We start from the raw sequence: 125,843 nt of genomic DNA on the forward strand, positions 1-125,843 counted from the left end.
AAGAAGTCTACCTGGTTTGCGTTTTTGTAAGGCTCCAAGCATCCACGGCAGGTGTCAATGGTGTACATGACGTTGAAATCCTGCTTGTATGAAGCAGAGAACAAACTCCATGTAGCAACACCTGTGTAAAACAAGCATTTCAATAGAGCCATTAAAATATGCATAGACACCACAGCTGTCGTATACTGCTGCACCTTCACTGAATCACTTACTCTCAAAGCCAGCGAAAGTGGGCCCCTCTTCTGAAAGACACAGTGGACATTGTGTCTCTGAAGGTGGTACACACTAGAGTGAGTGATGAGTACGCTTTGTCACCTTCCTGGAGAACCACTTCCATCAGAAGGTCCGAGAGAAGACAGTTTGGCAGCTGTGAAGATTGGTCAGACTAGATCAAACATATTTAACAACAACATTGACTAGACTGTTGCCAGCACAATCGAAATACCAAGATTCTTTGGGCTTCAGGTAGCAAAAAGACACATTTTTAATATTAATGTTGAATATCACACACATTTTTCTTATGTTTTGTTATTCTTCTCCTTGAGGTAAAAAACAGCTATCAATAAAGTTAAAAAAAAGCAGTGGAGACATAATAGTTGGAATTCTGCCGTGATCACAGGCGTTTTTTAAACAAAAAACAGTTACTGCTTCACTGAAAAGAATTATTCACCTCCAATATGAAGCACATGTCGGGACTTTTGAAACTGGACCTTTGAAGGAAAATATAGGTGTGGGTCATGTGATTGTTTAATTACATGTGTATACAATTATCAATATGTATGCATGTGTTAAATAATCTGGATCTGTCCGTGGCTATAAAAATCACATAATATCAGGAGAAAATGTAAATCGTGTCAAAGAAACTGTTGTCTATAAAGTAACATTTAAAATGTATGATTTACCCCTTCAATCTGGCTACCGTTCCATGAGCATAATGCACCACCATTTCCGGATCTGTGCTATGTCCCGCTAAAAGAAAATGTAACAATAATAAAGTTGAAAATGAATGGAACCTCATCATTTGTCTACTCAATGTTAGCCCCCTCTTCCCCTGAAATACTAACTCAGAGGATAAATACTGACCTCGGTAAACCAAAGTAGAGCATCTGTGCTGAAGTGAGTGCATACTGTGAAAGGATAAAGATCTGTTAAGTTATGAGTTCAAAAACTAACAAAACCCCTTAAAAAAAAGTGTCAAGGGAGGAATTTACCATCAGTATGAAGACACCACAGTCATTGCCCGTGGTTTGTGAGGCTAACCCTGTAAGAATTTGGAATATAACAGTGATGTTCATGGTCAAATGGAAAATAAAGACATGTGAAAGCAGGTGTATGAGATGGTGGAGAAATGTACCTTGACGTCTTGCCGAACTTTACTGTCCACTGACCTGGAGCAATGCGGTGCGCTAGGTCACTGTCAAAGAAATGATAAGACATGGGAATTGATTTGTGAAGGAACGCTATACTCAATATAATTCATGTTTTTGGATTTCCTTACATTGAACTATTGCATGCCTTAAAAGAGGAAAGTTATGAAAGCCACTGAACGGGGCAAAATAAAACAAACAAAAATACGTTACCAGCCGCTGAACAAAGCTGAACTTGAAACAACCTTTGAACAAGGCTTATAACAAAATGAATATTATAATTCATAGCATCCTGTTGCAGACTCTTTTTCTTTTGGTTCCACTAAGGACACTCCAGACTTTGTGGAAATGGAGATATATTATAAATGAATTTGATCAGATTCAGACCCCTGGTCTACAAGATGGTTACTGCAGTATTAGAATACATAAACTATTTAGAACTCCCATACAAGCCACAGAACGGTGAGGGGGTAATCATGTTACAAAAACCTAAATATGTCCTTGTAGGAATTGTCCCCAAAGCCATCTGGCTTAAGAGGGTCGAGCAAATATAACTCTCTCTTTTGCTGGCTTGATCACCTGTCAACCATTGACAAAATAGCTGAAATTAGACATAATCAAACACCAGAAGAAAACCACAGCACAACTTATGTTCCTTTTGTACATGCTGGTGAGATCATTTGGAACAGACTCACGCCAAAGCAAATAGTGATCTGCCCTTTTCCTTGCCTGCCGACTCCAGGCAGGGATGAAAACCATGTCCTTGGTGGCCAATTGGTCAGCCTAGTATTTTAAACAAGGGATTTTAAGGTTGCTGTATATCAATTCAAGAACATAGGTCTCAAGCAACAGGAACTACTGGAAAACTGGCCAACACGTCAGCTGTTTTGGACTTCCAGGTAGGAACCACATACATAATCCACGATGTATATATCTTTGCCCTATATGATAGTTTTTCAAAAAAATGAAATCTTCATAGAAGTATGTTCACAACAAGAGACAACCACACTTCAGAGATTGGAGTTTCACCACTAAACAGCTATTAGAAAATAGGTGTTATTCAAAAGAAAAAAGCAGGGCCAATGATGTCTGTTGTGAAAACCGTACATGTCTTGGGTGGCTTCTTGTACCATCTTCAGGCACGTGTTTCCAATCTGAAACAGTAACAACAGTCAGTTACCTGTGCCATTATTTGAGACAAGATGAAGTTGGGAGGAAGCTCAAGTATACCTACATTTGACTCCATGCACTGAGGAAGACCCAGGCTCCAAAAGTCCTCTCTGGTCAGGCACCACATCACCCTCCTTCAAATGACTCTGCCTCCAGGCCTATTGTGGTCTAGCACATAGCTGAGCTGCAAATAACAGATTGCAAAACATACTTCAAGCCAATAGAAAACATAGAAAATTAAAATCAAACAATGCACCTCCATCACTGTGCATGAAGTAAACATAATCTACCAGCTGTCTTGAATCGGATGTAGATCCTTTGCGTATTTCGCACCAGAGAGGGCATACTGGTGGTCAGCAACTGACCCCTCGAATCCAAACTTCGGTTCAGCTGTTATTAGATAGACACAAAATAAACAGTATTATGAAGTACCACAATGAGTATACCTAAAATGTGTCCTTGTATTGATAATCCAAAATACCCTCTCAACATAGGCCTGATTAAAGGGCTTCAGCTGAGACACATTCACACTCTGTCTCAGCTGAGCTCCTGTTGAGCTCAACAGGGTGCCACACCACCTTGTTGGTGATGAGGAAAACCACATACGGGCCAAACCAGTTGCCACTCCAGTTTTCCACCTTTTCGGCCCTCCTTCCTCTTATCGCTCTTAGGACCTCATCTCCAACGTTAATCAGGAAAGATTTCACATTCTTTCCCTTGCGTTTTTCAAAAGAGATTTTCTGTCTCTGTTGTGCTATTTGGATGTTCTGGTAAATCTGAGAAAGATATGTAACAGTTATCATTTACAGTCCTTAACAACGGCTTGCATTTTTTAGGAGTTATTATGTTTTAAATATTGCCATTTTATTCTCACCTTCGAGTGCCAAATCTGCAATGGTTGCAGCCTTTGCCTCAAGCTGCTGTTCTGCCTCATCAGCAGGCACCAAAACAGAGGTATCATCCCTGTCATTGACTTGTAGCATTTATAACACCCGGGAACGCGAGGGTGCCTCCCAAACTGGGCAAAATAGGGCGTTGCACTTGGTTGACCTCTGAAAGCATAAAATTCCTTTTAGTATCTCTGTTGAGTATTGTTTCCATCCTGCATTTGTTACAACATTGTACCTGCTTTGAGGTGTTAATGCTCGCCACAATGCCCCCTCAGATGTAAATCCCAGTCATTCTGTCCTCTCCACAGTACTTTGCAAGTGCTTTTTTTATGTTTGGTTTGTACGCTCATCTTGGCCATTGCACTGGGGATGGTCCGCTGAATTGATGCAGTGTTTACACCCAGTGCATCAAAAACACCACGGTTGACCTGCAGATGGTTTAGTGTACACCGATTACCAAATTACCCTGAAAAATCGTATTACATTGTTAACACATAACAACTTACACTGTATTAGATAGATTATTGTACCTCCATTGACAAATTCCCGTCCTTGGGTCGGTAATGATCTTCTCGACAAGACCGAATCGAGAAGAATATTTACAATCTTTTTTGAGACCTCAACAGCTGTTTTGTGGTTAGAGCGTTTTGTGCTACCACCCACTTCGTGAACAGATCAGTTGCTGTTAGAATGTATCTGCAATATAAAATGCAGAATGTTGTAAATACATACAGAATCACTGTCTAAATGATTTCCTTTCTTTTTGAAACCAGATTCTTCACGTTTAGAACCTTAAAGGAGGTTTACACATGCTTCAGCCCATCATGATAGTACCTTTTGCCCTTAGCAGTGGACGGGAAGGGGCCAATGAGATCCACACCAAGGACAGTCCATGCCTCGGGAACATGAATGCGGATGCAGTACGGGTGCAACCGTTTTAATGACCTCGTGTTGCTGGCAGCGGGGACACTCATCAACCTTAGCAAATATCATTACATTTTCAATCAGCAACACAAAAAACTTTAGGTATATAAAATGATAGAACAGAGAAAACTTTCAGAGGAGACAGAATTAAACCTGTTAAAGTCTGAAATATGTTTTCTCTGCTCTGATGGAGCTCAAACTGTCTCACTCTGTTTCAATGTACACATACAACACATTTCTGTAGATCAATAATCAGTCAGTCAGTCAAAAACTCCCACCATTTCTTCACGTCCTCCCGCATAGTGGACCAGTGGTACGTTGCCAAACCTTCTCGGTGGTGCGCCTTCTCCCTGCATGACCTCCGGAACCCAGGTTATCATGGCACTCCTTCAGGACATTGATAATTTGGTCCTTGGTGCACACAACCATCCTCTCATTGTCCTTGTATGTGTAGTACAAATCTCCAGCTGGCACAACAGGAAAAACAAAACAATCATTTAGACATGTGTAGAGATGACATTATGACTAAAAGCTGTTCAAGAAATCCAGTGGCAAATGTGGTTTAGACGTAACAAACTACAGTAATGTAAAGTGTGTTATAAAAGAAAAAGGAGAAACAAGCTGTGCGAGTCCTTGCGATTTACTGAAAAATGTTGGAATTGCAATATGATAAACCATTAGAGGTATGATCACTTTTGCACCAAAAACACCATTAGATAAATAGATAGATAGATATATACTTTATTGATCCCTATAAGTAAAGGGATGTGATGATGTCACATGTACAGGGGGTTTATACCTCATAATAAAAACGTATGTTCGCTGACTTAACCATGGTCTATTCTGTTACTTACCTTTGTATCAGGTATTGTTTGGATGCCCTCCGAATTAACGCCTTCCTTTTATCATGCTTCAGCGGCGATGGTGAGATTGTGGTAACCACCATGAGCACGTACTGCTTATATCAGCATAAAGCTCTCCATTTCTGTCATGAAAGTTAAAATGGTCGCGGTAATTATGGGGGAAGCGGAGGGATCTAGATCGTTCACACCATAACAAGCTGTACCGAGTTCCTCCGGCTGGCAGTTCCGCAGACGGCCGGTGTGTGGCAGCATAGCGCTGGGAGCAGAGGGAGGTGAGTATATGACGGATATGACGGATGACGGATGCGACGGAAATACACCCGAACATATCTGGTAGGCCGAACATATCTGGTACTGACAACGGCCATGATTGGGGCAACTGCGGGACGAATAAAGCAGACTCTTCACGCTAACGAAGGATCACTTCTTCTTCAGGGCAGGGTAGGCTACGCAGTGCGCAGGCTACTGCAGCTGCTGCCTCTCTGTTGGACTCCGGTACAGCACATTACTCACAAGACGTTTTCAAATAAAAATTGCTTTATGTGAAACATTCGGGGCTTCTCAGCAAACATCCGGGGCTTGAGCCCAAGCAGCCACTGTTCATTAATATCTGATTTGTAAAACATAGACAGAAAGGTATATCCGTCATTTCATGGTAAGCTATTGAAATTCGGAATCCATAGATGTCTCCCATCACCCGAAACCCCGACTATTCTCTCAACTCAGTATTTACATTCTTTAACGCAAAGAAAATCAGTAATATCAGCCAAATTAGTATTGATACTGCAAGGATACGTATTGTGTAAAGAGAAATTGAATATGTTGTTTAATTGCTGATATATTTATGATCCACGTCACATATTCAGTTTCGGCGGCATTTCTTCCAGTTTGTCCAAAGGTCTTCTCATCAGGGCTCTATAAATAGAGAACTACGGAAGATGTGTAATATTTAATGCAGCCGAATCACCGAGCTTCAACGATAGTTGAGGATTATGGGTAGTTCTATGTTTTTATCAAAACCTTTGAAAAAGAAATGTGTCTCTCAGAATTGAAAGGGAAAAACCTATGGGAAAAACACAAAAGCAGTGTACACAATTTAAACCAATTAATGTTGTGTAATTAACAAGGATAAACTGATGTTTTTTAGTGGATGAGTACTGCAGATATAGCTTTAACATAATTTGACAGTGAGGGGAATACGGTTTTATTATGAAAACTTAGAGACCGGAAATACTGTTTTCACCCCGTGAGGGTTGACGCTAACTTTACATGGACGCTGCCGTTACACGTTCTCCTGGCGAGACCTCAAATCATCTTCGTAATATCTATCAAACTATAGATCCTACACATCCACTGGACATGGATTCTAAAAGTACAATATACACTTCTCGCTAGAAATCTAATCAAAAAGCATTTTAATGGCCAAACTATCCTACAATTTAGGATTTTCGAGAGACTGCTATTTGTGAATATACGTCCCTCCGGAGCGTTTGCAGTCAACAGGAGCACAGGGTCGAAAACTTTAAAACGTGATTATATGTCGTAATATGGGCTTGAACAATCGACCTATTTGGTCGTATGAGTTGGAGGACTTGTTATTTTTATTAGATCTCTCTTCTCATTTTATTTGCCTTTTATCTGCACCATCCATTTGCAGTAGCAATGTACATGTACCCACTGTGGGATGAATAAAGGATTTATGATTCTGATTAAGCCTTTCATAATGTGCTTCCATTTCATGAAAGTTATTATCACATCTCATGTCTTTATTGGTTCCAAAAATGTTAACAAGAGTGCACAACCAAAGGGTGACGTCATAGCAACTATGTCTCAATGTATGGAAAAGCAATACGTTTAGAGCGAGGCAAAAAAAATTGGTTGGTTAAGTAATTGTAACTGTTCCATACAAAACAACCACTTACACGATTCTATGGTAAAGACAATTGATTTAAATATAATAAGAGGGTGAATATATTAAGATACTGATGTTGATACAGTATGTTGTCTTTACATGTAAATGAATGAATCTATATGAGACACAAGTTTGTGGATTACAATGAAGGGGGCCCTAAATGTGTAGGACTGGCCCTGCTCCTTACTTTTAGGCTTTTTGATTTTAACAAGCAGTAACCACATTTTTTAATGTAAACAACTTTTTTTTAAAAGAAGACAATTCTATCAGGCAGCAAAGAGACTAACAAACTGACAGTCCAGATCATTACTGTCTCTTCTCCACCCAGTGTCCATCTCATCTTTTTTTTCCAGTTTTGTTCTGTTTCTCACGGGTGAATTGGAGAAACATTGCTTCAGGGCCAACGAGGCCAACAACAACTTGGAGTGTAGCAATATCAAGGGTCTGCGATTTGATTTGGATTGTGAGGCAATGAGGCACAACGATCATATTTACTCTGCAGGCTGTGCAGGGAGGAAAAGGGAGGATTTTAATCAAATCAACTGCAACTGTTTTTTTATAGCCACTAGTCAGAAAAGAACAAATATTAAGAGAGATGGAAAAAACGAGTTATAGTATGGTATTTCAATATTGTACTCTACATAATACTGCCACTGATCTACCTGCATGAATATAATATAAGGCAGAAAATGAGTGACATATCGCAAGATGCAGTCAACTCTGTAACAGTTGATCGTGGACTGTAAATGAAAAACAATCCCTTGCCAATCAAAATGACATTTCAACATGTCAAACTTCAAAATTCAATCAGACTATATGTCAGGAAAAGTGATGTTTCACACTAGCAACAAAATGGGAACCGTTTATTTGTATCTGCCTTTAACAGGTTTATTCCTTTGAGATGGGGGGAAGTTGATTGTTGTGGGAACTGTGAAACTGAATGTGGCCCTGTTTCCCATTTTAGTTTTTTGCTTACCACATGTTTGTTGTCAAGGACAAGAACACAAGTAAACACACAACAACTCACCGAGTACATGATTCACAGATGTAAGCTGCTGTTTCAATCCAATTCAAAATACTTTATTCATGCCTCAAGGGGGAAATTGCAGCAAGCAATTCGGTATTAAGAAAAGATGTGATGATATAACAAGTACTTGCTAGACCCTCCAGAAAAACGCGTAATCATCGTAATTACCGCATAATCAGCAAAATGGCGCAGATTTTTAAAAGGCTGCATATTTATCAAAAGGCCGCATAATCCCCAAATCGAATCCATCTCATGTACCGACAAACATTTCTGCTAAAGACCGGGCAAAGCAGTAGCCTACCCCAATGTCTTGCACGAAAGTGGGGGGAAAACTATTCTGCACCCCGTGCAACTGTGTGTTGGAGCATAAGAGAAACATTCGACGGTGACGACCCACTCTGATTCATTTAAAACATTCGAAAAATGCTTTTCTGCTTGCTGCGGACAAGAAGCCAAACAACTCACGTTCAACCGAGGCATCAACCTCCAAAACCCTTTCGAGGGCTACAAGAAACCGAGGTGAGTAGCCTACAAGATTGAAGCTGGTCAGATAAACGAATAGTAAATGAAAACAGAATGAGGCGGTAGAAGTGTGTGTGGTGTGTGTGATGTGTGTGAAGAAAAGAGAGAGAGAGAGAGAGGAGAGAGAGAGAGAGAGAGAGGAGGAGAGAGAGTAGGAGATGGAGAGAGAGAGACGGAGAGGGAGAGAGAGAGAGAGAGAGAGAGAGAGAGAGAGAATGAATAGTAAAGGGGTTTAACGTTAGTGGCAGGTTGTGTGTGAGAGAGAATAAATAAATAAGACAGCCCAATATTTATTTTTTCCACATATTTCGCAACTTTCCGCAATTTCACCGCATAAAATCACATAAAACCCTGCATGTTTGATCGCATAATCAAGGATTTTTGCCCGCGTTTTTCTGGAGGGTCTAACTTGCTACTGCAGTACATTCAACACAGCCTCGACGGCATCAATAGTAGTTATTCCTCTTCCTTCCTCCTCATTTTATGTAAAGCGTAGTTTCGTAAGAAGTTAGCGGTAACACTATTCTCATCTATGAGAAACAAATGGATACAGTCCTCAGAAATAAAAAATGTCCGCTTCATATTTATATCTTACTTTGGCATACATAATATAATATTATATAATATAACTAGACCAGCCCATGTTTTATGCTGGTATTGGAATACCCGGGAAGACGCCGACAACAAAATAGCTAGTCGGTTATGCATCAACTATTTTTCCGTTAAGGCAAAAATCAAGTCAAGCTACTTTGTAAACGTCTTAGTGCAATTGAAAAAGTTGTATCAAATTTAGCTTTTTCCAAACTGTGCGTTAAAACATTTTTGGAACCAGAGATACTGTTATTCCCTGACTAGACCTTAAATATTTTTAGTAGGTTTGGAATAACTGCTTTCTATGCAGGAGCCAGCAAAACAGAGTTGTGGTCCATGGTGAGGCCCTGTAGGGGGAAAGAAAACTGTAACATAATCTACTCTTGCGGGTTGACATTGACCTGTAGTGCATCCACTTTATTTCAAAATGAGCGTACATTTCCACAGACACCAGGTGGAAGTTGTTCCCTTGTTGTGGTGTTTTCCAGTAGCTTTCTCAGACCGCTTTTCACCCCCTTCTTCCTTTTAGTTTGCTTGTTTGTGTTTACTGTGCTCAGCATATTTCCTCAAGGTGTCTCTGGGTGTATATATTCCTGTCTGTATAGGTTTTTCTCCAGCTATGATGTGTTTCAAACCCTTGTTTGATATCAGTTCCTTATTTTGACAGTTGGCTATTTTTCCATGCAAACAAAATGTGGAGTGTGAACAATCAGTGCTTTGATACAAAGTTTGTCTTATATCAAACTACTTAGGACCAGCTAACCCTAACCCCAAACCTTTAACTTTCAGGAGTGAAGCTGTATATCTTCCTATTCCTGAAAAGTTTGGTAAGGACACAATGTTTTACAAGGACCTGAATTCTCATAGTGGGGTTTCAGCAAATATACTTTAAATAATATTACATGACATTAAACGTGCTACTCCGTCTGTCCTCGGAAAAGTGGGACGGTTTCCATTTTTCTAAATCCTTTAAAGCTCAGAGTCTCTTACAACCACAGATTCTGAGCTTTACATAATGTTGCAGATGTGGTTCTTGTGCTTGTTACTGCCGATAAACAAGTACAACTTCTGCAGCAGAAAAACCTGGAGATTTGTTCCCTTAGGCAGATGTGTCATGTTTGATCTGGTGGAGGAAGGAGACTGTCAATCACACAAACCTTTACTTAACCTTTATGCTACTGTGTGTTCTAAAACATGAACATCCAATGATGAAGTAACAAAGTTGTGTTGGAATAACTTTATGTTCATACATTGATTACCATTTTATGTGCAAATCAAGGTGCCTTTGCTACTTATTTGAGGTTTATTCCCCATATCCAGTTAGAATGGCATGATAAGTCCACGCGAACAAAACTCATTTATTTCAGTTGTTGCATAAAAATACCTCAAAGAAACATTTACAAATCACTTTGAAGACCACAGATCCATCAAATATAAACATAGATGCTATAATGAATAATGAAGCGCATGAAAGGCAACCCGACAAAGACAACATCTATATTTATTGTGAACCTTATGAGAACAGAGAAATGTAGTTTCCTTCAAAAAAGGGATTTTTGTCTCAAACTATATCAATAAGTCTCCATCAATGGTCCACCCTCACCAGTATGTAGAGTAAGCTTATATCTATTCATACTGTATCTATGAGAGTGTAGTCAGAAATATTCTCGTCACTTCTGATCTATCCAAGGTGCTTATCGGGCCGTAAAAATGACCTGTGCGCGGAAAAGCAGATTTTAGCCTGGATATCAGCTGGCTACTATAACCTTTAAAATATAGCACCTCACGCCCATGGGTACAATTGTCAACTGCCAATGCTGCATTCAAAGCTTTTTAAGTCTTCATAGGGAAAAAAATGGATGCCACGAAGTGTGTTTCCTATATTGCTCAGATCATTTAAACTGTTGATAGCTGTTTCTGTGTTGTTACTGTAGGGGCAGTTACTTTAATTCTCTCAGTCAGGAACACATCTTTCTTTCCAATCATTCCTACTCAAAATTAATTCAGTATAAATGCAATGTTAACAAATGTGAAATGACCAACAGTTATAAAAAATGAAATGTTTTCTTCCTTGGCTTACCTACACCCTCCCTCAAAGTTTCTGGAAAATGTGGTCTTTTACCTAGAATCCTGGCAAATTCAAACCAATAAAACATAACCTCCTTGGCGAGATAGTGAAACAACACCATTACAAGGGACCAGAGTCCAAATCTTAATGTTCGTTTTATGTGCACCCAACTTCCTAATAAAGTTTGTGTCCGCCTTCACATGGTAGTAGAGTATTTTTAATGTCCGTATATGGATTTCTTCCAGGTCAGAGCACGAAGAAATACTTTGGAGTTCCTAATTCTTGCTCAAGGGAACTCAAGGGATCGTGGATACAGCAGGTGTTATAACCACCGCTTTCCAGCTACAAGCCCACAGCTGAAACTCACCTGTCTCGGGGGAAAACAATCTTCAAGCCAAATTGCATCACCGGGCGCGGTTTAGATGCAAATCAGGAGATGTATCATTAAAGACCCAAGAGGTTATCATGTATTTTGTTATAAAACCTAGTGTACTTGACTTGCACATGCAGAAACCCCTCTGACTAAAAGCTTTCCTGTGTTGCTCTGCCGCAGTAAAAGTTTTTGTAGCAAATAGTACATTTGAGCCAAGGGCACAGCCAGGGATTTATGGAAAGGCTGAGATTATATCACTTCACTGTACAACGATAATAAGCCTCCACCAATTCATCACCACAGCCAGGAACCCTTACCTCAGCTAAAGTCTCCATTAATGTTGACTCAATAGAAACAGTCAGGGCTTTTTTTTCTTCCATTTCTGATTCTTCCTCATGATAAATGAAAACTTCCCCCGGCTCAGAAAGGCTTGACTTGCATGTGGATGCGTGTGTCTTTTCAGAAACATTTGACTGAGTTCATTCATTTGTTCTGTAAACCTACATTCCTCATTCAGCAGACACAAAAAGCAAACTATGCGGTTTGTACTCACTTTAAAAAAACAAGACGTGTCTGCTCTTATCAGGGATTTGTCTTCATGCCAATGTGTTTTTGACAAGTGAAGGCAAGATGGACGTTGTATAGAATGAATAACCAACTCTCAATTTCTCAATGAAACACTCTGCAGCATGACAACAATCAGATATTGTATATGGGACATTAGCCCATTAGAGTAAAGATGCACGCTATGCAATTGCAACAACCTCGGTCAATCCCTGCCAATAGACCTTGATTCATGGCATTGTCTTATCCATCTCTACTTTCATTAGAGTACTGTAGAAATGAGACCTAAAACTGGGAACCAAATAAGGGTTTTCTTTCACTAGTGGTTTCATCGCCCCAAAATAAATTTGTATTTTGAACATGAAAAAGGGGGGTGATTAACACAAGTTAACAGATTCTATGTTTTGTTATACCGTGTAAATATTTGCCATGTCTTAAAGCAACACAGTCTCATTCCCTGATAGTCCAATAGCGACACTTGGTCAGGGTCCTTTGGCGTGCAGTTGTGACACGCCGAGTCTCCCTCAGCTTCATAAACAGACTCAAAGAGCTTTCAACCGATTGCAATGTATCCCCATCGGTGTTAAGGTTGCGGAAAAGGTAGGACCCAAATGCAGACTACAAAAAAGGCAAAAAAAGGTCTATAAACAAAAGGCGAGCTTTATTCCAAAAGCCGATGAACACAATAAACATGGCATGAAGAACACAGGTTGCACAACGTTACAATAACACAAAACAACTGACCGTGACTGACATGGAGGGAGACAGGAAAAACAAACAATGAACCGACAGGGGAACACAGGGAAAGACTAAATACAGAGAGGGGTAATCACGGGACGAGAAACAGCTGGGTAAGGGAGGCAGAAACACAAGGGCAACAGGTGAACACAATGTAACAATCAGACACAGGAGGAAAACAAGAGACAGGGAGAACAGAACAGCAAAACAAAACCCATTACCAGACAGACAACACTAAAACCGTGACATAACACCAAGATCGTGACAATCTGCAGCGGTATTTGACGCTCAGGGAAGCACCGCATCCGTCCATGTCGGCGGCAGTTAACGGCAATGTGAGCGTCCATTCCCATTGGATAACGGTGAACTATACACCCGGAATTAAGCATTCTCCTTACTGTCGATTGATTTTACAGTGATATCTGCATTACTCATCAACTGAAAAACACCAGATTATCCTTGTTAATTACACAACATTGATTGGTTTAAATTCTGTACAATGCTTTTGTGTTTTTCCCCTTCAATTTGGAGAAACAAATATTTTTTCGGAGTTTAGGATAGCAGAAGACACTACACTACCCATAATCCTCAGCTATCGTTTAGGACTACACCATGCGCTTTGCTTGACAAACCCCGTGATTAGTCCTCAAGCTCTGTGATTGGATGTTGGAGTAGCAGTGCGCAAAGTTTACGCCGAGCGTCAAACAGCACTTTTAAATGGAATTAAACCCATCAACGGCACACTATCCAAAACAGGAATCGAACGTGTCCACCATCCCCCCATAATATTGGTTAAAATAAGTGCTTCAACATAGTTAACATTGCAGGAAAGTTAACATTGCAGGAAAGTTGATTGCCAAATCCCAAAACAAACCATGCAATATAGTAGATATAATAATAATTATATATATATATTAATATATTAGTACTTTGTCAGGCTTAATGTGTATCTGTAGATACCCCCAAAGCTTTTTGCTTACATGTCTTTAAAAGAAGACCTTAACCTAAAGTATTATTTAATGTTTAAATAAAGCCTAATTAGTTTGTCTGTTTTGCACATCCTCCTATTAATATCTTTGTACATCCAGCACTAAACTGTTTTATTCTAGATATAATTTACAGTATCTTCTTGATATTTTCTATTCTATATTTCTACCATTGACCTTCTACTTTCCTCCTATTTTGTATGTACTTAATATTTAAATGTTTTCATCAAATATAACACATTCAACAAAACATGCAGCAAGGCAAGGCAAGTTTATTCATATAGCACCTTTCAACACAAGGCAATTCAAAGTGCTTTACAAAAATGAAAGACATTAAGAAAAAGTCCTTTTAAAAACAGTAATTAATAAGCAACACAATCTACCTGCATTGCAATTACTCTAAACATGTAATAACGTGCTTTAACCAGTAGGTGGTTCAGGTTAAAAAGCTGTCAAGTTTACAGTGTTAACACAATAAAATATACTGCTCTTTCCGGTTTAGTTTACGACGGATATATTGTGTTATCCACACATATATTGTTTTGATATTTATAACACAAAAGCGATGGAAGAACCCACAGCAACACAGAAAAGATGGTCTTAACATGACCCAGATGTCTTGTTAATAAAAAATAATAATGTCAAACAAAATATTACTACTAACTTTTTTGTGAAATTAAAAGAGGACGGTAAAAGAATAGTTTTCGGTCTATTCTGAGGCCCAATCTCTGTAGATAAATAAAGAACTAAGCCAGATGTGTAATATTTAATGCAGCCGAACCATTTATTACAATAAATGTATGTGATGACTTTCAAAGAGTAAAGCAAGCACTAGCTTAATAGAGTATGATTTTATCTTTTACGAAACGTTTTTTTTCATATGGAATACAGTCGGTGGTCAACCAATCACAGAGCTTGAGGACTAATCACTGGGTTTGTCGAGCAAAGCGCATGGTGTAGGAGAATACTTACTTCCGGGGTGTAAAATTCTCCATTAACCAATGGGAATGGACGCTCACATTGCCTTTAACTGCCGCCGACATGGACCGATGCGGTGCTTCCCTGAGCGTCAAATACCACTGCCGATTGGAATACATTGCAATGAGTTGAAAGCTCTTTGTGTCCGTTTATGAGGCTGAAGGAAACTCGGTGCGTCACAACTGTACACCAAAGGACCCTGACCAAGCGTCGCTATTGGACTATCGGGGAGTGAGACTGTGTTGCTTAAAGAGGACATTTTCTTTTTCAGATTCATATTTGTATTCTGTGCCTCTGATGTGATAAGTGTACATGCTTTAATGTATTTGTTCATACTGCCTGTCCTGCAGCATCTCTTTTCACCTGTCGGAAACCAGAACCCAAATTGATTGGTTAGCTGGCCAGCTCTGTTATGATTGGTTAACCACTTAGAGATTTCCCGACCCTTAGCGTTTCATGTACAATGTGTTGGAGCGCCAGCCAATAGAAACGTTGGGAGTTCACTTTGGGATTTTAGCCTTTGCTGACCATTTACATGCACAAAAATCTTTATAACATTAGAGGAAAGGGAAAACGGCAAAAAGCCCAATAGGACCTCTTTAAGCTGTTGCTAAGAAGTGGCCAAAAGAAAACACTAAACATCATTACGCAAGACAGTCAACCTTAATTGTACATTTGTTTCCCGTATGTAACCAAAGCAAATGTAAAAGTTTGGGTTAAAAATGAAAAACTAACATTTATTCATGCTCAACTTCACTTTAAATGTCATCTACTGTACACAGTGAAATAACGGCAATCATGGCACTCTTTGGTTTTAAAACATGTCAGAAAGCAGTTTTTTAAAAACCATTTCATGCTTCAGTTTTCACACTTGTCATCACTAAATCCCTTTTGTCCCTGACAGCAGCACCGAATCACTGCATTTATTCGGAAATGGTGTGTCAGATCAGATTTGCAAACACACTCCGAACTACTTTAGCACAGTTGAGAATGATCAGAATAAAACATAAGAAATGTGAATTTAATCACAATAATATTCCAGAGTTTAGGTATACTTTCTTTAATGTTGGAGGAAAGGTCCTGACATCTTCATTATCTTCTTAATAAATCAACCTCTCACGTGTGTCGCTGTTAAAGGAGATAAGGCAGATCTGTCTTTTTCTGCCTATTCCCCGGAGGAGGGATGTGTTTATCTCTTCACGGCATCTCCACACAGAAGCCATTGCAGAGCGTGATTATCCTTTTCTTTTCCTGCACAGCAGTATAGAAACGTTGTCAATCTATTTCCCCGGCTGCTCACTTCACTGCTGATTAGCATTTGTGAAGGAAATGCTCACATTCCTCCTTCTGGAGGGAAGAATGTAAGATCACAGCCCTCTTGTTTTCAGAAAAATGTTCTTCTAACTTGCATGGATTTTCCTTCTTTTTTTTTCACAGGTGTGAAGTAGCATCAAGAAGGAAGGGAAGCCTTCGTCTGAAGCATAAATGCAGCAGGACTGCACAGCGGCCTGCAGGGAAATCAAAGCTGTGGAGGCGGACGTGGAAGCTGAAGGCTAGTGGAAAACGCTGAGTTTTGACACCCAGAGATGTGCAGTGTGGAATAAGAGGCGTAATTGGAGCTTCTTAATAATGTGCTTGTTACATGTGCCTGATGGCAGCAGGGATCTTCCATCACACTCACATCAAAAGGGAAACTGCATTTAATGTGGTTTATAGGAAATTAGCGACAATTACAGCATATTTAGACGAGTACGAAAGCATGTCACATTTTGGGACGATAGGCAGCACCTGTTCAAAATGGCATATAACAAAATAGGGAAAAGAAAAAAAACATTTAAAAACACATCTATGAAATATACTTTTCAATGAAATTCCTTTTGGGTGAACTTTTCAACACCCTTTAAGTTGTACTGAGTAACAATTCACATTAAAATGATGCTGAAGATATACATTTGTTTAAGTTTTGTACTTACATTATCCCATATGTTTTACTTAAAAACCTAGATAAATGTAATTTAAATCAGTTTAATTGTGTTTCTTCTAGTGTCATGTAATAATTATGTAACCCTTTTCATGCAGCAGCAGCAGGGTTGTCATGATTTAATTTGCATCCATGCTAAACCACATTTTTACAATATACTTTTGAGATTTTGGTTGTTTTTCAACACTTACACAAAATTAAGGTTTTAAGTCATTGTACATCTGAATCATAGGTTTCAGAGAGAAATAAGATGAGCATATATAGAAAAACAGCGTTAGAGGAACACTGATTTTAAATGAAAAACTGCTTAATTCAGGGTTTTAAGATCCATCTTTTTTGGAGAGCAGGGGACTAATTCGGCTCCAGGTTAATAAACCCTAAACGTCTCGAACCTCATTTATGAAAGAAACAAGCTTAGCAAAGGTTAGTGTTTAGCCCGCAGTTGCGATGAAGGAAGATGTTTTGTTTAGTTTAAAAGTCAACATCTTAAGGCTAAATGATTTTACTGAATGCCAAAAAATGAGCACAGGTACAGTATGAACATCACCAACAAACTGAGTAGTGAATATTTTCACCTGATATGATGAAATGTGTTTTATAGTTTCAGACAATTCCCACTAAGGTCTAGGGGACCAGAGGCCTGTACTACAAAGCTAGTTCAACCTAACCTGGATATGTTTGAGTTAGCCGGTTGGCCTAATCCAAAACATACGCGCTCTCGCTAAGCTGTACTACGACGCGGGTTATCAAGTGGATCGCTCAAGCCAGCCGTGCCCTATCTAGTTAGGTGCGTGTTCACATGAAAGGGGTGGTATTTGGAGCATTCGAACAATCACAAACATGGAGAAGCATACTGACAGCGCAGCGTCATACTTCCTGAATGAAAAGTAAACTATAATATTAGACAAATAGGAAGAAGTTAAACTTTAAACATCCATGACTTAAACACTTTATCCAGGATAAAAGCCACATAGTTGCACCTGCAAAGTGAATACAGCTGGTAAAAGAAAAAGTGTTTGAATGCATACATTAACAGGTTTATGATATCACTGCCCCGTCTAAGACACGAGTGTTTCGTCAACTTAATGTGTTGCTTAAAATAATACTTCTGCATACAGTATGTGACACTGTGATTGTTGGGCCAGATACGGCTCAGCTGACTCAGATAAGGAAATATATGATACATTATGATGTGATATGCCACGGACTGTACGTAATGTTACTTTGATCCGGTTACTTCTGTCGTGGCAGATATTTAAGTAAGCTTTCTTAACGCTAATTACATTACATTACATTTAGCTGACGCTTTTATCCAAAGCGACTTACAATAAGTACATTCGACCAGGAAGACACAACCTTGAAGAAAACAGAATCATATAAGTACATCAGGTTTCATAGAGCCAAACATTTCAAGTTCTACTCAACTGGCTTTAGATAAGCCAGTCCTTTATTAGTATATAAGTGCTTTGTTAATAAATCTATCGCTCGAAGTGGAGTCGAAAGAGATGAGTTTTCAGTTTGCGCCGGAAGATGTGCAAGCTATCAGCTGTCCTGATGTCAATGGGGAGATCATTCCACCATCTTGGAGCCAGGATAGCAAACCCACGTGTTTTCGCCGATGGGAACTTGGGTCCACCTCGCAGCGAGGGTGCAGCGAGTCGTTTGGCTGATGCAGAGCGTAGTGCACGCGCTGGGGTGTACGGTTTAATCATGTCCTGGATGTACGAAGGGCCAGATCCATTGGCAGCATGGTAAGCAAGTACCAGTGTCTTGAAGTGGATTCTAGCAGTTACCGGAAGCCAGTGAAGGGAGCGGAGGAGCGGAGTGGTGTGGGAAAATTTAGGAAGGTTGAAGACCAGACGAGCCGCTGCATTCTGGGTGAGCTACAGAGGTCGGATGGCACATGCAGGTAGACCAGCCAGGAGGGAGTTGCAGTAGTCTAGGCGTGAGATGACGAGAGCCTGGACCAGAACCTGCGTCGCTTTCTGTGTCAGCTGGGGACGTATCTTCCTGATGTTGTAAAGCGTGTATCTGCAGCAACGGGTTGTAGCAGCGATGTTTGCAGTGAAGGACAGGTTGTTATCTAGGATCACACCCAGATTCCTTGCAGTCTGAGTCGGGGAAACAACTGAGGTGCCGATGTTGATTGTTAGGTCAAGAGTGGGACAATCTTTTCCCGGAAGGAAGAGCAGCTCAGTCTTGTCAAGGTTGAGCTTGAGGTGATGAGCAGACATCCACTGAGAGATGTCAGCTAGACAAGCAGAGATGCGTGCGACGACCTGGGTCTCTGAGCGGGGAAAGGACAGAATTAATTGGGTGTCGTCAGCATAGCAGTGGTATGAAAAACCATGCGGGCTAATGACTGATCCGAGCGAGTTTGTGTACAGGGAGAAGAGGAGGGGACCAAGAACAGAGCCCTGAGGGACCCCTGTAGTTAATTGACAAGGGTCGGACTCAGACCCTCTCCAAGTCACCCTGTAGGTACGGTCTTTGAGGTATGAGGTGAGGAGGGAAAGTGCAGAGCCTGAAACTCCAAGTTTTTGGAGAGTGCGAAGGAGGATCTGATGATTCACCGTGTCGAATGCAGCAGACAGGTCCAACAGGATGATGACAGAGGAGAGGGATGCAGTTTTGGCAGTGTGAAGTTCCTCCGTGACAGCAATGAGAGCAGTTTCTGTGGAGTGACCTGCCTTGAAACCAGACTGGTGCGGATCCAGAAGGTTGTTCTGATGGAGATAACAGGAGTTGTTTAAAGACAGCGCGTTCAAGTGATTTAGACAGGAACGGGAGTAGGGAGACAGGCCTGTAGTTTATAACATCTGACGGGTTGAGAGTGGGTTTCTTTAGGAGAGGGTTTACACTTGCCTCCTTGAGACTGTTTGGAAAGTGACCAGAAGTTAGAGAAGTGTTGATGAAATGGGTGAGAAACGGTAGAATATCAGGAGCGATAGTCTGAAGGAGGTTTGAAGGGATGGGGTCCAGAGGACAGGTGGTAGCCTGTAGGCAGAGGTAATGAGGGTAAGAACCTCACTTGGAGAGAGAGGGGAAAAGGAGGTTAGTGTGTGGGTGGAAGGAGGGTCTGGTGGCCCAGCGGTGAATAAAGGTGAGTCAGAAAAATTAGAGCGAATATCATCAATCTTTTTTTCAAAGTGGGTAACAAAGTCGCTTGACAGAAGTGAGGAGGGGGGAGGGGCTTTTGGAGGGTCCAAGAGGGTGGAGTAGATGGAAAATAGTTTTTTGGGATTGGAATAGGAAGATTGGATCTTATCTTGAAAGAAAGTGCTTTTTGCCTGAGAGATCGAAGCCGAGAAAGAGGAGAGGAGAGCCTGATAGGTTAGGAGGTCGTCACGGTGTTTGGATTTCCACCGTTTCCGCTCTGCTGCCCTAAGGACGGTTCTATTAGCACGCAGTGCATAATTTAGCCAGGGAGCAGGAGGGGACTGACGAGCCGGCCGAGATGTGAGAGGACAGAGAGTCCAGAGTGGATGAGAGAGTAGAGAGTAGAGTTTCTGCAGCAGAGTTTGGAGGTAGTAGTTGGAACGAGTCCGAGGAAGGGAGGGCTGAGAGCACCGATGAGGCAAAGGTAGAGGGGGAGAGGGAACGAAGGTTACGGCGGACAGGTGCAGGATGAGAAGAGATTAGTTTGTTATGTTTGGAAAGTGGTAGAGAGAATGAAATGAAGAAGTGATCGGAAGTGTGGAGCGGGTTTACATAGAGGTTAGAAGTAGCGCAGTTCCTTGAGAATATGAGATCAAGGACATTGCCAGCTTTATGAGTTGGTGGGGATGGAGACAGTGAGAAAGCAAAGGCGGTTAACAGAGATGTTACTTCGTCTATCTTCCCCGTCTGGAGGTTGAAGTCTCCGAGAATGTTATAATAGTCAGATTGCTCTGAAGATGGGAGGTGATATTCTATTAATGTTCACGTTAGTCGGTGATTTTTGCCGGCCGTCTTTCCTGCAATGGCAGTTTTTCTGTATTTCCTTTCTCCTGTAATATGTCTTGATCGCTTTAAACTCTGCACACTGAGCTCTGATTGGTCAGCAGGCAGTGCTTTCACTGAGTTGAGCTCTTAGCCTGCAACCTAACCTGGTCCCGACCAGGTTAGCCGCACAGCATAAGTTACCATGGAGATCTAGCCTGCTAAAAAGAGAACCAGCTTCGTAGGACTGGAAACCCCGAGTTTTCCCTGAAGTTAGCCGGCTAAGCGAAAATCCTGCTTCGTAGTACACCCCCATGGAGACAATAACACACAACAACCAATAAAATGAGGGAGTCAGCGTAAAGGTTAACAAAAAGGTTTATTCTTTGTGCAACAAAGAATACTGACCGTAGATTCTCTTTAAGTGAGGAGGAGGAGGAGACAAAGGAGATTGTGCCAAATAATAAATAAGTATAACAAAACCAGGCCTATCTCTACATATATCCTCTGAAACCAAAACTCAAACAAAAACCCTCACTAACTAAACTACTCAGAACTGGACAAAGCAAATACATGCAGGGGTGGCAACAATCCGCTAACCTAGTGTGTTTAACATTAGTTACCTACGTGATGAGAAATGTACAGGGTACCCCAGACTTACCTAACTCCTCCACCTCTCAACACACACACACATTCACAAAGATCAGAAAATACAAGGTAGTATCAGTTTCTAACAACAGTCGAATTCAGGCTCCTCAGTCAGCAACAGGCCCAGGGTGAGAGAGAGGGAGAAGGCTTCCTGGGTGCCTCCTTTATGGTCGGCCCTGGCCGCTGATAGGCCAGCTGAGGGTGAGAGGATCCAATCAGCCGTCAGACTCAGGTGCACAGGCAGGTACTGATCAGCTGTAGAAAAGATAGGGGCCGTTTCTCAATGTCGAGTATACCTGCTGCAGAACCACTATTTCAAGTATATTACGTCATCGAGCGGCGCAGAATGCTGGACATTTAACATGCATTTAAACAGTCCTTCGGCTCCACTTGATGACGTAGTATGCTTGAAATAGTGGCTCTGAAGCAGGTATACTCGACATTGAGAAACGGCCAGGGAGAAGAGAGAAAAGCAGGAGGGAAGGAAAACCACAAGTACAGCCTGCCTGGCACGTAACAGGCACAAATGAAAAGAAGGTCACATTTTTTGGTCAATTTCATACTTTTCATAAATAATTTCAAGGATGATGTGCTCCTTTGTACGATGTATTACATGTTTTACCACTGACAGCATTTCTGACAGTGATCCATGACAAAATGTTTGTATAAGAACGTTATTGAACATTTATTTAAAGTAATTCTTTAGCCGACAGGGTAAAGAGTCAGGTAAAATTGTTGCTTCTCAAATTTTGTGGAATTAGAAAAATATATAAATGACAAGCTCCTTTGTGGATTAAGGCAAACGTTTAACCCCTAAAAATGCTTTCAAAAAATGCCATGTCATGCAACCAAAGCTCAGAAGTGTTTATTTTTTCACAGAAAGCTCAGTTATTTTATTTTCAAATATAACTAATCCCATCTAATGAAACGATATGAAGCTTTGCGTGACATCTTTTAATTGCTGCCGTTTCTTCTTGATGATGCACTCCTGCGCTAAACGAGGTTCATTTCATGCACCTGTAGTCCTCGTTAGGGAGGCAGAATAAATGAGGAGACGAGGCACAAACTGATCACAGGCTGTTTGGTTGGAGTCAGAGGAGTGAACGCAGACAGTTTAAAGAACACTATTAATTGGGTAGAAGCTTTGTGTTGGGAGATGCCTTCATGTCTCTCGTGACATGCCTGCTAACAAGCCTCCCTATGTTCACTCTCTGTTTAGCATAATTGACGTTTTCATTATGTGTAGTTCCTTCTGTAAAATGGCCCTGATGACATTTTCAGTCATCTCTTTGTGCTGAGTCTCGTCTGAGTTTGATCGGTTCAACCTCAGCCAAAGCAGAACATGGGGTTCTGGGTTTTAGATTATTTAAAAAACATAATGTAAAAGGAAACAAAATACCTCCCATATGACTCATTGTTGCCTGAGAGAAAACAACACTCAGGTGTTTTCCTAATGAGCACAACAGAAAAAAAACTCTGCTATCAGTCAAGTTAATAAGGCAGTGACAGAGCAGACACAATTAAGAACACCTTGATAAATGTGTCTCAAAATGTGCAGTTTAGTAAACTTTTATGGCTAAAACTTTGTTTTCTTAAATCATTTTTACTTTAGTCACAGCTCCCTGAGCTTATTTTTATGTTATCTCTGCTGGTGTGTTTACTTCCCTCATTTTGTCTACCATTGCTCTCCATTTTGTTCTGTCAAAAGTAATGATGGATGGGAAAATAAATCTTTAAAAGAACACACAGTTTGGAAAACAGGTGAATAGGTTACCTAACTAATATGACCATATCACTTCCCCAGATGATTACATTATTTGTCTATTAACCTTTTAATTTTTTTATTATATCTGAAATATGCAAATGAGGAATTGTCCATTTCCAAATGTTTTGTTATTTTATGAAATGTGTGCTAATATGCATGCATTTCCAGAAAAGAAATCTGAACATTGGATACAGCCAGGTCAACATTTATTTAATGTTGTTGACATTTACAGTCAAAGGTCATAGATTCACAGATCAGAAAATAGCAGCCAATAAAAAAATCCATTCTTTCCAGATTTAAAGAAAGAAATGTGATGTTATCGAGGTCTGAATAATTCCCTATTATTACCCTCCCTGGAAAGTTTGTCTTATGCAAGTGCTGCTAGTGGAGATTTCTAGCTTGGAGTACGAAAAAACACTTATTTTGACTAATTTATGGATATCACCATGAAACTAGATTACTTAAATAAAGTATGATCTTAAATATGCAGACTACAGCTAGAAAGCTATAATAGCTTCCTCTATTTTGCATTGTCTTTCAGCATCTTGAAAGTTTTCTATTGGTCAACGGCACAAATTCTGTTCACCATGCAGCACATTAGCGCAGATTAATTTAGCTAGTTCGATTTAATTGATTCACCACAAATTCAATTCATTTTATTACATCCTGGTTTGTCTTCAGATTAAAATAGCTATCTAATTTGAACGAATTATCTCGGAGCTGGCATGAGAAAGTGGAGAAATGATTGCAATTGGAAGTCAATCAATCAATCAATCAACAACTTTATTAATCCCGCAAGGGGCAATTGGTTATGAGCAGCAGCTTATGTCATGTACACAGGCAGGAACATACAAGAAGAAAAAAAAAAACACACAGATACACCCGGGAGCACAGATGTGAATAATTCTAATTTACACTATAAATAGTTCAAAGCATCACAATAATAAATAAATAAATAAAGAATCAAGTTAAAAGCCTTTTCAAGAATTTAAAAGTTTGAGTGCAGAAGGGATGAATGATTTAGAAAAGCGATTAGTCCTTTGAGCAGGTAGAGCATATCTTCGCCCCGATGGCAACAGACGAAATTCAAGTGTAAATGGAGATTCAAATCAAGTTGAAAGACACACAAATATATCGTTTTTTTTGGCTTCTTTAAATTAAAATAACACCTGTGTTATCTTTCTAAATAAACCCCATAGTAAAAATGGTTTTGTCTTGTTCATGACGTCTTGTTATGGCAGAAGAAAGCACAGGTGTAATTAATCACATTTTCATTAAGCTCTGCCAGAAAAGCCAGCGTGCACAAACAGGACCTGTTTAACTAAATGGACTTCAGCCTGGTGATTGTAATTAAATCCACCTGGGCTGTTCCTGCTGCAACACATTAAAAACAGCTGCAGATGTATTCTCTGTTTCCTCTTTCCTTAGGATGGACAGACTAACATGTCTTATTCTGTCATAGCGCCTGCATCGAGTGCAGATTGAATGTTTTTGATGTGCAATTTTCCATTATTCTCCTCCCGTCTGATTCCAGTTCACAGACACACGTCCACAATGCTCCAGCTAATTGCTGCAAATCAGCAGGCAGACAGGAGCTGGCAACAATGTCTTCATCCAGGTTTCCAAAGCCCAGTTTTGTGGAGTCAGAACAAAAACAATGCATGCAACATTAATATTACATTCCCCTGTCTCTATAGGCTGCAACCAAAGCTAGCAGTGTTTTCCTAACACTGTGTTCAACGTGTTTCCTACAGTTCATCTGAAAGCCAACAGGGTGTGAAGAAGTTGTCACACATGATGCTACGACCTTCACACATCACTAAGATCCCCTGGTTATTCACCGATTCTCCTGCAGGACACTTCTGTGTGGGCCTAATGCACATTTCTTGTCTCCATGTCACCGTATTCTCCTGACAACTTTACTCCAATTACTGTACGGTTTATTTTCCTGTTAAGGGAGTGGATTTTCAGGATCAGAATATGTTTTTCGTCTTACTTAATCTTTTACGTGTAGCCTACAAAATGTAAGACTAACTGTGTGTTCATACTGTATTGTCTTTGAACAGGATGTCCTAGAAGGGGGACAGTGGGATTATGTACATCAGTGTTAAACATATTTACCAATGTTTATTTAAATGACTGAACAATGCTGTGCAAAAACTACATTTCAAATACACCTGGAACCGTCCTTTTGACTGAACTAACATATCGGTCTGTGTAAACTGTTATCAAGAACAATTATAAAGTCCCAATGTCCAAACAGATACCTCCTAAATTGCAGTCAAAATGTTCAAGATGTCTGCCATCTAATACTACAAACAAGCATAAATACACATTTCAATAATAATGTTTATTTTAGTAACTTATTTGCTTCTTTTGACATTGGGCAGTGTGTAGAATGACAGTCGAGATGAACGCCATCTTGTTTTTATTAAGTTTAATGTGCTTTGGCCCCCCTAGATGGCAAAGCCTCTACATCTGGACAAAAGGTTTGAGTTCAGTGTGACGACCCCTCCCCCCTTCTGCCTGGCTGTGCTCCCTGCCTTGCAGGTACTGGGAGTGTTGTCCTGTTTTTGCCCGCCCATCTAGAGGCGGAGCCTCAAGAAGGTATAAAGGTTGCCCGGCTGCAAGGATCAGTCTCTGATTCTGATCCTGGCATGCTGCAGCAACCTCAGCCTACAGCCTGTGTTAGGTTTGATGCACCCTCCAACATGCTACAACACCCTTCCACTAGTGATGGTGAGATGAAGCCTTATGAAGCTTTGAAGCTTTCCAGCCAATTGGTTCGCAAAAGGGTTCATCTCATGAGGCTTCATCATGGGCTTCATTTGAACACAAACCCCCCTGTTGGTCAAAGTGTGTAAAACAGGCAGATTGGACATCTCAACAGTGTGCTCTATCTCATACCGAGTTCCCAATGAGTAAAGCCTTATAATAACTCTAAACAACGAACATTAAATCATATGTTCATGTTAACAATATTGTATTTATTTCAGTTTAATGATTGTGATTGAAAAGCCTAAGGAGGCTGGTAAACATTGCAAAGAGGGATTTGTATTCCTTAATAATATTCTTAAACGTAACCATGTTGTAGCCTGAGAAAGGCTAAACCATATCAAAGAATACATTTATTAACTACATTATCTCATTTAGCTGTAGCTTTTATAAACAACAACAAATACGTATTGTTCAGTCGCTGAACCAGGGACCCTGCGGTCATGAGTCAACTGCTTTCTAGCTGAGCCACAGCACACACACTAAAGCTCCCTGAAAACACTGCAACATATTTATTCCTGTATTTATTCATTTATTTGTTCATGTTTTTATTCCTACATTTATTTATGCTTGTATCTATTTATACTTATGACATGTTCCGACCTCTATATAAGTGAGGGTCTGAGCTCTCTTGATTCCATCGTGTCACCGGGCCCGGGTACAGGAGGGGTAATATGGTTCTTATTATACATCCATGGGCTGAATTGCTTCGTGAAGCAGTCACGTGGTATCGACAGGCAGCGAGGCTTCGTTTGTCATCGATGACGTCACTGGCCCAAAACGATACAAGCCTCGATACAGGCTTCACAAAAAGCTTCGGGGATTACTCGACACACGCTCCGAAGCCTCGGCGCAATACGTAACATCACTACCTTCCACACACCCACACACTGCTGACACTACTGACAGTCTGAGTCTTACGTACACTATTCATCAGAGGTGTTTTTCTTTAACCTGTTAGATAAACAGATATTTGGCATTTAACTCTGTGTGGCCTCCCTATTTGTTCCAGCCTAAGGCAGGTTGTAACAAGTGGGGTCTCGTCCGGGATAATTTCCGGTGCTGGATAAAGGCCATGGTGACCTATTTCAGTCGGGGAGTGTTCACACAGCTTCTTGGTTGACTCTCAGTTTTGTAGGGGAAAATAGGTCAGGTTGGTCTTACTCACAGTTGTGTTTCTGTCCAAGGCAAGCTATGTTTTCCGGTATTGCTGTTTTGTGTTAAAGGCTGTCAAATGTTTGGAACCCTTATTCCTGTTAGGTATAAGCAATGAGAGACACAAGCTGTCTCCATTGAACCTTTTTTTGTTTTTGTTTGTTATTTTTGTGTAGTAAGTGGCGAGAGCATTTGCTCGGGTGCACTCCATGACTGCCTAGGTGATTTTCAATTGCTGAGAATTAACTGGGTCACGGGGCTTTTGTGCTTAAAATCCTCCCACAATTCTACACGAAGACTAGGGTTGAGTGAGTCAGTAAGCATTTGGTAAGGTAGTTAGCCAGAGGAGTGGGGTTTTCATATGTTACTGCTGGAAAAATCTTGCCTTGGTCGGTAAACAGTTAAATGGCTTCTATTGATTTTGTTGAGTCCCCAAATGAGGATTTGTTGGGTACTTGTAAAAAAGATCAGCTTTTGAGAGTGGCTGACCATTACGGTCTTGAACTTCCCAAAAAGTTGAATAAAGAGGAGTTGTTGGTAGAAATAAAGGCACAGTTAGTGGAAAAAAGTGTTTTGTCTGTCTTTCTGGGGCCTACCTCCCAACAGTCAATTGAGTCAAGTAATGTTTCAGGTGTGGTTCCAGTCATGTCTGGACTTGGGGTTGGACTATCATTTAAAGAACAGAAAGAGCTTCTAATGCTACACTTGGAACGTGATGTGGAGGTCGAAAAATGTAGACAAAATGCCCGTCTTCAGGTAGCGGAGATGGCTCAAGTTCAGGTTAGACAAAAACTAGACTTGGAGCGCTATAGATTGGAGCTGATGAGTGAAGGTAAGCTTCCATCTGAGACCAGGAGAGCTGCAGAGACTGTAGGTCAGGTTCCTGTAAATCAAGCATTTGATATTGCTGTTAATTTGAGGATAGTTCCGAGGTTCAACGAAAAGGACCCAGACATTTTCTTTGTGTTATTTGAGCGTCTAGCAGAGGCACGAGACTGGTCTGATGTTGAGCGCACCCTTCTGCTTCAGTATGTCTTATGGACATCCCGGAAGGTTGAAAATGTACCCTAAGGGCCGCCCCCCTTGCGTTGGAAAAAGCCGTCACAGGGGACCTTGACATAACGTCAACATAGGCCGACCTGGGACTGAGGATGTGTTGGCTAGTATGCTTACACGGCAAACTAAGAAAGTAAACTGCTAATTATCAACATGCTAGCGTGCTAACGTTAGCTTGAAGCTAAACAAACAGATTAGTAGTTCATAAATACAGTACAAAGTATCGCAAGCATTTGGACAACATTTGCTTTTTTCTGTTGATGTTTAACCTTTTTGGCCTTCATTGTAAGTGGAGGCAGACCAGGTTATGAAAATATACATATTAAAGGAATACATAATATGCTACAACGTGTAAATAGTTTGGAATAATGCAGTAACCAAACAAGATTGTTTAAATAAGGTGCAAGTGCACTTTTAAGTGACAAATAAATGCCAAGAAATGTAATCAGTGGGTTTAGAAAATGCTTTTATAAGTCACAGAGGACCATTATGGATTTTTGTTAAAAGATTCAGGGGCATAATTGGATTGTGAAAATCAATACATTGGAGCTGTTGAGTTACTGCAACAGCAACGACATGTTACTTATTACAGTACATGAATGAGTCACTGTGGCCTGATTCGTGTTTATTTCACGACACATTTTATTAATGAATACATAACTGGCTGCAGCAGAACGTCAATTACTATAACAGACATGCATGATGCTCATTATTATACCAATGGTTCAATAAATACAGCAGAGAGATGATCTGCTTCATATGATTTCTTGTGGTTTATTTTCAGGAAGTGCGCTTAAACAATAAACACGTGATTTCTGCAGGAAAGCCATGAATAATATCGGGAACCACTAAAATAATAGCCTGACTAAATGAGGGAAGTAAAATATGTTCAGTCAATAATATAATGATCACTTATATACTATTAGATAATTCCTTTCCTGTCAGGAGAAGCCTCTTCGCCGCCATCTGCAAGGCATGAGAGGTTATGATAGTTATGTTAAAGCAGTTAAAAGTACAAATTAAAAGTTGTTTTTGTATTATTGCTACATCTTGTTCTCTCATTTTCTCAGTACTATGTTATTTAAATTCATCAGTATTTCCCCGCAGAATAAACCACAAACCGCATCAATGTCAGTCACATCTCAAACCCTCGATATTCTGAAGCATCAGCTACGATGTTCTCCTGAATGTACAAAGCATTATTAAAAAAATTGAAACTCGACCCAAAAAAGCGGCCTCATAATCCTCAGCTTGAGTGTTACTTTGAAGAGAATTTCCCTGATCTACACATTGCAAATAAACTCTCGTGGGAACTTTTATTTCAGAAGAATAATGCATGTTAAGCATCTTTAGACTGCCTCTCTACGGGCTGCTTAATCCTCAGTGAGTCTTTATCTGAATGTCAAAATAACAAACAAACAAGAAACAAAGAAAAATCAATGTGAGTTTATCCAGCTCACCATGTAGAAACAAAGATTTTCAATGCCGCCTCCTCTGTTTTCTCTATATACGGCTTTTTTTTCATCTAAGAAGCAGCAAGCAGGTGTGTTTTCAGCAGGGACCGCTTACGAATATCAGAACAGCTGATTGTTTTCTCGGGCGGGGGAAGATCTTTACTTTGTTCACATGTAGGGCCAGGTTAGTTCCTCCTGGGGATTCTTACTTCGACAGTCTGTTAATGGCAGCCATGTTGTAACCCAGGCCGTGGATTATTAATGCACCACCTCTTCTTTCCTTGCTCTAAAAAGAAAGACTTTTCACAGTATTGACAAATCTCTAAGTTCTCACTTGGATCTTTGATCTCAATTTTTTTTGTTGTGCTTTGCAGGACAGATAAAGGTGTCAGGGCGGCCTGGATGAAGATCTTAATGTGAGGTGGCAGCTGACAGACAGTAATGCAGGAATCCTGGTCCAATCAGCAGGGAGAGATCTTCTGCCCACAATTACCCACCTGTCCGTGCGACGCTGACCTCCAATCTCAGAGGCTCTGATCCCCCTGTGCCTCCTTCTTTTTTTTACACAAGTCCCCTCAGATTACCTCACACTTTGATTATTTCTGCCAGAGCAGAACGGGGCTGCTCTCTGAATCAGCAGCCAGGCAGAAAATGTGAGGAGAGGCGAGCAGAGCAGCATAATTGACTTTGGATTCAGGTGGAGGAGCTGTATCTGATCAGAGGCGTCCCGCTCTGTTTGGATCTGTCTCCCTTCATTCCACACAGAATAAACAATGACAAACATGAATAACGCAGATGCCAGTTAGTTTGATGATGTTATTTTTTAAAGACTTCCTCTCTCATTTGCTGTGGTGAATCACATACTTTTTTTCATGGCTTCATTCAAGCATTAAGTACTCTAGAGTCTAGAGGTTCTATTTTTGCTGGGGTTGTTCCTTTCCTGCAGTGTGTTATAGTTTATTGTACGTGTGAACGGTCTGCAGCAAAGGCTAAAATCCCAGAGTTCACACGAGGGAGTTTCTCTAGTAGTGACATCACTATGTAACACTCGCACTTTTGTTGGCTAGGGCACCAACACATTGTACGTGATAGGCTAAGGGGCTGGACATCTCTAAACGGTTGACCAATCACAACAGAGCCGGCTAGCTAACCAATCAGAGCAGACTGGGCTCTGGTTTCAGACAGAAAATAAAAGTAAAGCAATTTTGAACATTAAAGTATAAAAACATAACATCACAATATACAAATGAAAATGAATTTGTTTTTGTGTTAGGGCTGTCCCCCCATGCGCCTCATGAATGCAATATCTCAGAAAAGCCTTGGGGGAGTTTAGCACAAGCGTCTATTTGGACTCAGGATGAACTGATTAGATCTTAGGGGTTAAAGGTCACTTTGAGCTCCCGTCAGTCCAATTTTTATGACGCAAAATGTCACGAACACCTTGAGTTAATGTCATTACATTTGTAACAAACTTTCATTTTGATTCATGGATGAACTTTACATTTGATGGACAAAGGTCTCTGTGACCTGAACAAACCTAGACTTCTAATGAGATCAAATGATAAAGTGATGACATTTTTGACAAATATGGATGTAAACTGCAACATAACTGTTTGGGCAAGGCATACAACCACAGTTACTGAGAATGGTGACATACACATTGTAGCCCAAACAGGATTTCAATAAACATGCTGTTTAGGAAAATCACAAAGCATTTAAATGTGGCTCTTTTTGGGTTTAACTACATATAACATGTTTTTTTTAAGTTACTCTGCACTGTTTTCTTGTTTAAACCCGCCTGATGTCTGACTGCACGCCAGAATTCATTTTATCAATACTGCCGTGTTCCCAGAACTCAGCAATTACTTAGGCGAGTGCAGTGTTGGCATGTAAGGGCCGAAATACAGTCCTACATTGTAATAAACCTGAATTACTTTAAAGCATGCGTGACCCCAAAACATCATCACACAGAGGGAAAAAAGCAGGCCAGTTTTATGAAGCTTCTGGTGGTTTTCCAGCATGATGAATACTTCTGAATTGTGCAGTCAATATTTGTTTGTTGTGTCCATAGCTGGTTAGGTGATGATTAGTTGAATCAATCCACCCTTCTGATTCTGCAGTGCTTGTATGAAAAACCTATTTGTGCCTCCTCCCTGCTTATCATTGATATGCCTCCTCTGTACAGAGGCTCCCTAAATGGACTCCAGGCTCAGGAGCGATGCATCTCCATCTCTCTGCTTCACACTCCAGAAAATAGGCTAATAGTCGGCCCACCGCCCAACCCACTAATCTCTAAAAAGTCACATTTACTGCAGAGATCTGGCTCATCTGAGCAGAAGACGCTCCTCTCATAGAAGTCACTGTTACCTTTGGAGTTCAAGTTAGAGTGGAATATAGCTTATATATTTATTTTTTAATATAATCAGGACAATAAAACTTCATTAAAAAAAAAAAAAAACAATTAAAGAATAGTTATTAAAAAAGAACAACCCAAAGCAAAACATATTCTGATCAAAAACTTCAAGTTATTAATTCAAAAAGGTTCTCTTGCGTAATTGAAATTACTGGGTTGAGAGTCCTGATACACACAAACATTTTTTAATGATACTTATCTTTTATCTTTGATAGTACTGTTAAATTGTTTGTTTCACATTTGTATCTTCTACATTTTTTTATTTTAATGTTTGTCCTAATCGTGATTATGTGATACGTATTATGTATTTCATGTTGTGCAACATTGCAATGGGTTATGGCAATTATTTATATAGTGTTGAGTGGCCTTAAATCCAATTGTGTACATTGCTTCACAAACAAATACAACTGGTCTTACTCGCCCTTACTAAGTAATGTACTTAATTAATATTGTTCAATGTTATTCATGTTAAAAGGGCCTTATTCTACACATTTTCAGGTTTATTTCTATTTGTAAGTTGTGCCTCTACTGTGACACGTTCCCCTGCTTTAATGCTCAAAAAGCTCTTTATTTTTCTCATACTGCCTGTGCTGCAGCACCTCTTTTCACAATGTGTGAAAGTGCTAGCCAATAGAAGCGTAACAATTATGTCACTATGTCGCCTATGTAAAAGGTGTGTGTGTGGGAGAGAAACTCCCTCTGTAGGGAACTTTGGGATTTGAGCCTTTGCAGACCATTACATGCACAAAAACCTATACAACACACTACAGGAAAGGGAAACCCCCAAAAGCCTAAAGAGACCCCTTCTAAAAGATGGATTTTGTATTTCATGCAATGGTTAAGTTTGGTTTGGTCAATTTGTAACATCTCCTGTCAGAATATTGAAAAGTAAACACACAAGTATATTTTCTTACTCACCTGGTCTGTTTGCTTGTGTAGATTTCTCCAGTATTCACCAAAAATTAGCATTAGGACATTTACATATTCAAAAATAACATTTCAGAAAACATATAAAATAAAACAAAATGGTATTATATGTTATCAACAGGGAAAGTTTCATGGCTACATTTTGTAACATTATTCACCTGTAGTGTCCCTTTCAAATGATCCTTTAGAGGCAGTCATTTTCGAAGTTACTGCAAGAAAAGTGCGTAAAAACAAGGCAGTGAAAGTGTTTTCTCTGAGAAAACTTCCGCTCTATGATAGAAAGGTCATTCCCTGAAGGTCATTCAGGCCTGCAGACACTGTCAGGACATGTCAAGTCAGGATGCTACTTTAAACAAACCACATTTAGGATGCTTCTACAATCCTTACTGTGCAACCGAACAAATATCTTCAGTCTCTCCTAATAGTTTTACTAGAGCTGCGATCACACTCTCCTGACCCTCGGACCCCTCCCCCTCATTGTTGCTGTGACAGAGAAGATTCCTGCAGCCATCGCTCCCTCAAGTGGCAATAATAATTCATTCTTCATGAGCTTTATTAACATCTTGGCTGATTTTCCTCTTCCTTTTATACCCCAGTAGCTGTGATGTGAGCTCTGGTGGCTCTCTGAAGCCCCCGTGTGGACTGAGGCGCATTTTCAACATCAATGGTGAAACTACACCTCTACTCTTCTGCAGCAAATACACAAACGTTTTCCATGAAGTGATTGGACAGGATCTGATGCTGGGAAAGTTGAGTTAAGAAAAGCGTCAAACTAAGAAAAGCAAACAATCACTACAACCAAAGCCGTTAAGAATTTAGGAGGTTTATTTAAAAAACTGAAAAAAAATGTGTTTGAAAGGAATATTACTGTGGAGTAGCTTAGTTAAATACAAAATTATAAATGTGTGTTTCAGAGTAACATGGGCACTCAAATAGGATTACAAATATGTGTGAGGCTGATCTTTACATATTTATCAAAAGTAATGTCATACATGTTTTGATGTGCTCTGACAGGGGATGTTAGCTAATTTCTTAAAACACACTTCCATTACCTTCCCTTTTTTAATAATTTCCTTTTTTTTATATTCACCTTATTGCAGTAGTTTTTATATTAAGCTCCTTTGCTCAATGTTGTATAACTTTTAAACTGATTTAAATGGAATTGTATCAGTTTTTCTTACATTTTATCTTGTAAAGCTCTATGTAACTTTGTTATGAAAAACACTATTAAAAGTTTTACAATTATTATCAGCAATACAATACCACCTGGACCTGAGTGTGTGAGTGTCTGACATTTTCTTTTTTAGCTCAGTTCGAAGTAACTAATGAATACTTGAAATGAAAATCTGTCAGTCCAAGTGATGTTCCATCAACGCAGGCTACATTTAATAGACTAAATGTAAACGTCTGCATGCTAATATGCCAACTTTTAGCAGGTTCGATAGGTGTATATCCAATATCCACCATACCATAGTTACCACCTGTTCTAAGCTTCTGGTCACATTTTGCAGTATGCATGCCAGCCTTCTATCTAGCTTATTTTATATCTCTCGCATGTTTGTTTGCCCTTACATATTTTGCACTGTAATGCTTATTGTCAATATGCAATTATATCTGTGCAATTTGTAAAATAAAATCATTATTTTTAAGTAAATCCAACCCATAAACCCCATTGCTGCAGATATTTGAGAATGAGGTGGTATGCTATGAAAAAGTATTACGCCCCGTCTGTATGCATACTGTGTGCAACATAAATACTGTTGTAAAGGCAGATGCAGTTTGTGTTCAAAGTAAACAAAAAAGAAAGTGCAATTTGGTATGCAGCAAATGATCATGATCACCAGATTAGTTTAACTTGTTAACATTTGCTAATCAGCAGAAAACACAAAACACATTCAAGTCTGATGGGAATTTTAAATGTAAATATGATTTATCCTGAATCCATTGTTTGTTCAGCTGTTCAAACCTGAATCTAAAAGCCTAACAGGGACGATGGATGCCCTTTATACATCTGTTACACTGCTCATCCTCTTACAAAGTAATCTGGTCCAGGTTAAATAACCTTAAAAAGAAAATAAATTGTAAGACTTACATTTTCAACTTGATTATGATGCTATGTAGGAAGAGAAGGGATGACTGAAGACATTACAGTCCATCCCAAGGGGGCAAGTCCGAACAAAACGTCATAAGCTATCTTATAGTAAACTAAACTGTATCGTAACGTTTTTTTGGCCTAAAATATAATATATTTTGTAATGTTTTACATGGCAGCTCGTGTCATTTGTTTTCTCTGACACTGGTGACCAAGACATAATTGTAGAAAACTACAGATTGTGTGGTATCACTTTATTTCATTAAATAAAAAACAAAAACTATATTTGTAGCTTAGCTTTATACACTGCATTGCAGGAAATATACACAATTTTTCTAGATTCAAACCACACAAGCACACAAAAACTCAAATTGATTTAAATAAAAAAACTCAAGAGTTCTCTCAGGGAAAGTGTTAGTTGATCCCTCAGCCTCAGACGGTCTTCAGCCTCTTGGTCTCCACGCTGCGCGGCGCTGCCTCCTCCTGGTCTCTTTTGGCACCTCGGCCCTCGTCGGCCATCTTCTGCTCGCTGGACGCCTCGGAGCTGCTTTCTCTCAGGTTTCTCAGCTCCCTCCTCTCTCTCCTCTCCTCCATCTCACCGATGTCCTCGGCAAAGAGGGTTTTCAGAGCTGGGATGAGCCTGGGAAGGATTTTAAAGTCCTCAAAGCGCATCTAAACAAAAATAAAGTGGATCAAGTAAATGGGGTGAAATATAACTCCAGTGGCTTTTAACAAAGGAAAGCATCTTCATGTACTTGAGGACGGGGACTCAGCAGTGGAAGAAAACAATATAAAGCTCAGGAGTGCAAGCAAACTGTCTGCAGACGATTTATTGTGTGAAATTCTTAAATCGAGGCTCAAAACGTTTCTTGTTATACATCATATGTAGCACTACTACTGTAGCATAGCTCTTACCGTACCGTCATTGCTATGGGCCACAGTGTATTATTGTCTAATTGACCGTTTATCGCGTCATATCTTGTTTGACATTTTCTGACTTAGTTTGGCAGTGGTGCTATACAAATAAACTGGCTGTGTGCAAATGTTTTAGTTAGAATATACATTCAACTGTTTAAACAAACACTGTATATTATTGTGGATGTTTTGTATTAATGCTTGTGTATTCTACAAGGTATTTATTTATGTCGACTGATAAGCGATGATTCACTCAAGGAACATATTTATGGAGGTATAATTGTGAAGCCAGAGAGAATGGAAAAGTGCTCCCACAGTATTTCATATATTGTATTTATTTGTGTTCTTAGATTGAGGATAATACAACTCAGAACTTGTGTTTGCATATTTAAACTTATTAATGTTTAAAACTTTCCTGATTTTAGATCAGAAAAAACAAGAATGGGAATCTCCCCTTTGGATACCGGTTTAAAACGTTTTTGATACTTGTTCAACAGAGAGAATCTGTTTTGTATTACAATACGAAGATACTGTACCTCTGTTGAATATAAACAACAGAAAACTTTGTCTAAATGCTATTAAAATGATGCATTCAGGTGCAATAATTTGGACCAGAAAAACACTTCTCAACTCTGAAATGAATGTGTGATTCAGTGCAGTAGATGGCTGTCATGGTTTTTTTTTTTTAAAGACACAAAGCATAGATGAGAGACATCCAATCCGGGCTTAACTAAGATAAAACATGCAGGGTGTGTCCTGCCATCATTGTGATTAGTTGCAACTATAATAACAAACAAATAATTAAATACAAAATACAAAAAAATAAGACGTAAAGGAGTAAAAAATATATTGTGCTACTTTATTATTTCAAATTGTTCCATTGTTGTGGGGAGTTTTTGCTTTGGCTTTTTGTACACATATATTAGCAGTTAACATTATAACCCCTTGTGCGGAATGCCTTGACAATACTATGTTTCAAATGTGGTCATGCCAACAAAGCCCCTTAGTATTGTATTGTATTATTAGCAATAAGGTTTCAAAAAGAATGTGAAATTGAATGTTTAAATATTTTTGTTTTTAAATACAATCCAAAATAACTGCTCCTCTTCCACACACAAAGGGGAAACGCTGCCTCGTGTGCATGACTATAATGATTATAATGAACACCATGGTGTTGTACAGTAACACGTACCCTCATGTGGTCGAAGGAGATCCCCACCCTGTCGTCGAAGTCCTCGCTGAAGAGAGGGATCTTGGCGTAGCGCTGGCTGAAGTGGTTCAGCATGATGAACTCGGCGTTCATCCTCATGCCGATGCCGATGGCCTGGGAGGTGGTGCTGTCAGAGAACATGGAGCAGAGAGTCAGAGATGTACTGTCTCCTCACTGAAGCTGAAACTAAAGAGCTGCAGGGGGAAACTGACCATGGGAATATTGCTTTTCTATCGGACATAAAGACATTTTTGTGAAGACAGACTCTCACTCTGGCACTATAACCGGTGCAAAAATCAATGTCAATTTCTGTGGAAAGTGGAGAAGTTTGACATTGCACTCAAAACTGAGTCAACTAGGTGCTTTTATTATGTTGCCTGACTAACTGCCTTTTTATTCATTTACAAAAACACCATTAAAGCCCTGCAGAGGCAGTTTGTGACACTTTATTTCTCTCACCTATGTTTTTTATCCACGGCCTCCTCCTCCATCCCGTCTTCCAGCGTTGCCTCGTGGATCAGCAAGGTTGCATCCTTTCCTGCAAAATCAAAACAAACCAATCAGAGGGCCTGCATCACAGAGAAGAACTTCCTGTCCCGCAGGAAATCAATCAGGTAGTCGGGCCTAATCAAGACATGGGCGCGCCCTGTTTGCCGAGCCGTCTGTAATGAACAGGCGTGGGACGTATCGGAGGCTTTGCTTGGACGGAATCCAGTCAAGCAATTTAAGAAGAGTCAATTAAGAAGGATCCCGCGGGAGCCATTAGGGAGGCTGCCAGCTGCGAGAGTGATCGAAAGCATTAAGAAATATCTGATAAATTATTCAGACCCAACCCGTGTAGTCAAGCTTCAGCTAGATAACCTTATATCACTGGGATATTGAAAGCATATGCTCAATTTGCTCTTACATACCATAGGAGCCTGAGTGAAACTTTAATATCATACATCATTATAGCTGTAGGACATATGGCCATGTTATGTGGTCGTGCCCTTACATTTTTGGGCTGTAAGTTCAAAACTTAGGAAATGTTGGGTTTGGACTCTTGTCTACTTATGTTGCGGTCTCTAACTTTTTTGTGTGTTCATATTGGTTTTGTGATTTGCCTTTTTATTTATTTGAATTTTTTTTTATTATTTTGCACTTTCTTTAATTAGTTTAAAGAAAGGAGTTTTTTAACAAGCAATTTGTTGTATAAGGGCATTATAGTAAAAGTAGCAGATCCAAGGACACTTGAAAGGGGCCCTATAATCCTCATTTTCAGGTTCATATTTGTATTTTGTGCCTCTACTGTGACATGTCTCGATTCTTTAATATTCAAAAAGATATTTATTTTTCTCATACTGCCTGTGCTGCAGCACCTCTTTTCACCCTCTGTCTGAAACCAGAGCCCAGTCTGCTCTGATTGGTTAGCTGGCCGGCTCTAATGTGATTGGTCAGCCGTTTAGAGATGTCCCGCCCCTTAGCCTACCATGTTCAATGTGTTTAGAGCTAGCCAATAGAAGCACGAGTGTTATGTAGTGATGTCACTATGTTACGGAAGTAAACTAAGGAGTCCAATGGAGGCGTTTCAGGCAGGGGGGGGGGAGTGGGGGGTTGAAGTGTGTGGGAGAGAAACTCCCTCTGGAGGGAACACAGAGATAGGACACACTACAGGAAAGGGGGAACCCCAAAGAGCATAATAAGGCCCCTTTGATTTATGTCTATTTATCCAACAATTTTACAACATTATGGCATATTTCCCCCCTCGTGCAGTCGTTTCTCTGAGTGTCACTGACCGGTCTGCACGAAGGCGTTGCAGGGCATGGTGTCGCCGGAGAAGGCCAGCTTCCAGCCTGATGTGTGTGTGAAGCTGCAGGCGAAGGAGTTCTTACAGTGATGCACTGTGCATGTCTGGAACTGAGAAACACAAAACATGAGTATATTTCAAATAAACTGGGCCGCTTTTTATATTGGAAAATGCAGCGGTAACACACGTTATCCAGATCGTTCTTCCTCAGCAGCGCTTGGATGAACGACTTTACCCTCTGCTTGGGAATCTCAGCACCGGCACACAGATATGTGTTCGGGATGAGGCTGAAACAAGAAACAGAGGGGTTGTAGTGATTCATTTCATACACGTGTTTCTACTTAAACCACAGAAACAGGAACATGCATCAGTATATGGTTTTCGCAGAACATAAATAAACTTGAATTATTTCTTTAAATTCCTTTCTTTATATCTATATAAACTCAAGATACTTACCCAGGGCATCAATATTGAGTGAACATCATATCATATTACAAAGGAAAGCAGCCGTGATGATTTGAATCCAGAAATGATCTTATTCTACCCCATAAACGTATCTTCCCTATCAATACATGACAGGGAGAAGGCAGCTCCTTCCATGCTTATAAGGTTCCAAAAGTCTTTCAGAGATTTATTTTAGTTTAATCAGTTAGCCTTTCTAACTATTCAGTTCATGAGAATAAAAACAAAACACCAACCTAAAGCCATGCTGGCAGTGCGGCTGTAATACTCACATGTGTACATAATAAAACATATATATTTCACAACCTTCCATTGAGAAACTGTAGATAAAATAACTAGTCAGTCCTTAGTTTATCCAGCAAATAAACAGTTTTTAAATATCCAATATTGCCATGTAACTGGATATAACTTTTTCACACGTCATATGATAATAATAATAATAATAATAATAATACTAACTATTATCAGAATTATCTTAATTATCATAGTTTATATAAAAATAGGATGAGAAAGGAAATGACTGATTTATCTTTTTTCTTTATCCTGCAACTGGATGACTAACGGGAGGGCTACCTCTGTATAAGCTATGCTTTCTGCCCTCCCACTTCTACTAATTTAGTTTGTTTGTTGGATGTATAAATTGTTTAATTATTGAAATAGTAGAATAAAGAAAAAAAGAACAATGAAAAAACCAGAGACCAAACTAAATGTTGCCGACACACACATCCATGGTCTCGAAACATAAAAAGGTCAAGTTTATATTGTTATATTTGGAGTCTTTGTGTGCACATACTTGATGTGGTGCAGGATCTCCTGGCAGTAGTCGTGGTACTCAGTACTCGAGTTGAGGGGGGATGGCATCCCCCCTGAAATAAAAACGGTCAAAATCATCCCCCTTCTAAAACTGCCATCCCCCCCTTTCCATCCCTTATGTAATTTTATCAATGAACGTGGCACTGGTATTACTGCTATTTCAACATTAATTTTGCGCTTTTTGAGTAAAATACTATGGGCACACACGCAATGACATTTTTACCAAGTCACTGACGCTATACTATGCGAGTGCCCTAGCGGGCGCCAGAGCGCCGTGATGCGCCTGTTTGATCGATGCCAGAAGCGCAGGTAACGGTCATCACAATGGCCAAGCAACCAGGAGGACAACGCGATCTGAGGGACTTCATATTTAAAAATACTAAAAATAACATTTCAGGTAAGTCAAGAATCAGTAATCTTAGTCATTACTCACTACTTTAGTCAGCAAAGGTGGAATCTATGGACATAAGCAGCAATAACAACTTAGTTTGGAGTTTAGCTACGTTTTTCTCTCATGTTAGCTAGCGGGTAAGACTCAAAACTGTTGATGAAATGATACCACCAGCACCAGAAGAGCTGAAACCCCTCCTTCAAGCAGTGAACACTCTGGTCATCTCCACAGCTGAGTCAGCAGGGTCGGCTCTAGAACAAATCAAATGGGGGGGAAATCATTTACCAAGGGGGGGCACACACTGCCGTCAACAACCAACACACAAACACCAACGCAACTTCAATTTAAAAAAACATGCTGTAAAGTCTATTGTCTTTCATACACATTGCAGGGGTGTAGTGCTATTGTATAGCGCACCTATGACCTGCACCCTTGCTGCGAAGGGGACCCAAGTTCCCATCAGCAAAAACACGTGGGTTTGCTATCCTGGCTCCAAAATGGTGGAATGAGCTCCCCTTTGACATCAGGACAGCAGATAGCTTACACACCTTCCGGCGCAGACTGAAAACTCATCTCTTTCGACTCCACTTTGAGCGATAGAACTATTAACAAAGCACTTATATACTAATAAAGGGCTGGCTTATCTAAAGCCAGTTGAGTAGCACTTGAAATGTTTTTGCTCTATGAAACCTGATGTACTTATATGATTCTGTTTTCTTCAAGTTTGTATTTTGTTGGTCGAACGCACTTATTGTAAGTCGCTTTGGATAAAAGCGTCAGTTAAATGCAATGTAATGTAATGTAATAATGTAATTGATTGTTGCACGACCACCAAAACAGAAACATATGGACATAGGCCACCATATAAAAAGTGTGCAAATGTATTTAGTATCCTATCCATGTGAACATGTTTTAGGTGGGGGTGGACCTAACCTCCTCTAGGAGGGTCTGGGGGTATGCTCCCCCGGGAAGATTATTTTTTAAATATTGAAGTTAAATGCATCAATCTGGAGCACTTTGAGAGCTAAATGAAGAGATCTATGGATAGCCTACATCTTTCAGCACCCATATGAAACAGAACTGTACACAGATTTACTTTTTCTTTATGGATATTTTACTAATCACTCCCCTTTAAACTGTATTCTTGTGTTACTGTCCTATAGTATTTCATACCCGTTTTTCATTTATTCTCTTATTTTTTTAATAACTATAGGCTAATGTACATATAAATGTGTTCCTCGCAAATACTTGTTTACATAAATGGTGACCAAACCGTTTGACCCACTGAGATAACTTACACTAAAGTTAACTATCTAAACACTGAGAGAGTCCTTACCTCACTGAGCTGAGGTTATACGATCCTCACAGTCTGACAGGAGAGGACTCTCCTCCACCTTGGTGTAGAAACAGCTCTTTATATCCATTAGCATAGCTAGCTAACCAGATGCTAACAACAACATTCCACATTACCGCTCGCGCACTCACAAAATGCGATCGTGCCACACACACAGAGCCGAGCTTGAATGAAACACAGAGACCCAGAAGTAGGCTACTTGTACTGTACTGTATATCATATTATTTTCGATGGCTTTACTGTATAATCAGTGTAACAGATGAACAGATCGCCACGGGGCTTTCATCAAAACACACAGCCATGTAATGATAACAAAACAAAAGTCGGGGGTCATTGGTCAAGCAACACACCAATCAGAGAGCAGCAGTGAGTCAGGCTGTGTTTTATATTTGTATTATTTATTTCTGATGTATTTCACACAAAAAACCTTTAGTGGAAACGTTTTCACTTATATGATTTTTTTTTTTAAAGTGGCAAGGCTTGCCCACCCGTGGGGGGGCACAGTGACTCATTTGGGGGGGCATGGCCCGCGAATGACCCCCCATGACGCCGACCCTGGCTGAGTGTGAACGTGGGTTTAGTCAGATGAACATTTTAACCACAACTAGAAGCTCCCTGGAGGTAAAAAGCATGTCAGCCAATTGCTTTTCATCAAGTGTGTTGGCCCTCCACTGAACAAGTTCAGACCATAGGTATTATGTCAAGACTTGGCTTCAAAGCCATTGCTTAGCTAACAATCCGAAAGCAAGAGCCAGAAAAATTGAGACCAAAAAGCATGATTATGAACATCTTTGGAAACTTCTATGAGATGGGGGAGAGTGGAGTAGGCAGCCATTGACAACATTGGTCCTATTTTGTATTATCTGTATAATCTTTTAATATATTTTCATATTTCGTAAACAATTTCAATTTGCACTTAATGCCCTGTTCCTAAAAATTTTCATGAAGAATTTACATAATGATTTAATTAATTACGATACAAATGTAACCCTTTAGATACCAGTTTTGATCGTATACCAGTAACTGCTTTTTTGAAAAAATACACTATAATTAAATATTCTAAAAACTATTTTGACTTTATTATTAGTATAATCAGTTGATCCATCTGAATAATAAATGAGGGACTGTTAACCTACAAGATTTGTACCATATACTTCATTATAACCACATTTGTGTATTCCCCCTCCCCTTTAAATTAAAGTGAAACAAATATTTTGCCCTAATTGTCCTCTGCATTTGACCCTAAATGTTATTCTACTCTAATTCTGAGGTGACTTGGTCAAGAGCAATGAAAGGAGTATCTGAACATCCATAACATGCATGTTGTTTTAGGAGTATAATAATTATCTTTATGCTGGTAGGTCTCCCACCCTCGGCGGGTTATCAGCACAAATTATGTCCCCATATGATAAAATCCACCATCCCCCCTGATTTTTTTTTACAACTTGAGTACTGGTGGTACTGGTTGCAGCGGGGCCACCAGGAACACGTGGGTGAACGGCTTCCCCAGCGCTGTCTGAAACACACAAACATCGTTTCAAGTTATTCTAAAACATTAAATGACCAAAAATAAACCATGTTTTAGGACTCATTGCGTTTTTTTCCTTTACATACAAGGTCTTTCCCTCTGATACAGCAACATTAGCAGCCCCTAAGAGGAAAGAGATGATTGACTGATTTTATATATGGATATCAAATCCAAGGGATAAGATGTAGAAGTGCAAACACAGATTTCCAACTTGGTCCCTGAGGTTATAAAAGAACGGGACAGACCATCACATAAAACAAGAACAAGTCAAGAGTCTGCACTGAAAAAAAAAGGCTGTTGGATTTACATGATTTTAATATGGACATCGGTTGCACATATTAAAAACGTGTGTACTCAAAACTATTCCATTATGTTAAAGACACACAACTATGATATGTCAAAGAAACATGAAATTGTTATGTTAATGTGAATATTTCCTTTAATATAGGTATATTCATTTACCCTATGTTTAACCAACATGACTTTTTAATGTTCATTTTAGGCTTTTAATATGCTCAGTATATTTAACTTGTACCTGTTAAAGCAACAGGATTTATTTATTTAAGCTTCACCGTAAAAAGTCTGTTGGACTTAAGTAATAAAAAACATGGACATCGGTTGCATATATTAAAATCTTGTGTACTCAAAACTATTCCATTATGTTAAAGGTGGGGTAGGTAAGTTTCAGAAACCGGCTCGAGTGCACTACAATTTGAAAGTACACAGCCGAAAAGAATCCGCCCCTTCCTTCAGACTTCCTTACAGAGCACCTCCTCCAACACACATGAACGCGCACATGACGTCAGCAGACTGGTGAAAGTGGCCGCCTGTTGCTGGCGAGTCATGGAAGTACTGCTGCAATGCACGCCCAATGACGGCACGCCCAATGAGGGCACGAGATACATTTGTGCGTGAAACAAGATGGAAGGCTGACAGACAGGGCGGCAATCCGTTTAGCCGGGCCGGCTAAACGGATTGGTTGTACTTTTTACAGTATTACGGCTTCCACAGATGACATTTTTGTATGGATTTTTTGTCAAAGCACTTAAAATATTCATTGCTATCGGGATGTTAAGAGCATTCCATGGAATATAACAAAAAGTGTATCTCGAGCCGGTTTCTGAAACTTACCTACCCCACCTTTAAAGACACACAACTATGTTATGTCAAAGAAACATGAAATTGTTATGTTAATGTGAATATTTCCTTTAATATAGGTATATTCATTTACCCTATGTTTAACCAACATGACTTTTTAATGTTCATTTTAGGCTTTTAATATACTCAGTATATTTAATTTGTACCTGTTAAAGCCACATTAATGTTTTGTTTAAACTACATGCTATAGTTTTTTAATCTACCTAGTGCTCAAGGGGTACATAATATTATTTATTTCATGTGAATAGAGGCATGTCGTACATTCTTCTACAGGATCCATCCTAATCTCTTATATCTACAGCATTTATCATAACATTTTAAAACAAATAGTCAATAAAGACAAACACATTTCTTTGAACAACATTCATGTATTTTTCTCAAAAAATAAAACAATATTAACAACCACCACCCATCCAGATGAGCTTTTGGTTTTTCCATCATGCAGCCCCAGGAGAATTAACAAATACATTCAAAATAAAGAAATAGAATAAATAGAAAATGTTTGTAATGCATGTACATATACATTATTGTGTTAGAACACAGCAAGGAAGCTTAAAGGAAACTATTCTCCCGACCAAAATAAAGGTTTATTGGGCCAAATGGCAAAGAAAGGCTTATTTTTGTAACTCATTCATAGTAAACAATTAACAGAAAATGTCAACGCCTAGCCGAAAAAAGGAAATGTTCTTGCAAATCCATTATTTAAATAGTAACCTGCTAATATGAAAGGGCACTTTAATACAAAAAAGCAATGGCATTGCTTTTGAAAAGTACATGGAAGTATTACAAATAAAAACAAGCACTGACATTTTGAAGTTAGTACATTCTGAAACACATGACAAATGGTACATTCTGAAAACACATGACCCCAGGAAAAACACACATTTCTGAAACATGCAAATCAATACATCAAAAAGCATGAACAAAGGAAGTGCAAGACAGTTGTATCGATGAAAGTCCAGTATAAATGCTGTAAAAGTGCACAATGGTCCATGGCAACAGCTCACTCAAATAGTTTGTTTTTAAAAGCTTGGGCTTTCTTGGAGAGCATGTTGCCATCTAGCTCCATTAACATTTGCTGGAGCACTTCGAACGTGCACTTCAGTTTAGGGGGGTAGTTCAGGTTCATTGCAGACATTAGTCCAAATAACATGGTAGCAGCTAATGCGATGTTGTCCACATCAGTTATTACCTGTTGGCCTTCCAGGACAATCTGTCCTCTGGTCTCATCTGTCCTCTGGTCTCATGGTGGAATTGTGTTTGACAACATAAAGTCCCACTATCCCCTCAATGGACCGCAGAATGACGTCTTCATCTTCTGCCTGCAGAGTGCACAGTCACAAAAGGAACAGAGTGAGATCTAACAAATACATTTTGTCAGATTTCTGTACTTTTAAGCCTCCTTGTTATCTGATATACTCCTGTCTGACCTGATAAAAAAATCAGGTCAGACATTCAGGTTCATTTCCTTTATCCGTTTTAAATTAAAAGCCCTCTAGCTTTTCAGTGTAGTCTGGCTATTAAACAAAAAACAGGGATGTTCACATACTTTAGGCTATATACTATGTGGTGTTTCAATAAATACATATTTTAAAGCCCAAAAAAAAATCAAAAGGTCAAATATTACTTCTACTGACCACAAACTCTCTCAGCAGATCTTCTGGGTCCTAATTGAGGTGCACACACAGCCCCTTGAGAAGACAATCCCGGCCTAAATCGACATCATCAACCTAAGTGAAGGGGAATAAGAAAATAAAGAATCTGTTTTGCTCAATGAAATGTGTACACTATTGACTCAATGTATAATTTCCTTAAAATGAATTCTTACTTGAGTCATGTTTGACATAATACAGTTCAGACGCTGGCCTATCTGTCCTCCTCTCTTCTCCAAAATCTTCAGAAGTTTGTCATATAGCATATCCAGCTGAGAGAGACATCTGATTAGAGGGGCAGGGTTGTTATATGCTTAAACTCTGCATTTATCAAAGAAAACAAAATATCACAGTCATAAAAATCATCAAATAATTTCATTTTCTAATGATGTTATGATTGTAGTTGTGTGCTAAATGTATTTACAAAACCACATACCAGGCATATCTTGCCTCAAAACGCTGCAGAGAAACTAGTCCATGCATTTGTTACTTCAAGGCTAGCTTATTGTAACTCTTTATTATCAGGGTGTACCAAAAAGTCAGTCAAGTCGCTTCAGCTGATTCAAAATGTATTGACCAGAGCACGGAAAAGGGACCACATTACTCCTGTTTTGGCTCCATAGTGAGAATAACTTTGTATATCAAGTACGAACAACCAGGTTAGACTACATTACATTTCATTTACGTTTTTTTCCAAAGCGACTTCAAATAAGTATTACTGTAATATAAGACTACATATAAGAAACACCCTTATAGCCATTTCAACAAACAAAACATTATCACTTTTGTAAAGGAGGCTTTATCGCAGAATGTTTGGCTTTTGCCTCTCACTTTCTGAATAACTTTTGCCTAATAAATCAGAAAATGTGTATATCCCTGCAATGTTTGCAGTATGTAAATGTTATGAATAAATATTCAGAAATTGTCAGACTAATACCAGTTTTCAGTTAGTTAAATATCAAGTTTAAATTAGTCAAGTAAATCACACAAAACATTTGAATACTCACCATTTACTACAGAGCCTTTGGAACAATGTTCAAAGCAAGGCTGAGGTCAATCTTCTCCACACCAATTACCTATCACAGAAAAACACATTTGAAATTATTTCAATATTCACACACAAATAAAACAAAAATGTTCTGCTCCTTAAAGGCGACATTTACCATTTAATGATGTACCTTTAGGTTAATATGAACCGACTTCGGCCGAGATGGGCGCCTCCAGTGTAAAAAGCTACAGTAGCCTATACTAATGCAATGAGTACAACTTTGTACGGAGCCATACACATCAACGTTGCGAGCTCATTTCCATTGGTTTCAATGGAGACCTGGGGCCCAGTCCAATAGTCAATTTAGCTTAGGAACCTTCCTAACGGAGTGAAATGACCCGGAAGTACGTCAGTGGCAGCCATGATAAGTGCCGTTCCAATTCTCCAAATGAAAGGAAAGGAGGTTTCAAACTTCCTTTATAACCTCCTTTAGCTTAGGAACCACTGGACCTCCCTAGCCGAAAGAAGAGGAGAAAAAAACTGCTGCCCCACAATGCATTGCAGCCGCAGCATTTGCCGTCACTCAACAGTCGGCCGTTCACGGACACAAACGATAATGGGAGAAATGATATCATGAAAATTACGGTGCTTATTAAGCATTTTAAAACGTATGTGGTAAGTTGCCAAAGTGCTTTGTTTTGAACGTTCATCAGTATTATAATCAAAAAGAGAAATATGAACGTTAGTTTTTACTGAAATGATCAAATAAAGTCAACATCTCACTGAGCTGTGTGGAGTTTGTTCAACTTTTAAAAGATGTTTGAATGGTGATATACACACTGATAGATGTTAAGGACTAACGTTTATAATAAATACATTTGTATTGATTTTAAGATATTTTCATACAATCATACGTATTGGGATCATTTGTATTAATGTGGACCGGAGGGAGAGGGTGACGAGCATAAGTTTCACTTTCCTTTTTTATTTCAATTCCAACTTTGGTCATGAAGAATATGTTTCTCTGTTGTCCACGTTCATAAAGCAAAGCAACAGCATCAGAGCACGGTGCAGAGTCTCTAGATGAGTTTACAGTAGTCCCTCGTTCTTATTAAACATCCATGTTGTAGTCCGCTATAGAAAACTGTAGTTTCCATAGTTTCCCCACAGCAGCAGACGCACATTCATGACGTCCGCTGGCTCATCATAAACACGTCAGATAGTGAAAGTGCATTCGGATTCTCTAAAGTACCGCAGTCTCTTCTCCTAAATCCTTTTGAATTCTCCTATCCACTATCCCTTAACCCCGTGACGTTTCACTCAGAGGTCAAGGAATAGGAGATAGGGTTAGAATTTAGGAGCTGATTTTTGGATTATCGGAACGCAACCCTGCACTGCAGCAGCGCGCACCGCTCGACACCAATCACAACCGAGAAACATCTCAACTTCCGTAAACACAAGTGTACGGCAAATATAGAAGATAAGTTCATTTCACAGCGGGTGGATCGTAACCCTTACTTTAAGATCTGTCCGGTATGTTCCCCATATTCATGGTATGTGCACCGCTGCTAAAATGTAACACAATCATTAATATCCTCCACTTTCCAGTATCAAGTGTCGCTTTCCGGGACACACCCCCACACACAATATTGTGTCTCTGTTTTGATCTGTGTGTATTTACGGTATTTACATGAACACAGAGCGGATCAAAGCAGAGACATAAACACAGTTTTTTAGGGAAAACACTGCGGTCCCACAGACAATATTGTATCTTTAACAATCAACACCTTAAATGGGTAAAGATGGTCGCTTAACGTAAGATAGGCCTACAACCTGCATCAGCGCCCTTAAAGGTCGGCACAAGAGTAGACATGCAGAGCCGGACCGACGCAGTAAGGTTCTACACCGCCTGACAGCAGACATGAAACAATCATTTAAAACAAGACGTATAGACATGCAAACATGCCGCAAGCTCATCCATCGGCTATGACTCCCCCCTCCCCACTGAGCTCGGTTTAATGTGCATAACTTTGGGCAAGGTTCATAGTTTTAAATATTGTAAATCAAGCAACTGCCGGACTTACGCTCTACAAATACTCAGACTATAAAAACACGCTAAACACAAGTCAATCAATATAAACTCACCTTATGATTTTCATGGCTTTATCCTAGCTAACACCAGTGAATGACAATGTTTACAAATTGACAGCTGTATTTACGTTGCTCTTTGTAACAGCAAATGTGAACTCAGCTTTTTGCAAACAATGCGTCTTGTGATAACCTGTAACTATGACGAGCATTTGATGACATTAAATAACTTGTAATAACTTTTACCTTGTAGAGATCTCCTCGGAACAGAACCAGCTTACTCCTCCGATGCGGGAAGAAAATATGGTAGAACCCCTCCCCCCCTCCTTTGTTTAAAAAAGAAAAAGCTTCACATTTTTAAAAATAAATATATTTAGCAATTTTTTTCTGCTTTACATCTTGTCCATTAAAGTGCCATATTGTTCAGGTTCAATTACGAAACTATTAAAGTACGTGTTTGAGTCCGACCATATTAATTTGTGAATAAAATATTTGTAAATAATAATTAGAAGCTGAGTAATCGGCTGCAGAGCAAGCTGCGACGTATGTGCTCAGTGGGCGGAGTTACAGAGATAAACATAACTTTTTTCTTATTTCCTAACATGATTGAGATTTATAGAACGTACACCCTCAAGATTAAAATAGTTCTACATGATTGATTCATGTTTCGATGAGAAACATGAATAAATTATGTGTCATATTATGTGTCTGCATATTTGCAAATTGAACAACCCCACTTTCCCCTTTTTTCAGTGTGGAACGGGTCTGCTTTCTGAGTCAAAACTAAACATGCAGCGTTCAGTTTTTATATGTACCTGGAACAAACAACAACAGGCGCAGGATCTGCCTGAACCTCTTGTCATTTTGACGCGGCTCAGTTTAAGATCATCCCTTCTGACATGTATTAACGTGCAGCTGCTTACCGTGTGGTGGTCGGCGTGCAGGTGTGAGATGAAGACGGTGGAGATCGTGGACATAGCTTGGTCCACGGCGTCTCCGTAGTGTCTGCAGAGCTGCCCGAAGGTCCCCTCCCCACAGTCCAGCATCAGGGACTGACTCGGGCTACACAGAGAGAGGACATGAGGACAGGGTTTGTTTTAACTGCCATTGTGGAGTTACTCCAGCAACGGAAATTGTATCATTTTTGTATTCAAAGCTTGAATAAAAAACAAATCAAAATTCATTACATTGCATCACCTTTAAGGCCTTATCCCTACCTACAGCACTATTTCTGTAAGCATAGCTTTTCGTGGCCTCTGTTATGTCTCAGAAAATGGAGTGAGTGGAATAGTGTTGCAATGTGGACAGGGGAAACTAACTTTTTAGGTGTGTACAGTCAAAGTGTACGCCTTTCCTTTGTGAAAAGGCCACTTTTTTACAAGTTTGAAAAATCCACATATGCAGAACCATTATCATGAAAAACAGAAGCGACACAAAGCACTACTGAGTTTTCACTGCTGCTACATTAAGACTGAGGACTGAGACTCAAGCTGATAGGTGTGTGTTTGTGAGAAAGAGAGAAGGGAGGTTGTGAAAATAAAGTGATATAGTTTATTTTAAAACGTTGTTTTGGTCTTTTCTTTTTCATGGTCTCGTCTTAGTCGTGGAAAGAAAGGTTGTTGAAGGACATTTTTTGTCATTTTCTCATTGAGGAAATGTTCACACCAAAGGAAGGAAATAATAAACTGTGCACATAACACGTCGGTTTGCTATCCTGGCTCCAAAATGGTGGAATGAGCTCCCCATTGAAATCAGGACAGCAGAAAGCTACACATCTTCCAGCGCAGACTGAAAACACTTCTCTTTCGACTCCACTTCGAGCGATATAATTACTAACATAGAATTTCTAACAAAGCACGTATATACTAATAAAGGACTGGCTTATCTAAAGCTAGTTGAGAAGCACTTGAAATGTTTTGGCTCTATGAAACCTGATGTACTTATATGATTCTGTTTTCTTCAAGTTTGTATCTTCTTGGTCGAATGCACTTATTGTAAGTCGCTTTGGATAAAAGCGTCAGCTCAATGCAATGTAATGTAATGTAACTTTGTATTGATGGTAGGCTGAGGCTGTGGCTCAGTGGAATAATGCGCTGAATTTTGAATCAGGGGGTAAGTTCGAGTCCCACTGCAGTCAGCATGTCATTGTGTCCCTGGGCAAGACACTTCACCCCAAATTGCTCCTGTGGGGATTGTCCACAGTATTGAAGTCAGTAAGTCGCTTTGGATTAAAGCGTCTAACAAGTAACATGTAATGTAACATAAGCTAAAATGACCATCATTTTATGCAATTTCTCTGAAATAATCCTATGAAGCGTGTTATAGCTTTAGTCAGGGCCAAGTGGATGTTTGTGTGCCGGATGAAAGGTTGGACATAATGGGATGATTTGCAGGTGCAATCCAAGTTCAAATAATAAAAGTACATTATTTTATAACCTGTGATCAATACCTGATATTCACTAAAGTGCCACTGACGTTTCTGATCTTCATCGGAAGAGCGGATCCTGTGCCCAAGAAAACCACCTCGAAGGATTTCTCTCTTTGCCCTGCAGATAGAAAAAGATACACGATTAAACTCTTTTTTTCCGCCAAGACCATCCACTTAAAAAGTAGGAAACAGTTTGTCAGGCTTTGAAGTAAGAAACATCCCTTCTGGGCTTTTAGAGAGGAGAACTCACCAGAACAATGAGCAGCGGCAGTGGAGCAAATCTCCCTGCACTTGTCCACTTCCTCCAGAAAGTTTGGGACCTCCGACGCCTCTTTCACAAACTCCTCCGTGTTGCAGGAAGGGATGGCGTCTCTAACGAATGAGAAACAGAGTGAGGAGGAGGAGGAAGAAGAAGACACACACCACTGCCTGCAACAACACTGGCAGGGGATTCTTCCTGACCTTGATGCGCCTCTACAGAACTTGACAGAAACAGCGAGGAGAAAACACTGACAGTTGTAAGACGAGGTGAAGAAGAAAGAAGAAGAGAGCGGCCGAGTGCAATGGTCCATTCCAGATTGTTTTCTGTGACAAGGCAGCAGAGTAATGTCGGCTAAATTGGGGGGATTGAAGGACAGACTGACCTTTGCCACCCCATTACGGGTCTGAGCTGGAACTTGAGCAGACACTGGGCTCTGACGCTGGAGACGTGCAGCGCTGCCTCGGCCTCCTGGGGATGAGACCAAAGCTTTTCATGTTTTCTTATAAACTACTTTTTATGGACCATACTTGAGTTATCCCTTTGTGAAGACTGCTTTCAAAGCCATAGGGAATATAGTTATAGAAAGCCACTGCAGTAAATTATGTGGTGAAACTTTCATTGAGCCAACACCAGGGAAGGACAATACATAACACGGTTTATTTTATTGATGCTAGTCCACATAATTTTCCTGTCTCTCAGATACAAAGAGACGCTGATAAATGCTGTTGCTAAGAGCACTTAAAATATCCAGTTAGCATAAATAACTTTTTAATTGTTTACAATTGTTTGATGTGCAGAACATTATTCTTATACATTTGTTTATACCAAATAAATGCATTAATGCAAATTAAGTGCAGAGCTATTGAAGCAGCCGAGATGTAACCTATTATCAATGTTCATTTAACCGCAGCAACTTTGTGACATTTAGTATTATTAATAATATGAGCCAAAAAAATAACACTCCACTCTCAGAATATTTCCATCAGCCATTGAAAAACCCATTTCCATAACTTCACTTTAAATGAACTGTTTACAATGGTAAACTCCAAACCAAAAATATTATAGTGTTTTTTGTCAAATGACAGCAGATTTTGCTGAAGTAAAGATCATAATTTTGTGATAATTTTATATAAATCATTTTCACCGTGACTTATATGTATTATAGCTGCAATCACGCATTCCTTTAATTATCAAATGACATCACTCCCTTTTACCAAAATGACAAATAAAGCATTTTTTCAGAGCGTAAAAACTCATACGTAGACACAGCTACATCTAGTGGACTTATTTCAAATAACATACCTAAACCGAGGGGGAGAGATGGCTCCATCAGGTTAGTTCAACACGTTTTAAATCAAATAAAGCTCCTCAAATTGTGCTTTATGGAACAGTTCCACAGAACATTAAAAGGGATAAATCTTACTATACTAATTATTTTTCCAATCAATGTCATAAAAAAATGTCAATAATTGTTTTATTCTTTATATTTGTATATCATTTCTTTACCAAAACCCAAATATATTTAGTTCATTAAAAGGTGTAAAACATAGAAAAGCAGTTATTCCAAATACCTTTGTTTTGAAAGTCTTGAGCTCTGGAAAGATCTCCGGGTGGATCATGTTCAGCTGGGCTTGGATTTTGTGACTTCTAACGTTGTGGACCGTGCAATTGTGTTCATTAAGGATCAGATATTCAGTGGTGGAGGGGAATCTGCAGAAACACAGGAAACTGTTAGGGGGGGTATAACAAATACCAGTAACACTTTATATTAAGGTACACAAATTAACCATCAACTCTATAGTTGTTAGCATATTAGCAGTATATTGGCTCTTTAGTAGTCATTATAAAACACTTATTAATGCCTTATTCTACATGACCATATTCTACAAGTAATAAGCCATTAGTTGAGAGTTTTTCCTCAATAACCCTCTAATTAGTGCTTATTTATTGCAAGTAAGGAAGTTGTTGTACATGAGTTTTGGTCTTAATATGCGCTGCTCAGTATGGGCCTAATAAGGCAGTAGGCCTAGTAGCACAAGAATAGTAATTCTCCCATAATAACACTTAACAAATATGATCTATTCTTATGCAAATATAAGTGTTAATTGTGTCTAAATAACTCAAAATTAGGTATTTATATCTTATAATATGTTTTGGGGTATTGACAGTTCAGCTACCAATAGCAAGGTGATATTGACCTGTATGTTTCATATTTGCACATTTATATTTTTGTAACATTTGTACTGAAGGTTAGACAGGAAACCGGGTACAGGAAGTAGGAGAACGTGAACTGAATAGCATGGCAGTAGACATCCATGAGTACACTGCCACTAATTTTCCCTATGCAACCTGAAGAGTAAAAGGGTCAAGTCCGTCAGAAAGCAATGAATGTAAGTGTAAGTGTGAGCCTTACACTTACACTGTAAGGATTAGTAGCATGTATTGTGTTTATGTGATGACATGTGGAGATGTTTAAACTCAATGAGAAAATGCAGTAGCATTCGCGCAAGCGTTAGCATCAACACAGTCTCATGGCATTTCGTGTTCACCAACACGATTTTGTATCTATTGATTCGTGTTCACCAACACGATTTTCCCCTTTTTTTCGTGTTGCACAGCACGATTTTAAAAGCAATGTATTTCTACTGGTAATGTGTTTCGTGCCTGTAGCACGTCTTTTTCTCCGGTCGGGTCGTGGAAGACCGGAAGCTGTGTGGTTCATAAAAACATGTTCTTACCATAGGTTCTTACTCAATATCAAGCCACAATTGTTGCTTTTATTTTAAATCGTATAATTTCGGACTTTTGTTGCCGTCTGTGAGGAAAATAAATGGGGCTCAGAGCCTCAGAATACTGAAATCTGTATTTTTAAATCTTTTGTTCCTTCTAATTTGTTATTCTTTTCAAAATAACACACTGTTATTTACTCACCAATAACACACAATTATCCTTGCTTTTATTTATTGGTTTAATTCCATAATCTCAGGCTTTTTTGGCGTCCGTTAGGAACTGAATTTCCAAAAAAAATAACAGGAAACATAATGTAACGCAGTAACGCACCCATTTAAATCACAGTAACTATAACGGCGTTACTGAATGGGAATAGGTAACTAGAAACGTTATTAGTTACCGCAAAAGGTAGTCCCAACACTGGTTGTGGTTGACATGATGATGACTGCAGGAGTTAAGGGGAGAGGCTGAGCATGCATGAAATGTGCAAATTGACATAAAAATGAATAAATGGGGAAAAAATGCTCAATGTTTTTTAGGCTGTAAACTTTAACTGTTATGTAAGCCAACTAGAAAGACAGTGTATCACTCTTCTTCCTGTACATTAGCAGATAAAAGGCATAACATACTTGAATGAATGGTAAATAAAGAATGCTGGAAATAACTGCATCTCCATTAGCCTATATGCTATGCAGAGACTGCCTTCTTCATGTCGTGAATTGTAGCTGATGTTTTAATATGGCAATTGGCAATTTGACTTATACAACATTCGCAAGTTGTACATTTGACTCATACAATAACCCACCTTCGAGTGATGCTCTAGTTTCTTTATGTTTTTTTTTTTTCCCTCTTGCTTGCGCCGGACTGAAACTGTCTTTTCGCCGACATCTCTTCACCTGCACTAGTGGCCGTATCAAAGCCGTGATTGGTCAGATGTCGATTCATTGCAACGGTGTCGGGTTACAGATGTGCTCCCCTTGTCACCTCTCACTCTCGCGGGGGGTGGGCGGAGAACTGAGTGGAGAACTGCGCACAGCAGCTGAGGCCCTCTGGGCGGGGCCCTCTGGACGGGGCCCCCTGCGCAAGGCGGGGCCCCATGCAGCCTGCGTGATTGGCCTGTAGGGAGGGGCGGCCTTGGGAGAAGACCTCAGATGACAACAGGAAGAGCAAGCCAATAATTGACCTCTTCTACCTGCTGACCTGGACTGACCGGTCGGATGAGGAGAGCGCCTCCACTCGCACATTTCATTTTGTACACCACCGCATCTTTTGTGTAATTAAATGCTGTTAACTTTTATAAGCTTCCCTTGACTCTTTTCAGTCTCTCCTGCCTTCAGGGTTCTAGAATACACTAACATTTGGCTTACCTGGGTGGACCCTGAAGCAGGATAGAGCTCGAAGAGAGGGGAAGGCTGCAAGCTAACTAGCATCACACTAGGCTGCAGAAAATGAGTTTTTGGCTGGGCCTAAACGAAAGGTGAGACAGTTACCTGTTTAATTCCGTGGTGATTGCGAGTGGTGTGGAGATTGTATATAGTGTTTCTATTTATCTCTGTTGTATCTTCGGTGCCGCCCGATTAATGTGAATATTACATAGTATTAAGACCTTTTGGGGAGGCACTAGATTTTATCTGGTTTACACTGGACTGGGTCCATTCATGTTAGTCTATATGTTTGATGTGGAGTTTTTAAGCCGAAACGTATATTTTTGTGCGATGTTCTAAGCCGAAACGATTGTGTACAAGGTTGGTATGAGATCAGCTTTTAAGGTCAGCATCTATAGAATTTAGAGCTAAGATAAATGAAGATTGTGTTATTGTCAAGCAGTGTGGTTTTAATCTGCACATGTTGAGTGTTCCCATTGTTCCCCTTCCCCCAGTCACATGAGGTTAATGCTATACTGCTAAGCTAGTTAGCTAGCCAGTTAGCATTACTAGATGGTGAAATAGTTTGAGTAAAGATACAACCGGTAACTACTGATTAAATACACAGGGATGGTGTAGATGAACGTTGAGAGTAGATTGAGTTTTGTTTTTCATACTTTTCAAAGAAAGTCATTTGAACTTTATTATTTTGGGGAAATAAACAGGAAGTAGGTTTATGAACCGGAAGTACTAATTGATAGATTTGAGAGGAGTTTAAAAATAAAACAGCTCCCCTAGCGGACATAATAAGTATTACAGTTAATACATTCTTCACCACACAGATGTGGTTTCTTTGAATTGAAGTATTGTAGTTGACACATTTTATGGCATTTGCATAATTTCATAAACTTGAGTATACACTGTACACGGTTTATTTGGATTTGCACCATATTCCAATTTTCATATTACAAATTCAAAACCATACACTGTTCATTTTTATTTATTTATTCAGATTTAAAAAATGTGCATTTCAACATTTTAATTTAATTTGTCTTTTGATTTTCCAATTTCAGTTTTACAACAATTTATTTTATTTTTCCAAATTCTGTAAAAAAAAAGAAGAAGAATTTACCAGATTTTAAAGTTAAGTTCAGATGACATAGGATATCTTTATAAAGAATACAAAGGTACTATTCAGAGGATTAGTAATTCATTTTTGATAACTTAATAATATTATCCGTGTACTTAAGAAACATGTCGCCAGAAGACACCAAGTTAAGAGCACTCACAGTACCAGGCACAACTGCAGATATTAAGGCGAGAGTAAACACCTGGTCAGATGCTGGGACAGTTCCCAGTAAAAGACAGAAGACATGGAACCAAATAGAGGAACTGTTCAAGCAGTGGCAAACGAGAGGATTGATTCCAGCAGATGATCAACCTGGACCAACGGAAGCCCATAGAAAAGCTGTAGTTGAACATGAGAATGCTGAATACCTACAACATGAAAAAGCATGGATCAAAGCCGGACAACCCCCTCGGTATGGACCTGCTAAAAACGCTATGAAAAAAGCTGAAAAAAGAAAAGTTATGGTTGCAAGTCTGATTCTCCATCTAAAATATACCAGCCAGGCATTGACAAACAGCTTACATGTGGTAGCAGCAGAAGATCTGCCAGTAATGGAAGAACTCAGCAGAAGAATGGAAGCAGAACTCGGCAGAAGAGAGGAAGAACTCGACAGAAGAATGGAGGAACTCGACAGAAGAATGGAAGAGGAGCTCAACAGAAGAATGGAAGCAGAACTCATCAGAGGAATGGAAGAGAGACGAAAGGCAGATGAAGCCCATAATGACATTATTGAAGAAAGACGGAGGGCAGATGAAGCCCATAATGACATTATTGAAGAAAGACGGAAGGCAGATGAAGCCCATAATGACATTATTGCAGAAAGACAAAGGGAGGAAGATAAATACCAACAACTTCTGGCGGAGAGACGACAAGACAATGTAAGATTCCAGGACATGATGGCAGATAGACAACGGAGAGAAAGGAGAGAAGAACAAAGAACTCAAAGAACACGCCGAACAAACTACTCTCCTGACTATTCCAAAGGACGGGGAGATGAAGATGACGACGGCGGTACACAGTCTGAAACCAGTAGACACTCCCCATACCATGAACAGTCACAGCAACAACGCAGTTTTGCATCTCCTCCTGAGAATAATAGTAGCGATGAAAACGAGCAACATTACCCTGGGACATGCCCCAAAACTAAAAGAACCAAGACCGGTGCACATACCTCCATGCCATTGATAGCGGCTGGAAGAGGAGGATTTCAATACCAATCATGGACTCACAGGGACATGGAAGCATTAGTGTCAAAGCTACCTCCACTCACGAAAGGAGGTCAGAAGTGGGTGAATGATCTGGAGAAGTACACTGTCCAAGACCACCTGTGCTTGGGAGACATGAGAGCCCTGCTTGGACGGATAGAAGGAAGACTAGAGGCAAGAGCAGTAGATTCCGAGGCCAATTGCACGCACGACCCAGATGAAACTTCATTCAACAATATCAGGTCGAATTATTGGGCTGCTATTCGTCACATCTACCCGACAACACGCAGTTTACATGCCCTCAACAGCCTGAGGAAAGGCACAGAGGAAGAAATGCATGCCTTCTTGAAGAGATGTGAAGGAGTGTGGGAGGACTACACTGGAGAACGGCATGACGTTTCTCCGGCTGTTGTAATGTTGTGGAAGGATGCGGTCATTAAAGCCCTTCCCCGATCAGTGCAGGCAGGCCTGGGAGACGTGGTGGGATTAGTCGCTAAACCCATTGAAGAATGGAGACTACATCTCATTCACCACGATATGAAATACCAGGCAACAAAGTGGGGAAATAACGAAGAAATTAAAACACTACAACTAAGACTTTTGAAGATACAAGTAGCTGAGAAAGATGCCAAAGCTAATAAAAACAAGAAATCGACAAAGCAGATGGCCATACTAGCAGAGAAGGCAGGGCGGACACCTCCAACAGTTCAACAAAGCGGAGGAGGAAGTGTATGTCCACAAAACCAGGTTCAGCAGACACCTGTGTATCTTCCTACGCAAGTACAGCCACAAGCACCGCAGTATCTTCAACAGCAAATACCTGTGTATCTTCCTACCCAAGTACAGCCGCAAGCACAGGTATACACTCCCATACAGCATCAACAAAAGGGACAATGGAGAGGAAAGCAACGATCAAGACGAAGAAGGGATGATGGCTGCTTCATATGTGGTGATTGTAGACATTTGGCCAGAGATTGCCCCACTCAGCAATATCCACCACAAGGTAGCACCTCACAATACAGAGGAGAACCAGTGTTAGATATTAGAAAAATTGAGGCGGAAGCATATGCCAGGGCCATGACGAATATTTCTGTTGGATCAGGTGATTAGGTAAATGTAAAAATCCACAAGATGAACTTGTTGCAACCTGTATGGAGTGGACCATGGGAAGTTGTATAACGCACTGCAGATGCACTCCAGATCAAATTTAAAAAGGAACATGTTGGCACCCACTTACACATTGTGTAGCCGTACTGCCACCTTTTGTGAAACGGCACGGCAGTTAGAACTGATTTTGAAAAACTGGTACAAAACAATAAGGAATTGAACATTTTTAGGAACGACAGCACTCAAGAATCCGTAGAGTGTAAATACATTGAGAAAAACACATTTACACTCAAACTGTTTGCTCATCATAGACAAGGAATTTAGACAATATAAATAAATGTTCAGCAAAAGTAATAAGTATAATGGAAAGTAGACATAGGCCTACACTTGAGTCAAATTTAATTACTGTGATCTGATTAGTGTGCTCTGCAGGTTTACTATTGTTCTAAGTAACAGTGGGATTTAGAATATTGGAGAAAATATGGAGATGTTCTTTCGTAGTGTGTGGAATATGTGATGCTGGAAAAATGTAAGTATTTCAATTTATAGGAGAAAATGGTTTCCTGAAAGAGTTATGTTGGGTAAATATGTAACAATGGATGAAACAATTTTTAGAGGGAGTTTTTGTAATATCATTAGTAGACATTAATTGTGTTGTTTAGATGGCATTTAACCAGTTAAGCCCTGAGCCTGTTTTTCAGGTTTCAGGCTCGAAAATGCCACTAACACAACAAATGATATATCTTCACTTCTAAAAGGGGTAAATTAATAATTATTTTTCTCAAAGCAAGGTTACATCTGTGAGTTGGATGTAGAAGTGTCAGAATCAATATAGATGTTTTTATTTTAAAGTAAATTCAGATGGAACATAGTAAAAACATGTAAATTATAATGTCCACCTAAAAAAAAAACCTTTACTTATAGTGAAAACCACCCTCGCATGATGGGTTAGTAGACTAAGTAGTAGACATATAATAAGTACCCTGTATCAAGATTGATGCAAAACAAGTGAAATTTGACCTTTTTAGAGAGATTTAGAAAAATAAAGTCCAAGCGGACTCACCTCTGGGTAATTTGGGAACCATCGGTTCCATTTGAACTTTTTCACTGTAAAAATCATTTTATTACTTTGAATTATCACTATAGGTATTCATTCCATCCAAATACAACTGTTGAGAAAAAAAAAAAAAAACATAAAACATAAAAAAAATAAAACATCTGTTATCCTCTGAATTAGCCCCGAGCGAAAGATGCTAACCTATTAGTGCACCGAAAATCACTCCTCGCTCCCTTATTACTGATCCTAGCTGCACATCCAACACATCGTTTATGATTGCAAGGAGACACCGAATCTAACGGTTCCCACCTCAACACTGAAAGATGCAAACTCGCGACGTTATCAACAAAAACGTACATCAAAACAAGTGGTACTAACATGCGCTAGGCTAACAATGACTTACCTTCCTCGTTGTCTGGTCTAAACTGGTCTTCAATGGCATTAAAACGATGATGTAGTTAATCCATAGATTAATATCCAATGGGGCTGTGTCCCCTTTGAAATGTTCTGATAATCTATAAGCAATAAAACTGCAATTCCGTTATCTGCTGTCCGCTCTGTGCTCCGTGCGCTCTGGGTCCTGCTGCATTTCCTGCTTCGTTACGTTGTAAACAATAAATGAAGTCGGCTGCGTAATATTGTTACGCTGGCTGGCATTCTTCATACTTTACGCAGGACCATATCACTGGAACCCATTGGTCGATTCGTGTGATTTACACCTTTTTCTTAACCATCAGAACCAATAGAATCGATGGGCAGTTCCCAAATCTAGTAAACATTACCATAGCGGACGTAATAGAGAAGCAAACGAAGCATATCTGAAAGTGCAAGCCTGGACGGCAAAACTTTATACCGAGTATATTTCCATAAATATGATGATTGATTATCAGTAAAAAATTCTACGTGACACAAAGACATTGGATTAACCTTGAGATGCGTTTTTATTCCGTTGAACACAACTTTTGATCACAAATCAAAAAAGGTAAGACGTAATTATTGTAATATTTTTGGAACCGGATGTTGTTTACTTTCTCTTTTCTGGCTGATAGCTCCAGGAATTCGAGGTCGTACAGTGATGACATTACATGTGTGGAATCTGTGGAGTCTCAGCTTTAAATCGTATATCTTGTTTGTGCAGTTAAGATAGTAATAAGGGCATTTCTACCGTGTGTTGTGTGTAAAAAAGCGTTAGCATTAGTTAGCATTTTTTCGCTCAATGCTAATTCAAGGCTTGGTATTACTCTTGTGTTTTTTTTAGCTAACAATTGTTCTTATTGTCAGTTAGCAGAGTTTCTTACCTTTAAAAGGGTATGAAACATTAATAGTTTCATAAATGTTAAGAAGCCCTGAGACATGTGAGAAAAAAAAACTGTGGGAGGGGTCCACTGGGGGGACCTTCGGGCTTAACTGGTTAACAACTAAGACAGATAGTATGATTAGAAAAAGACAGAGTGGAAAGGGTTGGATTTATTTAACCTCAGTGTGCTAGACTTCCTATAGGTAATGCGTCCCGAGACCTGGACTCCCCCTCTGAGTCAGAAAGGCTACGATCCCGACCCTCCAAGCAGACAAAAGACCTAACCCAACAGGAGACTCCTCCTTCTCCATCTGACAGACAGAGAACCAGAGCTGAACCAACAACAACAAGACTACAGCCAGAACTGCATCCAGAACCATCTCCACCTGAGGCATCCAGAACCAAACAGCATGCTGAGATACTCTCATCAGTCCCTCAGACAGGACATGAAGTTCCAAGCTGAGCCACGAGATTTGGCACAAGAGCAGAGTGTGGGACATGAGAGCAGAATCCGCCCTCCATCAAAACAGCGAAGAGACTGTAAAGGAGGAGTTGAAATGCAAAGCAGTGCAAGAACAGTGGCATGATGTGGGCTGCAGATGTAACTGGGCCAAAGGCGGCCTAAAGAGTTACAGCGGATGGATTCAAGAGCTAATGGACTGAGGAGAAGACAGAATCAGAGGAGTTGGCATGGTCGATCAGAAGTGAGGAGGCCGGGGTCACGGCTTGAGAAAACCAGGGGAGGAGAAAAGGAGAACGGGAATGAGTGAGTTTACACATAAACACACTTATTCACAAAACGCACATAAAATGGACCACATTTAAAGAACTTGAATTGACTTGATAAATACGTAAAGACAAAAAGATTTATTAACCACGAATTAATCAATTGGTAAATTAAAATAACAGTAAAGAGGAAACTATTAAAGTAAAATGAAAAAATCATCCTAAAACACACTGAGGGATAAAGGGGGAGACATGACAGAGTAGAACCATATTCTTCAATCTTTTCATCATGTTAACAAATTATTCTTTAAGAGATTTTTAATCATGTGTGAATAAAGTAGTGATCTAATTTGTTACAATATTGATCACCATTAAAGGGATAGTTTTAGGAACCACTCTATAAGACAAATCTGTATTTGTATGGTATTTAAAGGGGGAGCTAGTGCCAAGCCAAATATAGTATTCCAATCTAAAGTATTGATTTCACCATTGTAGCATAGTTATTACCATAGGAGGGCTTTAAGATGGAAATATGAAATGACTTCTGTTTTTAAATCCTTGATAAAGGAGGGAGTAATTGTTGCATGTTCGGACACCCAACGTTCCACACACTGCTAAAGAGTTTAACATTGTTTTTTAGGTGGACCAGAATTGAAGATGAGCTATGAAATGCATAGCAGAGCTACACAGATCCTAGTAATGTTTTGACACAAGATAATAGTGATGTACACAAGTTTCTGAAATAGATCTATTTGACATTTTAATACTAATTAGGTGTAAATGAATTGCAGTAGTAGTACTATAAGGAAGTGAGTTTTGTACCAAGTTTCAGGAAAGGTGGGAGGCAGAAGTCCCAATGAAAAGTTAGAACCATCTTGAAAATCATAGTTGAAATCGTGAATGAATAAGGAATGGCGCTCCACATATGACATATTTTTGTAGATAAAGGATACCCGCTGCTGAATTACCTCTGAAAAGACTCTGCAGAGCACAACATGGCCAAAAGACTGAGATCAAATTACCTTTGACCCTGACTGACAGTGTGACAAAAGCACTGTCAATGACTGACCCTGGGGTGTACCTGACCAAACCTGACGTGACAACCAGACAGTGTGAGTGTGAATGAATGCCGGCATGTGATCAGTGTAACTGCATGATTCTAAAACAATAACTAACCAAGCATGTTTTTGGACTAAGATATTATTTTGGAGCTCCAAGGGAAACGAGAGGTTTCCTAAAAATTCCACAAAAAGGGGAAACCGCACATGTGACCCGTTTCTAATCTACTTGATGATATTTTACTCCCACAGGAGTTGGCGGTTTGCAAATACAAAACTCAAACTAAAATCTGAAGATTCTGTTTCTTTTAAATCTGAAGGACGGAGAGAAACACTTATTTTCACTAAAGTGTTTACTGTGGAAATAATGATAATGGATATACAATTGTAAATAATGTTCGCTATGTCCCTAACCAATATTTACCTGACAGTTTTTTTCCCCCTCCACATTACAGGGTTTTGTTACACATGAGTTCATGTGTAAAAAGGGGGGAGTGTGTATAATGTATAATGTCAACATGGCTGTAAAATTCACAATTTAAATAGTTCTTTTAAGGATCAAAAAAAGGATCTTTTAAAGTTCATATTTGTCTAATATTAGTTTACTTTTCATTAATGAAGTATGACGCTGCGCTGTCAGTACACTTGTCCCTGTTTGTGATTGGTCAAATGTTGCTAACCCCGCCCCTTTCACGTGAATGCGCTCTCAGCTGGAGAAAGAAACCCTGACTTGATTTACCGAGTTGATAACCAGCGTCGTAGGACCGCTTAGCGAGATCTCGTTTGTTTGGGTTAGTTAAGATAACTCAAACATATCCAGGGTCTGTTGAACTGGCTTCAGGGCACAGGTCGCTGCATAGCAGGTGCCTTAAATAACCCCTTATTTTATAGTGAGATGTATTTTTATGTTCATATCATAGTGATTTCAATGCCACCCCAAAATGATCACTGGTAACATCCTGGCCACCCCACTGAAAATGTCCTGGCAGCGCTAATGTCAAAGACACAAATATTATACATTATATTTTTATTTTACCAGGATGCAGTGATACAAATATTTGGGAAGGCTTAGCCTTCCCTAGCCTACAGTACCCGCCGCCCCTGCTCCTTGTGTACTTGCACAGCCAGCCAGTCATATTTTGGCATTAAGTGGGGTGCTGCTCTGAGGTTTTGAGCGATATTACCTAGGTATTCCAGAGCCATACACTGTCTTGAGATCTTATCCATTGTATCTTTGTCTTGTGATTTTTGACTAAAAGGGCAAAAGGCTAGACCTACTTTGGTTGAACTATGTGGCTGCGTTCCTGCTTTTGACAAATAGGTGTGCGATTTGACATGCCAGATTGACTGAAAATTCGGAATATTGGTCATGTTGGTAGGATTGGGTAGGCGTGGTGTTACTTGTTGGTACGTGGGTTGGGGGGGCCCATGAGCGCTCAGTGCCCAGGGGCCCCTGGAGGTACTAATCCAGCCTTGGTTCTTTTTATCGTTCAATCGTTGGTCCGCACTCACTGCCTGCCAAAATCCACTCGCCTTTTAAAAAGTTTGATTTTGTTCCCTAAACGTATTCTGTGAAGACCCGCCCCTACACTGATTGGTAGGTTTCAGCAAGAGGAGTGAGATGGGGTGGGTCTTAATGGAATACGCGAGAGAGAGAAGTCATAACAAGTGGTACAGGACAGGTAGACGACGTGTTTTTCAGATGGAAAATGAGCCAAACACGAAAACGCAGCAGCATTTGGATGCACTTCAACCAAACCCATGCAGTGATAAAGCGCACCATTTGTAAAGGCAACATATCCTTTAAAGCAGGGTCAACAAATAATCTCCATCGCCACTTAAAAACACAGTATCTAATATTAAGAGTTGCGTGAATTTCATTCAAGGCAAGGCAACTTTATTTACTTAACACATACTGTACAGAGGCTAAATTCAAAGTAGGATAGTACATTCACTGACATGAATGTCAGTGTCAGTGAAAAAAACAGCTCTTTTGAACGGCTCTTTGAAAGGAACGGAGCGATAAGATCCGGCTCCCTTCAAAGAGCCATCATTTCCATCACTAGTTCAAATGAAGCCAGTGGCGGCGCCAGGGTATAGCTGGGGTAGGCTACAGCCATACCAAGAAATGGCTTAGCCCCACCTTAGCTCCACCATGAAAAATGATGTTAAAGTAAGCAAATTCAATTAAATAATAAGCAAAATGTTGACATGGATTGCGAAAATATACGGGTCGTGTCCACAACACACAAACTGATCCTGCTGTAACAACAAGTGCACGTTACTGATGCAATATGGTTGAGACCATTCAGGGTTATGCTAGAAGAGGGGTGCAAGGAATAGTCTAAGTAGTGGGGGAGTTTTATACACTAAAGGTGTGAAAATTCTCTGGCGTTATAATATCAGCAGCTCCGAATGCAATTTGAATAGACCTACAGCCAATCAGAGCAACGAAACGTTGGGTCTGCGTCATGCCTTACTGATTGAGATCAATCGGAACCGCCATTCAGTATCCCCATTGGATCTTCAACGTGTACTATCATACGTCACGTTCACAGTGATCCCTTTTTATATACCACAAGACAAATGTGCCGTTTTATTTCATACAGTTCCATTTTGATTGAGACAGGGAAATAATCTAAATCTCACGCGTGGCGTTTCACTGTCAAGGGGGGCGATATAGCGTGTATGTAATTACATTGCAAATAATGACTTGAGCCCCACCACTGTATGGGTTAGCCCTACCATAGATTACCCAACAAAAATACTCTGGCGTCGCCACTGAATGAAGCCCATGATGAAGCCTCATGAGATGAACCCTTTTGCGAACCAATTGGCTGGAAAGCTTCAAAGCTTCATAAGGCTTCATCTCGCCATCACTACTGTTGGCCATAACCACGCCAAAACAATCCACTAACTCTGTTAAGTCCTCACTCTCCTTCACATACTCCGTCTTAGGCCATTCCCCGTCTCTCCCTAGGAACCTCCCTCCTCCACACCCAACCAACCAGACAACACTCTCCCACCCACCCCACAGCCACCGGTCACAATAACCGTCCATCAAAACAGTGGCACGTTCACTGACACTCTGTAAAATGCAAACAAACTATGAACAACAAAACGCATCAGAACATCAACATTATAACCAGTCCGTTACACTTTTCCCCTCCACAAAGTCCCTCGTCCCAGAGGGAATAAACAAAGTCTCTCAGGTGGTTAGGAGATCTGCGGTTTCTCTGCGGCCGTGCCTGGTCTGTGGCAGTGGGAAACAGGCTCACAGTGGGACCCAGAGTAGGGCAAGGGAAACATGGTCCAGATTGTGGGGAACCAGGCCAGGTCCCCGGGTCATGAGAGGGGGGTTGGGAAGAAGAAAGAACAGTGTCCCTAGCCCCCTGCGTCTCACCAACTGATCCTGGTGGTGTCGCTGTACCCCGATAGGGGGCCAACCCGTCCCGGTGAAGAGCAACTATTCTCCCTCTCCGCTGCAGCTGGACCCTGTAGACGACCTCACTCAGTCTCTCCAGAACCCTGCAGGGCCCTTCCCAGTTGCTGTGCAGCTTTGGGCATCTGCCCTTCTTTCTCTGTGGGTTATACACCGAGACCAATTCGCTTGCACTGAAATGCCGTCCTCTAGAATGCACGTGACACGTCGTAGTTCCTCTTCTGCCTCGCCCCTATCCTCTGCAGCTGGCGCCTGGCAAAGTTGTGAGCAGACTGGAGAGGGACACTCCCCCATCGCCATCAATGGGACTACTGTGGAGAGAGTCAGCAGCTTCAGGTTCCTCGGTGTCCACATCACTGAGGGCCTGACATGGACTCTTCACACTACCACCATCACCAAGAAAGCTCGACAGCGGCTCTTCTTCCTCCGCAGGCTGAGGAGGTTCATCATGGACTCCAGGATACTCTGCAACTTCTACAGGTGCACCATAGAGAGTATCCTGACCTTCTACAGGTGCACCATAGAGAGTATCCTGACCTTCTACAGGTGCACCATAGAAAGGATCCTGACCTTCTACAGGTGCACCATAGAGAGTATCCTGACCTTCTACAGGTGCACCATAGAGAGTATCCTGACCTTCTACAGGTGCACCATAGAGAGTATCCTGACTGGCTGCATCACGGCCTGGTACGGCAGCTGCACCGCCCTCAATCGTAAGGCTTTACAGAGGGTGGTGAAAACTGCACAGAACATCATCAGGACGGAGCTGCCATCCATGGAGGATCTTTACTGCCAGCGGCTCAGGAAGAAATCCCTCCGGATCATAAAAGACCCCCCATCACCCCCTGCCACAAACTGTTCTGTCTGTTGCCGTCTGGCAGACGCTACCGCAGCATCCGGACTAAAACCACCAGACTCAGAGACAGTTTCATTCCACAGGCCATAAGACTGTTAAACACCTGAACAGCTGAAGCAAAATCTGTTAAACATCTGAACTGTTGAAACAACATCCAAAATATTCATCTGGCTGCTACTAATAATTTAACTACTTAGAAATTATTTATCTATTTACCAAATATATCATATTCCAATAACTTGCATGTAGACTCTTATTGCACTATTTCACTTTTTTAAACTATTTTTCTTTTTGTATTTACTATTTACTTGCACTATATTTTTCTGTGTTTTGAGTTGCACTGTTAGAGAAGCCTGTGACCTAAGAATTTCATCGGCATAACTAAACTGTAGCTATGTTCGCATGACTAAATAAAGAACCTTGAACCTTGAACACTCTCCCTCCCACCCACCCCACAGCCACCGGTCACAAGAACCGTCCATCAAAACAGTGGCACGTTCTGTAAAATGCAAACAAACTCTGAACAACAAAACGCATCAAACATCAACATTATAACGAGTCCGTTACAATACATTTCCTCACGCTTTTCTTAAAACATTATTTATCTAAAAGCAACTAGATGGATGTAAATTCAGCAGGTTGGTTAACACGTGACGTTTTTTCCGGCATCTAGTGATGACGTTCACGAGTCTTGTCGCCCATTGGTGTGTAGAATTATTTAGACGGTTTGTTGACCAATCACAGGGGCGTCTAAAGAGAAGGAGGCGGGGAAAGAACTACATGGAACAACTCCTTTTGGAGAGGGGTTTTAATCATAGCAATGTATTTATTTATTAATTATACATTTATTTATTTAGCGCATGTATTAAACTGCATGACATCCAGATAATCAAAAATAATAGGACATTTGAAAGGAAAGATCAGGAAGCCTCAAGCTTATACAATGGAGATACCTTCTGATTAAAAAGTAAAACATAAATAGCAACGTTTTCTTACATTAACAGGAATGTTACAAGTTAATTTGATATATAGTGCAATATTTGATTTGTGTATGAATGCAGTAGGGAAGGTGCAATATTTGATTATGTATGAATGCAATAGGGATATATGCAATAGGGAAAGTTCTGTACGTTTCTTGTTTGTGTCTTTGCCATGTGATATGTGATCTCTGTTCTGTATCTATGACTGATTGTCCTAAATGTTTTATGTTTATTATCTTGATGCCCAAGACAAATTTCTCCCAAGGGAGACAATAAAGCTCTATCTAAATATTATATCATTAGAACTTGTATTAAATGCAATTGCACTACACCTATTAGATCAAATCTGACCAATATCTTCATATAACATGAATTCAATTAAAAGATTACATATATTACATTCTACCAAATTGAAGAGCTATTAAAGACATTACTTTGACAAAGATCAACTACTATGACTAATACTTCTTCAAAATACAAAATATGCTTCAACAAATTAAAAAATTAAAAAACACAAACAAAATTTCAGAGAGATATCACAACTTGTTATCATTGGATCATCCCTGTTCCTGCTGCTGAACTCTTGGAGTTATTCTATTTCCGACAGGGCGTACTGGGATTCCACGGAGCTCAGGTGATCCTCGGCAGCCGCTTCAGCCGTCCTGTTCAGACTAAACACAACACAGTCATTAGTGATACAAACACACTTCAGAGTTCATGTTCAGTGTTGCTCCTTGTACAGTATTTATTCACGTATTTATTTATTTATTGAAGGGCTGACCTTGTTTGAACATTCAATCTGAAATATCCAGAGCAGAGATCAAGGGCCAGCTGCTCAGTGTTTCATGTTGTCCTTTTTTTAATAGATACTTGCATTTTATACCTTAATTTTTTCAAAGCTCTGGTTTTTTCTCTTATCTTTTTGTAGTTTTATTTATTTATTTTTTCAACCTTTTAATTGTATTATTCTTGTGAGATTCTGTTATTTTATTTTCACACCTATTTCTGTATATTATGTGGGAATAAGCACATTTAAGTCAAAATGTTGTTTATTATTTTGATTGTATCTTTTACAGTACTTAGTACAGCTTTACGTAAAAAGAGTAGTGTTGGGAAAGCTCGATCATGTAAAAACAAAATTCTTTTTTTTTTAAATACTCTAATAAAAAACACATTTGTGACAAAAAAGGGAATGGCAAAAACACAGCATGTAAAATGATCACCTCTCCTCATGCGCGCGGTCCATAACTGCCAGTTCCTTTTCAGACAGGTGGTGAATCATCGCCAAGCCAACGCAGTCTCCCAAAACATTGACGACGGTGTTGAGGCGGTCTCTGAAAGACATGAATCACAGTAAACTATGAAAGCAGAACCATACTATAATACTGTTTGATGTATTACCTCGTACTTATACAATTGACTATTAGAAGCAGAAAAACACAGCTGCAGTAATCCATGTCTGACTTTAATTAGAGATGGGGGAAGGACTCAGAGTTAATGTTACTCCAGGTGTAACTAAAGTGTTGAATATAATTCAAATCTTGAATCAAAATGTGCAAAGTAACTAAAGGTAAAAAAAGACATGCTGTGGAGTAAAAGCACACAATTTACCTCTGAATTATATTGGGATAGAAGTGCAAAATAGCAAAAAATGTAAATACTCCAAATACACTATTGTGGGTGGGATGATGTGTAGTGCAGCTCGTTGGAGAATAAAGTATGACTCATGATAAACTTACAGCAGCCATTCCACCACCATCAGCATGGAGGCTTCCCTCACCGGCAGGCCCACGGCGGACAGCACGAAGAGGGTGGTCACCGCTCCTTCGGCGGGGATCCCTGCCGCTCCGAGGCTGGACACGGCCGACATCACTCTGCAGGGCAAACACACACACAGAGATTTAAAGGGTTTATGACATGCTGTTGGGAAAATACTGAATGTACTCTTTCAATATCAGAGTAGCACATGATAACAAAGGCCCTACGTAGCTGTGTACATGACAGGATGTGAAGAGCATCAGGACTGTTTTAGGCATAATAGCTATGTGATTAACATGATGATTCAGCCTCTATGGAGATAGACATATGACAAGCATGATCATTTCTGACGTGGGTATTAGCTAATCTAATACTAAACATTGTATACTGCTTTGAACCGGTATTCCTCCATCTTGTGACTGATACACCCTCTCAAGCATGTGAAGGGCACTGTTCTGGGAACTATTTCTACCAAATGCTCTTAATGTGATGACTACTTCCATTCTTACAAGGATAATAAATACATGTATCCTGATATTGAAGCTCAAGCCGGTGACATGTGATATTTTTCTAACACATTCGCACACAGATTAGTAGGGTTTTTGATGATAAAAAAATGAAAACAGGAATCTTATCCCTTTCTCTGTTACCAACTTCCTGGTTTGTTTAAGGAGGCAGACCGTTTCCAAAATTGTAAGAGTGTGTTGAAGACTTGAGGGACTGTCATGGTTGACAGGTCTCATCAACGTTGCGTGGAAGTCGGAAACAGTACCGAAGGAGTGGCAGACCGGGGTGGTGGTTCCCCTTTTTAAAAAGGGGGATCAGAGGGTGTGTGCCAATTACAGAGGCATCACACTACTCAGCCTCCCCGGGAAAGTTTACTCTAAGGTACTCGAAAGGAGGGTCAGGCCGATTGTCGAACCTCAGATTGAGGAGGAACAATGCGGATTCCGTCCTGGTCGTGGAACGACGGATGAGCTTTTTACTCTCGCAAGGATCCTGGAGGGGGCCTGGGAGTACGCTTATCCGGTCTACAAGTGTTTTGTAGACTTGGAGAAGGCGTATGACCGAGTTCCCAGGGAGTTACTGTGGGAGGTGCTGCGGGAGTATGGGGTGAGGGGGTCTCTACTCAGGGCCATCCAATCTCTGTACTCCCAAAGCGAGAGCTGTGTCCGGGTCCTCGGCAGTAAGTCGGACCCATTTCCGGTGAGGGTTGGCCTCCGCCAGGGCTGCGCTTTGTCACCAATCCTGTTTGTAATATACATGGATCGGATTTCGAGGCGTAGTCATGGGGGAGGGGGTCTGCAGTTCGGTGGACTAAGGATGGCACCACTGCTTTTTGCAGAATATGTGGTTCTAATGGCTTCATCGGTCTGCGACCTTCAGCACTCACTGGATCGGTTCGCAACCGAGTGTGAAGCGGCTGGGATGAGGATCAGCACCTCCAAATCTGAGGCCATGGTTCTCAGCAGGAAACCGATGGACTGTCCACTTCAAGTAGGGAATGAGTCCTTACCCCAAGTGAAGGAGTTCAAGTATCTCGGGATCTTGTTCTCGAGTGAGGGAACAATGGAGCGTGAGATGGGCCGGAGAATCGGAGCAGCGGGAGCGGTACTGCAGTCGCTTTACCGCACCGTTGTGACGAAAAGGGAGCTGAGCCAGAAGGCAAAGCTCTCTGTCTTCCGGGCCATTTTCGTTCCTACCCTCACCTATGGTCATGAAGGATGGGTCATGACCGAAAGAACGAGATCGCGGATACAAGCGGCCGAGATGGGTTTTCTCCGCAGGGTGGCTGGTGTCTCCCTTAGGGATAAGGTGAGAAGTTCGGTCATCAGGGAGGGACTCGGAGTTGAGCCGCTCCTCCTTCGCGTCGAAAGGAGCCAGTTGAGATGGTTCGGGCACCTAGTTAGAATGCCACCTGGGCGCCTCCCTAGGGAGGTGTTCCAGGCACGTCCAGCTGGGAAGAGACCAAGGGGTAGACCTAGGACCAGGTGGAGGGATTATATCTCTTCGCTGGCCTCGGAGCGCCTTGGGATCCCCCAGTCAGAGCTGGTTGATGTCGCCAGGGAAAATAAAGTTTGGGGCTCTCTGCTGGAACTGCTGGAACTGCTACCCCCGCGACCCGACCACGGATAAGCGGGAGAAGATGGATGTTGAAGACTTTCCTTTTTCAATAAAGCCTATAGTTAGAGCTGGTTCGAGATACCCTTTGTTTGTCCTACTACATTTTATGGTATTTTATTTTATTATCTTTATTGTATTTGTACTGCCTTTTGATGTATTTTATGTCGTTTTATTTGAATTTATTTTATTTGTGTTTCACGTTCTATCATGTATTTCATAATTTTCTTGTAATTTTAATAATATTTTACACCGTCATCTATGTTTGTTAATCTGTAAAGCACACTGAGACAAACGTGTTTTGTGATATTGGGCTAAATAAATAAACTTTGATTTGAAACTTTATGTCCCAGGCTCCTGCAACAATTCAACACACATAAGCTTAAGACATAAAAGGAAATAAAGAAATAAAATGTAATAATCGCATTCTACATGAGGACGAAAAATTAAAGAAAAGAAAACTAAGTTTAATATTTCAAAATGAGTGACCCATTTGAACGTAGACTGGGCATCCCATATAACCTGGCTGAGCCAATATAAAATAATCAGCCAAATAACTTTTCAATACATTATTGATTACTATTTTTGAGGTACTTTTACTGTAGGTTGGCAGTAAACATAAGTCAGAGGTAAATGGTGTACTTTTACTCCACTACATGTATTTAATACCTTTAGTTACTTTACAGATGTGGATGAATGATGTGAAATATAGTCAAGTGTTGAATCAGACTTTAGTTCCACCTGGAGTAAATCCACAAGCTACCCTGCAGTATACAAAGTCATTCAAACTAGCTGCACCTTTACCAGCTTTGAGAACACTTTAATGATCAATCATTATAAAACATATCATATATATTATTCTGAAATGGACCAATCTGCACAATGACTACTTTTACTGTCGCGACTTCAACTATATTTTGATGATAACACTTTTCTACTTTTACTTGAGGAACATTTTGAATTCAGGACTTTTACTGTAACAGAGTATTCCTACACTCTGGTACTTCTACTTTTACTCAAGTACAAGATCTGAGTACTTCTACTTTTACTCAAGTACAACATCTGAGTACTTCTACTTTCACTACATTACATTACATGTTACTTGTTAGATGCTTTTATCCAAAGTGAAGTACATACTCAATACTGTGGGCAATTCCCACAGTATTTCTACTTTTACTCAAGTACAATATCTGAGTACTTATTCCACCTCTGGTAGCGTATTAGCCTGAATTGTAGCCACAAAATCACGCAGAGCTGTATAAAAATAGACTCACAAAGGTAACTAATATTTACAAATGTGTACAATGATTTGTAGGTAATGTTGACTACTCAAGACATCTGATTTATACATCTTCAAAGGAAGACTGTGTTCATTCTACAATTACATGGAATTAAAGCAAAATGTAGTTTTACTTGTATAATACTTCAAGATTTTATATAAAATCCTGTTTCAAAAAGTATCAACCATTGCGACGCGGTCAAATCCTCAGTTTATAATTTATAACAACATACTAACAAGCTAAGGTCTAATTACGCAACCAAGTCTCACCGCATTTTGTGTTATTGTCACGAAATAAATGTAATCTATTGATTAGTGTTCACCAACACGATTTTCCCCTTTTTTTTTCGTGTCACACAGAACGATTTTAAAAGCAATGTATTTATATTGGTAGTATGTTTCGTGCCTGCGTCTTTTTATCAGGTTGGGTCTTGGAAGACCGGAAGCTGTGGGGTTCATAAAAACATTTTCTTACTCAATATCAAGCCACGATTATTGTTTTTATTTTAAATCGTATAATGTCTGGCTTTTTTTGCCGTCTGTGAGGAAAATAAATGGGGCTCAGAATACTGAAATCTGTATATATTTGTTTCCTTCTAATTTGTTATTATTTGTGACCCGCTCTATCGAAATCAGTCAAAAGTCGCAATGGCTCAAAAATAAACGTGTACAGTATTTGTGTAAAATAACTAGTTTTTCAGGATTCGGGTGTTTTTATATAAACAAAGTCTTGGCTTTCAGAATATGAAACTGTTTTTGCCAAATCTCATGATAAATACATTTTTGAAGCTTGTAAAGGGAAAAAGAGGCACCTCTCAATTCGTACCCTGCTCTTCCGCAGCGCCGCTTCCCCTCCCTCCGCTGAAATTATTTATTAAGTAAAGGCGTATAGTAATCATAGATAACACGACAGGGTCCGGGACAGTTTGTTTTCATCTGTTTTCAAATAAACAAAGTATTGGCTTTCAGAATATTAAACTTGTTTCGGCAAATTCAGATGATAAATACAACTTTGAAGCTTGTAACTGTGACAGTTTACTTATTTAGGTTATTTGGGGTGCCAGTCAGGTCTCTCTCCTGACGTTTCAGATTTGGCTAGTCAGTCAGTTTTAGTAAGTCTGCACAAAGGTGTATACATTGAAGATTATTATCATCTGATATTTAAGAAGTGTGTTACATTTGAAATGGCAGAAAGTCTTGTTACAATTTCCAGATATTAAAAGAGGTCCCTTGAGTTTCTCTGGTAATTATCAATAGTAGCAGTTAAGTGAATACTGTTCAAACAATACTTGTGTTTGTGTTTTATATTGATTTCTCTGTTTTATCCTTTCATAAATGTAAGGACTAAAAATGGCTATAAACATTTTTGGGCAGGACAGGAGACTATGGGGGAGGGGAGCCAAGAGGGAAGTCTGAAGAATGTGTGTGTGTGTGGGGGCTGGTTTGCGGGTTCTCTGCTGGCACGCGCTGATTCGCTGCGACACAGCATCTTTTGCATCTCCCAATGAGATGACCTGAAAAGATGACCAGCTGACCCAACCCCTCCTGTTTTATTCTTGTATGAAAGCCTGTTCGGCCTTGTGTCCGGTCTCTTTCCTGCTGCCGTCAAGATGATAAGTTCTCCCGGGATTAGGACAAGAGCAGGGGGAGGGCTGACCCCTTTGAGAAGTGTATTGTATTATTACCGTTTATTATTAAAACAGATTATTGTTTAACCCTCGTCCTGGTTGTTTTGAGTTTTCCTTCTTTTAAAGCAAACTCATATAGGATCGGCGCGGAGAAGAGATAACTACTCCAACCACATCTCACTGTAAACACCCAACATTGAATGACATTATAAAATATAAGAAAGGACACAACTCAAAATCATAATCACAAATAGCAAGTGTATTTTTGAATACCCCCCCCAAACAATTTGTCTTCCCACAGTTCAATGTTAAATCCAAAATGTTCCACTTCGGGTTTTCTTCAAAATAAATAAAACAGTCAATTACCACGGGAGAATGTCACGGCCCGTCTACACTACAGGCATACAAAAATCTTGAAGCTGGGCGTGTCTGAAGCTTGGTGATTTTTTGCGAGCAACGCGACCAACAACCAATCACATGAATCTCCCGCCCCCGACATACAAAGCAATAGCAATGTTAAAACAAACTAAACTGGATATAAACTCCCCAAACAGGCGAAAACCTACCAGTTTCACCCACTGTCTCTCCCACCTCCCTCCATGCCTGGTTCCTCCGGTTTGTATCCCGGTAAATAGTTCTGGTCGGAAAGAACCGGGTGATTTGCTACCGTAATTTCTCGTTTGGAATATGAGGAAATGAACTGCGGGATTTGCATAAACGGGATTTGATTGGCTGATGTCAGCTTCGAAAGCATCGGGAGCATCAAAAGTTGAACATTGCTCAACTTTTGATGCTCACGATGCTTGCAAAGCCATGCTCCGCTCCCCACAATGCAGTTCGGCGAAGATTCAAAATCTTCTACGTCACCCCATTCAAGTGAATGGGCGAAGCGTTGAAAGCATTTTTCGATGCCTGTAGTGTAGACGGGCCGTCAGTCAGTTTTAGCAATCCAGTCAGTTTTGAAAATCCAGTCCTGGTTTTTAAGGTGGTTGGGAGATGAGCGGCTCCTTTCAGTTTTGTACACAATAATCCAGGAACGTGAAGCGACAGAAGGGTATGATGTAGGGATGCACGATATTGTTTTTTTTTAAACCGATACCGATAACTTCCTGCTTCTCAAGACCGATACCGATAACCGATAATAATAATATAATATATATATATATTAAATGTACCTGTAGTTTTTGCACACCTGGTGGTAAAAAAAAGACTAGTAGTGAGAAAATGACATGAGCATTACTACTATGAACAAAACTAACCCTGGGGTCGTCTCTGGCAAACTTCTTGCCTTTTTCAAAAGCCTCGTCGATAGGTAAAAGCCCCGGTGCCTTTGCAGCTGGCTTTGGATTCGCCGCTAGTTTAGCAGCGCAGGCGTCTTCGTACACTTTTAACACACCATCGTAGCGATGGCGATGTTTCAGGTGACTAATCAGGTTGGAAGTATTATAGCTCGTTGCCTTTTTCCCTCCTCGTGGAACTTCTGCATTGCATTTGTTAATACAAATAGCAAGCGAACTATCTAACTCTGAAACTTTGAAATAGTCCCATACTACCGACGACATGTTTGTTTACTGTCCTGGCTTCACGGCCGCACACCATTTAAGTCACAGCCAGGCATGAGTTAGGGAGCGCTGGATTTGTGAAAAACTCCCCTCTTCCTAAACCACTAATACCACAGTACTGGCAAAACGGGAGGAGCCGAGTAAAAAACAAGCGCCCCTCATCCCAATCCACCCACACCGCAGTATTTTTTTCTTTTTTTTACCCAAAAAATATATTGTATATTATCGGGGCTATTAATACTTTTATCGGGTTTATCGGGATGACGTCATAATTCCTAATATCGGACCAATAATTATCGGGCCGATAATTATCGTGCATGATGACGGATGACGGTGGACGGTGGACGGTGGATCAGACAAACGGTACGGACTTTAAACGACCTAACTGCTGGTTGCTAAACAGATGAGCGTGTTGCTCCGCCGATCCCTCTTGTTGCACACACCTTTTTCCTTCCGGCTCCGTCTAACTAAATAGGGGGAAAAGGAAATGGAGGCGCCAACCAACAGCGAATCACTGGATGGGTGGGCGTTACCGTGAGTGACTACCGGTCACATAAACACCGGTTGTTACAAGCGGAGAATGGTGTAATTTAACGACACAGCAGGCATAACAATAGCCGGTGTTTCTTGTGAGTGTTTCCCCGATACACAAACACAATACACACAAACACTCGCGAGCTTCCCCCAGACCAGTAATACAAACAAAAATGTGTCTTCGGGTCAATGTGACTGATTTCGATAGAGCAAGTCACATTTGGTTTAGGCACGAAACATACTACCAGTAGAAACACATTGCTTTTAAAATCGCTTTGTGTCGAATCAATAGATTATATTTCGTGACTATAACACGAAATGCCGTGAGACTGGGTTGAATTACAACAGTGAGTGCTTCATCCTCTGAACACCAGAGGATGGCGACTGTAACGCACATAACATAGGTGCGCTCCTCTGAAATGATTGTCCCCTGCAATTATTATTATCCCTCATCGAGTTCGCTATTCAGCTTGCTAACGTTAGCTTAACCCTTCTCTTGCGTTTCGGGTCAAAAGTGACCGAATGACTTTTATTTTAATCATAAATATTGTGTTTTTCATCCAATTTCCTCAATACCATATATTATCCTCCACACTAGGCCTCTAAACATATACACTTGATGATCACCACTTGCATTGAATTTTGAGTGATTTATTCAACAGTGAAACACCCTTGACGTTTTCGGTAAGATTTGACCGCCATAGAAAATGAATGGGTATGAGTGTATTATGTTCATCCTGCAGATGGAAAACGTCTATATATACACACACACGTTACGGGAACTTCTCCCTTTCTCGCGCTGTATAATACAATCAATGTATTCTCACAGGTGCGCTCTGTGCCCCTCAAGAAACACAAACCTCTCACTTTCTTGCGCTAAATGCGCCTCCCTTACTGGCTCTCAAGCAGTTATATTTGTGCCTTTCTCACATTTGGGCTCTGGACACATTTTTGAACCAGATGAAGAGGAGATTGAACAAGATGAAGAGGAGATAGAGGAAGATGTCTCAGTCTGGATCGCTGTTGTCTTCCATTTCTATGAGCCTACAACAGACCAGGAAAAGGCACCTGAGGGAGAGGCCCTTGACTGAGGGAGAGGCCCCTGAGGGAGAGGAGCCTGAGGTGACATTCCACAATTTTGCATTGCCAACTATGTGCGTGAACACACGTGAACACACACGTTCTGTTATGGTATATTTCTCTTTCAATAAATGTTCATTGAGGAAAACAGTATCAGTGTCTTATGTTATATTCATCACGGTGAATGCTGAATTTGATGGGCCCACCGGTGGGTCCAGACCATGACATGAAACACTGGCTTGCTTGTATCAAATCAATACATCCCATACATCATTGGAACGGGAATAATCTCAGCTACAACACTAACTAAATCATTTCCATCTCCAGTAAACACAGCCGACATGGCAAGCAATTTTATAATATACAGTAATGTAAAATAAGCACTATCTTTGAACTTACTGCCAAAAATAGTATGAAATTCACCCCTGGTGTCTGTCATCCCTTGATTCTACTTGATTTGACTGTTCAAATGAGATGTCAACCATCAAAATTGGATAAGGGGTTCCAGAGATGAGATATCACTGTGCAAAACACACCGGTCAATTTTGACCGAAAATAGCATGGGGGGTATGCCCTAACGCAAGAGAAGGGACAAACGTAACATGCACCGGTCCGTTAGCCTAATCTAAAATGCTCTACGGCGTACCTTTCATGTGGCTTGTCAGCGCAGACTCTCCCATCGTTATTTTTTGCACACTTTGCAGGAGGCTACTCGTGGGCTTGATCCTCGTCTTAGCCATGGCTTGTCTTCTGCTAGCCAACGCTCGTTGAAACTGCAACCTCCTGGCATACTACTGTCATCTATCACTCTCATCAGAATGCCCAGGTCACACGTAACAAAAACCCTTGCCGGTCACGCGCATGGCGCGGGAAGGCCGGAGCAGAGCTGTTTTATGTAAAAGCAAAGCAATTAAGCCTGTTCCGACTTTTTTCTTTTTCTTTTAATCTAAAACGCGAAGTAAAGCATGTACAATTTCAAGCACTTTATCCCAAATTCAAGCACCATTCCCAAAATTCTAAAACTTTTCAAACCTTCAAAACAGCTCGTACAATTTCAAGCATTTTCAAGGATTTCCAGCACCCGTACGAACGCTGTATCTGAAATAAATATGTGTACTGAAACAAATACCAATAACTCTATTGCATTGGTTTTTTATCCACAATTACTTCATACTGTCTTTGCCTTTTTCGTCCTGCATTTATTGTGCCCCCCTCAGAAAATAACTGGCCCCAGCCTGGCCCCCCGAGTCAAATTGGTCTAGAACCGCCACTGCCTTTTTATATCCTGCTTTTTTACACATACTCTCTCCAGTACAGGTTAGCTCTGAGTGTTAGCGATGCTTGCTAATGTAAACAAAGACCATATTATGTCCAAAACACGTCGGGCATTGTTTCTGATAGCAACGTTTCTGATAGGGCCGTGGCCGTAAAGCCAGCCCACATTTCCGATATGTAGATGAAGATAAACCTTTATTAAGATATTACGTCATATCGGCAGCAAATCTGTACCCTCATTTTTAGAGATTTGGGTATGGAGGAAAAGAGAGAAGGTTTTGTTTTCTGACACTTTGTGAGTTCCCTGACACACAGGGGACACATATGGTATGTATAAAAGACATCAACAAGTGCATTTTGCATGATAGGAGACCTTTAAACTACCTTGATAGTTTTGTGATTTTATAGTATACTTACATTTCGATTTTTGGACTATTTATTGTAATAGGGTATTTTTTTATTGTAATGAGTACTTATTCCAACACAGCATGGAATTACAATCCTCTTTTGCAGCTTTGAAAATAAATGCTAAAATAATGACTGGTGAGGATCACAGAGGTATGAATGTCCTGTTACCTGGAGGAGATGAGCAACGCGGTCAGTAAGGATGTTGAAACCCCGCGGTAGACCTGAAAGGGGTTCCGCCTCACAGCCAGGAAATAAATCGTCGGCAGGACAATGAAGGCCTGGAGGACGAGGCTGAAACACACAAGTGCACAATGTGCACATTGAACACAAACACCATGTCACCATGTACGGGGATCGACGATAACCCTGACATTTCAAAAAGGAAAGATTGATATCATGTTAAGAAAGCACACGTGATAATAACATTGATATCATGCTAATACAAACATATCATCCAATAAAAATCCAATATTGATATAATGTTGATAAAAGACACATGACGATAACATATAAAAAAATACAATATTATTATCATGTTTATAATAGTCACATGATAACAACAGGTTAATAAATTACAATATTGTTAAAATGGTAATGAAACACTAATACAATTGATAACATTGTAGTAAAACACACTTGATAATAACATGTAAAACGATACAGTGCCTCTTAAATCCTTGGCCACACGAAATCATGGTTAAAGATGCTCTAGTTTATTAGTAATTGTTTGCCAAAAAAGAGACAAAAAGCACACTAAACTGTTTTTTTAATATAGACTGACTATGTTGTCATTTATTGTCTTACATTATTTTGCACATTGCTTATTTTGTGAGTAACACTTGTTTTTTATTTAGTTTTCTAATGTTTATTTAGTGGGGTAACTTCAATTGATGAGAATGAAGAATAGGCAAAGATAACCCATAATCCTTCTGCTTGTGCCTTTTCAGTCATTATTTACACTGGCACTGTTTATTCTGTTGCATGTGTTGACTGACTACAAAGATTATTGAAAAAATAATATATATATATACCCAATAAGAACTATAGCCATGAACATTCCCAGTTTGCGGGTGGTTTCCCAGTCACGAGCCTCGACAACATTGCTCGCAATCATAAAGAGCACTCCAAATGGCAGGTACCTGGAGGAAATACAAGAAATACAATTAAAGGAGCGGAATACTTCAATACATTGTGTCTTGTGTATTTTATTCGGGTAGAGGGAAGAACAACTTTGAGATTTTGGGCTATTTTGTTTCAATACCAAATCTTCTTTTAGATGACATGAAAGAAAAACACACAGAATACACATTTAGGTGTTTATTTGACTAACTTTGTCTATTTGCATCTGTAAAAATCATAGTGTCTTGAAAAATGTAGGAATTCTATAATACATATCTTTAAATGCCACTTTCTCAAAATGATTTGTTTTTCTCATTCTCCAAGCCAAAAATCTCTACATCAGACGCAAACACCAACCTTTCCAGTTTCATTCATATCTTAATTTGTATATTTATTTCACAGCTGTATTCTCTGATTTAATGTGTAATAATGTGTATTGCCCTTAAATGAAATATTTTACTGAACCTGGCTTTATCCAAAATTCTTATTTCTGTTCTGGAAATCTATGCAAACGCATATTTAAGATAATGCCTGATTTTCAAAACATTTCTAAAAGGGTGGTATACAAAAAAATATTAATCTGTAGGGTTTAGGGCTAGGTGCATTCACAAATATGCAGATAGACGGGAAATCGGCCCAGGAATTGAATCAGGGAACCAAAACAAAACTGGGACAAAAATCTGTGTTTATAAATCTACAAACTACAGACGGTCTATGGCACGGCGAATTAATTTGCTGCTATATTTTTGTCTGTATGATGTTATTGTGAGTGTGGACTGAGCAGCTACGATGGTAGCTTAGCCAGAAAATGATGCCGCGGTCAAACATGCGCGGGTAAAGTGATGTGAATCTTAGCTTTTAGGGTTAGGATTAGTTAGGGAGTGTGCTGCTTCACTTTACCACAAGACCATGTTGACAATGTATTTGGTGGTTGCTTGGAGAATGGTGAAGAACTCCACTAAGATCTTTCCTTTCTCCCCCATCTTGTTCAGGGTCACTCCGAGGAAGAAGGAGCATGTGATCAGGCCCAGCGTGTTCACTCCTTCCACATAGTGACCTTCCAGCCGAACCATTGTAGTGTTCTGAAACAAGAAGTGGTAAAACAGCAAAAGAAACTGTGTATATCATCCAAAATAATCTTTACAGTGTTGAGGGAAAACAATATACCGTTTGCACGCTAGAGTTCGGCTCCATTGTGTGAACTACAAACTGCAGCTTCTTGGTCTTGTACTGAGAAAAGAAAAGAAAATGTTACACTTTACAGGAAAGCCAAGAAATGGATGGCGTATTATATCTGAAAGAAAAAAGAAACACACCTGCTCGTAGCAAGCCTGGATGATACTCTTTGGCAACAGGTTTCTAGAAATAAAAAAGGAATAATCAATGTTTTGTGCATATTCCTGCTTGTACCACTTAATTAACCAGCTGATAAATTAATGATTTGGGACTCCCTATGGTGTCAATAATGATAGTACTTTTTATGTACTTACATTTCTCCTTTTTTTTCACAATCTCTTACCTATGCTCACAGCAATGATTGTCGTCCCGACAAAGTACACGGCCGCATGCAGAGCGATCTGACCGGAGACGTGAACACTCAGGCCAGACACTCCTGGGGAAAAATAATTCATTTAAAACATTATAGAATGCAAATTGGGTTTATTGCAAAGTCGTTACAAGGAATTTACTTTGGTGTATAAAGGTACAGTAATTAGTATTTCTTTTTAAAAAACTAAAAAAGATAAAAAAATTCTAAAAACTATATTTTATATATATTAATTGTACATTCTGTTCTTGTATATATCATATTCTATTTACTAGTATATAGACTTATTGCACTATTTTTTATTTGTATTTTATTTAATGCTGTCAAAATTATCGCGTTAACGGCGGTAATTAATTTTTTGAATTAATTGCGTTAAAATATTTAACGCATTTAACGCATGTGCAGCATGGCCCGTCCCATACATCCCACCAGTGGCAGCGCCAGGGTATGGCTGGGGTAGGCTACACCCATACCAAGAAATGGCTTAGCCCCACCATGAAAAATGATGTTAAAGTAAGCAAAATAAAGTCTGCCAACTCGCGCGGAGTAAATTGCACAGACAGCAGTTAGTAAGATTGATTTCAGTAGCCACTTGTCTGGAAATACCGAAGACCAGAAACGGTTTTGAAAACTTTTGTCACGTAGTGATCGTCTTCTCAATAGAACATCTTTGATAATGTCTTCTGGCCAATCAGAATCAAGATAACGGCTTGCTGTTGTTGCAGGAAGTCCCGACGGAGAATACTTTTGCTGTAGTAGGGGTGCACACAGGGCCGCCCCTCCTACAGGCCAATCACGCAGGCTGCATGGGGCCCCGCCTTGCGCAGGGGGCCCCGCCCAGAGGGCCTCAGCTGCTGTGCGCAGTTCTCCGCGCACCCCCTGCTGACACGCGAGAGTGAGAGGTGACAAACGGAGCACGTCTGTAACCCGACACCGTTGCAATGAATCGACATCTGACCAATCACGGCTTTGATACGGCCACTAGTGCAGGTGAAGAGATGTCGGTGAAAAGACAGTTTCAGTCCGGCACAAAAAACAAAACATGAAGAAACTAGAGCATCACTCTCTCGAAGGTGGGTTATTGTATGAGTCAAATGTACAACTTGCGAATGTTGTATAAGTCAAATTGCCAATTGCCATGAAACATCAGCTGCAATTCACGACATGAAGAAGGCAGTCTCTGCATAGCATATAGGCTAATGGAGATGCAGTTATTTCCAGCATTCTTTATTTACCATTCATTCAAGTATGTGATGCCTTTTATCTGCTAATGTACAGGAGGAAGAGTGATACACTGTCTGCAGTGGCGGCTGGTGGAACATATTTTTGGTGGGGCTGTTGATATAGTGAGTAAAAAAAATTGTTTTGGGAGAAATGACCCCTTAAATTAGGACTTCTGGTGATGTAATGGCACGTTTCCAGTGCAGCGCGGAGCTCGCTTTAAGTGTGCCGAGCCGTGCGGGGCCCGTTTTTGGTTGCATTTCCACTTGGCCTAGTACTGGCTAGCGGGTCCTAATTCACAGTTTTTCTGGCCCCATAAAATCGTGGTTCTAGGGCTAGGAACAACCAGGCTGAGTCGGGCTGAGTATGCTAAACTAGAGAGATAATCGCTGGCAAGGGGGCTACAACTACAACCAGATGAACATATTTTACCGTGATTTAATTGTAATACACGTTTCAAAATGATGCCGAATTAACAACATACTGATACCGGTTAGTAAAAACCATGAATTAACGCTTTGACAAGTCTGCAGACAGACGGCAGGCGAAAAACCCTTTTAAAATGCGTGTTTTCTAAATGGAGCTTGGCTAAGCTAACGCAGTATATGCTCCGAATGTCCACACTCACAACAACGGCCTATCCAGACATAAATAAACCAGCGACTGTATTCTCCATGACACAGACAGTCTGTGGTTTGTACTTGTTTAACTTTTGTCTAGTTTCTGAACAGATCGTATCTGTCCCCGGCTGTTTGAAGAGCAAGCATGGGAAACAAAAGACAGCATTTACCTGTTTGCATCCAGCTAACCATGCCTTTCTGGTGTACCAGCTACGTGAGAAGCCTCGTTGATACGTTTTGTCTTTTTCACGAGCTTGCTGCGATATATACAAATCGGGTTGGTCCGGTCCAAGGTCTTTAAGCAACAGTTTATCTCCCAAACTTCTCCTTTCGAAAGGATTGGAGATTAGCTCTTGAACGGAATTGGGCGGGGACTCCACCTGCACATGAAGCCATCCTCATCAACTACTGCCGTACTGCGTCACCCCACCGGATAAGAGTCACTAGTGTCCAAACTACTCACAGACTGGACCGGGCGCTGACATTGGCGCCCGGTGATCATCAGATTTGACGACGCTGATTGGCTGAAATTATATTTCAGCATCATAGTTTACAGATAGCAACAGTCAGCTGCTAGTGGCTGCTGCTGCACTGGTTGAGGGCTCCTTTCTTACCGCCCAGACGAGAGAGGGTAATGACCATAGAGACTGTATATATAAAGTAGGGCCGGGACTCGATTAAAAAAATTAATCTAATTAATTAGAGGCTTTGTAATTAATTAATCGAAATTAATCGCATTTTTAAATCACATATAAATATTTGACCTGAGAACAGTGAGAAGCAATTTTTTTCACATGGATTTTAGTATACCATTAGGCGCATTCACAACGCAGTACTTTTCCCACAAAGGTTCATGAGAACTCTTTGAACCTGGGGGAGGATTAGGCAAATGAAGCCGCTGACGTCACTTCTTCTTCTTCTGCTTTGGGTTTACTGGCAGGCCGCAAACCACTTCACGGCGTATACTGCCGCCCAAAGTCCCCGGCCGGAAGTCCCCGGAGTTGGGGACTGGCTTCAGTAGAAGCTGCTGGGACTCCCAGCAGCCTTCCGAGTAAATCGCCAGAACGCCGACACCTCCTCATCTCCACCGCTCCCATGTTTTATTTTGTGTTGCCATAAGTTAGTCTCTCTGCATTTCTGCGCTGGGCTAATGCTAATAATGCTAATGCGAGGATAATAAAATGGAGGCTTCACAAAACTTTTTGGGAGTTTTACGGGGCGTGGTTTGCAATCCGCCCAGCCAATCAGAAATATAGCTCTTTTCTCACAAGAGAGCCGTACGAAAGTCCCTGCTCTCTAGCAGGGACTTTCGTGAGGGTAAAAAGGTTCTCATGAACTAATTTTAGTACCGGCTCTTTTTGGTGTGAACGCGATAAAAGAGGCTAACGTCCACGCTAGCTTCCACGCTAGCTGCTATATGTTTAGCATTGAGGTGATACTTGAGGCTTGATGTGCTGCGGTGATATGCGAATTCCTTTTTGCATAATTTGCACACAACCGTGCTCTTATCGACGCTTCCATCCGTCCGTTTTTTTTAAAACAACATTTCCCACTGTTGTTCACTGTGGTTTGTTGTTGTCTGAAGTCATGAACGTTAGTTGGTGCTCCAGTATAATCGGTACGCCTGAAACTCATCCAGTGAGAAACGTTCCGCGGTGCAAAAATAAGTGCGATTAAAATGCGTTAATTTTTTTAACGCGTTAATTTTTGTGTGATTAATTAATCTTAATTAACGCATTAAAGTCCCGGCCCTAATATAAAGGTAATGACACATGGGCAAGGCCAGGCAGGAAACATGTGACTTATCAGTAACTTTAGACATCGTCGTAACACAATTTTAAACGAGATTTTATTGTAGATTATACATTTTACTGATACCAATTATATAATATTTACCTTGTTTATTAAAAATTTAAATAAAATTAAAAAAAAATGTTTTTAAATATATATTTTTGTATGTGGGAAGAGGTGGGGCGGCGCCCCTAGCGCCCCTATGAGCCGGCCGCCACTGACTGTCTTTCTAGTTGGCTTACATAACAGTTCAAGTTTACAGCCTAAAAAACGGAGCATTGTTTCCCCTTTTATTAATTTGTATGTCAATTTGCACATTTCATGGTGATGCTCAGCCTCTCCCCTTAACTCCTAACAGTCATCATCATGTCAACCACAACACAGAGAAATACTGATATAAATGTGTGTGTGGTTGTTGATACATTGCTGACAGAGGGAACTACCTATCATAACTATCTAACTAACTAGTTATATCATCTCACAATGTCGCTTGGGGCCCCAAGTTGGCCAGGGTGCACATAACTGGTACGCAGGTGATGTGCGTAATCTGAAATGCGTACCGTCACTTATGTCACAAAGCGCATTTGCGTACCGACGTACTTGTGAAGCTTTTCCAGAAGGCGGTTAGATCACCGGACGACAGAGTCGGTCTCCGTGTGCACAGACAGGGCTGCTGTTAACGTCGGTCTGGACAACGGAATTGTGCCAAAACTACGCCAACCGGCTGCGGAGGGAGACTCCCCCCCTTCACTGGAGAACTGCGCTAAAACAGCTGATCACAACGTTCACACTCTGTGGTCACGAAGTACTCCACTAGCCACCCCCCCCCCAGTCGACTTTCCTGAAGTACTCCCCCGTTGATAGAAATCAACACATAATGAATTAAGACCCCACAGTTTGATGATTGATAGTAGTGTGGTCTGTCTTTCATTTTGACACGCAGACAAATGTTATAATAAACATAGATACTGTATGTTAAATGGATATATCCGCCTTCTTTCATTTATCTTTCCATTCCCACAACAATATACATAAAGAAATGGCATATTTTGGACATAGTTCGAATGGTGATTAATCATGATTAATACATTTTTAAGCTGTGATTAATCTGATTAAAAAATGTAATCGTTTGACAGCCCTAATTGTATTATATACGTATGCATCGTTGGAGGAGCTCGGGTCAGAATAATTCCATTGCCATTTCTACACTGGAGCTTATGTTCATATGACATTAAAACCTTTGAATCTTTGAATCTTGAATCATCCTCACCTGAAATGACGCTGGTCACGATGAGAGGAACCGCCACCAGCTGCAGCATCCTCATGAGGACGTTTCCTGGAAAGGCGATGTACAGTTTGTCCATGTCTGTCAGTTCCACGTAGTAATCCATTATATAGCCAAATGCAATCCCTGTGGGAAAATAACACAATGACAACACACATGAAAACCAAACTTAAAAGGTTTTAAATCTTACATTAATTTCACCAAGATACAAGGGATGAAATTGTTTAATCATAACTGGGTGTTTACGGTTTTTTTATTTTTTTATTTGGTTTGTTATTTTATCTTTTCTTGATTACCATTTACCTCTTTTATGTATCTGTTTATTTATTTGTTGTTTTATGTTTTTGTTTTGAAAATCAATTTGAGGAAACGTGGAAAAAAGTAAACAATACATATTCCAGGGATGACCATCCTTTGTTTAATTGAGCTCCCGTACACCAGGAGTGGAGTGCACCAGCTGGGCGTAAAAAAGTAGGGCTTAACTCTAACGTCGGGCTTAGCTACGTCCGACGTAGTGATTCGAATTTACACTGAGTGCACCAAGCCTGACTAGTCTCGGGCGTAGCTGCGCCTGGTCTTAACCTCTTAAGCCCCACGGACCCGAGCTCGGGTCCGAAAATGCTATATATGTAGCAACAGTGCTATATCTGAAGTGTCATTCATGAAACTATTAATATTCCATACCCATCTGACCGGAGGAAACTTGGCTAACTGACGATACGAAAAAAATAAAAGATAAACATCTAAATGGGAAAGTGGTTTGAAATAATAACAGATAAGTCACATGCCAGCAATATATGTCAATGATTTAAGTTTACTTCCTGAATGAAAAGAGAACTATAATATTAGACAAATATGAAGAAGTTACACTTTAAACATCCGTGACATAAACACTTTATCCAGAATAAAAGCAACATAGTTGCACCTGCAAGGTGAATACAAAAAAGCTGGTAAAAAAAAAAGTGTTTGAATGCGTACATTAACAGGTTTATGATATCACTGCCCCGTCTAAAGGCCCGGTAACACCAAGCCGATTTCGGCCGTCGATAGATGTCTGGGAGTCGATGAGCGTCCTGTCGCCCTACTCAGATTGGTGTGTCCCGCAACGTTGTGTCTTTTCGGCCGTTCCAACACCTTCAACATGTCGAATCGGGGAGCTGTCGGCAAAATAAATCACTCTGATTGGCTGCTCAGCTGCCTGTCAGTGTTATGATGTTGTATATTCATATAATCTTGGATTAAAGCTGTCCATAACCTTGCCCCCATCTACATCTCTGACCTCCTTCAGGATTACACCCCCTCCCGCACCCTTCGTCCGTAGGACTTCTCACCGTCCCAAGCTATCGCCTCAAAACCACGGGTGCTCGAGCTTTCAGCTGCTCGGCTCCCAGACTCTGGAACACCCTGCCACTACACATCCGACAGTCTGATTCCATAACAACATTCAAAACCCAACTCAAAACCCACCTGTTCAAACAGGGTACATATTATAAAGAAAATGCCTGTGTCCTTTTGTAGTCAATTTCCTGTTGTTTGTCTTGTCTTACCCCGGCTGATACTTCACTAAATCCACTGTTTTAATGTGTAAGGTAAAATTGTAAATCTGTAACCCTGTAAGGTGTCCTTGGGTGTTATGAAAGGCGCCCCCCAAAATAAATGTATTATTATTATTATTATAATTACTGATGCATGGAATGTGGTAGCCAAAACCTTTCTTACAAAACAAAGCAAATGTTCCGGGCCAAATATTATTGCTGGCGGGCCGCCTGTTGCCGACCCATGCTGTATAGGGTGCTGTGTGGGTCACTCAAGCATCCCTTTCTCTCTGCCAATCACAGAGCTGCACAGTATTGCTGGTCGGTGTGTGGGCCTGTGGTTGGGGGAGCAGAGGGAGGAGGGCTGGAGAGTGTGTGACGTTGACCCTGCTGTGTTTTGTGTGAGTTAGGCCCAATCCCAAACCACACCCTACCCTTACACACTCCCCCTCCGTGACGGAGTGACACTCGCAGCTCAATGAGGTTCCCTCCTGTCAGATGGAGGGAGTAAATACAGCGGCAAGCTTTGGGACAAACTCCCCTCTCTCCGGCAGAAACAGGAAATGCCAAATATCTTCTGTCTATGACAGAATTATTTTAACAATGACGGAAAAATCTGAAAGCCATCCGTCATGTTGACAGATTAGAACAAACTCAGAACAGCGCCAAAGTTTCCCCGCAGCGGGGCTCCGGTATTATGCCGTGTTATGCATGCCCGCCCAAAAGGAAGTTATATCGTTTCCAAACCTAACTTTGGCAAACAGATCAACAAAAGTATTTGCTTTACGCTGTGCGTGCTCCCGCGAGGTGCTGTGGGCATGCATAACACAGTGCTAACAGTTCACGAGAGCGTCCACCCCCCCCGTTGACAGTTCACGAGCGTGCTGTCTGGTATTCCCGGTCAGCAGTGCTTGGTTTACCTGGATGACATTCTGGTGCATGGCAGCTCGTTTGAGGCGGCCCTGGGATCTCTACGAGTGGTGCTGGAAAGGATCAGAGCCGCTGGCTTGAAGCTACACCCAGAGAAGTGCCATTTCATGCAGAGAGGTCACTTTTCTGGGCCACAAAGTGGGCGGCGAAGGCATCGGCAGCCTGCAAGAGAAAGTGCAGGCGGTCGCAGACTGGCCTAATCCTCTCAACCAGAAGCAGCTGAAGAGTTTCCTGGGCCTGGCCTCGTACTACAGGAAGTTTGTATGGGGTTTCGCTTGCACTGCTGCACCCCTGTTCCAGCTGCTACAGAAGGACAGTGATTTTGTTTGGACTGAGCAATGTCAAGCAGCGTTTGACAGCCTTCGGCGTTCCTTGAGTGAGGCCCCGGTTCTCGCCCCAGCCAACCCCATTCTGCCATTCACCCTGGACACAGACGCTAGTGGCGTGGGTGTAGGAGGAGTGCTCTCCCAGACTACACCAGAAGGGGAGCGGGTGGTGGCGTACTTCAGCCGGGCGTTCAACAAAGCAGAGCGACGATACCAGATCACTCGCAGGGAACTCTTGGCAGTGGTGCTGTCCATCAGGCACTTTAAATACTACCTGTGTGGCCAGGTGTTTATGGTGAGGACTGATCACTCTGCACTACAGTGGCTTATGACATTCAAGGAGCCAGAAGGGCAGGTCGCCAGGTGGTTAGAAGAGCTCCAAGCTTTCGACTTCAAGGTGGAGCACCGGGCTGGGGTGCGTCACACCAATGCAGACGCTCTCTCCCGCCGCCCGTGTGCCGCTGACGGATGCCATTACTGTGAAAGGAGAGACCCGTGAAAAGGAGTTGTTGGAGGAGGACACCGTCTGAGCTGCAGCTCGACAAGTTGAAGAGGTTATTTGCCTGGAGCTCCAGACAGTGGACGTGGCAGAGTGGAAGCAACAGCAAGAGCTGGAGACAGACCTACAGCCTGTACTGCAGTGGGTCGAGGCGCAGCAGCGGCCACCGTGGGAGGAAGTGGCAGTGTTCTCCAAAGCAACCAAGGGGCTGTGGTCGCAGTTTGAAGCTCTGCGCCTGTGTCAGGGCGTACTGCAGCGTGCGTGGAAGGAGCCAGCAACGGGGGAGAAGAAATGGCAGGTGGTGGTCCCGAAGCCTGCATGAGGCTGTACTCAAGGCCATGCATGGAACGGCAGGCTCTGGGCATTTTGGCGTCACTAAGACTCTCCGACGCCTTCGCCAGGGTTGCTACTGGGGGCAGTGCCGGAGGGATGTTGAAGACTACTGTCGCCACTGTGACCCTTGTATGGCTCGTAAGGGCCCCCCTGGTCGTTCCCATGCTCGTGGGGGTCCCGATGGAGAGAGTAGCAGTTGATGTGGTGGGGCCGCTACCTCTGTCAAACAGGGGTAACCACTACGTCCTCACCGCCATAGACTATTTCACAAAATGGCCAGAGGCGTATGCCCTCCCTGATCAGGGAGCAGTGACAGTCGCAGATGCCCTGGTGGCGGTCATGTGCAGCCGGTTTGGAGTGCCGTAGTCCCTGCATAGTGACCAGGGGAGGAACATCGAGTCCCGGGTGTTCGCCTCCATGTGTCCACAACTGGGCATGCACAAAACTCGCACCTCCCCCTTGCGGCCTCAGAGCGACAGACTAGTCGAGAGATTTCATCGCACCATGGGCCAGCAGCTGGCCATCCTCACGTCTCAGCACCAGCGTGACTGGGGCATTCATCTGCCCCTGGTGCTCATGGCATGTCGCTCTGCAGTCCAGGAGTCCTCAGCCTGTTCTCCTGCCCTCCTCATGTTAGGGAGAGAGCTTCTTACCGCTGCCGTTTTTGCGTTTGGTCAGCCGCCGGATTCCCTTGACACTCCTCCAGGGCCTGAGTACGCCAGGAGACTTCAGGACCGCCTTGATTCAGCTCACGCCTTGGCCCGTGATCAGCAGAAAAGTGCTGGTGTGAGACAGAAACGCAACTATGATACAAGGAAACGAGGGCAGCACTTCAGGGCCGGGGAGCTGGTCTGGGTCTACAGCCCACAACGGAAAAAACAACACGTTCTCACTCCCAACCCGTCACATGTTGATGGTCGGTCAGGGCGGACAGGGTACCCCTTGAGAGTCAGTTTTCAACGGGCAGGGCATCCCATAGACCTTCATAGACCTCCCATAGCGTTGATAATAGACGACATGAGAACGCTCCCCGACGGTCGGTTGTTACTGTCAATATTAATATAATAATTATTTATTTTGTAATAGTCACACTCGATTTCGCCGATTTTCTTGTTGCCCCAGCTGGTTGACACCTATTTCAGGAGAAACAAAGGCTACATTAATGTATTAAATCGATGTTAATCCATTTGTGTGGTTGTGGAATTAATGGACAAGCAACGCAATAATTTACAAACTCAACCCTAATTATATTTTAAAACATTTTAGAAGGCCTCACAAAATACTTTAATGTAAATTAAAATTTAAATGTGAAGGGAGCCTATACTACGAATCTAGTTCAACATATCCTGGATATGTTTTGAGTTATCCGGTTGACTTAATCCAAAACAAACCCGCTCTCGCTAAATTGTCCTACGACGCTGGCTATACACTTGATCGCTCAAGCCAGCCGTGTCTTATCTAGTGCGCGTTCACATAAAAGGGGTGGTATTTGGAGTGATCGACCAATCACAAACATGGACAAGCCGCGTACTGACAGCGCAGCGCGTCATACTTCCTGAATGAAAAGTCAACTATAATATTAGACATATGAAGAAGTTAAACTTTAAACATCCATGACACTTCTTCCATGACACAATTTATCCAGGTTAAAAGCCACATAGCTGGTCTGCAAGGTGAATACAGCTGAGGCCTGTACTACGAAGCTGGTTCAACCTAACCTGGATATGTTTGAGTTAGCCGGTTGGCCTAATCCAAAACATACGCGCTCTCGCTAAACGGTACTACGACGCGGGTTATCAAGTGGATCGCTCAAGCCAGCCGTGTCCTATCTAGTTAGGTGCGCGTTCACATGAAAGGGGTGGCATTTAGAGCATTCGACAAATCACAAACATGGAAAAACGTACTGACAGCGCAGCGCGTCATACTTCCTGAATAAAAAGTCAACTATAATATTAGACTTATGAAGAAGTTAAACTTTAAACATCCATGACTTAAACACTTTATCCAGGATAAAAGCCACATAGTTGCACCTGCAAGGTGAATACAGCTGGTAAAAGAAAAAGTGTTTGAATGCGTACATTAACAGGTTTATGATATCACTGCCCCGTCTAAGACACGAGTGGATCTGACTTTAATTACATTCGACTCGAGTGTTTCGTCAACTTAATGTCTTGCTTAAAATAATACTTCTGCATACAGTATGTGACACTGTGAGTGTTGCACGGCCAGATACGGCTCAGCTGACTCAGATAAGAAAATATATGATACATTATGATGTGATATGCCACGGACTGTAATTAATGTTACTCTGATCCGGTTACTTATGTGGTGGCAGATATTTAAGTAAGCTTTCTTAACGCTAATGTTATAATAGTCAGATTGCTCTGAAGATGGGAGGTGATATTCTATTAATGTTCACGTTCACACAGTCAGTGATTTTTGCCGGCCGTCTTTCCTGCAACGGCAGCTTTTCTGTATTTCCTTTCTCCTGTAATATGACTTGATTGCTTTAAACTCCGCACACTGAGCTCTGATTGGTCAGCAGGCAGTGCTTTCACTGAGTTGATCTCTTAGCCTGCAACCTAACCTGCTCCGGGGCAGGTTAACCGCTCAGCATAAGTTACCATGGAGATCTAGCCTACTAAAAAGAGAACCAGCTTTGTAGGACCGGAAACCCAGAGTTTTCCCTGAAGTTAACCGGCTAAGCGAAAATCCTGCTTCGTAGTACAGGCCTCTGGTAAAAGAAAAAGTGTTTGAATGTGTTGAGCATATTTGTATAATAACAAAGTCATGTTTCAGTTCATGTGTATGACATCATCAGAATGTGCCTGAAACGTGGTGATGCTAATGAGCATGTGCAGTTATAATAAACGGCCCAGTACTCCAGGCCAAACTCTGAGCGATGTGGTCGTGTGTTTTTTCTGTCCGTTAGCATACTTACAAGCTACTTTGGTTGACTGTAAACGTGGAGACTTCTGCTGAATATAATGTCTCACGCAACAGAATGCGTAGCCTACATCAACAGGTTTATGATATCACTTCCCCATCTAAGACACGAGTGGATCTGACTTTAATTACATTTGACTCGAGTGTTTCGTCAACTTAATGTGTTGCTTAAAATAATACTTCTGCATACAGTATGTGACACTGTAAGTGTTGCACGGCCAGATACGGCTCAGCTGACTCAGATAAGGAAATATATGATACATGATGTGATATGAATGATAATGGCACACATCGACGTCTGCACTCACAGTGCCGCGGACTGTAGGCTACGTAATGTTACTTTGATCCGGTTACTTATGTTGTGGCAGATATTTAATTAAGCTTTCTTAACATAATAGTATAATAGTTATAATAGTCAGATTGCTCTGAAGATGGGAGGTGATATTCTATTCATTTTCACGTTCACACAGTCTGTGATTTTGGCCGGCCATCTTTCCTGCAATGGCAGTTCAAACTGTATTTCCTCCGCACACTGAGCTCTGATTGGTCAGCAGGCGGTGCTTTCACTTAGTTGATCACTTATCCTGGAACCTATCCTTCTCCGGAGCAGGCTAGCCGTTCAGAATAAGTTATCTAGCCAGCTAAAAAGTGAACCACACTTAGTAGGACCGGAAATCCCTGAAGTTAGCTTGCTAAATGAAAATCCTGATTCGTAGTACAGGCCCCTGGTTTGCCGTTCAGCATAAGTTACCATGGAGATCAAGCCCGGTAAGAAGAGAACCAGCATCGTAGGACCGGAAACCCAGTCTTTACCCTGAAGTTACCTCGCTAAGCGAAAATCCAGCTTCGTAGTACAGGCCTCTGGAACAGCGCTATATAAATAACATGTATTATTATTATGACCAGAATGTTTGTTTTTCTTCATTTCTTTTTCATAAATCTGAAAACAACCCCTGTGTGCTATTTTGTTTTGTTTTTAGTTTGTATTTTCTCTCTATTTATTATTATTATTATCACCAATTGTCTGTTATTTACAGAGCAGCAATTGAGTCTATTATTCGTTATGGCATCACAACATGGTTTGGTAACTTGTCAGTTAAATCTAAATCACAACTCCAGAGCTTGATAAAAAGGGCTGGAAAAATAATTGGCATGCTTCCACCATCCTCTCTTCAGGAGATATTTGAGGAGATGGTGAGAAAGTAAGGCCGTTAAATCACATGCGACCCCAAACACATCCTGTATAGAGAGTTTGAGTTGCTGCAGAAGGTATAGATTACCAAACTGTAAATTTAACAGGTATAAGTTTTCCTTTGTTCCGCTCTCAATCAAGCTGCTGCACAGTCAGAAACAATTGTGATTATGCTGTTAGGAGTTGTTGGGAGCTGCAATGTTTACAGTGTAGTTTGTGCAATCGAGAAGGTTAAATAGGGGAAGTGCATTATGTGTAAATAGGTATGGACACAATAGGGATATGTGCAATTTGACAGACACTATGTATAGGTGCAATAGGGAAAGTGCAATATTGATTTGTGTAATACAGTAGGGAAGGTGCAATATTTGATTATGTATGTGCAATAGGGAAAGTGCTGTACCTGTATGTCTCTTATTTGTTTCTTTGCCATGTGATATGTGATCTCTGTTCTGACTGATTGACCTGAATGTTGTATGTGTATTATCTCGATGCCCAAGACAAATTTCTCCTAAGGGAGACAATAAAGCTCTATCTTATTTAATTTCCTATTTCAGGGTCACTCAATAGAATGATAGGTCAATCGATCGTGTCTCCAAATACAGAATAAAAACATTAAATAAATGATGCTTATTAATATATTAATTTCACTAAAAAATAATACAAATACACTTTTAGTTATATAACCTTCTGATGTATCTATGTTTAATATTTTTTTAATAATATAAAGTTCGGAAAATGTCATTAATATAAATAAAGAAAAGTATAAAATGCAATGGTTCAGACTGTCCGCTAGAGGGGGCTGTTTAACCTGGAGAAATCAGATTCGTTACCCTGGCAACCGAATGAGGCGTTTTTTGTTAACATGCACTTTAAGTACCAACAGTAAAAGTACTCATAATGCCTTAAATTATTACTTTTGTTTTACTACTGGCTAACTTAACATAAAATAACTTACTTTTTAGTACAGTAATTGAGTACATGTAGGCTACTTAATTACAATGAAATTGTTGTTTCTTATTGGAAATACAAAAAATATACCATTCATTTAGTTTAACTGCGCTTAATACCCATCACGATTAGTAACAAAGCAACTGAAATTAAATACAAATAAAACCAACGATAAGACATACAACAAGCAACCGAACTAAGCTAAAGTGTGTAAGCCAGTTTTAAAACGTTGAAAGAGCAGTTTTATAATGTAGTTAAAACTCTTTGTAAAGTTGCACTGAGCTCTCCGGCCTGAGTTGAACTCACCCAAGGCGACGGAGAGCAGGCTGGAGAGCAGGAAGAGGTGATGCCGGAGGTAGTGGCTGAAAGCGTTCCCGCTGCCGCTGTCGGTCACTGCCTGCTCCGGGGCTTCCTCCATCTTCACTCACTTTATAGAAAGATAAACTATCAAGAAAGCTGAACTGTTATGAGATACTTTTTATGTCAATATTCAACACATCCTCACTCCCAGGTCGGCCTATGTTGACGTTATGTCAAGCCCCCTGTCGGCTTTTTCCAACGCAAGGGGGGGGCCTTAGCGTCCATTTTCAACGCAAGGGGGGGCCCTTAGCGTCCATTTTCAGCTTTCCGGGATGTCCATATGCTTCTATGGACGCTCATGGAAGCACGGCATTCGTTTGTGTCGGCTGCCCTTAAAGGCAATGTGAGCGTCCATTCTCATTGGATAACGGAGAACAGTACACCCGGAAGTAAGTATTCCCCTTACTGTCGATTGATTTAAGAGTGATATCTGCACTACTCATCGACTAAAAAACACCAGATTATCCTTGTTAATTACACAACATTGATTGGTTTAAAATTGTGTGCAATGCTTTTGTATTTTTCCCCTTCGATTCGGAAAAACAAATATTTTTTCGGAGTAAAGGATGGCAGAAGACACTACACTACCCAGAATCCCCAGCTATCGTTTGGACTACACCATGTGCTCTGTTTGACAAACCCCGTGATAGTCCTCAAGCTCTGTGATTGAGAGTGTGCTCCGAGGGTTACGCCGAGCCTCGAACAGCCCTTGAAATGGGATGGAATCACGGCAGACTGTCCAAAACTGGATTTGAACGGGTCCACCGCTAACCCCGTTTTTGTTTTATTCTCATCTAAACACAGAGGCAGTGTTTCCAGGACTCCACCGTAATGCATAGGATGTTCGCGCACCGCAATATCACGTGCGGGCTGGCTTGACTAGGTTTTCCCGAGTGGAGGCTGGCTTGACCGCAGTGACGACTCCGGGGTAAAAACCTCTACAGTACAGTCGTGCTCTACAGGTGGGAGCAGGCCTCCGTAGATCGCAGATCGCAGGCAGCAACAGGTGGAGCCGCTCCGTCTCTTTGCGACGTCTCCAGGGCAAAAACACCTCAGCACAGCCGTACTCAACAGGTGGGAGTAGGCCTCCGCAGATCGCAGACAACTAAAACTACTACTTGTATAAGCAGGGATGGCTAAATGTTTGTAAGCAGGAGAGCTATATGCTAACAGATGCCAGATGCTAACAGGTAGTGCGAGCCTGTAGAAATTGCAATTAAAAGCATGTTTGAATTGTTATGTTTATTTCAACTTAATGTATTAATTTACCTATTAATTCGAAAGTCAAATATAATACACATATAAATGTATTTTCAATTGTTTACAGCACCCCTCTTTAGCAGTCAATATATAATATCACTTTGTTTATTTTACCAGCTGTTCATAATGACATTGATTCAAAAATGCTTTTTTTATGTTGCTGAGTTGCCAAATATAACAAATAGTTATTATACCAGTGATGTGTTGGTGCAACTACAGATTTTGTTGAAATTCAAGATTTTTTCAGGATGTTTGTGCGAATTAAAGCATATTTCTAACCTTTATACCTTCAAGTTAAGTTTTTTCCAAATCTTTAAGACTATGTACGAAAATAAACTGGATTTAAGTCAATAAAAATACATTTCTAAACCGTCATCTCTAAAACTTCATGAATGTACAGTATGCAGAACTTACCAGCAGCTCTTTGTACTTTGGCCTTTTTGACTCGTCCTTTGTAAGGCTAGAGGAAGGATGACAAATATAAAAAGTGCTAACAGAAAGAGGATGCAGTTCAGCCATGTTCACCAGGGAGGGATACATACGGTACAGCTGGAGCCAAAACATGTTCAATACCCTGACATTAAAACATAATTTACATTCAAATCTTCTTCAATTTTTACAACTGTAACACATTTTTTACAATTTGAAATGCTAAGGAGGTTTTCAAATGAAGCTTTGAATGTCCGTCATCCTATTTTATGACGTTATTAGTCCTCTAAATGTAGATTTCTGGTCACATAAATACAAAATGTGGTTCTTTAAATGTTGTACTTCTAGTAAATCAAAGTTATTAACAAAGCTTAAAAGCTTCTACAGTAACTCTTCAGTACAGACCTAAACAGATTTGTGCAAAATGTGTTCCCAGCAGTGTTTCCTCACCACACGTTGACAAAGGAGATGAATTTGGGAGAGACGCGCCTCTCCTCAGAGTTGCAGAGCTGTGGGGGGTCCCCCCTCACCACCTGGGTCAGCTGGTCAAACACACTGTTCCACTTCGGGTAGGGGAACCTGCCTGTGGCCAGATCGTACTGAAACACAACATAGCCATTACACATGGTATACAAGGAAAACTGCAGATACAAAGCAGGTGTAAAATAATAACGGTTGGTTCTTGAAAGGAAGACAACTTTTGAAGTTATTCCAAAACTCCTTTAATTGTACACTATAACAGAAACACTTCCTGCATTTTCACAATTAGAGCCCCTACTTCCTTCCAATATACAAATTCTAGCATACAGTTATGTTACTTTACTATAGTACTTGATTATAATGCAAACAGTATATAAATTGATGCATGTTGTTTACAATGATATGAAACTTGTTAATGAAGCATACATTGTGATTATCAATACTGAGCAATAAGGACATTTTCTTTTTACAAACTTTGATGTTAAATCATCTTTAAAATAATCACAGTTGTTCTCACTCTTAATTAATCGTTTAGGAGTAATGGGTATCCAAGTGTATGAGGCACCTCAGATGGTAGAGCTTAAAGCTATTTTTATTATTGATCTATCTTATTTATTTATGATTTGACTCCATGAGTGTGAAGTGAAGACTCACCAGTGTGATTTCCAAACTCCAGACGTCTGAGCGGACGTCGTAGCCCTGCCTGGAAGCACTGGGGTCAATTCGCTCGGGCTGAAAACCAAACAGGAAACAGATGACACTTTAACCAACATGCTTAGGCTTAAATCCCCATGTACAAATGTTGAAATCATGCTTTAGTTTGTTACTTAATTTTGTATTCTCCTTTATTTTTTCCTACTGTTTGATATGTGTGAATGCACCACCAGTACAACATGTCAATACACTTTGTGCAATAACAAAAACAATGTATATTCTATAAATGTTAGGCTTTTTGTACAACACATGTAGTAATATCCTACTGTAAAGGTCTTTTTACGGCACATACAGTATATTAGATAACTGGTGATGTGAACGTATCACTAGGCCACAGGGTGGGTGGAGGGGGACAGGAGGACGGGACTGAGCCGACAGGCCCAGAGGCACAACAGAGGACCAGGAAGGGATCTCGGGCGGACGGCCCGGGGGCAAGGCAGAGTTCAAAAAGGGGGATTCGGGCGGACGGCCCGGGGGCAAGGCAGAGTCTAAGGTGGGGGACTCGGGCAGCCGAGCATGAGGGCGAAGGCAGCGGCAGGAAGAGTCAGGGGGCCGGGCTCGAGGACGAGGGCAGCGGCAGGAAGAGTCAGGGGGGCCGGGATCGCGGGCGAAGACCACGGCTCACAGAGGGCCGGGATCGAGGGCGAAGACCGCGGCTCTCAGGGGGCCGGGCTCGAGGGCGAAGACCACGGCTCACAGAGGGCCGGGCTCACAGAGGGCCGGGCTCACAGAGGGCCGGGCTCGAGGGCGAAGACCACGGCTCACAGAGGGCCGGGCTCGAGGGCGAAGACCGCGGCTCTCAGGGGGCCGGGCTCGAGGGCGAAGACCAGAGAGCTCCGGAGGCCGGGCAGGACCCGGTGTCGGCCGGACAGGAACCGGAGCTGGTGGGACAGGCCTCGGCAGGATCCCCCACGGAAGAGGACCAGGACACGGGATTGGCAGGACCCCCGGCGAGACAGAGGATGGCGGGGCCTCCAATGGAACAGGACAAGGGGTTGGCAGGACCCCCGGCAGGAGAGTAGCAGTCGGCGGGGCCTCCAACGGTACAGGACAAAGAGTTGGCAGGACCCCCGGCAGGAGAGTAGACGGCGGGACCTCCAACGGGACAGGACAAAGGGTTGGCAGGACCCCCGGCAGGAGAGTAGTCGGCGGGGCCTCCAATGGCACAGGACAAAGGGTTGGCAGGACCCCCGGCAGGAGAGTAGTTGGCGGGACCTCCAACGAGACAGGACAAGGAGCTGGCAGGACCCCCGGCAGGAGAGTAGACGGCGGGACCTCCAACGGGACAGACATACGATTGGTAGGACCCCCGGCAGAGGAGTAGTCGACGGGGCCTCCAACGGGACAGGACATGGAGTTGGCAGGACCCCCAGCGGAACCTCCAACGGACCAGGACATTGGGTAGGGACTTGAGACGTGACTCGAAAGGGGACTCGAGAGGAGACTCGAGAGGGAAACCAAGGGGGAACTTGAGAGGGGACTCGAGAGGGGACTCGAGAGGGGACTCGAGAAGGGAACTAGAGAGGGGAACTAGAGGAGAGACTAGAGGAGGAACTAGACAAGGGAACTCGAGAGGGGACTCGCGAGGGGAACTAGAGGAGGGACTAGAGAGGGGACTAAAGCAGGGACTAGAGAGGGGACTAAAGGAGGGACTAGAGGGGACTAAAGGAGGGAACTCGAGAGGGAACTCGAGAGGGGACTCGAGAGGGGACTCGAGAGGGGACCTGAGAGGGAACTGGAGAGGGAACTGGAGAGGAGACTTGAGAGGAGACTCGAGAAGGGACTGGAGAGGGGACTCGAGAGGGAACTGGAGAGGGAACTGGAGAGGGGACCCGAGAGGGGACTCGAGAGGGGACTCGAGAGGGGACTCGGGTAGGAACTGGAGAGGGGACTCGGGTAGGAACTCGAGAGGGGACTCGGGTAGGAACTCGAGAGGGGACTTGAGAGGGAACTTGTGTCGGTCGGTACGCCGACAGGACACGGGGAGCTGGCGTCGTCTGGGGAGCCAGCAGGAGACGAGGTGCTGGAGTCGGCCGGTACACCGACAAGACTCGGGGAGCTGGCGTCGGCTGGGGAGCCAGCAGGAGACGAGGTGCTGGAGTCGGCCGGTACGCCGACAAGACTCGGGGAGCTGGTGTTGGCTGGAGAGCCAACAGGAGACGAGGTGCTGGAGTCGGCCGGTACACCGACTAGACTCGGGGAGCTGGCGTCGGCTGGGGATCCAGCAGGAGACGAGGTGCTGGAGTCGGGACCATGACTGTATGGGCCAGCTCTGGTGCAGGGACCACGGTTGTAAGATCCAGTTCTGGAGCCGGAAACATGGCTGTAAGGTCCGGAGCTGAAGCCTGGATCATGGCTGTGTGGGCCGGTTTTGGAGCCGGAAACATGGCTGCTGGGGCCGGCACTGGAGCCGGAACCATGGCTGCTGGGCAAGGAACCGGAACACGGATCCATGGCTGTGTGGGGTGGTACTGGAGCACGGTACCATGGCTATGTGGGATGGTACTGGAGCACGGAACCATGGCTGCTGGGTCCGGCACTGGAGCCGGAACTGGCGCTGGAACCCTGGCCTTTCGTCCTTTAGGAGTCTTTTGGAGACTTCGTGGACCTCCAAACGCCAGACCAGACCCCAGGAAAAGGTCAGAACATGAAGCCTGGTACTCAGGGCTACGTGAGAAAACCCTAAGCCACTCGGGCAAAAAGCTCCAGAGCCAGGGCTTGCGAGCAACCTCCTGACGTGCCTCCTTCAACGCAGCCTCTCTACCCCGTCTAGATGAGGCGCCTTTCCATGTATAAAAAATGTACTCCAGAGAGTATCCAAGACTTTCCGCCTGTCGCATCAAAAGGGCTGAGTCTGCTGGGTCCATAATGTGGTCGGTTCGTACTGTCACGGTGTGTGAAGCAGGTAGGACCCAAATGCAGATTAAAGTGCAAATTCCTTTATTTCAAGGCTAGGTGAACAACAAAGACAAAACAGAACACTCACCGACGAACTAGTCATGACAAAAGACGAACCGACAAAGACAGACAGAAAACCCAGAACTTAAATACACACAAGACTAATCACACAAACAAGACACAGGTGAGGAGGGAGGAGAAAACACAGGGGCCACAGGTGAACACAATCGGGTAATCAGACACACCAGGGAAACTAACGACAGGGAACCACAGACAAATCCAAACAAGACAAAACACAACGCAGACAGAAAACCAAAAACAGATATAGACAAGACAAAACACCACAAAGACAGATCGTGACAAATACCTTGATTATAATTACGGATTTCTCTGGGTTAAAAAAATGCTGAAATATTTCGGATATTTTAGGTTCAGTTCACATCAACATGTATATGCCTAACACAAGTGAGGTCGTTTTTAACAATTCTAATGAGGAAATGTATTTTTTTAATGTCAGTCCTTTGGTTCCAGACTACATAACAATAAAGAAACAGGTGCTCCTGCTTAAACTGGGTCAAAACAAATCCAGTGCTCCACAAACTCTCCCCGGAGACAGCACATCACCTCGGGCCAGGGACGTGCACAGACATTTTGGGGGGCAGGAGCTCAAGTGAGAAAAAGGGCACTTCCCATAATAATATAACAAAAAGTAAAAAATAGTTGCACATCTCTGACTTACTGACCAATGTATTTTAATACCCTCACACTCAGGCAATTGTTTAATACTCAACAGACACAGAGACAATGGTCTTCTTCAGTATTCACTAAGCACAAGAGCACACAACAAACTAGTACAATTCATAGTTATTAAATGAGCAGCCAACAATCAAAATGATGAAGTTACTGTTTAAGGCAGGACATTACAGGCAAAAAGATCGTTATGTCTGAATTCATCTATAAATATAAAGCTAATCTGCATTTAAACATAACATTTCCGGGGGAAAATATACTGATTTGACGTAGTCTGGGGAAGTTGTGAGGTGCTATGTTTTTGATCATTTTCATCTGCAATGTGTTATGGAAATCTGAGACCCAACACTGTGGAGAGTGAATCAGACAGAGTTGTCTTTCTGGTTATTTATTTGAAGCTTCAAATACATAAGATACAATAAAATAGACACAGGTCTCACAGAGTATAGAATAGTCTGCGTGAGTGTGCACAGTACAATATAGTCGCAAGGCTTATATACAAGAAAGAGTGGGAAGTGCAGAAATCTGTCTTCACACGGTCACATTGTTATTAGCCACCTGTCCTTGAGCTGTCGATAGTATAACGGTTCTCAGGAAAGGTTCTTGTGTGACTTTGTGTGAGTCTCAACCTAGTAGCAGCTGTGGCCTTAAAGTGCTTGGGAATAAACCCACAGTGGAGGATGAGAAGAAAACAGCACATCTCAGGAAATGATATAGATGTTTTACAATGTGTTGAGAAGCATTTGGTGGTAAGCATATAAGGATATAATATAAGGATATAAGGATATAATAAACATTTCCACTACAAATGCCTTGGTAACAGCATGCAAATTTGAGCATTTGAATTGAATTAGGCCTATAGTTAACGCCTAATTTGCATATCAATATGGTGATTGTGATGACGTTATTAGATACATTGTGTATTCATTCACCTGTAGTGTCTCCCCTAAATTACTAAACCTTGAGCTAACTTATCCATTAGCTAGTAGCCTACCTTAGTTAATAGCCTATATTTGTTTGTGTCTTTTGGCTAATTAGCTGTAAACTCGAGGCACTGGCAGTTTAGTCATTTGTTCATCTCCACTCAACTTCAAAATAAGACAAGAAAAGCCGGCATAACATGAGACTTTAAGGTGGGAGGTGCTGCTACCTGTCTGTCTGAAGGGACTGTCGATGACTGTCCGCACCGCTGTGCACGAGACGTGGAGGGAGGGAGGGTAGAGACTTCACAGTCTAATCTCCCGACCTGATATTTTAATTTTGTATTCAATCAATATATTTTTGGAAAGGGAAACTGGGCGCAAACAGCAGTAGATATATATTCATTTATTGGAGAAAAATACCTCATATGAGAACCTCATATTTGAGCATGAGGTGGTAGCCGCTGCCTATGCTATGACAAAGTAGGCTATTACGCGCCCCGTCATGCATACTGTGTGCAACAGAAATACTGTTGTAAAGGCAGATGAAGTTTGTGTTAAAAGTTTAAAAAGAAAAGTGCAATTTGGTATGCAGCAAATGATCATGATCATCAGATTAGTTTAACTTGTTAACATTTGCTAATCAGCAGAAAACACAAAACACATTCAAGTCTGATGGGAATTTTAAATGTAAATATGATTTATCCTGAATCAATTGTTTGTTCAGCTGTTCAAACCTGAATCTAAAAGCCTAACAGGGACGATGGATGCCCTTTATATATCTGTTACACTGCTTATCCTCTTACAAAGTAATCTGGTCCAGGTTAAATAACCTTAAAAAGAAAATAAATTGTAAGAGTTACATTTTCAACTTGATTATGATGCTATGTAGGAAGAGAAGGGATGACTGAAGACATTACAGTCCATCCCAAGGGGGCAAGTCCGAACAAAACGTCATAAGCTACATTATAAAAAAGGATTTTGGAGGTATATATTATCCAAGCAAATCATTTAAATTGTACTCAAGGTATATAAGTGAGCATTGTTAGTATATATTAATGGGTAAATTCTACCTACACTACCTAATTTCTGACAGTACCAACTGAAACACAAACAATCTGGGTAAAATCTACTTGAAGACATTAGGCCCACATTGCCCCTTTGCGCATGCGTCTGCAGTGATTCTTGGCTGCAGGCCAGAGGAACGGTTCTCTTTCGCACCTCCCTCCTCCTGGTGTGTGGAAATGTTGGAAGGTAATATATTACTGTCTATCATGTCCTGCTGGTCCTACCCAGCGCCATATAGATAGAAGAGTTACGACAACGGAAGTCCAAAAACGGTTATCGTCACGTGGTTCATGTAGACGAGGATCGTTCCCCGGAAGTTCATGGCGGGCAATGTGAATGCATTGATAACAGGAGATAGAACTACGATTTTTGGTAATTATTAGTGAATAAAGGTTTTGATTTGCAATATTTATACAACAAATCGATATGTGTATGTATTTACATCAATATGTTTTAAAAAATAAAATAGAATTTGCTAATATTAAGATTAGTGTGAACAACTAGTTTACATGTTAGGCTAACAGTGCATTGGTTAAAGAGCCTGTTGCTGTTTATTTATAGCTTTGAATTCTTTAAAACCAATATTATCTTCTTAAACTTGTATGGTAGTCAGGAGCATCACTTTCTAATGTTTGATATATTTAGAGGGAGGGGATCTAAAGTAATGCTTTAAAATTCAGATTAGATTAATTTCTACCATTTTCTTAAATTCATGGTAGTTTCAGTAATCCCATGGTAATTGAGGACACAAGTTATTTAAATGACTAATGTCATCTTTATGGCTTTCAGAAAGGACAGGAGACCGACAGGTGACTATCAAAGGACTAGCAGCAGCAGCAGCAGCAGCAGCAGCAGCATGATGATGATGATGATGTTAAATGTGTTGTTTTAGGAACATCCATTGCAAATACATGGAATTCAATAAACATTGAATAGCATATCATGCAGTTTGTCTGTGCCTTTTCCTCCGTGTTGTCCTGGTTTGCTGTGCTGCCTCCCAGTCACCACCATGGTTTGCTGTGCTGCCTGGGGATGCTCAAATCGCTCCGAAAAAGGAGTACGAATGTACGGCTTCCCCACTGACACAGAGCGGAGGAAAAAATGGCTGGCTCAAATCAGCAGGAGCAATTTCACAACCAACAGCAACAAAATATGTGATGTAATTATATACAAACACTGCATTTGCACTTTTTCACAAAACGAAAACCACACCATTGGGAAAGCTTAATGTTTTGTTTAATACAAAAAAACAGGGAAAGGCTTGAAAAACACAGAGTTGAGACTCAGGGTGCAGGGTGAGGGTCTCAATGCAGGTATTCAGGCTCCATTGAATCCCCCTCTGGTTCTTGTGCTGAAAGAGGGAGTAACAGACAGGAGAAAGGGTTATACACACCTATATAGCACACCTATTGGATGGGAAATTGCCTTGGGGAGATAAGGTGTTTACTTATATAAAACAGTAGTATTAAACTTACCTTGTGTTTTCACTCTCACTTAAGTCCCTCTCCCTTTGTCATCAATCCAAAATCAGCTGAGCTGCAATATTATACAGACAGGTAATAATCAACATAATCACAAGGACACAATATGGCTCTGCTAAAAACACTCACTCTTACACGCACCAAAGTTATATTTATCTAATATTTAACTCCCTCCACCCCTGCATACAATCCCGTTTAGAAGCCCCTCTTCTCTAATTCAACAACGTTGGACGAAATGACATTAAGAGAACGGAATTTACAATTAAAAGGCTGTTCAACGTGTGTTGCTAACTTGCTTCGGTATCCTAGCTTAATCTGTTATCTGTAAACGTTCCCTAAATCTACTAATTTAGGGATAATCCACTGACATCCTTTAATACACATGTTAATTTGAATCAGATGTACTGATAATATCCGCAATATAAATCTTTAAACTCTTCTTACCTTTAAAAGTCCGTCACGAACGGTCTATTATGCTGCAACTCTACAGCTCTGCTAGCCTTGGCGCTAACTTCCGGGGAACGATTGAGAGGCTCCACGATCCGCCATTGCTGTAAATAAGTGGTCCATTGGAGTGAACGGAGATGACGTAACTCTCAGTCTATATGGCTCTGATCCTACCCAGAGCCCTAGGCTGCTTCTCAGGTCGATTAAATGAAATCCTTGCTTCCCTCACTTGCGTCGTTTCCCTGCGTTTAGTCCCTCCCACCAGGGAAGCATGGAGGGACGCAAAAGAGGCTTCTCAATACTCAAATTTCCCCTCCTCGACTCCCCTCCTCGACTCCCCTCCTCGGTTCCCCTCCTCGATACTTAGACCCGCCCACAGGAGATGCGAGCGGAGTACCGAGGAGGGGAACCGAGGAGAGAGGAGGGGAAGCAGCAGACGTTTAAAGAAATGAGAACTCCTCTCCTCTGAGCGGTCATTTTAAAGAGACGTCCGTTCATTATTACGTGGCAACAGCTGCATCAGCTGTCGAGTGTTTTGTCATAGCGCTGTATCTCTGTTAGATCAGCTGAACATTGTTCCCCCACATATTTACTTTGAATTCATTGAGAGTGCGGTATAATGAGACAATAACAGGCTACAGACACACACAAATATATTTATATAAATATATACAATTTAAAGTATGAGAGCACTCTCATAATAACGTAACACAATCAGAGACTGGATATATCCCCCCCTCTCTCTGGTCGCTGAAATGGGGAATTGAAATTACGGGCCAAAAATTGTATTTACAAGTAGGCCTATTAAAAGTAAGCAGAGGACACCAAACCAACTGAGACCCGTCTGTCCGCCGCATTTACGCACTGTACAACACACACCTACACACTGTACAACACTAGGGTTGCCAACCGTCCCGTATTAGCCGGGACGTCCCGTATTTGAGCCAAAAGGGGCGTGTCCCGTACGGGACATTGTTTGTCCCGGATTCCCGGTAAAGGGAAAAATAAAAAATATGTTTCTGTTTGCGCGCAATGCAGTGTGTCTGGCTGCGTGCCTGTGTGTTTGTGTGCTGTATGAGAAAGGCGCTAGGACCGCTCAGTTGACAGGGCAGGCACAATGCTCGCACGTGTGTGTGTGTGTGTGTGCGTGTGAGATTTTCGCGGGCGCGGCATCATTGTTTGTGTGTGGCATAGCCTGTTCAGTTGTGCAGGAAAATGAGCGCTGCCGGTGGAGGTGATAATGAAAGAGGAGAAGAGAGAGAGGATGTGGTTCTGGGCCCTGGCCCTTCTAAAAAGAAAAGACTTGTGTCTTACAACACACAGTGGGAAGAAAAATACAGTTGGGTAAAGCCCGTGAGTGGAGATCTGTCTCGGGTCTTCTGCACCTTGTGTCGGAGGGAGTTTTCAATAGGTCACGGTGGAGAAAACGACCTGAAACAGCATGCTGGCACAGAACTGCACAAGCGAGCAACAATGGTTGGTTGAAGGATAACATTAAGTCTAATAATGATGTACCGTGCATGTTCACATGTATACTTTGCATTACTTAATACCATTTTTCAAATATTTTATTTTTTAACATTTTGGACAAAATAGCCAATTGTACATCGAGATGTCCCTAGTGCCCACCTATCCGATTTGAACATGCTGATGTACAATGTGATGTAGTAGCCTAATGCAAGTGTAAGACCATTGTGTTTGTATTGTGTTATAGGTATGCATAGTTTTCATTTTGAGGGTTTTGGGGGGTTTGACCCCCAAAAACATTTTCGAACCCTAGGGGCTGGCTCCCCCAAAATAATTAAATAACATAACCCTAACCTAACCCTAAAACCGAAATAAAGTAACAAAAACAAGTAACTAAATCCGCCAGAAACCCGAAAATCTTCGTGCACATGCATGTGTCCCGTTTTTCCATTTCTGGAAGTTGGCAACCCTATACAACACACACCTACACACTGTACCACACACACCTACACACTGTACCACACACACCTACAGCTCCTAAAGCATAAGCCGTTGTGTATTTTATTATGTGAAGCAATGGTCTTAGAAAAATATCGACTCTTTGTTTGTAGATATCTACTAAACTAAAGCAAATAAAGAGAGTAGGCCTGTTATACTGAGTGATATATATTATACACACTGCTCTGCTTTCTGCACGGACCTTACAGCTGTTCTCACTGGAAACATCGCGACGCGATGAAAGCAGTTTCTAAAATAATATCCAGGGGATGCATGCATAGCTGTCATTGGCTGAGATAAGTCCGGCCGTGCGTCACGCCTCCACCGTTCCCGGAAATGCATCCGTGGAGGAGCCGTGGAGGAACCATCAGTGTATCCTCGGTTATAGCTCCTCCAGAGAGCCTCCTCGACGCTCGGTCCTCGGTGTGCATTTAGAGAAATGAGACGTCCTTCAAAATGGCGCGCTGAAATTCATTTCCGGGTCACTACCGGAGGACCGAGGAGTCGAGCAGTCGAGGAGGGGACATTTGAGTATTGAGAAGCCTCTAAGGAAACCACGAGAAGCAGGGAAATGAGTTTTAAGAGCAATGGGACGTCCTTTCCTCCGGAGCGTCACGTGAAGCGACGTTATTTCCACACACACCCCCGCCTCTGTTAGTACACATTTACTGACACAAACATTTGGATCATCTGTTGTAGATCCCAATAAATAAAATAAAATAAGAAGTCATTCTCAAAAAAGATAAACGCCATTCTTAAAATTTATAAACGAACAATAGTTTGATTAATATTGATTAGAGTGCACAAAAGAAATAAAATAATTGAGAGAAGAAAAAGAGATATGTTATCTATCAAAACCCAGTTAGATTAACATTCATTGGATTGCACACTTTGTTTGTTTGTTTGTTTGGATATGTAGCACATTAACATTTTAATAGCACTTAATGACTGACTGAATGGAAATGACAATAAATGAAAATGTAAAACGAAAAAAGCGATCATGAAAATGTTTCCAACAAATGAATAAAATGATTTTTGACCACTTTGTTGTTCAGATATATCACATATGTGTAACTAAATGAAACAGGAATTGAAACAAAACACAGTATAAACTGAGGAGTGACTCCCGTGAGGTTCATGTATTTTCTTCACTCCGCTGGGAAACTGCTCTCATGTCAAGAAGCATGAGATCAGTGCATGCACTGCATCGTCCAATCAGTGAGCGATACACAGTAAGGGGGCGGGGCGAGTATCTGAGGATTTCATCGGAGGATGGTCTGGTGGTTCCTCGATTATCGCTCCTCGATCATCGGTCCTCCGGCAGAAATAAGAGCCATGGGACGGTACTCAAGATGGCGCAGGCAAATCAACTTCCGGTGAGACCGAGGAGCGAGGAAATGAAAATAGTCGACCTGAGAAGCAGCCCTAGAGAGATCTCTAGGGCTCTGGTTCGCGGGCGAGAGCCGACTCCCGTCGTTCACTTAAAAGAGCCGGCTCTTTGAGCCGGCTCGTTCGCGACCGACACATCACTAGTGTGGCTGTCTCCTCTCTGCCCTGACTGCAGCTGAGCTGCTGCGGGAGGCAACTAGCGCCTGTGACTGTGAGTACTATGGGAGGGCAGAGCAGGGGCAGAGGGGCTCACGGCAGCACCCGCGGCTCGTTAACTGCTGAACAATACGTGAGTCTCCAAACACCAGAAAAGTCCCTAATAATAGCATTACAAGTCGTTAGATCAGTCGTTAGTGGCTTTTGACAAAAATAAGTAGCCGGAGGGTTTGGAAGGCCGCCGAATTTAACGACAAAGTCGCCAAGTTGGCAACACTACACGCAGGGGCGTCGCCTGGACCTGGAAACATTCAGGGCTTAGCCCACAGTGGCAGCGCTACAGTCGAATTTTCTACTGTATTTCCCACACGCACATACACAATTGCGCCATCTGGTGTCACAAACGTGTGTCTGCATTAGCTTTGTTACGGCAATGGATTGTGGGAGATTCTCATAGCACGTGAGGATCTCTTGAGGGTAAGGTGCCTGTATTATCTCGGTGGACAAAATGTATGTTTTTATTTTATAAGGACAATAACGTACTGTTGTGTTTGTTTAGTTTAATGTTAATTGTTTAATGCTCACAGTCACAGCAACATGTTGTTGTGTGATTGGTTTTATATGATTTATCAATGTGATTATCAATAGCTAATCTGAGCACCAGAACCCAGCTCACGTGTCCTTTTATGCTGTCCATTGAAATGCAGGAAAGTAATCACCAGCTCTGAGTGATCTGTTGCCGAGGGGACACTACACCGGAGTTACATAAGCAGAGATAAAGTGCTATTTTGAGGGAACTCACCTCCTCTGGGGTCCCCCAGGAAGAATTTTTTTAAATGTTGAAGTTAAAAGCATCAATCTTGTGCACTTTGAGAGCAACATTAAGAGATATGGATACATCTCTCAACACCCATATGTCAACAAAAATCAAAGAATCGGGTTTATTATTTAAAAACACTTTATTTTCCAATTAAATCATAAACTGTCAAATTATTAGAAGTTGTTAGTAATCATATTAAACAGAAAAAAGGGATGGAAGGAGGAAATAATAATCCCTCCTCACTTGCGGCTTCCCTCATCACTTGCTGTTTGCGGTTGAAATTATCTCTTTTGCTGGCCAAACATGCTGGATGGAAAGCAGTGATGTCTCACTTGCCTTGGCCCTGTATCTGCAGTCCCTAAATCAGTCATGTTACCCATTGACTCTTGTCTGTTCTGGTGTTCCTGTTCATTGTTGTCTCCATTGTCGTTCTTGTCTGTTGTATCTCCTTCTTGTGTGTCCCTTTCTCCTGTTCTCCTTTCTTCATCCTCTGTTTGGCTCATCTGTGATGACTGTGTAGGTAAACACAAACAAGTATGTAAGTCAATCAGTTTCCAGCGTTGTCAAATAAATGAATTTCAAGATACACACATTTGTCTTCATTAAAATGAGTGTCACCACACTGTCACAAAATGTAATACCAACCAATTAAAAATAGTTAAATGTACATCTCTTGTAGATATCACTGTTAGAGTAGTTATCTGCCAATAGGACAGAATCATTTCCTATACAAATGCAGTTTGAGTAATTCACTTAATATATTCACTTCACACTTTAATAGTCATTTTCACTTAATACTCTAATATAGTCATCTTTCTGCATTCAACACTAAGGAAAGCTGTACAATTTGACATGATAATGAGGAAAAAAGGCCTCCGACAATGCAGATCATTTTTTGATCATATCAATTTTAAGATGGGGGTCAAGGCTTAATATTTGGGAGCATAGTGTCCCTTGCCCCCTTTCAGGAGCCCCACCTGATTGGTTTTGATCTGAAAGCTTGTTAGCTGGCTGTCCATCTCATAATGTACACATAGAAACTAGCTGTCAATAGGAAATATCAATCAGAAGAATTATAATTTCATGCAAAAATCTGTCACAAAAAGAGTTGTACATTTAAATTCAGGTGTTGTTATGGCAACGTCAGTGGCCAAACAGCCACATTTACTGCTGCAAATACGTTCAAACATGCTGTTGACACGTAAAGCAGTGGCAACTATGCCACCATTGCAGCTGACTTTTTCTCAGAAATACCGTCACATAACATCCATATATTTCAGTGCTAGGTTGATGCTTAGCTAAGCTAACTATGAAACACTTTAACTGACAGGACTCAGGAATCAACTGTGTACTGTAAGGTAGCTTGAGCTTCTAGCTTCATGTCGAACACTCACAGTAAGTCAACATTTCCCAGAGAGCTTTCTTTTAAATCACCAGGTAACGCTAAAAAACACAACATTTAGATTTTATGACAAAGTGTTTATTTAATATATCTGGCTAGCTATAGCTACTTGCTAACGGTTTAGCTTACCCCCGCGATTCAAAGTAACGTCAACGTAGCTATAATTTATGCTTTGCTTACATGTTGACATAACTTGTAAGTTTACTGACATTTACATACCTTGTTCACCTGGCTCAGGTGGTGGCTCTGCTCTGGGGTTGTTGTGTGAGCCACCACTTGAGAATTGCCGTATTTTTTATTTAAAAAATGTCTAATGTCCATCTTCAGAAACTCCGCGTCCGCGGCTGAAAGTTTAAAGTGTAAACACTGTCACAGAAGAGAGGTCAGCCAATAAAACACGTTTATTTCCATACAACTCTCTGATTGGTCTGGTGGTTGCCTCTGTTGCATTCACTGAACACGGGAAATTACAATTCTGCCATCCTCTCTAGGTAAAGTACGGTTAATGTATTATATTATTGAGGGAGAATTTGTCCGGGGCTAAAGAAAAAACATCCGGGGCTAAAGCCCCGGGTGCCTACCCCAGGCGACGCCCATGACTACACCACTCGCTCCAGCTGATGCGTGCCAAAGGAGATGCTGGCTCCAGGATGCGCCCTCTTCTGAGCACAATTGATGAGGTACATTTATTTAAATGTTTCATTCAAGAATATGAAAATGCAGAAATAAGTCTTCTCACTAAAATGCATTTCCTCACAGGCCCAGAGTATTGAAAAAAAGGGATGCAGTGGCCAGGTGTCTGATTGAAGACCTTGGGGAACGCCAAGAAGACCTTTTTCAAGACAACCAGGTATGTCATTAAAGACTGATCACTTCAAGATTTTAACGGAGTTATTTCGGATTAACCACTCTTACACCTAACAAATAAATATGCAATTTATTGCTGTAAATCTGTAAACATCTTATTGTTTTTATAAATGGTTTAGCATTCACAGGAAAATGATTTATGGATAATGTACTGATGTGCTTAGCTACTTAACATATAAAACTACCTAAAAACAAAAACCTTCTTTTAGTGAAATAAGATAAATAAAATCATGCACTGAAAAGTTATGTTTATGAAAAATCAATAATAATAATAAGAATCAATTTAATGTCATTGATTAGATCGATGGGCAATTTGACTGGGCCTGACATTTTATATATAAGTTAGAAATCTTTTTTAGTTTGTAATCGCTGCCACACATTTTTTCAAATCATTTAAAAAAAAGTCAATTCCTGGTTTTATTGATTAGGCTTAATGCTAGACCACACTATATTGTATAATAGCTTCTTGTTAATATGCTTTTCTTCTTTCTTTTCAACATGGAGGACGAGCATGACAACGTCATGGACCAAACTATGAAGGTGCTTGTGATCCGTGATGCCAGGGACAGGGGACCAGCAGATGTGTCCATTGTCATAGAGGGAGACAGAGTTTTGTGCGGAAACCAAACAAAGGCATGCGCATTGTTGATGGGATTCATCTCTACACCCTCAACCTGGAATACCCCAACAAGCTCAAATACACATTTGAGGTATTCTAAAAACTGTTTTTGGAGCTTGATGGAGCCAAGCTGCTCAAACAGGTCCAGAGCCTCAAATAAACAATTTGTTCTGAAGTGGATGTTGACTTGTTTTAGTGCAGAGTGACACAAACACAAAATAATGTGATGTGAAATGTAATGGATGTGGAGAAACCTTTTTTTGTTAAAAGTGGACTGTTTACTGGCACGTAAAGGTTTTAATAGTTGAGTAAATTGCACTTGGAAGATTATGTTTAAAAAAAATTACAATTTCAATGCACTTTACTGTTAAAACAATGTGATTGTATGACTATTTTGAAGATTCTGCTCAGTGTTAACAATTGAAATGCACTTAACTGTTTAAATAATCTCAATGTATGACCATATTGCACTTATACATTTGGTCAATAAAATCTTGTGTGTGGCAATATATTGTTTACTGGTAACCTTAATAAAGTAATATTAATGTGTAATATGGATAAATTATTAAGTAAATAGCTGCCTACGATTAGGAGTAAATATTACTCATTTATAAGTAATGTGTTTTAAGTAATTTAGTTAGATTTTACTTAATTTCTTAAAGTAAGTCTTATATATTAAATATTAGTAACCTTTACCCAAAAACATTGGGTAAAATCTACTCAAAAGAAGTGTGCAAATTGTTACCCCCATTTTGAGTAGATCTTATAGGTTGATTTTTATAGTATCTTATAGTAAACTAAACTGTATCGTAAAGTTTTTTTTGGCCTAAAATATAATATATTTGTTAATGTTTTACATGACAGCACGTGTCATTTGTTTTCTCTGACACTGGTGACCAAGACATAATTGTAGAAAACTACAGATTGTGTGGTATCACTTTATTTCATTAAATGAAAAACAAAAACTATATTTGTAGCTTAGCTTTATACACTGCATTGCAGGAAATATACACGATTTTTCTAGATTCAAACCACACAAGCACACAAAAACTCAAATTGATTTAAATAAAAAAACTCAAGAGTTCTCTCAGGGAAAGTGTTAGTTGATCCCTCAGCCTCAGACGGTCTTCAGCCTCTTGGTCTCCACGCTGCGCGGCGCTGCCTCCTCCTGGTCTCTTTTGGCACCTCGGCCCTCGTCGGCCATCTTCTGCTCGCTGGACGCCTCGGAGCTGCTTCCTCTCAGGTTTCTCAGCTCCCTCCTCTCTCTCCTCTCCTCCATCTCACCGATGTCCTCGGCAAAGAGGGTTTTCAGAGCTGGGATGAGCCTGGGAAGGATTTTAAAGTCCTCAAAGCGCATCTAAACAAAAATAAAGTGGATCAAGTAAATGGGGTGAAATATAACTCCAGTGGCTTTTAACAAAGGAAAGCATCTTCATGTACTTGAGGACGGGGACTCAGCAGTGGAAGAAAACAATATAAAGCTCAGGAGTGCAAGCAAACTGTCTGCAGACGATTTATTGTGTGAAATTCTTAAATCGAGGCTCAAAACGTTTCTTGTTGTACATCATATGTAGCACTAGCATAGCTCTTACCGTACCGTCATTGCTATGGGCCACAGTGTATTATTGTCTAATTCAATGGTTCCCAAACGGTGTGCCGCGGCACACTGGTGTGCCGTGAGGCAAGTCCGGGTGTGCCGTGGGATTTTGTGACAACCATACGTTATTATTGCAATATACAACTACACAAAAAGAATTATTTTTTTATTTACTATAATATCAGTACTTTGTAGGTTTATATGTACGTAATCTGCGCGACTTGCGCGTCCACATCTCCACGTGCAGTGCTGCATAAACATGGCTGAGTCAGCAATAACTTTCGAGGGGTGGAGGTATGCCCATTATTTTTGAGTTCGTCCGAAGAATAGACAGGAATGTGACGGTGAGGTGCAAACTGTCCAGGCCAGAAGCTGTTATCCACTGCTGGAAACACCACGTGGTCAAACCTCAACAAACACCTGCAAAGAACACATGCTAAGGTGCACAGCTATTTGTTGTTTGTTTATATCACGTTGTCTATTCTTCTTCTCTGTTTTCCGGTTGTTGCCTGTTTTGAACGACAAATACACACTACCCGCCGCCTGCTGGTAAGGAAAGTTATTGCCACTCAGGCATGCGCAAGTTCGTACGTGCTCGGCGAGTAAAGTAACGAGTTACTTTATGTAGATAGTAACGAAGTAGTGTAATATATTACTTTTTTAAAAGTAATATGTAATATATTTTTAAAAAATAGTAACGACCCCATCTCTGGAGTTGGCGTTCTCTACTCTGATTTATATGAAGAACAACAGGAGGTCACGGGACTCACGGCTCTCTGTTGAACAGGACTTGCGAGTGGCCCTCTCCTCAGTGCCACCAAGGATTACAAAATTCTGTGCGCCCCGACAGGCACATGTATCTCACTAATTTGTAAGTCGGCAAAAATATTTACAATAGCATGTTTCAATGCTGATTGCTGAAATGTTAATGTTGTGACCTGTCTGGTTTAAATGAGTGTGTTGCTGCTTTGATGAAGCCTAATTTGATAAAGTTTCAAATTAATTTCTGAAATATTTCGTTAATAAATATTTCATGAGTAATATAGTTGTCTTTGTCACATTTTATTTGGCATTAGTAAATAATTATGCACATTTACAGATATTTTACATGATATGAGTGATAACACGTGTTATAAGGGCTATTTTGCACAATAGGTGTGCCTTGAGATTTGTACTTGTCCTTTGGTGTGCCTTGGGCACAAAAAGTTTGGGAACCACTGGTCTAATTGACCGTTTATCGCGTCATATCTTGTTTGACATTTTCTGACTTAGTTTGGCAGTGGTGCTATACAAATAAACTGGCTGTGTACAAATGCTTTAGTTAGAATATACCTTCAACTGTTTAAACAAACACTGTATATTATTGTGGATGTTTTGTATTAATGCTTGTGTATTCTACAAGGTATTTATTTATGTCGACTGATAGGCGATGATTCACTCAAGGAACATATTTATGGAGGTATAATTGTTAAGCCAGAGAGAATGGAAAAGTGCTCCCACAGTATTTCATATATTTCATATATTTATTTGTGTTCTTAGATTGAGGATAATACAACTCAGAACTTGTGTTTGCATATTTAAACTTATTAATGTTTAAAACTTTCCTGATTTTAGATCAGAAAAAACAAGAATGGGAATCTCCCCTTTGGATACCGGTTTAAAACGTTTTTGATACTTGTGCAACAGAGAGAATCTGTTTTGTATTACAATACAAAGATACTGTACCTCTGTTGAATATAAACAACAGAAAACTTTGTCTAAATGCTATTAAAATGATGCATTCAGGTGCAATAATTTGGACCAGAAAAACACTTCTCAACTCTGAAATGAATGTGTGATTCAGTGCAGTAGATGGCTGTCATGTTTTTTTTTTTTAAAGACACAAAGCATAGATGAGAGACATCCAATCCGGGCTTAACTAAGATAAAACATGCAGGGTGTGTCCTGCCATCATTGTGATTAGTTGCAACTATAATAACAAACAAATAATTAAATACAAAATACAAAAAAAGAAGACGTAAAGGAGTAAAAAGTATATTGTGCTACTTTATTATTTCAAATTGTTCCATTGTTGTGGGGAGTTTTTGCTTTGGCTTTTTGTACACATATATTAGCAGTTAACATTATAACCCCTTGTGCGGAATGCCTTGACAATACTATGTTTCAAATGTGGTCATGCCAACAAAGCCCCTTAGTATTGTATTGTATTATTAGCAATAAGGTTTCAAAAAGAATGTGAAATTGAATGTTTAAATATTTTTGTTTTTAAATACAATCCAAAATAACTGCTCCTCTTCCACACACAAAGGGGAAACGCTGCCTCGTGTGCATGACTATAATGATTATAATGAACACCATGGTGTTGTACAGTGACACGTACCCTCATGTGGTCGAAGGAGATCCCCACCCTGTCGTCGAAGTCCTCGCTGAAGAGAGGGATCTTGGCGTAGCGCTGGCTGAAGTGGTTCAGCATGATGAACTCGGCGTTCATCCTCATGCCGATGCCGATGGCCTGGGAGGTGGTGCTGTCAGAGAACATGGAGCAGAGAGTCAGAGATGTACTGTCTCCTCACTGAAGCTGAAACTAAAGAGCTGCAGGGGGAAACTGACCATGGGAATATTGCTTTTCTATCGGACATAAAGACATTTTTGTGAAGACAGACTCTCACTCTGGCACTAAAACCGGTGCAAAAATCAATGTCAATTTCTGTGGAAAGTGGAGAAGTTTTACATTGCACTCAAAACTGAGTCAACTAGGTGCTTTTATTATGTTGCCTGACTAACTGCCTTTTTATTCATTTACAAAAACACCATTAAAGCCCTGCAGAGGCAGTTTGTGACACTTTATTTCTCTCACCTATGTTTTTTATCCACGGCCTCCTCCTCCATCCCGTCTTCCAGCGTTGCCTCGTGGATCAGCAAGGTTGCATCCTTTCCTGCAAAATCAAAACAAACCAATCAGAGGGCCTGCATCACAGAGAAGAACTTCCTGTCCCGCAGGAAATCAATCAGGTAGTCGGGCCTAATCAAGACATGGGCGCGCCCTGTTTGCCGAGCCGTCTGTAATGAACAGGCGTGGGACGTATCGGAGGCTTTGCTTGGACGGAATCCAGTCAAGCAATTTAAGAAGAGTCAATTAAGAAGGATCCCGCGGGAGCCATTAGGGAGGCTGCCAGCTGCGAGAGTGATCGAAAGCATTAAGAAATATCTGATAAATTATTCAGACCCAACCCGTGTAGTCAAGCTTCAGCTAGATAACCTTATATCGCTGGGATATTGAAAGCATATGCTCAATTTGCTCTTACATACCATAGGAGCCTGAGTGAAACTTTAATATCATACATCATTATAGCTGTAGGACATATGGCCATGTTATGTGGTCGTGCCCTTACATTTTTGGGCTGTAAGTTCAAAACTTAGGAAATGTTAGGTTTGGACTCTTGTCGCCTTATGTTGCGGTCTCTAACTTTTTTGTGTGTTCGTTTTGGTTTTGTGATTTGCCTTTTTATTTATTGGAATATTTTTTAAATAATGTTTCACTTTAATTAGTTTAAAGACAGGATCAGTAGAAAAATCTATGATTTGCTATGTTTTTAATTGGTGCCCTTGCCCCATTTGTTTTAAGAAAGACATGGCTAACATTATGAAAAAAAATAGTAAAAGTAGCAGATCCAAGGACACTTTAAAGGGGCCCTATAATCCTCATTTTCAGGTTCATATTTGTATTTTGTGCCTCTACTGTGACATGTCTCCATTCTTTCCATCCATCTTCTCCCGCTTATCCGTGGTCGGGTCGCGGGGGTAGCAGTTCCAGCAGAGAGCCCCAAACTTTCTTTTCCCTGGCGACATCAACCAGCTCTGACTGGGGGATCCCAAGGCGCTCCCAGGCCAGCGAAGAGATATAATCCCTCCACCTGGTCCTGGGTCTACCCCTTGGTCTCTTCCCAGCTGGACGTGCCTGGAACACCTCCCTAGGGAGGCGCCCATGTCTCCATTCTTTAATATTCGAAAATATATTTATTTTTCTCATACTGCCTGTGCTGCAGCACCTCTTTTCACCCTCTGTCTGAAACCAGAGCCCAGTCTGCTCTGATTGGTTAGCTGGCCGGCTCTAATGTGATTGGTCAGCCGTTTAGAGATGTCCCGCCCCTTAGCCTACCATGTTCAATGTGTTGAGAGCTAGCCAATAGAAGCGCGAGTGTTACGTAGTGATGTCACTATGTTACGGAAGTAAACTAAGGAGTCCAATGGAGGCGTTTCAGGCAGGGGGGGGAGTGGGGGGTTGAAGTGTGTGGGAGAGAAACTCCCTCTGGAGGGAACACAGAGATAGGACACACTACAGGAAAGGGGGAACCCCAAAGAGCATAATAAGGCCCCTTTGATTTATGTCTATTTATCCAACAATTTTACAACATTATGGCATATTTCCCCCCTCGTGCAGTCGTTTCTCTGAGTGTCACTGACCGGTCTGCACGAAGGCGTTGCAGGGCATGGTGTCGCCGGAGAAGGCCAGCTTCCAGCCTGATGTGTGTGTGAAGCTGCAGGCGAAGGAGTTCTTACAGTGATGCACTGTGCATGTCTGGAACTGAGAAACACAAAACATGAGTATATTTCAAATAAACTGGGCCGCTTTTTATATTGGAAAATGCAGCGGTAACACACGTTATCCAGATCGTTCTTCCTCAGCAGCGCTTGGATGAACGACTTTACCCTCTGCTTGGGAATCTCAGCACCGGCACACAGATCTGTGTTCGGGATGAGGCTGAAACAAGAAACAGAGGGGTTGTAGTGATTCATTTCATACACGTGTTTCTACTTAAACCACAGAAACAGGAACATGCATCAGTATATGGTTTTCGCAGAACATAAATAAACTTGAATTATTTCTTTAAATTCCTTTCTTTATATCTATATAAACTCAAGATACTTACCCAGGGCATCAATATTGAGTGAACATCATATCATATTACAAAGGAAAGCAGCCGTGTGATTTGAATCCAGAAATGATCTTATTCTACCCCATAAACGTATCTTCCCTATCAATACATGACAGGGAGAAGGCAGCTCCTTCCATGCTTATAAGGTTCCAAAAGTCTTTCAGAGATTTATTTTAGTTGAATCAGTTAGCCTTTCTAACTATTCAGTTCATGAGAATAAAAACAAAACACCAACCTAAAGCCATGCTGGCAGTGCGGCTGTAATACTCACATGTGTACATAATAAAACATATATATTTCACAACCTTCCATTGAGAAACTGTAGATAAAATAACTAGTCAGTCCTTAGTTTATCCAGCAAATAAACAGTTTTTAAATATCCAATATTGCCATGTAACTGGATATAACTTTTTCACACGTGATATGATGATAATAATAATAATAATAATAATAATAATAATGATAAAATAATAATTAAAACTGCGGTCACAGAAGTGCGCGCAGTGATGAGCGGGCCCTCGCGTCAGTGCACCTGTCGGGGAGGGCAGCCGGTCGTCCCGGCGTCAAGCAGACGCCGGGGTTGCGGTCGGATAGTTTAAAAATCAGCTCCTAAGTTCTAACCCTATCTCCTATTCCTTGACCTCTGAGTGAAACGTCACGGGGTTAAGCGATAGTGGATAGGAGAATTAAAAAGGACTTAGGAGAAGAGACTGCGGTACTTTAGAGAATCCGAATGCACTTTCACTATCCAACTTGTTTATGATGCTTCAGCGGACGTCATTTTGTGCGTCTGCTGCTGTGGGGAAACTATGGAAACTACAGTTTTCTATAGCGGACTACAACATGGATGTATAATAAGAACGACGGACTCATCTAGAGACTCTGCACCGTGCTCTGATGCTGTTGTTTTATGAACGTGGACAACAGAGAAACATATTCTTCATGACCAAAGTTGGAATTAAAATAAAAAATGAAAGTGAAACTTATGCTCGTCACCCTCTCCCTCCGGTCCACATTATAGTACAGCGGATAAGCACAACAATTGTGCATTTTATGAGAAAAGCACAACATTTCTAGCATAGTTAGTGCATACCATAAGGTTTATTTTCAGATGTGGAGGGAAGTCAGATTTGACCTGTGAGGACCGTGAGAGGTCAAATCCAAGATGGCCGCCAGTCTCTCAGGTCAAATGTTCAAACATGCTTAATTTTGGAACCAAACATTGTAGAAAAACATTTAAGGTGTCATATCCAACTAAATTAGGGATGCCAATCATTTGGTGATACTTTTGAGATCGCCAGAATTCACGAAAATGCATTTAGGTGAAGATAAAGGTAGAAATGGACCAAAAATAAGCTCAGGTCACTTCGTGAAGGTAACTTCCAGCTGTACGTGGAATCCCTGACACAGATCATGCCCTGGATGTTTGCCCTAGATCACACACACTACTCCAGATGGCTTTCCATAAACATCCGTGACATGATGACTCTCGCTGAAAAACATCCACATGTCCTAGCAGAATTCAAGTCTGGACATTTTGTGGTGCACAAAACCAGCAACAAGTTCTCCGCCATGGCACTCGACCAGTGCCATGAGCAGAACAATGCAATGGTGAAAGGTTCTGGTGGGGCTATTGGACTGACTGGCAATCCAGGAGCACTTAGACACTGGATGGTAGCAGGGCCAGAAATGTCCAGGATCACTACAGAGTTTGAGCAACAGCATAGTGCTAGTGACACTGGGCACCATCATCACGACCAGCAACCTGGCGTACAAGCAGCATTTCTGAAGGAAGTTAAAGCACTTGTGACAGTGCTGGAAGAGATGGGAAATCCATTCCTACACAGCCAAGTTTTGTTAAGACAAAAAAAAATTAACGCCACTAATTATTTTAACGCGATTAACGCATGTGTATTTGTTGTCCTCGGCCGCCCCGTAGTTTCAGAGCGCATCGAGTTTAAAATACCATCTACAAGCTGATGCTGACAGCCCCGCTCCTGCCGTCCGCTTGCGGCAGACCACATTTCCACGTTCACCGGCAGGCACCGACTGGCCATCGGGAGGACCAGGAGGGTGCGTGTATGTGAGGCGCGAGAGAGAGACCTTACGTGTATTGTTGTTATTGTTGTTAGCATCTGGTGCTAGCTAGCTGCGCTAACGGATATAAGGAGCTGTTTAAGGCGAGACACCCCAGGTGAATAGGGTAATTTTTTTAACTTAAAGGTATCAGCTAGAAATTTCTCCAGTTAATTACTTACAATAAGGCAATTGTTTTTTGTATTACAAGTTTTCTGAAATAGCATGTTTAAATATGCAAATTAACTATTATCTCATTAAATATGCACATATTTTAACATATTTCAGGAATCGAAATCTGAACTTTGGATAAAGCCAGGTTCAAAATTCTTGTTTCATTTTGTAGTCATATTAGTATCTAAGGCTTTTACTGAAGGGATATTGGATATCTCTTTTTATCACTCCATAAATCAGAAAATACTGCCTAAAAATATCCATTTTCAACATGTTTTTAGGTATACAATGTTGTATAATTCAGGCTATGAATGATATATGAACAAACCCTTCTGTGAAAGCCTTCATAATATTGATAGGAATATAACTGTAAGGTTTGGTGTCTCTACGTGCTACTGAAGTTGAAATTTCGAACTCAGAGTAGGAGAAAAAACTCATTTTGAGAAAACTACCTTTAAAGATTGCAGTGAGGCGCTAGCTAAACCTTCCTGTTCTTTGGATGATAGCTTGCGCATCGACGCACTCCGTGAAGGTATTTCATGTTTGGGGTCATTTGTTTTTTGTATAACCTTGCTTCGTGCAAGTGACAATTGTTGTCGTCTTCTCTGTGAACGTTTTTTTCGCCGTTCTTTTGCCATTTTGAGATTTCAATTTCTAGCGGAAAGCTAACCAGGAAGTGTTTTAGCACACCACGTGACGCATCTGAACGAATCACGTTGTCAGAAATTGACACCAGCCATGAGATTTTGTTTCTTGGTTTAAGACCCCTTTGTACTTTCACGATTGGTTGCTGATACAAAGGAAATGACCATATTTGGATCCGATGAGATTGTGCAGGAGAGACACAGCTTTCCAACGATATCTCTGTTGACATGGTGCACACAGCGGTCGCGGTACTTTATGTTACGTTAGAATGCTAACTTTTGGTGAATTTAGGAGAAATCTACAGACGCAAATAGACAAACTATAGTAAAATAAACACTTAAATGTGTATTTTGTACGTTTTCCTTCCAAAAGCCTGAAAGAAAACATGTTATAGAATCAAAATAGCACAAAATCTCAAAATTGACCAGTACTTGAAAAACGATGTTTTTGCCTGCCGTGTCTCGCCTTAAATGAAAACAGAGGAGCGACATTTCGCCGACAACTGCGCCGAGCACTTGACTTTATGCAGGAAGCTAGACAGTGGGACATTGTACGAAAAGTCAGCACGGATAGTGCGCGCAACATGATTGCAGCGTCCAGGCAGCTCCCGTTCGAGCATATGCCTTGAGTTGAGTTGAATTGAGGCGAATATTTGTAATGTTCAGAGGTTGTTGTGTTTAATATTCATGAGAATATTTCTCATTGTTCAAATGATAATAAACATTAGCATAAAGCATATTTGTCCACTCATATGTTGATAAGAGTATTAAAAACTTGAAAAATATTCCTCTAAGGTACATTTAGAACAGATAAAAAATGTGCGATTAATCGCTATTAACTATTTTAATCGACTGACAGCCCTAATAATAACATATTATTATTGTAGTAAAAGGGCTCGCTTTGGCAAAAACCTGATCCATACAGGCAGCCCTAAATAATAACAGGTAAGCATCATGTGTGGTGCTATCTGTAGTTGTCTTATTTTTTGTCGATTTCCTCTTGTTTTCACAGAGCTGTGGAAATGAATTTCCCCCTGGGGACAATAAATCTAATCTAATTTAATATTCAATCCCACACTTGGCGATTTAGAACATACATTCGTAATTTACCTCGTTTAAATCACTTTTGTTCTAATACTATGGATTTAGTTGACACTACTAGCCGACTTTCTTTTGTCCAATATTTTGCGGGAAGGTACGAAGAAGAAGAAGAAGAAGAAGAAGAAGAAGAAGAAGAAGAAGAAGAAGAAGAAGAAGAAGAAGAAGAAGAAGAAGAAGAAAGAAAAAAGAAGAAGAAGAAGAAGA

General features: G+C 41.0%; 3 protein-coding genes and 1 long non-coding RNA gene across 5 annotated transcripts; all 4 read right to left on the reverse strand.

Annotated features, from left to right (window-relative positions):
- Nucleotides 1–35,435: 35,435 nt before the first annotated feature.
- Nucleotides 35,436–58,179, reverse strand: LOC117539873 (zinc phosphodiesterase ELAC protein 2-like). The gene is made up of 15 exons (XM_034206228.1): nucleotides 57,941–58,179; nucleotides 53,767–53,905; nucleotides 52,578–52,663; nucleotides 52,184–52,305; nucleotides 51,955–52,051; nucleotides 50,429–50,567; nucleotides 43,706–43,742; nucleotides 43,557–43,603; nucleotides 42,388–42,401; nucleotides 40,327–40,371; nucleotides 39,259–39,358; nucleotides 39,061–39,181; nucleotides 37,745–37,823; nucleotides 37,268–37,412; nucleotides 35,436–35,832 (listed from the first exon to the last, which is right to left on the reverse strand). Exons 1-15 carry the CDS (start codon nucleotides 58,177–58,179, stop codon nucleotides 35,593–35,595), a joined length of 1,650 nt encoding a protein of 549 aa, XP_034062119.1. The 3' UTR covers nucleotides 35,436–35,592.
- Nucleotides 45,162–49,794, reverse strand: LOC117539849. 2 transcript variants are annotated; one of them, XR_004568077.1, is made up of 5 exons: nucleotides 49,752–49,794; nucleotides 47,437–47,505; nucleotides 46,606–46,714; nucleotides 46,415–46,507; nucleotides 45,162–46,099 (listed from the first exon to the last, which is right to left on the reverse strand). It is a non-coding gene; the product is annotated as an uncharacterized LOC117539849 (long non-coding RNA). The 2 variants fall into 2 exon arrangements; XR_004568078.1 differs by lacking the exon at nucleotides 49,752–49,794 and adding an exon at nucleotides 47,593–47,900.
- Nucleotides 58,180–69,663: 11,484 nt separating the features above from the next.
- Nucleotides 69,664–88,489, reverse strand: LOC117539874 (excitatory amino acid transporter 3-like). Its single transcript, XM_034206229.1, has 10 exons — nucleotides 88,359–88,489; nucleotides 83,420–83,522; nucleotides 83,227–83,269; nucleotides 83,078–83,140; nucleotides 82,811–82,992; nucleotides 81,823–81,930; nucleotides 80,960–81,082; nucleotides 70,886–71,020; nucleotides 70,370–70,480; nucleotides 69,664–69,817 (listed from the first exon to the last, which is right to left on the reverse strand). The coding sequence occupies exons 1-10, from the start codon at nucleotides 88,477–88,479 to the stop codon at nucleotides 69,736–69,738; spliced, it is 1,071 nt and encodes a 356-aa protein (XP_034062120.1). The 5' UTR covers nucleotides 88,480–88,489; the 3' UTR covers nucleotides 69,664–69,735.
- A 27,543-nt stretch (nucleotides 88,490–116,032) lies between these two features.
- On the reverse strand, nucleotides 116,033–121,469 carry LOC117539875 (zinc phosphodiesterase ELAC protein 2-like; the record flags this gene model as incomplete). Its single annotated transcript, XM_034206230.1, has 5 exons — nucleotides 116,033–116,467; nucleotides 119,088–119,232; nucleotides 119,565–119,643; nucleotides 121,172–121,292; nucleotides 121,370–121,469. Coding segments are annotated over 5 exons (685 nt in total), but the record flags the coding sequence as incomplete, so codon positions are not given.
- Nucleotides 121,470–125,843: the final 4,374 nt, after the last annotated feature.

The sequence above is a fragment of the Gymnodraco acuticeps genome, unplaced genomic scaffold, assembly GCF_902827175.1.
Source record: "Gymnodraco acuticeps unplaced genomic scaffold, fGymAcu1.1, whole genome shotgun sequence".
Lineage (NCBI taxonomy): Eukaryota > Metazoa > Chordata > Actinopteri > Perciformes > Bathydraconidae > Gymnodraco > Gymnodraco acuticeps.

Excerpts from the sequence above, each read along its gene's own strand:
- LOC117539873 (XM_034206228.1), bottom strand. The coding sequence starts at position 58,179 with ATGGGCTTCATCTGCCCTCCGTCTTTCTTCAATAATGTCATTATGGGC. Across the intron at positions 52,306-52,577 it reads CCCGTAATGGGGTGGCAAAG|AGACGCCATCCCTTCCTGCA; the intron begins GTCAGTCTGTCC and ends CTCATTCGTTAG. Across the intron at positions 43,743-50,428 it reads TGCACGCCGACCACCACACG|GGGCTGCTAATGTTGCTGTA; the intron begins GTAAGCAGCTGC and ends CTTTCCTCTTAG.
- LOC117539874 (XM_034206229.1), bottom strand. The coding sequence starts at position 88,479 with ATGGATTACTACGTGGAACTGACAGACATGGACAAACTGTACATCGCC. Across the intron at positions 83,523-88,358 it reads CGTGACCAGCGTCATTTCAG|GAGTGTCTGGCCTGAGTGTT; the intron begins GTGAGGATGATT and ends ATTTTTCCCCAG. Across the intron at positions 81,931-82,810 it reads ATTGTCAACATGGTCTTGTG|GTACCTGCCATTTGGAGTGC; the intron begins GTAAAGTGAAGC and ends TATTTCCTCCAG.